The sequence below is a fragment of the Labeo rohita genome, chromosome 25, assembly GCF_022985175.1.
Source record: "Labeo rohita strain BAU-BD-2019 chromosome 25, IGBB_LRoh.1.0, whole genome shotgun sequence".
In the NCBI taxonomy this organism is placed as follows: domain Eukaryota; kingdom Metazoa; phylum Chordata; class Actinopteri; order Cypriniformes; family Cyprinidae; genus Labeo; species Labeo rohita.
Genome location: NC_066893.1, coordinates 14798272 through 14919847, shown reverse-complemented (window position 1 = coordinate 14919847; position 121576 = coordinate 14798272). Strand labels below are relative to the sequence as shown.

Genomic DNA, 121576 nt, shown 5'->3' with positions numbered 1-121576 from the left:
TGTATAAAAGTTTCAGGGTCATTTTCTTATTTTATTACATGAATTCATTTCTGATGACCTTTTTGTAAGGTCGACTAATGTTATAAATGCTTTTTATCTGCTTAGTCTACCGCAGAGACTTATTGACATCTTTTTTAGCTTTTAAAATGAATATATATGCCTGCACTTGTGACACGAGAATGCTGAAATGCCCTGTTTGTCTGAAGTAGACATGAAGATCAGCCCATCTGCTTTTCAAAGTTCTCTCTTTCTCTTGCCCTTTGATCACAGATTCTTTTGAACGTTCTCCATTCCACACGAAACATCAAACTTCACATTAAACATAGCACTTCTCTCAAGTCCTCTTTCTGCAGATTCATCCACACACTTGGCCTCAAATAAAGTGCCATGTCTGTTTCCACTGCATATGTGATTATATGCTTTATGATCAAACAAATTCAGTATTTTAGGCATAATGTCTCACAAGCTGTAATTCCATGGGATTTTTGGTGTCGCTTGTGGAGATTCAATCTCAACATGAACCTTAAATGTGGGGGGAATGACCAATGTGATCACACTGCGAGTTTCTGAATTATCCATAACTTGACATCGAGGACATTCTCATTCTTTTTGCTGCTTTTGTAAGTTTTCCAGCATTTGCCTTTGACATTTAGCTAGGTAACTGAAAGGATGTACTGCCAAAATGTATGAAAACCCACCAGAAAGATCACAAAACATTCTCTTATTATCATTCTTGAACTCTGATTCTAACAGCACCCATTCACTGCAGAGTAACCATTCGTGAACAAGTGATGCAATGCTACATTTCTCCAAATCTGTTCGAATTTTAATTTTTGGATGACCTCTTTCTTTAGGAGTACTGACTGATAAGGCAGAGGGAAAAACGTTCACCTCCACCATTTTGACTTTAATATATTAAATAAGAAACCATGTATCATGTTCACCGATCAGTGGCTCAGATGTTCAGAGCAATATTTGCGGTGTCTACACAGACAGAATAGTAAACAGAAAAACAATGAAAAGTTCAGTAGTGCACCAGAGAGAAAGTCTCTATAGATCTGGACAGTGTAAACGGTTTGATAAAACATTTATTAGTTTACTGAAGTCTTGCACTCCTAGTGGAGATTGTTACGCATACTATGTTGTTTTCTATTTGCTCTGTAAGGTTTAATTGGCTCACTAGGGGTTTCGCTCACACCCTGATTCTCTCTCGGGACATTGTATGGGTAATATGCGCTCCCTTACAAACTTCAAAAAGGAAAAGGAAAAAACCAAAAACTTGATCAGGCTTAGCTTTCCCAAAGCTTCTCACTTGACTGATTTTCAGCCGAACCAAAGTTCGGCAGCGGTTGTGCTTTGATGAAACTGTGGACGTAAGACAAACGGGTGAATGAGAAAACACTGCTATTCTCTGGTGGGCTATCAGTGATATTGAATTAATAATAGATTGCAGGATATGATCTCTGATAGTGCAGTGTGCAACTGTTCTTTGTCTGTGCCTTTGTTCGGTTCGGATTGCCCTAAGGCTTGCTGTTCTAGTTGAGCAGAAAACTTCAGATATTCATCATTTCTCACTCCTCAGGCTGTCAGACGCATCTTGTTGAGTTCCAGCAACACTCTCAGACTGCATTTAATCAGATCCTCTGGTAAAAAGATTGAGCTATTGAAGCTGAATGAAAAAAAATGAATGAGATCTGGATCTAGGTGTCTATATTCCAGGTGTCAAAGTTTATCTGCTTACCCTACTGGTATGATAATGTACACTCTTAAAAATAAAGGTGTTTTAAAAGGTTCTTCAAAGCAATGCTATAGAAGAACCATTTCTGAATCATTCAGTCAAAGGCAGAGATGGCAAAAGTACACACATCCTTCACTCAAGTAGAAGTATTGACTACACTTTTTTACTCAAGTTAAAGTAAAGAAGTATGAGCTCTGACATGTACTTAAGTAAAAAGTACCCATTAGTACTGCCTGTTTTAGTGTCACGCTGGTAACTAGACCTCAAGTCATATTGATTTACATTTTAAAATTTTGTTAGCTAATGAATGTATTAAGCCTGAACAACCACCATGTAGAACAGGGCAGGACTGGGACAAAATTTCAGGCCAGTGAAATCTCACACTCATACAGGCCATCCCATACACCCACAACAAATTCTGAAAACACCTATTTTTTGTATGGCCATTACATTTAAAAAAAAGGTTTAAAACCTAATAATTAAACAAAATAATTAGAGGTTCTCTCTTGAACTGCACATTCATTTTCATTTTTCTTTTCAGTCTCTTTATTTTCCATATCTCTCTGCATCTCACTTTGTGAGTTTACTTTTTTTCACTAATTTTCTTGTACCTGTCCCTTTACCCATCAGCCATCTACTGTTATGAACAGAACTGTCTCCACCTTCTTGCAAAACAGCCACCTCATTGTATTGTGTTTGCAATAACATAACTTTATTTTAGTTCAATTTAAAGTATTACATTATGACCATGTGTTGTTTTATCGTAAAATGACTTAAATACTATAGATTTAGTAAAACTATATTTTCTAAATTGCCTAAATGTCAAAAATAGTACAATAATAATTACATTTGACAATATCTTTACAGAAAAAATCTTATTCTGAACATGTTATTGCTTTAGCAGGAGTCACATTTTTCTCTTATTAAAATTAACCATGTTTTTGGCAGATTGATTACAATCTGTCTTAATTCACAACCATAGTTTTACTACAAATTTCATGGTTAGACTGTGGTTAGTGTTGCAGAAAAAAAACATGGTTAATTTGTGGTTACCATGGTTTAACTAACCATGATTTTTGGTTTTAATTTTCGTAAGGGTTGTGTTATTATCTGCCCTGGTGAAAAAAACAGCATATGCTGGTAGGTATGTTTTAATGCTGGGTTGCTGATTAGGTATGTTTTGATGCTGGTTTAAGCTGGTCTTTCGCTGGTTTATGCTGGTCCTTTGCTGGTTTAAGCTGGTCCTTTGCTGGTTTTATACTGGTCCTTGACCAGCAACATGACCACCTTAAACCAGCAAAGCACCAGCATAAACCAGCAAAGGACCAGCTTAAACCAGCAAAGGACTATCTTAAACCAGCAAAGGACCATCTTAAACCAGCAAAGGACCAGCATAAACCAGCAAAGGACCATCTTAAACCAGCAAAGGACCAGCATAAACCAGCAAAGGATCAGCTTAAACCAGCAAAGGACCAGCTTAAACCAGCAAAGGACCATCTTAAACCAGCAAAGGACCAGCATAAACCAGCAAAGGACCAGCATAAACCAGCAAAGGACCATCATAAACCAGCAAAGGACCATCTTAAACCAGCAAAGGACCAGCATAAACCAGCAAAGGACCAGCATAAACCAGCAAAGGACCATCTTAAACCAGCAAAGGACCAGCATAAACCAGCAAAAAAATCATAATTGGCGGTTTATATCTAGCAATTCTGACTACATTTCTCAGAACTGTGAGTTTATTTCTCGCAATTCTGTCTTATTACTTGCAACTGCGAGTTTATATCTCACAATTCTGGGAAAGTTGTGAGATATAAACAGCCAGTTCTGATTTTTCCTCATAATTGCATGATATAAACTCACAATTGTGAGTTAGAAAGTCAGAATTATGAGATATAGACTCACAATTTTGACTTTTTGTTCTCAGAATCCCTCACAATTCTGAGAAAAAAGTCAGTATTGTAAGTTTGTGTCACGCAATTATGAGAAAAAAACTTTGCAATTGTGGTTTAATATCAAGCAGCCTGTTTACATCTCACAATCCTTTCTTTATTACTCGCAATTGCGATTTTATATCACCCCTGATAGCACACATACATCATGGAGACATCTATTTGACGTCTGCATTTACATTTGGAAGACGTATTTTTGAGTGTTTGCTCATCTGCAATACATCTATAGGACGTTTCCTATCAGATGTCAAATAGACGTTTATTAGATGTCTTTAAGATGTTTCTGACTTCTGTTCTGACAGAATTCTGAAGTCACAATTCTGACTACATTTCTTAGAATTATGAGTTTATATCTTACAATTCTCTCTTTATTACTCACAATTGCGGTTTATATTGTGTAATTCTGACTACATTTCTTAGAATTGTGTTTATACACAGAATTGTGTTTATTGTGTCTATTACTCGCAATTACTTTATCAATCAAAATTGCAAGTTTCTCGCAATTCTTTCTTTATTACTCACAACTGTGGTTTAACATCAAGCAATTCTGAGAAAAAAGTTATAATTACTTGCGAATTATTCTTCATTATTCGCAATTGTAATTTTATTTCTCACAGTTCTGAGAAAGACGTCAAAATTGAAAGATATAAACAGCCAATTCTGACTTTTTTCTCATAGTTGCCTGATATAAACTTGTAATTGTGACTTTTTGTTCTCACAATACCTTACAATTCTGAGAAAAAAAAGTCATAAATGCAAGTTTGTGAGAAAAATGTCACAATTGTGAGATAACAAGTCGCAATATACCTTTTGTTAAAAAAAATTATTCTTTGGTAGATGGGACTTAAATGTACCATAAATAATGGTATAGCTAAGTGGCTCTACAAAAATATTAAAGGGACAGAACACCTAAAAATAAAAGTTCTGTCATTTCACAAATCAATAGTTGTGTTTCCATCACCCTGTTATTTAATGGACATTTTGAGTATGGCATCAGAAACGAGTGATGGCAATGCCAAATTTCAAATAAAAATTGTTTAATTTGCAAAAAAGTTTTGATGCTATTGAGGTGGTTTTTGACTTTTAAGAAAGGGTTAATTCGAATAATGGGAGATGAAAACGCATTTGCAGAATAAATTCCCCCATTCACTACAAAAAAGTCATGTGACTTTGCACAATGGGATGGCGTAACTTGACTAACCAGCGGACCAATCTTGACCAATCTGAAAGGTTATAATGAATCTTAAATTCCTGAGCAAAGTCTGTCATCATAGTATTTCTGTATAATTTCCTCCCATGACTGCATTCTCAAACAGCAGGCATCCATATTGTGTTTCGTCATCTCACTCTGAGGCGTGAAAAAAACATTTCACAAGTCAATTTGAATGTCACACTTTGAGACAATATGAGGGGCGTCACCCACCTCAGCAGTCAGTACTAAATCCAGCCCTGAATAGCATTACACCAGCCTCTCTTGGTGAACTTTCTCTTCAAACTTTATGTTCCCCACACGCAGGCTCATAAGTTCTTGTTAAACCTCACCTCTGGAGGTGAGATCGTTCAGCTATAAAATGAGCGCGGGAAGTCATGACCCATTTCCTCCAAATCCCATAAAGAGGCTGACGATAGGAGACATGCTCAAAGGAAGGCCGTTGTTCTCTGTCCAGGCCTGAGATGATTAATAGGCAGCAATCTCTGGCTTTGTCTGAATGAGAATCAGTGTATATTGCTTTCCAGGATCCTCTCACTGTGAGTAAGTCCGTATATATGAGTGTGTCTCAGTGTGAAGGTCCTGGGGGCTTTTGCTTTGTACAGAGATGACAAATGACCCTGTAGCCAGTTCCCACTTTCCTTGCTGCCCTCAGGCAAACGGTTTGTTGTTTTCTGCTCAGTTATGCAATGTTTGTTATTTTCCAGATGAATAATACAGTCTGAAAATACTTTGTGAATGTGAGTTGTGCATCATTTTAATTAATATTGTTTGTATCGTGCCTATTCATGCATAGTTCGAGAGTACACAATAAAACAATCAAGTTTAAATAAATCTGAACTTTCACAAAGCTTATGAAGTCATACACTTGAGGTCAAAAGTTTACATACACCTTGCAGAATCTGCAAAATGTTAATTACTTTACCAAAATAAGAGGGATCATACAAAATGCATGTTATGTTTTATTTAGTACTGACCTGAATAAGATATTTCACATAAAAGATGTTTCCATATAGTCCACAAGAGAAAAATAGTTGACATTATAAAAACGACCCTGTTCAAAAGTTTACATACGCTAGATTCTTAATACTTTGTTGTTACCTGAACGATCCACAGCTGTGTGGGGTTTTTTTTAGTGATAGTTGTTCATGAGTCCCTTGTTTGTCGTGAACAGTTAAACTGCCTGCTGTTCTTCAAAAAAATCCTTCAGGTTTTCAGCATTTTTGTGTATTTGAATCCTTTCCAACAATGATTTTATGATTTTGAGATCCATCTTTTCACACTGAGGACAACTGAGGGACTCATATGCAACTATTACAGAAGGTTCAAATGCTCACTGATGCTTCAGAAGGAAAAACAATGCATTAAAGAGCCGGGGGTGAAAACTTTCGAACAGAATGCAGATGGGTACATTTTTCTTATTTTGCCCAATTATCATATTTTTTAGCCCTTCAGTACTTACATGTTTCCCAGCACATTTTTGTGAAACAAACGTTTCACTCCCTGGCTCTTAATGCGTTGTGTTACCTTCTGAAGCATCAGAACGCTGCCTTCTGTAATGGTTGCATATGAGTCCCTCAGTTGTCCTCAGTGTGAAAAGATGTAGAAAAAATTCCTTAAAAACCAAAGAATTTGTGGGACCTGAAGGATTTTTCTAAAGAACAGCGGTCAGTTTAACTGTTTCATGATTCATGAACAACTATCACTAAACAAAAACAAACAAACAAACAAACAAAAAAAGTTTTGATGGGGTGTTCTATATGAATAAAAAACGTTACAACATCAGTGTGTAAGCTATTTAAGAAATGTCTTTTGCTGGTAATTAATTTAAATGTCTGAAACATTATTTTTATGTGGTTGAAAACACTAAATTGTTGTGAAAAGCACTGAGCGCGTCTACCTGGCTCAGTGCCAGAATTTAGCAGTAGAAGTTTAAATACATCAGTGATCGTCCGCATCGAATGGTTAAAATCGACCATTTTTGGGGGGTTAGAGTGGGTCAAATTCAATCTGAGGTGGCACAAAACAGATCGGAGAGTTCCACCGGTTGAAATTGCATTCGGTTCAGGACATCATGCCCCCCCTTGATGCCGGGCCTGACTATATGTAAACATCTTTTCGGTGAAATATCTTATTTAGGACAGTACTTAATAAAAAATAACATACATTTTGTACGATCCCTCTTATTTTGGTCAAATAATTAACATTTTGCATACTCTGCAAGGTGAATGTAAACTTTTGATCTCAACTGTATATATGCTAGTGTAAACATTACATTTTAGAAGACATAAAGATTTAGAAATGTATAGTCTTTATAGGAAACTGGACTGTCAAATATACTGATGACTCATCCTGAACTACAGGATTTTTTGTCCAATCAAATGCTTTAAAACGATAATGTCCCTCCCTGTAATGTAACTGAAGGCTACTGGCGTTTTACAAGAAAGAAAGAAGGAAAGAAAATAACTGATTACTGACAGCTACTTTATCTCTGCTTCCTTTCACAGCTGAGAAATCTGGGAAATTGAAAAAGCCACCTTTGGGTCACCTCAATACAAGTAGTATGACAAGACTTCACTCAAAAAAAATACGAATTTGCCTGTTTGGCCTTTAAGGCAGTGTAAGACTCTTCTTAATTTATCCTTTTGTATTTCATAAAAGAAAGAAAATTAAATAAATAACAAATTTTTCATTTTCAAGTGAGCTAGCCCTTTAAATGTTTATTTGTGCCATCTTTATTAAAGTTTTGACTTCCTCCCCAACACAGTCCCTGCATAAAGCAGTCAAGGATCCTCTTGCAGCAGTCTCTTAAATCATGTGCTGAGTAAATGACAGAAAATGATTACATTTCTTGCCAGGCGTGGCACTGCGTTTTCACCCTGCTCTGAGAGACTAATCATACTGACTCAATGATGGAGGGGTTTTCTAGGCTAGCAGTTTCATAAATCATATAGTTCCTTGAATGATCAATAAACAATTATTTATAGAGATGTGGGGAAATACATTCACTGCAAACTGCAGATGGTTCTGTTGCTTCCTATCCAATAGCAGTATCTAGTGCAAGAGATGGTTTGCAGACAGTTTTTCTCAGTATTCACCTCTTTGCGGCAGACACGCCGTTATTTCAGACAAACACACCATCATTTGTTTGGCCTGCATTCTCAAGATTGGTTCCTGCCTCTCAGTGAAGACAAATGATTGTGTTCTTTCTTCTGACAAGCAGTCAATACTTCATTTTGTTACATCTCTAGGAGCTCCTTTTAGACTCACAAGGTTTTCAGGTAAAGGTCTGCAGCATTTTGCAGTAGACCTAATAGGTTTAGCTTGTCTTTTCACTATTTAAAAACTGAGGGTTGTTTAAGACTAAAAATCACTTAGCACAAGACAAACATGGGCCGATTAAGATAAAAAAAAAGTCAAATCCCTACCAAATTCCAGTTGTTGTGTGTTGAATGGTAATGAAGTTTGGCAAAATATACTTGAGAATCTGAAAATTAAATTCTGCTATTATAGAGTGTTTGCACTTATGTCACGATTTGGTCCATTACCGGGATGCACGGCCATACTGGCGATACTCGGATGTAAACAACAGCATGGTTGATGTACTACTGAATATGTTGTTCTGCTAATTTATGCTGTTTAAACAACCACAGAAAAAATGTGTGGAAGCTGCTAAATCATATAAAGAAGGACTTAGCAAGCAGGAAAGGGTGCAATATTTTGACAAACTAAAGTTAATAGGTGGTAAAGATACGTACGAGCAGTATTAATTAAGATATCAGCTTAATATTTACACCTACACGACCGGAAATTATAAAAAAAACTGCAGTTTAGCCAACCACAAACGCCATTTGTTCCTCAGTTTTTTGCACTCTTCTCCTTGATTTGTTATAACTTTTGGCAGTCTATAGTACTCCAATTTTTTTTCCCGATCTAACGATTAGTACAGCCCAAAACATGACAATAACTGATCATTTTCAGCAGCAATAATCTGCAAAATATGCGAGTTTCAGTGGCATTGTTTACATTCAGTGCCGCCCATGTGGCCGTTTGATGACGCGTAAAGAAAACGCTCTATTTACTCCCCGTAATGTAGTTTCAAACCTGCTTTTTTCTGTGCAACACTGAAATAGACATTTTGATAGATATACTAGATAGAAAATGGACACATATGCTGCAAATAAGCAAACTTTCTTTTTAATGAATAAAAAAAAACCCCTCAGAGATCAAATTTTCAATATCAATTAAAGTGTGTGGAAACAACCCCAAAAACGAGCATGATAAAACAACTCAGCATACAGCTGATTTAGCATTTAAACATCTTACAGCTGCTTACAACCAAAATGGTATCAACATCAATAAAAACAATGCCAAAATACATCATTTTCCACCTTATTTTTCAGCAGGTAAGTAAGCTGTTTTCTGTCACTGTGCGTACTTCCGGTTTATCTCCCGCGGTAGGGAAAAAGAGAAGAATACCAAACCATAGTAAATGGTAAAACTGTTTGCACTGCGTATGTTCATAATAATATATTAAAATACTATTGTAAGACACGTTTGCAGTATCAAGAAGCAAAATGAGTGTTGTACAGCTAAAAATAGCCAAAGCATAACTCCGGAAACCAGATCCATTCAGTTTACATATAGCAGCGTTCACTCTTACAGGAAAAAGGTGGATAGTAATTTCGCCTCAGTCACATCCTCCACATGCTTGAGCTCTATTAGGATATATTTCGTGAGTTGTTAACTCAAGACTCGTTCAGAATAATTGAATCAGTTCTTGAGAACTGCGGCAAACGGATCAGTCTAATTCATGAACGAATCATTCGCGAACCAGTTTATTAGGTTCAAAAGAATCATTCTTCACAAATCAGACTTTCCCATTACGACGTTGGTTTCCAAATGAAGAACGGAATGTTTGGTTCTGGAATGCATACAGTTTAAAATACGAGATATAATGCTTTGAAATGTTGGGAAGTAAACGTTTATAAAATGAAAATGGGGGGCAAGTATGATAATTATAAGCTGCTTGTAATTATAGGCTATAATAAGTGTAAACAAAACATAGCTTACCATGCTTTCAGATGAATAGGGATGTCTGCAGTTGGATCGTATAACCACAGTAGCAGATTCTGGCCTCCGTGCCAGCAGACTGCGATTACAAAACTCCCATGCTGAGGCAAGTCGATGGATTTCTTGGAGTTTCATTTCCACAATTCACCCCTGCAACCACATTCAATCTCCACATTGTGGTGTTCTCTACAGAGAGATGTAAATAGGAACACTGACATGATTCCCCAGTGGTGATGCACTAGGTAATGAAATAGAGCGAATGCCCTTGAAAACAGATTATGGGGAAATAAAAAAACCTTTTGTTCCAGGTGCATTCATGAGCTTCACTTCAGTATTACTGAAGGACAGGACATTTGTCAGCAAAGAAAGAGAATGTATTTTTAGGCTTGATTGGTTTAGCAACCTAATCATGACATCAACTCAAACAGAAGAAAAAGGGCAAGAGAACTTTTCATCAAACCAAAAAACAATTCAGCAAAGCCGAAATGGAAAAACACGACAATCATCAAATATGGTCAAATAAAGGCATGACATCATTTTTTTTTGCTTTATATCACTTTTGGGTCTAAGGAACACTGTGACAAAGCTTCCTTCATTCTTCTTTTGAATTCGTGGCACATCTGAGGTGTTTCTTCAAGGTATGATACTTACACCTGCAGTGAGGAAAAAGACAACATTTGTTCTCTGTAAACAGACACGACTCGCCACCTCTCAGGTTAAGAGGATGGCTGTGGCTTGCTGAGAAGTCTGAAAGAAAACTTCCTAGGACAGAACTCTGGCTCTGGATCAACCAGGTGCAACTGCTCGCTTTCTCCAGTCTCAGCTTTTCAGGCACACGATCTTCAGTAACTTACTCAGCAATGTTCTCTCACAGGGTTAGTCTTGTTGACATGAAAAGGTATCACAAAAGAACGCAGCTTAAAGAAAATAACGTCGATGTGCATGGACTGAAATAGCTGGAAATACAAATGTAATGATCATTCATCTTGCTCACGACATGATGTATTATGCATTGTTGTAATTTACAATAAAACCATTTGTTTTTTATACTCTGTTATTAACAGGTAAAGAAACAGCATATTATGGGTGTGGCTTCCAGCTATTTTTCGCTTTGCTGCTTGATATTGCAAATTGCTGTCTTACAATATTATTTATTTTTAAATTATGAACACACTGATTTATAGTGCATACAGTTTTACAGTTTACTGCACGTTGTTGTTATTCTTCTTACTTCCCTTAAGCGTCTAATGAACCAGAGTCTCGCCCATAGGCTTACTTCCACTTTAAAGGAGAAGTCCGCTAGATCGTTTCGCTAGATAAGACCCTTCTTCCTCGGCTGGGATCGTTTGCAACCGCATTTGGGATTGTTTGAAGCCGCCTTTAAACTGCATTTTGGAAATTCAAAATCGGGGCACCATAGCAGTCCATTATATAGAGAAAAACCCTGAAATGTTTCCCTCAGAAAACATAATTTCTTTACGGCTGAAAAAAGAAAGACGTGAACATCTTGGATGACAAGGGGTGAGTACATTATCTGTAAATTTTTGTTCTGGAAGTGGACTTCTCCTTTGAAGAAAAGGTGGATATAGTATGTGTGTGGTATGAATGTACTCTGTACTTTCATCATGTTGTCATTGTCATGTGATCTACCAATTGAGTTGCTAAAATGTATTGCAAGTTATTAGTTTTATGACTCGATATTGACTGGGCCCCCTAATATCCTCAAATCCTCATGTAAATTATGATTTTCAAAGCCTGTTTGATAGTTCTATTTCTCAAAACATTTTCTATTCAAATACAAATTCTATAGATTCAGCAAAAGCTTTCGAGTAGTCTGCTTGAGAAATCATATCCAAGGGCAGCTGAGTGCATATCTGCAGACGGAACTCATTCAAATAAAAGCGCTGTCTGCAATCACAGCACAAATCGGAAAAATGGGTTCTGAACTTTTGCTCCTGATCTGTGAAAAGGCTTCGTCCATGAGAGACTGGATTTTAGATAAACTTCCTCCAGACCTAAACTGAGTATTTCTCTGTCTCTGTATCCCTCAGCCATTCACTCCTACGCATTAGTGGCACTGACAAGCTTAGCATTGAAAAAACCTTTTCGGTTTGCTGCTGTTATGCAGATCGCTTTCAGCCCTGTTTACTTAAGCTACAAATTCCAAATAACACAAAAGTTGTTTATCTTCATTAAAGAGGTGAATTAAAGGAAATTGACTTGTCAAAAATGATTTAGTGCACAGGCACTTCAGTTCATTGCTTTTTAGCACAGCAACAAGGGTGGAACAGAGGAGCTGCGTGATAACAGCATAAATTACAACCGTAATATCACTCCCTCTGCATTATTGATTTTTAATGTTTTAGCTAACATAATCCTAGATGTTTAATTAAAACTAAATATTTGATACAATGCACAATATCTAATTTTTTGAGAATAGCTGAGAATTATTTCAGCTTATTTAAAGCAAATACTGTCAACCAGGCAGTTGTGGTAGAATTTGACAGTTGTATACGCTGTATTGACACATACCACACAGAAAGATGAGTCAGAGCACTTGTTCTGCAAATACAATTTGAATCTTACATGTATATGGGCCATTCTACAGAACTGGTGCAAACTGCTGTCCCACAACCAAACAACACATTTAAAAAGCATTTAAGTATTCAAATCTTAGATGTTTACTAAGATATTTTTATTATCTACTGAAACCCACAATATATTTAGAATAAATATAATTTTATATGGTACATTAGCTTATGAAGCAAACTCTGAAGCAAACCTCTTATGATTGAAGACTTCCTTCCAGGAGAAATCTATTGTATGTACAAACACAGATGTCCAGCATAGTAATCTTATTATTATTTTTGGTTTTATTACATTATTATTTATTTTTGGATATAGTTCACCTCTGGTCATTTCTTCCTCATTAAAACTGCTTATTCTCTTTGCAAGCCAATTAAATCACTCATGCACAGATTCATTATGAATATTTACTTATATAAAGAGTGTTTTTTATAGCAATTTCTAGCTTACGACCCACTCATATATGACTAATAGGCTTTTAGATTTAGAAAGTGTGATAGTCCAAGAAATCTTATACCTAATATATCAGTATAATGTTGTCTATGTCATTATATTAACATTGTTAGTCGGTTCACTTGCATTTACATGTCTGTGCTTTAAACGTCATTAATTACCTGTTTTTTCTCCATTATCTATCTTGTTGACACTGTGCATCACATTAATTTGTCTCAGCTGGTTTGAGTCCTACCTCACCGGTGGATCTTTTAGGGTGTCTTGAAACAGGGACTTGTCACAGTCTCATCAACTTGCCGCTGAGGAACCTCAAGGTTTAGTACTAAGACTCTTCTTCTTTTCTCTATACACAACAACTGGGACAACATGGGATCCATTCACAATTTCTATTAAAAAAAACTGGGAAAAAATAAGAAGAACTTTGGTGAGAAGAACTTTGTTTTGGCTCTATGGGAATATATCTGAATGGAGTTGGTTACTGTCAGTCACCTTTAAATAAATAAATAAATAAATAACACTATTACACCCACTGAATGTAAATGACTTGGCCCACAACCGACTGTAATCTCATTGACTTAACACTAATCACACTAAATCTGGTGCACTACCGTTTCTTTTTTTTTTACTAGTCTACATATTAAAGGGGTCCTATTATGCTTTTCTACAAAGTGTTGATTTTATTTTGGGGGTGTACTAGAACATGCTCTCATGCTTGGTGGTTGAAAAACGCATTATTTTTTACATAATTTACATTATTACAATACCTTTCTCCCCAGCCAGGCACAAATGGCTCGATTAGTTCCGGGTTTTATGAAGGCCGCCTTCGAAAAACGAAATGTGTTGTGATTGGTTAGCTGTACAGTGCGTTGTGATTGGCGAACAGCTTAGACAGTGTTTCAGTACTGCCATGCCCCTTGCAAAAGCAGCAAGTTCCGTCCACTCTGTTATAGTTAAGGATATATTAAGGTATAGTTGACACTACAGTAGTGTTGAGTCCTATCGTCAGCCTGCAAGATCGCCGATACATGAGATTATCGTGCTAATTTATTTAATTATTTACAAACTTAGTTTCATTGCCCGAAACAAGCTCCAGCATAAGGCTAAAATCCTAATGTTTTTAATATGACTTAATTTGTATTTAACATGACAACAATTAAATAAAAACAAGTTACTAATTATAATGCTTACATTTCCTTAGTTATTCAAAAAGCAGCCACAGAAAATGAGCAAAGAACATTAACATTATCAAAGAACATCACTGATTAGCCTAGCATAGTCTAGTGCAAGCTTATGCATTTTAAAAAACTCTTGCGTTATAAGTGGTTATCTACACTGTATGATGAATAAATCTAAACACGTCTGCGGCACGTTACGGCTCTGACATGGCGACCGGAGCAGACTGCTGGCCACTCAAGTAGTAGTCAATGCTTGTATTTATACCAGCCGCACATTGGCATGTGTTTTGACCCCCTATACTGCACACGTCTGTGGAGCGTTACGGCTTTGATGTGGCCACCGGAGCAGATTGCGGCCTGTCTAGTAAATTCTTGTATTTATACCAGCAGCACCACAGCTCGTTGAAGCGGCTCTCCACACTGCATCGCTAAAGTTATGCTAATCCCCCACTTCGTCTCTACCCATCCCCCAACCATTCGAATTTCCATAGGCGGCATTTATTTTAAGGATATTCTAATGAGCTTTGTGACATCACAACACCTGGAAAACAAATGCTGTAGTCCAAACCGTTTGTTGTAGTTCTTGATAAGGGATTTTTTAAAAACAAAATATCTCCCCTTGGAGTGGACTTTGAGATTTGTAACTTTGTGGATTTTTTTATGCCCAAACATACACACCACACACTGACTAAAATTCAAAATAGGACCCCTTTAAGGCATCTCATGGGCTACTGTGGCTCCTTCCTAACTGGCACAATACATGTTGGTGTCTTTTGACTGATGCTTGTTTCATTTGCATACAGCCCCATGAAATGTGTCTGAATCAATATCTTGTTTCATATTTCCTGTGTGAGTGGGTGAATATAATGCGTCACAGACAAAATAAAAGGAATACGAAATGCCCAAAGCTCATGAATAATGAATATGTGTCAACTGAACTGCATCTCTATACTGTAGGTAATCAGGCCATGGGCTTTCAATACAGACAAAAATGAATTGGATTTTTATATAATACAGTTGATCTTGTTTGGTACTATTTTAAACATTCTATAAAATAAATAATGTGCGTTAAGTGTTAATAAATACAGCTACTTACCTTAAACAAATAGTGAAATAAAAAAAATACAGTCTTTCAGTGACTTCCAGTCACTTACTCCTCTCATATTTGAAATGGAAGATGTTTTCTGGGTGCACTGTATACACTGCAGAAATGAAAAAAAGTGACAATTTTCATTTCAAGAAAACATCCTTGACAGGGATTTGTTAGCTTTGGTCTTTGTAAACTGGATCATGACATTAAATTTCTTTGATATTCAGAAAAAATGACAACGGTGGAATATTACTGTTTCATGCCGAACCTGATGTTATGCAGAACACAATTCAATGAATAAAAGATTGCCTCCTGTTTAGGCCTAGTCTCTTGTTATGCCTCTGTTGAAGTGTGAGTTTTTACCTGCTCATATGAATCCATCCATCTTTTCTTTGAGGGTCGACAGGACTGCAGTGATCCACGCTGTCTTGGTGATGTGGGGCACAGAACAACAGAGCTGGAATAAATATGGAGTGATGATAAATATGAGACCATTACACCGGGCAAGCATTGCCCTACGGATGACGGGGGCAGTGAGCAAAGCCCCCAGATCCATCAGAATGGCTTTACGGCGTATTCATATGCAGAATAATTCTTCAGACAGTTTGTCACAATTCTTCAAATCAATATGAGTATGATCTGCATTACTCCACTCAGCAAGGCAACCGTCTTGTGCAGTTCAAATCCTGAACAGAAATGGGAAAAACAAGTTAGTGATTCACACATAAAGCTTGCAATGTGAAACTTAACTGTGACTGTAGAGACATTATTCAGTTGAATATGGTAAACACTGATTAAGCTGTGTTTATAATGATCTAGTTCTTTTTCCTTACAAAGGACATTGTGAAAGAAGTGAGTGAATATTAAAAACTGAATAGTGCTTATTTTGTGTTCCGAAGATAAACGAAGGTCTTACGGGTTCGGAACGACATGAGGGTGAGTAATCAATGACAGTATTTAAATTTTTGGGTGAACTGTCCCTTTAAGAGTGTACCATGTAAATCTGGTGTTTTTATGCAGGCATGAAATGATCATTGGCCTGAGGAACTAGCCTGTTACTGAAGTAAACAAACAGCTCACAAAATCCTCCATAATGCTCGACTTTTGGGCTTTAAAGGGCTCCAAAGTTTCAAAGCCAAGGTGACCTTTGCTGGAGTCTTGACATGGCGTCGTTACCTGAATTTATCGGCTGTCATTAATGGATTGGGAGAGCTTACAGAACATATTTATGCATTCACATAAGCCTAATTTATCACTGTGCCTTCCTTTTCTCTGTCTCTCATTCCCCCTCTCGGGACGTGGATCACCTCTTTCTATAAACACTCGTTCTATAGCAATTATCCATCATGTCAGAGGATGAACTTCAAACACAAGCTGCACCACACACACACACACTGGGTGATTTGCTGATGCAGTCTTTGTGCCAGGTAAAGGTAAAGCCAAGGTAATTGAATTTGTTTGCAATGACCTAGTGCAATGCAAAAAACATGGTATGGCATAAGTAATGACTGTAGATCAAAGAAAGCATATCATTCATGGAGCATGCATTTTTAGGCTGGCGTAGTGTAATGCTAATGTTTTTAGTGTTCATTTTTTTCAGGTAATTTATAAGATTTGACACCTACTTGCCATTTAAAACAGCTCAAAGAATTTATTAGTGTCATTGCAAATGTTAAGTGTGAATACATTTCCTTAATTATCAGTCTGCATTTAACTGACATTTGCTTGTGAAATATTTGGGGGCTGCCTTATTATTTTTCCTCAGCAGCCTTTTGGCCAATTTGGCTTTCTTATGCTTCATTTAGGAACCAAACATAAGACTTCAAAGCTTCCTTTCATCCCACATATCTGTCTCTTGACCTTTTGTGGTGACCTTCTTCCATTTGGCCAGTATTGTCATAAAAACATGTCTTCCTCTGACATTTGCTTTTCAAACAAGCGTACTGATGTTCTCAGCGTTAGGACTTCCAGAGCTTCCACATCAATCAGATACGTGTCCAGAAGGCTTAACAATACTGGACCTACGCAGTTATCCTCAATATCACAGTACAATCAATGTTCGTATTCAAAAAGAACTGCTGAATTTCTAGGCCAACCTGAAAGGCTAAGAATACGCCTAACTCTAGGAGTTCAAACGATTTTTTAAAAAAGCGATTCTTGTTTTATTGGTAAAATAAGAGTGTTTTACCTTAAGATACTTTTTAGTTTTGCTTTACAGCATAGATTACACACAGTTGTAGCTTTAACATACATTTTTACTCTAAAAACTCTGCTAAAAGTTGCTAAGAAGCTGGCCTGTCTGATTTATATTTAGGAAAGTTACCAATTTTGTTCTACGTACAGCATAAATTACAAAAATTCCTTCGTCAAATGTAAATTTGTACACTGAAAACAATGCTAAAAGTTGCTAACAAGCTCGAAACAACATCCCTGATAAGACACATACGTCACGGAGACATCCATTTGACGTCTGCATTTACATCTGGATGTATTTGTTTTAGAGTGTTCGCTCATCTCCAGAGTTCTATAGGACATTTCCTATTAGATGTCAAATATACGGCTATTAGATCTCTTTAAGATGTTTATGATTTAGAATGTATGTAAAACTGACATCTTACAGACATCTGTCAGATGTATGTACACAGCAGATGCTTTCCAGATCAAGTGATCTTTAAAAGACATCTTGCAGATGTGCATGTGCTATCTGGGATTGGTAAAAGTTGCTAACAAGCTTTACCTCAAATGTACATTTCTAATTTAAAAACATTGCTAAAACAATCTCCAAAAACATTACTTAAAGTTGCTAAGAAGCTCTTAAAACATTGCTAAAAGTTGCTAACAGGCTGGCTTGTCTGATTTGTCATAATGAAAGCTTCTAATTTTGTTCTACAGCATAGATTACTAACATTCTTACCTCAAATGTGAATTTTTACTTTAAATACATTGCTAAAAAGTTGCTAACAAGCTCTAAAAACATTGCTAAGTGGCTAACAAGCTGGCCTATCTGATTTTTCCATTAAGAAAGTTTCCAATTTTGTCTAAACGTGAACTTGTACTCTAAATTCTAAAATTTGCTAGTGAGCTAACAAAAGTTCCTAAGGACTACAATGGTCTATTTGTTTTTTTAGCAAGAAACTTTGAGATTTAAGAAATTTTAAAAAATCCTACCTCAAATGTAAATTTGTACTCTGAAAACATTGCTAAAAGTTGTTAACAAGCTTTAAAAAACATCCCTGATAGGACACATACATCACCGAGACGTCTGTTTGACATCTGCATTTACATCTGGAAGATGTATTTTTTAGTGTTCGCTCATCTCCAAACGTCTATAGGACGTTTCCTATCAGATGTCAAATATACGTCTATTAGATGTCTTTAAGATGTTTATGATTTAGAACGTATGTAAAACTGACATTTGAAAGATATCTGTCAGATGTTTGTGCACAGCAAATGCTTCCCAGATCAAGTGATCTTTATCAGACATCTTGCAGATGTACCTGTGCTATCTGGGACTGGTAAAAGCTTTAAAAGCATTGCTAAAAGTTGCTAACTAGCTGGCCTGACTGATTTGTCATCAAGAAAGTAGTTTCCAATTTTGTTATACAGCATACAGTAAATTGCAAAAAAAAAAAAAAAACCTACCTCAAATAAATTTTTAATTTAAAGACATCGCTAAAACAAGCTCCAAAAACATTGCTAAAAGTTGCCAACAAGCTCTAAAAATATTGATAAAAGTTGTTTATAAGCTGGCATGTCTGATTTGTCATCAATAAAGTTTCCAATTTTGCCAAATGTGAATTTGTACTCTAAAAACATTGCTAAAAGGTGCTAACAGGTTGGCGTATCTGATTTGTCATCGAGAATGTTTCCAATTTTGTTCTACAGCATGAATTACTAAAATTTCTATCTCAAATGTGAATTTGTACTTTAAAAACATTGCTAAAAGGTGCTAGCAGGCTGGCCTGTCTGATTTGTTGTAAAGAAAGTTTCCAATTTTGTTCTGCAGCATAAATTATTAAAATTCCTACTTCAAATGAAAACGAATTTGTACTCTAAAATCACTGCAAAAAGTTGCCAACAGGCTCTAAAAACATTGATAAAAGTTGTTTATAAGCTGGCATGTCTGATTTGTTATCAATAAAGTTTCCAATTTTGCCAAATGTGAATTTTGTACTCTAAAATCACTGCAAAAAGTTGCCAACAGGCTCTAAAAACATTGATAAAAGTTGTTTATAAGCTGGCATGTCTGATTTGTCATCAATAAAGTTTCCAATTTTGCCAAATGTGAATTTGTACTCTAAAAACATTGCTAAAAGTTGCTAACAGGCTGGCGTATCTGATTTGTCATCGAGAATGTTTCCAATTTTGTTCTACAGCATGAATTACTAAAATTTCTATCTCAAATGTGAATTTGTACTTTAAAAACATTGCTAAAAGGTGCTAGCAGGCTGGCCTGTCCGATTTGTTATCAATAAAGTTTCCAATTTTGCCAAATGTGAATTTTGTACTCTAAAAACATTGCTAAAAGTTGCTAACAGGTTGGCGTATCTGATTTGTCATCAAGAATGTTTCCAATTTTGTTCTACAGCATAAATTACTAAAATTTCTATCTCAGATGTAAATTTGTACTCTAAAAACACTGCTAAAAGTTGCTAACAATCTGATTTGTCTGATTTGTTGTAAAGAAAGTTTCCAGTTTTGTTCTGCAGCATAAATTTTTTAAATTCCTACTTCAAATGTGAATTTGTTCTCTAAAATCACTGCAAAAAGTTGCCAACAAACTCTAAAAACATTGCTAAAAGTTGCTAACAAGCTGGTGTGTCTGATTTGTCATCAGGAAACTTTCCATTTTTGTCCAAATGTGAATTTGCATTTTAAAAACATTGCTAAAAGTTGCTAGCACGTTAACATAAGGACTACAATGGTCTGTCTGTTTTTTTTATCAATCCAGTTTTGTACTACAGTATGTATTACTAAAAACATTGTTAAAAGTTGCTAACAAGTATACCGTGCTACATAATAACTACAATGTCCTGAGAGGAAACTTTCCACTCTTACAAAATTAACCATGGTTTTACTATGGTAAAAGTGTAGTAATGATGTTTTTTTTTTTGTTTGTTTGTTTTTTTTTTTTGCCATATTAATTACCATTATATCCACAGTTTTACTACAAATAACATGATTAAACTATGGTTAGTGTAGTAAAACCATGGTTAATTTTGTGGTTACCATAGTTTAACTATAGTTTTGTGGTTTTATTTGTAGAAAAACCATGGTAAATTTTAGTAAGGGCACTTTTATTCTACAGCAATGATGTTACACAGTTTAATTTCAAATGTGAATTTTCACTCTAAAAATGTTTCTAAGATTTGCTAGAAAGCTAAGAATACTACATGACCTATTTAACTTGTAAAGAAGAAACTTGCCAGCTCTAAATTACACACTGTCCCTCCTTAAACATGGTTTTGTGCTCCAAAATATTGCTAGCAAGTGACAAATGCTAAATGATTTGTCAAACATGTAAACTCACATTATAGTCATGCTAGAAATCTGCCATTTTAAAAATCCAAAGATGGCTTGAAAATGCTAATTCTCTTTTAGTTTTAAGGACCTCAAATTAAAAAGCTTTTAGAAAGCTAGTAATAATAGAGTAAGTTATGCACCCAGAAATGACCAGCAATTGTTTCTACCTTGCTGGAGAACTTTCCAGTACCTTTGGGTGGCCTGTCATAGGTCGCCATAGTGATTGGAGTGGGTTAATGGCTTTGCTATGAAGAGGAAGTGGAGTGGATTTGTATGAAGCTCTCCATATGTGGTCAATCAATCTGCAATACAGCAAAAGTGTCTGTGAGAACAATTCATCAAGTTCCTGTGAGGTGGCATATGGAGAGTGGGGGCAACATGTGCAAGAACACTGTATTTTTCAGGTCTCTTTCTTCTCAGCATAATGTATTGTGCGCACCTCTCAGAGGGAGGGAAACTCTACGCATGTAAGTGTGTATAGTTCAGTGTGTAAGTGTAGTGTGGGCTCTGGAGACAGCTCACCCTCTCCCTGGGTCTCTGAATTACTCCTCAGGTTCTTTCTGCCTGCCTAATGATTTGAGTTTACAGCCCATTGGCTCCCATCTCTGCATGCAGCACATAATCTCTTTGTGGAGATGATAATTATGGCTTCACAGAGCTCGGAGCGCCTTTCTGAAGCAGTGCCTTGCTGTCTGAGATGGAGGTAATGAGAGAGGCAGAACTGAGTTAATCCATCCTGAGGACTCGCTGCCCCGTGTTTCGTGTGTTTGAGGCCACCAGCAGCTGTGAAATCAGGTAATAAGATACAAAACACCTAATCTTAATCTCTGTAGCTTCTGTTTTGACTGTGATGAGATTCTAATGCCCATTTTATGCCTCCGGAATCTGTCTCGCCTTAAAAAAATCATAAAAATAACAGCAAAACAGTTTAGCGCATCCTAAAATAGATTAAAAAAACAACTTTGTCACATTGATTTGGGATTACTTCACTCCTACTGCATCTCATATATCACTTTATAAGATGAGATATGGTACAAGTACAAATATGTCAGTCACTGGAGAAGAAAAATGACAGGCTGATGAAAGCGTATGATTTATGGGGTGAAAATGCATTACAGTCTAACAGTGCCTATTACATATTACTGTTACAGCAGGAAAAGTTACAGCGGGAGTCCATGTCTCTCTCGTCTCCCCTGAGACCACTGAGTTTTAACAGACCCTCTAAAGTGGGTGGTGAGTTTGGTGTGGGGGAAATTGAGAATGAATGGAGGAAAGTCACTTGAGAGGAGGCAATGCCTTCATCGCGATATGATTGGATATGACTGGTTATGATCTGCTGTGATTGGTTCATATGATAAATCCCGCCTCCCATGCATGTTCCGGGAAGACTCATTTAAAAAGGAAAGTAAACAACTCTCACACTTAGATATAACCACTTTGTTACGTCAAAATAAGACTTGCATGAAAATGTAGCCATTTGTAAATTTTATGGGTCTGGCTTTCGGATTCATCAACATCCAGCTATTTTTTAGCTTTACAAAACAGCTTGTTTTGCTGCTTGCTTTTGCAAATTGGTGTGTCTTACCATATTATTTTAATGTATTATCTCAATTATGAGCACAGTGGTTTGTAGTGCAAACAGTTTTACCGTTTATTGCATGTTGTTGTTCTCATTATTTTCCTATAGCAGCTAATGAACCGGAAGTCTCATCCATAGGCTTACTTCAGCATTAAAGAAAAAGATAATTACAGAAATGCATATTTCACTTACTGGAGGTGCACTGTTGAGAGATTTTTCTAGCTCAAAGTAGTTTGCAGAACCACCTCCATCATGGATGTGATCATTGGCGCAGTATCTCATTAGCATGATCATAATTACAAACCCAATCAAGACCAAATTGCAGATTTTATGATCCACCACATAATTCAGTAAAGAATCATAATCTACTGAATCACTGTCAGAGCAAATATTTATATTCCTACTCTTTTTTGTATACTGTGCATAATTCTAAACTCGCTGTATATGACAGTAGCAAGGAACAGTGAAAGGATGCCCTTGTACACCATAGCAGGATTGTTTGTTCTTAACAGTGCTCGGCAGAGCACTAACAATCACATGGAGAAAATAAGAGACTGGACATTATTCTCCTCCAAGGGGGTTAAGGTTTTGCCCTGTAGGACTCAACAAGCCGTCATGATTCATATATATCTTACATGACTACCTTACATTCACACTAGGCATATATAATAATCACAACCCTTATAAGAAGCTGTTTTACAGAAATAAGAAGCCAAGGTCTGTCACGCTTCAGACTCTTAATGCAGAAATTCCTTCTGTTGCCCTATAACTCTGTGGTTGGCCCGAATGTTATTTCTCAATTATGGATGAAATTGTCCAGAGGTTGTTTACCATTGGAATTTATTATAAAAATGCCAGAGCTCGCAGCAAACAACACGTGAAGGGAAAGCATTGCAAACTATGATAGGACTCCACTCCAAAAGAACCAGGTAGAAACAACTGACATTTTAACCCAAAAATGATAATTCTGTCATTATTTACTCACCTTCGTGTCTTTCCAAAATTGTTTGACTACACATGAAAAACATCTAAAGGAGAAGTCCACTTCCAGAACAAAAATGTACAGATAATGTACTCACTCCCTTGTCATCCAAGATGTTAATGTCTTTCTTCAGCCGTAAAAAATTATGTTTTTTGAGGAAAACATTTCTGCATTTTTCTCCATATAATGGACTGGTATGGTGCCCTGATTCTGAACTTCCAAAATGCAGTTTAAATGCGGCTTCAAATGATCCCAAATGTGGTTGTAAACAATCCTAATCGAGGAAGAAGGGTCTTATCTAGCAAAACGATCGGTTATTTTAATTTTAGAAAATACTATTTAAATAATTTAAATAATTTAAAATTTTTTAATCTAAAACGCTCGTCTTGTCTTGCTCTCCCTGAACTCTGTGTATTCTGGCTCAAGACAGTTAGGGTATGTCGGAAAACTTTTTATTTTCTCCCTCAACTTCAATATTTTCTCCCTCAACTTCAAAAATCATTTCAAAATCATCCTTCATCCCTGCAGAAGTACCGTCCCAGTCTATGCAAAGTAAACATGCAAAGAAGATCAAACACCCTTAACAAAAAAGGCAAAACAGCGATATAGGACGATTTTGAAGTTGAGGGAGAACATGAGATGGGAGTTTTTCGACATTCCCTAACTGTAATGAACCGGAAAAAAACAGTTCAGGCAGAGTAAGACAAGACGAGCATTTGACACTAAAAAGTATATAAATTGTATTGTTTTTATGAAAATAACGGATCGTTTCGCTAGATAAGACCCTTCTTCCTTGGCTGGGATCTTTTACAACCGCATTTGGGATCGTTTGTAGCCGCATTTTAACTGCATTTTAGAAGTTCAAACTCGGGGCACCATATCAGTCCATTATATGGAGAAAAATCCTGAAATGTTTTCCTCAAAAAACATTTTTTACGACTGAAAAAAGTAAGACATGAACATCCTGGAAGACAAGGGGGTGAGTAAAATATCTGTAAATTTATGTTCTGGAAGTGAACTTCTCCTTTAATTACTCACCCTCATGTCATTCCAAACCTGTGTTTTATGAAGCTACGAGAATAATTTTTGTGTCCACAGAAAACAAAAAGTAACTACTTAATCAGCAATTTCTCCACTTTTGTATAGTCTTCGACACACATTTACAACAGTACCATGACGGCTTCATTAAATTAAGGTTGAACCACTGATGTCATATGGACTATTTTATCGATTTTATCCTTACTACCTTTCTGGGCTTTGAAAGTGGTAGTTACATTGCTGTCTATTCAGGGTCAGAAAGCTCTCAGATTTCATCAAAAATATCTTAATTTGTGTTCCAAAGATGAACGAAGATCTTACAGGTTTGGAACGACATAAGGGTGAGTAATTAATGACAGAATTTTCATTTTTGGGTGAACTATTCCTTTCTGATGCTTTTGGGAAATGAAGCCTAAAGTGGTTTTGTAAACTGAATCAACTGATTCATTGAAAAGATCAGGCTCAAAAGAATTATTCATTCATGAATCTGGTGCACTTATAAGTGCTTATAAGTCTCCAAAAAGAGCAACAATAGATATCAGGAGTCTTAGGATACATTTACATTAAAAAAAAACAGCAGATGAGTCCTTGAGTACTTATCTGTCAAGTACTTGAGTGCTAATGACCAAACTTCTTAAAAGTTTCTTTAAGTTTTTTTAAAACAACTTTCTATCTCACACATACACACTGAATTTAGAAGCTGAAATGTTATGACTTAAGGTTTTGCGACATATAATTAGGTGAGGCAGTGAAAAAACCCAATAATGTCTTCCAGCTGGCACAAGGTATAATTCTAAATGGCTTCTGAATTTTTTATCAAGTGCCAACATGGTTTTTGAAGTGCTTTCTGAGTGTTTCTACTTTGTCTCATTTGCTGTATAGGCTGCCGTTGCATATGCTTTCACAGAAAGCTGTTTATGCATAAATAGAGTATATGAAATTGCTGGGTCATCATTGCATAATCACTGGACAAACTTACATCAGCCTCAAATTTACATCAGGAATATATGTGATTTATGCAACATAATTCAAGATATATATATATAATAACAATGGCTTTGAGAGTTTAAACAATTATATAAAATTAGCTGGATGTATTTGGTTGGGGGAGAGAGCATTTAGCTATTTGTTGATTTCTGCATTCTAATATCTGAAGTAGAAAAGACTTTCAGTAATGAAGGGGAAAATGTCCTTTTGCTGATGATTAGTGATGCATGGTTTAAGATGAAAAGAGCCTTGAAATATCCAATTTGTGTTTATAAGATTATGTTATGATTCACTGACTCATTCTCAGTAATTGTGCCAGTGTTTTAAGAACGTAATTTTCTGTTGAATGCATTTTACCATTTTTTATTTTAGATTCAACATTTGGCCCTCTGTTGATTAAACGCATTAGCTCCCCCATACACTTTTTATGCAGTAAATTACCATGAAGTGGAAGTTTTATTGAGTTCCTCATCCCATAAAGAATGTATCTGCTGAATGCCTCTTCTTATGTAGGCTTTGAACCAAATGAACTTGAAAATATACTGCAATCATTTTCACCAGAATTTCTTAATTAGCCTCTCAAGAAGTATAAAAGTCTAAAGTATTCAGAAGATCTTTTATTGGAAGGCACACATTTGTGATTTGTGTATCTATTTTTTATGGGATTTTTAAATTGTTAGTAGCTATTCAAGTGAAATTACATAGCGTGGCTGATCACAAAGCATCCAATACCTCTAGACGACAATTTAATCAGACCATCTGAATCGGGGTGAAAGTCGGACTCTCTGTTTAATGGATTCTGAGGAAATAAGATTTTCTCAGAATCCAGGCAGGAACTTCTAACATTCTCTTATCTTAGAACTGCCAGGAACACGAATACAAACTAAGCACACATATTTTCATATCAGAGAATATAGACTTGCACAAGAGAGACTGTCTCACATTTTGCTGAATATGATACAATCAAGTTTGCATCTGTAATAAAAGTAATGAGGTCCATAAATTAAACCGTGTGTTGACAGTCTCACTGTATTGTGCATAATTTCTGATTTACATATTGTAGGTGAACATTATTATCAGTAGCATGTTTTGTTCTCTCTGAAACTGAGCATGCATTCCCACTGTTATCAGAGTATGGACAATACTTCACTGGTAAATTAGCTCAGCCGCTTTTGAATTGATCTGACCAGAGCTTAATTCATTAAAACTCTCTCCACAGGACAGTATGACCCAACATTAGCATTCTCAATTGATTTTGCAATGTGAAGCCCACATCTGCAATCCCAAATCACTTCCACTATCTAAAATGACATCTAATGCAATGCAGTGGAGAAGCTTCTTTAAAAGTATGACTTGCAAGCTACTCAATATTTAAAAGGATAGTTCAAGAATGAAAAATTTTCCCAAAAATGAAAATTCTATCATCATTTACTCACTCTTAAGTTGTTCCAAACCTGTTTGAGTTTCTTTCTTCTGTTGAGCACAAAAGTTGTTTTTTAAGAATGTTGGTAACCAAACAGTTGATGGTAACCACTGACTTCCATAATAGGGAGGAAAATACTTTGGAAGTCAATGGTTAATGTCAACTCATGACAGAATTTTCATTTTTGGGTGAACTATCCCACTTTCAAAACAAAGATTCACATATAATGTACTCACCCCCTTGTCATCCAAGATGTTCATGTCTTTCTTTCTTCAGTCGTAAAGAAATTGTTTTTTGAGGAAAACATTTCTCCATATATATGGTGCCCCGATTTTGAACTTCCAAAATGCAGTATAAATGTGCTTCAAACGATCCCAAATGCGGTTGTAAATCGTTGTGTTGTGATCCCAGCCGAGAAAGAAGGATCTTATCTAGCGTAACAATCGGTTATTTTAATAAAAATAATACAATTTATATACTGTTACATGTCTCCTTGTGTTTCTGTTTATTGGACTGTTTTGGTTTCTCCCATTGTCTTCCCCCGTCGATCTGTCTGCTTTGGTTTAACCCTTGTTAACGTCATCCCATTCACCTGTCTTGGTAATCAGCACACCCTTTATAAGCCTGTTTATTTCCTGAGTTCTCTGTCGGTCTTTAATGTTGTTTATTAAGGTTACTACGTGTGTGGATCTTCCTGCTTGTTTCTGCTTGTGCTACCTGAGGATTATATTAAACCTTTTGCTTGTTATCTCGTCTCTCGTTTCGTTCCATCCAGCACGCAGCTACTACGTAACAGAAAGACCGACCTACAACAGTTTAACCGGCGTTATTCCCCTGCGTTTATTTTTTTTCTTGTTTCTCAGTGTTTTTCTTTTTGATTTTCTATTATGGACCCTACTGTTCTCCTCATCATCCTGAAGCAGGGGGAACGCTCTCTTGAGGACCACACCCGTGATTACATCTTCCTGGCAGAACACTCCCACTTCCCGGATAGCAGCCTTTGCACTTTCTACCGTGCAGGACTGAACACCACCACGAAGGGGCTGCTATCCGGGGAGGGTCCTCAAGAGAGCCTGCCGGACTACATCGAGTGGGTGCTGGCGTCCTGTGGATCGTCATGGACTATTGACTTCGTCAAGGAGGACGTCAGCCCCACTCCAGACCCAGAACCCAGCCAACCCTCACCCCGACATGCGGAGCATGAGCCCGAGCCCACCGCGGATGACGAGCCAGAGCCACGAGCGACAGAGCAAAGGATCGCCACAGAGCCAGAGCCCTACACGTCCGACCAGGTGCGAGAGCCGGCTACGACTACCGCTACGGTGGAGTGCTGCGTGGAGCAAGAGAGGGCTATGGAGAGCCCTGCCCACTGCACCACCGCTGGGGGTGAGCTTGAACTGAACTCTGGGGACTTGATTGACTTCTTTACTGAAGTTCTGGAAACCAACTCTGAGGATTTAATAGACTTTTCTACAGAAATACCTACCTGTCATGAGATATCTGTTGATATGGAATTCCCACCCACCCCCCCTCTTCGGTCTGTCTGGCCACCGCTGTCCCCTGACAGCCCCTCTGCTCACCCTCAGCCCACCACCTGTGCAGTGGGCTCGCCGCGGGTCTGCCAGCTTTCATCGGCGTCATGGCTGGAGGATCCCTCAGCTCCGCCTCCAGCCTCAGAGTCCAGAACTCCGCCTCGGCCCTCCGACCCTGCGGCTCCACCACGGCTCTCAGCGCCCTCGTCTCCACCGTCGCCCGTCGGCCCACCAGCTCCACCGGGCTCCCTCGTCCCTCCGGCTCCGCCTTGGTCGGTCGTCGTCCCGCCATCGCCTCAGGACTCCACTCCTCCGGCTTTGCCTCGTCGCTCCGTCCCACCGGCTCCGTTGGGCTCCTCCCTCCCTCCGGCTCCACCTCAGTCCTCTGTCGCTCCGGCTCCGCAGCGGACCTTCGGAGCTCCGCTTCCGCCTCAGTCGCTGGAGCCTTGGGCTCCGCCTTGGCCCTCCGGATCCTCGGTGTCGCCCTGGATCTTCGGCTCTCCGTCTCCGCCTCGGGCTCCTCTGCCAGCTGCTCCGCCTCTGTCGGTTGGCCCCCTGGAGTCGGCAACCCTTCCTCCTCCATGGCTCCTCCCTCCGTCGGCTCCACTGTGGGTCCTCATCATGGCTGCGGTCTGGGTCTCTACCGGCTTCTCCTGCTTCGGGTCCCTCCTGTTTCCTCCCTGGCTCCTCCCACCTTCGTCGCCCCCATGGACTCTAAGGACTCTGTTTTTTGTTTTCCGTCCTCCGCCGAAGCCTCCCCCCACATGGACTCTGTTTTGCTGCTGTTTTTTCGCCCCTCTTGTTTATTTTGTTTTTTGTTTCCTACGGCGCGAGGTCGCGCCTATTCGGAGGGGGGAGTAATGTTACATGTCTCCTTGTGTTTCTGTTTATTGGACTGTTTTGGTTTCTCCCATTGTCTTCCCCCGTCGATCTGTCTGCTTTGGTTTAACCCTTGTTAACGTCATCCCATTCACCTGTCTTGGTAATCAGCACACCCTTTATAAGCCTGTTTATTTCCTGAGTTCTCTGTCGGTCTTTAATGTTGTTTATTAAGGTTACTACGTGTGTGGATCTTCCTGCTTGTTTCTGCTTGTGCTACCTGAGGATTATATTAAACCTTTTGCTTGTTATCTCGTCTCTCGTTTCGTTCCATCCAGCACGCAGCTACTACGTAACATATACTTTTTAATGCCTAACGCTCGTCTTGTCTTATTCTGCCTCGACTGTTTTTGTTCCGGTTCATGACAGTTAGGGTATGTCGAAAAACTCCCATCTTATGTTCTCCCTCAACTTCAAAATCGCCCTATATCGCTGTGTTACTATTTTTGTTAAGGGTGTTTGATCTTCTTTGCATGTTCACTTTGCAAAGACTGGGTCAGTACTTCTGCAGCGATGTAGGATGATTTTGAAATGATTTTTGAAGTTGAGGGAGAAAATACGATTGGAGATTTTCGACATACACTAACTGTCAGAATACACAGAGTTCAGGGAGAGAAAGGCAAGACGAGCATTTGAGATTAAAATTGTATTTAAATTGCATTTTTTTTTTAAATGAAAATAACCGATCATTTTGCTAGATAAGACCCTTCTTCCTCGGCTGGGATCGTTTGAAGCCGCATTTAAAATGCCTTTTGGAAGTTCAAAATCTGGGCACCGTAGCAGTCCATTATATGAACAAAAATGCAGAAATGTTTTCCTAAAAAATATGAAGAAAGAAAGACATGAACATCTTGGATGACAAGGGGGTGAGTACATTATATGTGAATCTTTGTTTTGGAAGTGGACTTCTCCTTTAAAGCTTTTAAACTACAGTAAAGATACTCTTTTAAAAAAGTCAGCTACAAGCTCAACAACTGCTGCAGAAACCACCCCCAAACCATGACACTTCCGCCTCCACCTTTCACTGACTTCTTTACACACTTGGACTTCAGTCTTTCCTCAGTTTGACACCGAACAAAATGTTTCCCATCAGACCCAAATAAATGAAACTTGCTCTCATCCCTAAAGTGAACTTTGGACCAGATCTCTTCTCTCCACACAACATGCTCCTGTTTAAAGGTGAGCTTGGTCTTTTGATTCTGTCTACTGATGAGAAGCTTGGTCACTGCAGAATGCACTTTCAGAACGACTTCTCTTAAACATTCTTAAACATTAAACAAAGACAGATTCTTACACTGTTCAGTGCTGAACTGGCAAGCAATTCCAGCTGCAGTGTTGAACCCATTTCCCATTGAGAGTTTCTTCATTATTCTGTCTTCTTGTGCATTTGTCTTACGTGGATGACTAGCATTTTCGGGGGGATGTGAATGAATTAGTGTCATTGTAAACCTGCAATATTGGAGAAATCACAGATTTGGAAAGACCAACTTCACTTGCAATGGCTGAAGGGATCATCCCTTTGGCCTTCATCTGGACAACCTCCTGTCGCAGGATTTTAGTCACCATAGAGAGGCCTGCCATCTTACAATCTCAGTGAAAATTGGAGGAATCCTGCCAGTTAAATAGGGTTTGTCAGATAATTAACGAAACTGGCGCCAGGTGCCAGATTAACACCATTAACTTGGAGGTATCTGTAAATGTTTCCTAATTTTGTTCTTTTTCAAACATCTCATTAAACTTTTTTATACTGTGCTTCAGAATACAATCTATGAAAATATGCTTAAAAAACTGTCCTTCTACTGCTGTTAGGATAACTTCAAATAGGACTAAGCAGAGACCTTGAAATTTAGGAAATTATAGGCTGTTCTCTAATTTTGATCTCCACTGTATTTTAAAATATGTAACTATCAAATTATATAAATTATGAATTAATCAGAGTATTTCTCTGCTCTCAAAAACAATGAGGGTTTGTGAATTAATCTGAAATAGAGTAACTTATTAAATTTAACCCTGTAACCGTCACTATCAGAACAAACTCTGAGTTTAAGAGTAAGTTTAGAGTTCACAAAACCAAAGAAATCCAACCTGGTTGAAACAGGTTCAGCAAACTCACAAAGCATGATATAAACGTTCTCTGTCAACTCAGAGTTTGATCCAGAGTTTGTGATTAACTCCAGGGCACGTACATCTGAAAGTCTGACACATGCAGTCATCAGTTTGATTCACTTCTTGGGAGAATCTGTGCAATTAACTTCTCTGCTGAAGATTAAGAGATGTTGTTATTAAAAATAGCTAATGATTTAAAATGCATTTACAAGGCAGGAGTAAACACTGTTGCAGCAGCAAAAGTTTCAGAAGGCAACAGAAAGAAAATATCTGACTATGCAAATGAATCAACTGAATTTAATAACTTATATAGCTGTGGATGAATCTAACATTTTTAGATTAGTCAAAAATAAGGGTCAATGCAAAATAAGACCATTTGTTTCAAACAGAAAAAAAACTAAAACGGTGGTTTTACCTCCCAAGCAAAACTCGTATATGCGGATTAGCATAACCATAATCCTCCACATGTTTCAGCATTCACCAAGTAGGTCAACTAGGTTCTCTTGAAAAGCAATCAGATTAATGCACCGTCGCATGCTCTGCATCAGGACTACGGATTCTGATTAAGGAAATTTCACATTGCTCTTCTGGGCAAGAACCACCATTGCTATTGATATTCCAGGCAGCGTCTGCTTCCTTCTGTTACATAGCCGATATACCCTAGACCTCTCAGTTTAAATTACAGCCCAATAATATCTCACTGCAGTGGGGGCTGTGGCAGACAGAACGGAGCGTATTCTGTCTCATTGATCTTATGCATAGCTGAGTCATAGGCTCCATGCTTAAATACATTGCCACGGGAAGTCATGGCTGGATGTGTCGGTAACCAGGTGGTGAAGAGTACATTTATCTTTTTCTAAGGATCTATAGACAGTTTTAGCGTAAAGCAAGACTGCATAGCAATTCAAAAAAATGTAGGTGCTCTCTAAAGCAATCCGATTATTGCAGCAGGTGGAGCAGGATATTGTAGATAAAGTCTCAAGGTCTTCGCATCTCCCAGAAGACACAGTTTCATTGCAAGAAGTCGTACTGTAAGTCCTCACCTTTTTTCCCCCAAACCCTTCATTAAATCTAAAACGAACTGCGACATTTTCTCTTTTAAGATCAATCATTTATAGACCTTTGGTCTACACCCGCTAAATTTTTTGAAGTAATTACAGGCCTTCGTCTCTACCGAGAAATTCTCTGTCCTTTAATATTTCAGTGTCCATTCATATTTCATGCATCATTTCATGCAGCGGTGGCCCTGCTGATGTCTCTGTGTACATTTGGGTAAACTAAACAGGTGAAAGTTGGCGCGCCAAAGACAAAGATCAAAGCCAGTGCCTCAGGGTAGTTTGCTCTTGACTCCATCTGTTAACGTAATGTTTCTCTGATGCTTTTTTCTCCTCGCTTGATCACCCTGAAAGCCCCGAATGGAATAGGGAGGCTGATGAGAATCATCTTTGAAGGCTGTTTCAATTGCACGCATTTATTTGAGCTACAACCTGACCATTTAACAGGACATAAAAGAGAGGGGAATTGGGCCCCCCTCACCTTTAAACAGAAAGCCTTTAAATATTTAAACGTATAGTCAAAATCTTCGTTAAAAGCCTTTAATCTCCCTAAGAAACTAATCAGATATTAAATAGCACTGTCAGATATAATACAATAAATCATGATCTATTGTGTAACTACTATCAAGCTGTTACATCAAGATTGCTTCACTGACTTCCAGTATTAGCTCGCCAGAATATTAAGGAAATAATGCAGGGAAAGACTGAAATGTATCCATCTGGAATTGACTGGATTGTGAAACGTTGCAGTTACATACAGTCAGGTGGTATGAAAAGAGAAAAAGGGATTCCTCACATTATCCAAAACAAGGAGTCAAGGTTTGGTTCCCGTTAGCAAAGTCCGGAGGCAGAAATCAAGTGACAGAAATGCCACTAATGCTAATGGATAGCTTTTTGCAGTTACGCCATCTGAAAAGAGCAAAAACAAACATTTTTTTTACATTTTGGAATACCTTTGTAAAGATTATTTGCGCACAATAAGATCAGCAATGTGTATTAATAAATTAAATAGGATCAATTTTGAGTTCATGTTCACTTTAAGGGATTAGTTTACTTCCAGTAAAAATGTCCTGATAATTTACTTACCCTAATGTCATCCAAGATGCTCATGCCTTTCTTTCTTCAGCTGAAAAGAAATTAAGGTTTTTGAGGAAAACATTCCAGGATTTCATATAGTGGACTACAATGGGAGCCAACAGGTTGAAGGTCCAAGTTGCAGTTTCAATGCAGAGAAATAAGGGTCTTCTCTTGCAAAAACTTTTTTTTCTCTTGCAAAAAAATTATTTTTTGTCATTTTCAAAAAATATATATTTTTTTAACTTTTTAACCATAAATGCTCATCTTACATTAGCTCATCCTCACACATTACGTAATCACGCACACATGACATAGGCAGAAGTAGGCAGTGTTTCCAAAGCGAATGTGCAAAGAAAGTCAAATGCCCTTTTCAAAAAAGGTAAAACAACGATGTCGGGCGATTTTGAAGTTGGAGGAGAAAATAAGAGTTTTTCACCGTACCCTACCATTTTGAACCAAAGACAAAGCAATATCGATGCATGAACTTTCCAAAGTGATTACGCAACGCGTAAAGACGTACATGGGCATCGCAGAGCTAGTGCAAGATGAGCATTTGTAGTTAGAGAGTATATACATTTTTTCTTTTTTTTTTGAAAACGCAGATCGACCCCTGCTCCTTGGCTGGGATCGTTTAGAGCCCTTTGAAGCTGCACTGAAACTGCAATTTGGACCTTCAGCCCGCTGATCCCCACTGAAGTCCACTATATGGAAAAAAAATCCTGAAATGTTTTCCTCAAAAACCTTAATTTCTTTTTTCGACTGAAGAAAGAAAGATATGAACATCTTGATGACATGGGGTGAGTAAATTATCAGGATTTTTTTTATTCTAAAAAATATTGAACTAATCCTTTAATTAGAACGCTTTGGTTTTAACAGAGGGTTTATTTAATTGGTCATTTTATTCACATAAGATCACAACAGTTAAAAATAATCACTGCTGTAGTTCGGAGCAGATGGGGTGTGAGTCAAACTAGTGGTTCTCAACTGATGTGTTAGGATCCAAAAATGCAGGTCTGCTAAAATGCAGGGAAAACCATGATAAATACAAAAATATTTAGCAAATAACCATTTAGTTATTGGAATTTAAATCAAATTATTTGCTAACAAACAACCTCAAATGAGAATAACTAACAGACATTACAGAGGGTTTGCACTTGCATCATGGTTTGGTCAGTTACCCGGATACGCGGCCATACTGGAGATACTCGGATGTAAACAACAGCATGAATTGCACTGTTAATGTACTACTGAATATGTTGTTCTGCTAATTTATGCTGTCTACACCACGGAAAAAAACGTGTGAAAGCTTAATCATATAGAGAAGAACTTAGTAAGCAGGAAAGGGCACAATATTTTGACAAACTAAAGTTGATAGGTAGATATTTCACATACCTGCCCGGAAATGGTAAGAACAAGATTCTTGCCCTGGAAATCCTAGTTCAGTTTGGCCAACCACAAACGCCTTTTGTTCCTCAGACAGTTTTCTGCACTCTGCTTCTTCATTTGTTATAACTTTTGGCAGTCTGTAGTACTCCAAGTGTTTTTCCCGGTCCGACCGGTTAGTACAGCCCAAAACATGACACTAATTGAACATTTTCAGCAGCAATAATCAGTAAAATATGCCAGTCTCATTTGGTTCAGTGGCATTGTTTACATTCAGTGCCGCCAGTTTAGCCGTCGTGACTCGTGTAAAACATTCTGTTGCAGAGAAGACTGGTATATAGTCCACAACAATATATTAAAAAGTTAAAGAAAATATGAACGTATACATTCGTGCATATTGAACAGTTTGAAGTACAAAACGAAGAGAAAACATTTCCCATCAACTGTTGTTGTCAACTTCAATTTAGTGCCTAGAAGCTAGCCAGTTTAAGCAATGTCAAATTTAAATCTTTTTAAGAAAATGACCTATAGTTTTGCTAGATAAGACCCTTATTCCTGGGCTGGGATCGTGTAGAGCTCTTTGAAACTGCAATTTGGACCTTCAACCCGTTGGTTCCCATTAAAGTCCACTATAATGGAGAACATTTTTTTTTTTCTTAAAAAACCTTAATTTCTTTCAATTGAAGAAAGAAAGACATGAACATCTTGGATGACATAGGGGTGAGTAAATTATCAGGATTTTTTTTCTGGAAGTGAACGAATCCTTTAATACATTTCTATGTTTGGCCAATGACTTGTTTGTACAGTAAACAATTTAGTATTCCCCACTTGATATCCAATGTAAAACCAGATGGCCTAAACCATTAGTGCTGCTGAACTTCATTGGCTGTCAACAGCAGCGCGCTCTGCAACATGGTGCGCGTGTCCCTCTGGCTCTATGACGCCGTGCGCGCGTGCTGCCGAGCTGAAAACCCGCTGTCAAACAGTGCAGACAAGCGCGGGAGAGATCCGCACAGATCCGAACAGCTGCAGCTCGCTGTCACATAAGATGTGCCGGAGACTCAAAGCCGTAACGTTATACGGGAGATCATTCCGCCCGGCTGTATGAGAGCAGAGCCGCCGCCAAACGCGTAGAGGATTTGTGCCTGTTTCACAAGTGGGGATGTTGCGATGGCATGCACGAGGAGAACCAAAACTTTGGTGTCCACGTGTGTGATTTTAAGCGGCATGACCAATATTCTGTGTCTGCTCTACGTCGGATGGATCACCAATTATGTGTCTCATAACGGCAACATCAAAGTTGCAGGGAGGACGCACGAGAAAAAGTTTGATGATGACAACAGAGGAGAAACGCTGAGGATTATAGAGAGACTGGACAGGCTGGAGAGTGTTGTTAACCAGCACATCCAAGGTAACGAGGTTTTGACATGACAGCATGATTTATATCTTTTTACAGTTGCTTTATATGAAGAACAATACTGGTTTAAAGGTGCTTTGCACTTCAGATTCTGATGTTAATGAGTCTCTTTTATGGCTCTGTTTGTACATGCATAAATAGTGATGAATTGGAGACCGATTATAATGTTATAGCACCTCTATCTGGACTGTATTCAGCTCCCAGCAGATTTCTATATTCAGCTGGTGCAGTGTAAACTCAGGTTTATTGCAGCTAGAGAGGGGGGCATAAATTTAGCACTTGGCAAAGTCCTGGCGTAAACATCAGTCCCACGGCTGGTGCCATCATGTTGCTTTGCTGGACTCAAAGAGGACAGCTGGGAGTGATGATAACCTGCAAGAGTTTGAACAGCTTCTCATCCCAGATGATTAATCATCATTAGTGTTCTGTTGATGTCAGTCTGATTCAGTGGTGTTAAAAAAATATGGCCTTGGAATGAAATAAGGGGGGTGCTGTCTTCAGCTGTCTTCAAAATAACCCCCTGTTTATGCCCTAACAGGCTTTGTGAGGGGAATTGTATTTCTGTAAAGTATTAATGCATGCGTTAATCTTATTGGGAAGCATTTGGCCAGATTTATGGGATATGTTGGCCTGTACCATAAGTAGAGCTCCTGTGCTGAGCTCAAGGTCTTAAAGCTTGCTTCTCGCTTAGTGCAGTCATAAATGTCAATCAAAATACACCCAGTACACCTACACAATGAGGCACTTAAGCGATTGAGTGTATCATGCTACATTATGTACTGTCTCGAAAAATGATACCACATTGTGGTGCCTTCCTCACTTGTCTTAAAATACTTTATTTAAGGTGAAATGTGTCAGTTTTTGGATTTTAAAATGCCATACAGAGAAAACTACAGCCAACTGTAGTTTGATTTTACCTAACAAGTTTAACCATTGTGGTTTTTTAATGCTGTCAAAACAGCTGAATGGTAAGACAACAGTAGTTTTGGCTCAGCCAATAGCATTGGTTTGGGGCGGGACTATCTGTTTGGCCAGCCAATGGAAGAGGGAGGGAAGGTTCAGAGAAACCTGTTTGAAAAATTGATTTTGCATTTTCGTTTGAAGGTTCATAATTTTATTGTCCAGCATAATATTCAAAACATGTATTGTGTTTCTGAGGGAAATTATGAAAAATGTATCTTCAGACTTTTTCTTATTTTAGAAACTGAGAGTATTGTTTTTTTTTAAATTAATGACTATTGATTTTGTGATTCCAGAAGATTGAAGAACTGTGTGTTCTTCATAAAAAAGTTATTGAGAGGGAAAAAAAGAAATATGATTTATGTTCAAATATTTTAGTAAAATAAATTAAATGAAATAAATTTCAATTTAAATACTTACAATTTTGTATTTTAAATCTTTTTTGCATTTGGAATCAAGTCAGATTAATTTACATTATTTTACTGCACTAGTTTCCCAGACTGGGGTTTGTGTGTTGAAGAAAAGCCAGTAATTAATTATATTAAAAATGTGAAATTAAAATCTATAAATTATATTAAAATAAAGGCAATTAAAATAAAACACTTGATAGAATACTTTATTTGTTTACTTGCATGTCAAGTAACCATTAACCAACATCAGAGAACCACAAGCATTTGCAATCATAAAAATATTACCTTAAATCTAAATATTTTAGGTCAAAGAGTTTCAGTTGACTAAAAACTTTGGAAATTCCTTTGGGAAGTACTAATATATCTATCCAAAACCCCAATTCACATAAAAACTTCTAAGTCAAAGACATACGTCTCTGTGAAAGAAGTAATCAACGCGTCTTAGATTTGCTTGCAGTCTCCTCCAGTTTTACAATAACTGAGTCAGTGGCTCCTGTCGGAGAGTCTCATTTCTTCAAAATCCATTAAAAGTGAAGAGTCCGGTTTTCACGCCCATCTGAACTGTCTGATTGCATTGTCATTGGCAGAGACTGAGGCTGGACCTCCAGTTTTGCTTTGGCATGAGCAACACTGTTGATGTGCTGTCTTACAGAGAGAAAGAAATTAAGCCAGTTCTTCCCTTGTAACCCAGTTTCAATTAGCAAATGTGAACTTTGGTTAGTGGAAGGTCACTGTGGAAATGCCACGTTTATAGTGCTTTGCTTGTGACGGCCAGGGATACGAGATCTGGGGTTGTGGCATTTGAAATGCTGAGTGTAGGATGCTGAAGAGTTAGGGAGAAAGCAAGGAAAACAAGTCTACGTTTTTGTAGTATGTTAGTGTCTGATATAAAATCAGGTTTGACGTTATTGAGCTTTCCTTTTTTAAATTCTCCCACCTTTTTAAAATTTACTCACCTTCATGTCGTTTTAGACCCATAGAAGTTATTTCTTCCACAGAACAAAAAAAAAACTATCTTATCTCCCCTGTTGTGAAATATGTGCAACTGAAACATCTTATAAAACAAATGTACTTGGCCTTGATTTTGTCCATTAGGAATAGTTTGCAGTGTTGCATATGAATTTGAAACAAATAACAATGTGCACAGATAAATTATTAATAATAATCTTATAATTCCATAAATAAGAATTGGCCTTGTTTTTGTTGCTATGTCTGATAAGCTGTGGCACCCTCACGTCACACATCATGTTCTTACGCAGTGAAAAATACATCGGGAAGATGTATACATCAAGTCAGAGAAGACAGAGCAGGTTACTTTTGGGATGAAAACAAAGTTTCAGCTTTCAAATTTTGAAAATCTGTTTGGCCAACCAATGGAAGAGGGAAGAATTGTTCAGAGAAACCTGTGTGAAAACACTGACTGTGCATTTCCGTTTGAAGACTCATCATTTTATTGTCCTACATAATATTCAAAAACGAATATAGTGTTTCTGAGGGAAACTGTTTTGATATATTATATTTACCACAATTCATTTTGAGATTCCGGAATATTGAAGAACTGTCTGTTCTTTAACAAAAAAGTAGTTACTGAGGGGAAAAAAGAAATATAGTTTAAATTGAAATCTTTATTTAATGTGCTTTTTAGTATTTCTGTCACGTTTATTGTGCTTTGCTTGTGATGTCCAGGGATACGAGTTCTGGTGTTGTGCCATTTGAGATTCCTTTGGTATGAAAAAAAGTCTCAGCTTTCAAATTTTGTCTTTTTCAGACAATAAATACCATTTTGTGGCCCTTTATTGTGTTGTGAGAGATCGCTGTTGTGCCTCAGTTCAAGCGGCACGTCAACGATTATCTCTTACTTTTTACTAGTTATAGCACAAAATAAACATGAATGAATATCAGAAGGTATCTTGTTTCAGTTGTAGAAACATGTCAGTACACACCATTTTTCAAGTTCAAGTCCACCGATGTTAATCTACTCTCATGTCTGGTTTGTTTTTCTGACAGAATGGCAGATTCAGTATTATGATTGGTCAGATCGCCTGTCAATTAAATTGCTGGCGAAGGGTCAATTGTCACTTTTGATTTCATGGTATCTTTAATAAGGCACCCATGAGTGCCTAAAAAGTACATTGTAGCTCACCTAAGTACTCTGAAAGTACTTAAGTACTCTGAAGACAAAGCAGTCTGATAACTGAGGTTTTGCCATTGCATTCCTGTGGCATCTAGCACTTTACACTCCAGGCCAGTAGTTGGTGGAAATTTGCTGCATTTCAGTGGTGGTTGACAGTGTAAAATGTGCCAATGGACTGCCATTGTATTGGAATTACCCACATGAATATTAATAGTCTCCTTTCATTTTTGAGTAACTTTTTTTTGGCCTTTTTATTATGATACGACAGATCAGCGGGATCGGGAAAGGTCCTTGAGCCGGGATTCGAACTTGGGACACCAGCAGCGCAACCTCACTTTATGTCGACACGCTGCTCACGAGGCTATCGGCGCAGACCATTTTTGAGTACCTTTTTACTTATTTTAATTTTTTTTTAATCCCAGCTTCATTTGCAGCTATATTTAAATTAGTCTTGTGTAGCCAGACCTTTAGACTGATGGCAGAAGGTCTGGGAATCTTGGCCGGTTTGCCTGGCCAAGGCCCGCCTAAGAAGCCATATGACTGACAGGTTAAGCAACCACGTCATGTGCCGCATCATGTTTAAGGGTGTGGAAATGTTGCCACAATATCGGTGTGTAAAACTCTTGAACGTATTAAGATTCTATGCCACAAACTTTACATATTTGAGATACTTTGGAAAATCCAGCTTTTATGTTCAGCTGTTTATGATTTAGAATGTATGTAAAACTTATATCTTACAGACATCTGTCAGATATTTGTACACAGCAGATGAAGTGATCTTTAAAAGACATCTTGCATACGTACGTGTACATGTGCAATCTGATGATGACTTTGAAACTCCTGCAGTGTTTCCAAATTTGTGTGCAATGTGCATCAGATGTTCAGCCAACAATTCGTGGGTGTGACATGTAAAGCTGAAACTATCTTTAGGTAACCCGGTCACTGGTCAGTAACCATAAAATCTGCAGACTTAATGACCAAAGACAAATATGAATACCAAGATGCTTCACACATTACTATCAATAGAAGAAAATGCAATTTGCAGTATGGTGAAATAAGTACTTTTTAATAAATAAAAGGGCCAATAGTATAGTAACTGCGTTACTACAGCTGCCGTTAGAAGCATTGTGTGCTTGAGATTTTGGCTCGACCAACCTGAAATAAACCCTTTTTTAATGCTATTCAAGCATTTATGGGACAGTTAATTTTACATGGTATTTAAATGTGAGTGTCAAATTCTTAAGATTTCAGTATTTCTAATAAATAGGAGTTAGTCATGCTTGAAAAAGCTGCCCTGAGGCCTTTCAAATATGGCTGGCAAATGAACTGACTTCCCTTGAATAGGCTTTAACTATGGTGTTATGAAAACATTGCTCTGTTTGTTTGAACACCCCAAACAGCCCGACAACAGCAACACTGAATCAACCAATAGCGTAAGTTTGGGGTGGGGCTAACTTTGTGGTTGACCAATAACATGTGAGGAGAGAGTTTGGGGGAATCTGTTTGACATTTTAATAATGCAAGTGGAGTATTTTAATTTTTAATCTTTCTAAAGTGTAGTACAGATGATTCTAACACATTTTTACCACATAAAAATCTATTCTGCAGATTTTCCCCTTAAGTGGGTACGTAAAATGTGAAAAAGGCTATAGTTTTCCATCTGGACCTGCTCGCACATGCTTCCCTCTCTCTTTGAAGCCTTCGAAAGCATGGCCCCTAACTGGATTCAGAGTATAGAGAGTACAGTAAAGTCTTGTATTCACATGCTCATGGGTGATTGCTGTGCAAACAGCTGCTGATTTTTCCATACATCTAAAGAGAACAGCAGCGCTGCACCACGCGAGAATAACTCACCCGCTCTCTTCCCATTTTCACACAGCTCTGCACTGGAGATCAGCAGGGTGCCTGAGTGCTATAAAAATCCCGCCTTCGTACTATTATCTTTTCTTCTCCGTGCCCTGTTCACAAGTTCATAAGTTCATGAGTCACACTTTCGAGCTGAGTGTTACCACGCTAATTTATTTTGGACTGTCTCATTACGGTGCGCTTGCCTGACAATTAACGCTGGGTGCTTTTGTGCACGCACCCCGCAGGCATGTGTTGTTCTGTTGCACCTCCTCTGTTAAATACTACCTGAGATTGTTATCGTTATCAAAGGTGTTTTTGTCCACGGTTCTCTTATTATAGGATAGGACGCACAAGGGCTCGTTTTAACGCCATGCTTCACTTGCTGATGTGAAATGAAGGAGAAACGCCAAAGGGAAGGAGTGGAGTGGGAGGAGGATACTTGATGGCATGGAGGTCACAATGCACACTGGAAAGTTGCTTGATTTTTCTCAGAATGTCTTGATTGGCTCTCTAAATGTGTTGTAGTTAATTAAAGGCGGGTAATTGCTTAGACACCCATCAGATTTTGCTAATTAAATGAGTTGTCTCTGCGGTGGCAAGACACGCGCGGTCTAGATAGTGAAAATGAAGTAGCACCCGCAGTTTATTTACTGCAGTCTTGCTATGAAGAAACGCTTTTCGTTTTCTTTTACATTTCGATAAGGCTAAAAACTGTACAGGGGAAATGGTAACTGAAATGTTAACTAACCCTGCACTGTAAAAATAGATTTTTCATTATTTTTGATCATTAGCTATCACCTAAAGGAGAAGTCCACTTCCAGAACAACAATTCACAAATAATTTACTCACCCCCTTGTCATCCAAGATGTTCATGTCTTTCTGTCTTCAGTCGTGAAGAAATTATGGTTTTTGAGGAAAGCATTTCAGGATTTTTCTTCATATAATAGACTTCATTGGTGCCCCGATTTGGAACTTTTAAAATGTAGTTTAAATGCAGCTTCAAAGGGCTCTAAGCCAAGGAAGAAGGGTCTTATCTAGCAAAACAATCGGCCATTTTTTAATTTAAAAAATTTGTATATTTTTTTAAGCACAAAAGTTTGTGTAGCACAGGCTCTGGGATGTGCGTTCACGATGCCACGTACTATTGAATTGCGTCGAAAGGTCACGCAGAACGTAGGCGGAACTACAGACCCAGTGTTTACAAAGCAAACGCGCAAAGACTAAGAAAGTGCAAGTTAGTCAAACGCTGTTTACAAACAAAAAGGTACATGATGTCGGACGATTCTGAAGTTGTAGGAGAAAATAAGATGGAGTTTTTCGCCACAGTAAACAGACAATGAACTTAGACGTGATTCGTAGTAGTGATGGGAAGTTCAGATCATTTTACCGACTCGGACCTTATATCTCGTTCAGCAAAGTGAACAAATCTTTTTTCAAATCATTTCGTTCATTTCTCTAACACATCTACTTGCTTACACTACAAACAAGACAAAACTATAATTCTATAAGAAACAGAAAAGATTAAAAGATCGGGTTCGAGTCGTTCATTCATCACGTGACAGCCCCATAAGATGAACGAATGACTCGAAAAACTGATTTCAGTAGAGAACCTAATAGGATGTTGTGCATGCGCAACTGAACGAATCACGTGTCACATTAAAGATTTGTTCAAAATAAACGAATCGTTCAAGAACGACTCATCACTAATTCGTAGCGTCGTGTACGTGCATCCCAGAGCCTGTGCTACACAAGCTTTTGTGCTTAAAAAGTAAGCACATCGTTTAGAGCCCTTTGAAGCTGCATTTAAACTACATTTTGGAAGTTCAAAATCAGGGCACCAATGAAGTCCATTATATGGAGAAAAATCCTGAAATGCTTTCCTCAAAAACCATAATTTCTTTATGACTGAAGACAAAAAGACATAAACATCTTGGATGACAAAGGTGTGAGTAAATTATTTATAAATTGTTGTTCTGGAAGTGGAGTTCCCCTTTGAATGCAACACTGAATGCAATATTTATCCTACTTTACTCATGCAACATATTCAGGGTTGAAGCAGCCGTCATTGTGTTTGCTCAACAGGAAAACGGCTGTAAACGAGAGGAGCTGAGCGTGTAAAATGCCCTTTAGTCATGTTTGGGGTCAGGATTAGGGTTAATCTTAATGCATGGGATGAATTTGATATGTTTTCGGTTGATTCAGGACTGTTTTTTTATAGCTCCTGTTTGCATGTGTCATCATGAGGTCAGCTGCTGATAAACAGTTTCTTCCCCTCTGTCAATGGGCTCCACTTAGGGTGCATCCGGCTGCACTGATTTGTCAGCCCGTCTCACGGATGTCTGTCGTCGGAGAGCAGCCCGTAATCAAGCTTGAGCTTTGGTAATCCTCAGAGCTTGAAACGATTTCTGCTTTATTCCACCGCCCAGTCAAATGCGTGATGAGGGAAGATGTTAGGATGAATGACAGCGTGATCTGTCTTTTTAGGGGCCAAGCACTGTTGGCGTTCTTCTTCTGCTTCCATTTGTTCTTCTGCTCTTGAGTCTATGGCAGCCCATAGAAACACTTGTGGGAAAGTTGTGAAATTTGGCACACTGATAGAGGACAGTCCCCTCATTAACCACAGCAAGCTTGGAGTCTCTAACTCAAACTCTCTAGTGCCACCACAACAATGTTTATGCTAATAAGTTTTAAACCGTAATTTGGTTAGGTAATAATATGGTTTAGTATTTTCGTTATTTTTAATATTTTGAAAAACCTACTTTTTTGAACTTAGATTTCCTAGATTTTCACCAAAATTGGCTTAGATCATCTTCAGACCATGCTGGAAAACAGTTATGGAATTCAAGTTGATTTGCCAAACAGCTGTCGAATAACACACAAACGAATTCTACGAAAAGCATGCAAAAATGGATGTAAGGTTATATCTCCACAACGGTTTGGCGTGTTGAGACCAAATTTGGTGTGTGCTATAACAAGCATGATGTGAGGCTACTTGCAGTGTTTCGGTGCTGTGCTACCTAGTGGTCAGGAGATATGAAAAATCTATTTTTGGTTATAACTTCTCAATGGTCGGGCCTAAAATCACAAAACAGGTCTTGTTATTTGGAGCATGCCGAGTTGAACCATATCCAATTTTCCTATCTCAGCCATGTTGGGCACCAGGCGTTTTGAATTTTGTTGTAAAATGCTATATTTTACGAATGCATTGAAGTAATGCTGTGCCCTGACAAGTACTGGAGGCAGCTCCACCTTGTAGTCAAAAATTGTAATGAAAATTTGAAATGCTAATAACTTTTGCTTAAATTAGCCTATTGTAATGAAACAACATCGATACCAATCATGCCATAATTGGATGAATGTCCTGTCCATCTGCCATTTTGATTTATGTTGAAAACATACTTTTTCAAACTCCTTCTAGACCTTTAGTATGATTTTCACCAAATTTGACTCGGATCATCATCAGACCATGCTGGCAAAAAGTTATGGATTTAGTGTTGATATACAAAACGGTTTTAGTTTAATGCATCAACGAATTTATATTTATAGTGAGGTGACTTGTCTGATTCAGTCCAGTCTTTCCTGTTTGATTCAAACAGATTTGTTAGAATGAATCGCCTAAGTTGAGTTATTCATTCACACATTAGATGGATCTTTGGGCTATATGTTCATAGTTGTGTGCCGTTAGCCACGTAAACAATCGTCTGGTGCTGCTCCTGAATAGCGATGCAGGAAACACTCAATGAGCCAATGACCCAGGGTTAAAAACTGAGTCAGTTGCCCTTGACTAACTGAGCGAGAACAAAATACTGTGTGCAGTTGAGATGTCCTTGCTTGAATGAGTGACATTCCTTGAATATTACGGAGAACCTGTACCACGTTAGGTCTCTTGAGGCTGTTCTGGCAATAAAATAAACCTTCTCTAGCTAAATGATAAATATAGGAAAAGAGTTACATACTGAGATAGTAAGTTTCTCCCAGCAACTTTTTCTAATATAAGGATAATATAATTTTACACTCAGATTGTTTCAGTATATTCTGTTCATATTCATTAACTTGTCATAAATATTCAGGTTAATTAACTTCAAAACAGCACCTTAAAATAGCTGTAGCGCAGCGGTGGCTGTCATATTTGAGGTTTAAGAGGTTCCTAGTTCTAGTAAAGCCATAAATAAATAAAGCCATAAATAAAATTTAAAAATGGCATGTAACTGCTGTTAATTTTCGTCCATAAAAGATGAAGTTTACAGTGTTTGGTTCTGCAGCCTGTTAGTAGACAATTATACACTCCAGTTTTTAATAGCATTTTTTTCCAGATAGCAAGCATAGATGAATACTACAAGGTTTATTTTTTTAATATATATACACTCACACACCCCTATTCAGATGAATGGGTGTGTGTGGGTGGGAAATGAATACTTTTTGCAGTAAGAATGCATTCAATTGATCTGTTGCTGTTCTGCTATTCTTCTGAAATTGCTTGAAAATTATAGCATCTTGTAAAATCTGTTTTATTTTTTCTCAAATTCTGTTTTATTATTATATTTATTAATATAATTTTCCCATTTAAATTTTTCTAGACTCTGTTTTAATGGTTAAAAAAAAAAAGTAAAAAGCAAAAATTACATGAAATACATTTTAATCAATTAGTAATAAAAAATTAACGTGATCAATATATTTTAATGCAGTTAACACGCTGGCCCTGCCCCCAGACCTGTACGTCATCTTATACTTTATACAGTTGACTTGATAAATATGATGCTGAGCAACAACTCAGTAAATGTAGTTATGCCCTAAAATTCAAGATATTGGTGCAAAAAAAAAGCCCCTGTATGTGTTTTGTCTCATATTTATATATATCACATATCACACCATATCACATGGGCAGCAAGAGCAATATTACATGAGTGCTGATTTTGTATTTTACATTTTAAACACAATATTATGTGTTTTTGCACAATTTTGCAGAGAACATATTACCTCTGAAGCCACAGCAGAGTTGTTGTGTGTCTCAGAGTTTCCGAATGAATCAGCGTTTTGAATGAATCGTGTGAATCAATGATTCAAAGGCCCATTTATAAAGAGAACCATTTACTCCGTTCATGAATGAATCAGTCGTTTGAACGAATCGTGTGAATCAATGATTCGAAGGCCAATTTATAAAGAGAGCCATTTACTTTGTTCATGAATGAATCAGCCGTTTGAACGAATCGAATGAGTGAATGACTCATAAAGACATTTATCGTCACCTTCTGACAGATTTAGTTTCCTATTTAGAGTATCATTTCATTAAAAATAAAAATAAAAAATAATGGTTTCAAACCTTTCTTTTGTGGAACATGAGTTTTTTGAAGACCGCTGGTAACAAAGCTGTTTTGGTTACCATGACTTTCATTATATGAACAAAAAATACTGAGATGTTTCTCAAATTATCTTCTTTTATGTTCCATAGTTTACGTTATGGAATGTTTATGTGTAATAAATTTTATGTTAAATCAAATAAAATATTTCTTTCTAAAGCTACAATTTGTAATGTGTACTTGATGATACTTTCTCATTTAAAACAAAAATAGCTTTAAATTATCTTTTGTGGGTATTTTCACAGTCAAATTTATTTTGTGATTAATTTGATTAATTAATCGAAACATCATGTAATTAATTAGATTCCAAATTTTAATCAATTGACAGCCCTAGTTTTGATTTAAATGTACTGATCTACTTTTAATTTATTCATCCAAAATAAGCAAATTCCGTGACATTCCACAGTATACAGTAAATTCCATTTTTAGACTGGATTCTGTGATACTGTCCATAAAATTTTCCACAAAAATATTGAGCTGCACAACTGTTTTTAACTTTGATAAGAGTAAGAAATGTTTCTTGATCACCAGAATGATTTCTGAAGGAATGTGACACTGAAGACTTAAGTAATGACTCCTATAAAAAGTCAGCTTTACCATCACAGAAATGTTAAAATATATATAAAAACAAATTCACAATATTAATGCTTCTACTGTATTTTTGATCAATAAATGCAGCCTTGAACATCTTTTAAACTTTTGAAACTGTATTATATAATACCAGCAATACCAGCAAATGAACCTTAACTAAAACAGTGAAAGAGCCATTAGGTTCGTCATAAAGCAGAAAACAAACTGTGGCGACTGTCTGTCATAGCTGGACATCTCACACACTGACCCACGAGGATTTCATGGAGACTGGGCCGTGGCTCGCCCAGCAGGCACACCTGAGGGACTGAATTCAAATGTCTCTCTGTGACTTTATTAACCTTTGCACTGGTTAGGGAGTGCAAGAGTAGATCGCCCACAGCACGAGCTGCATCTTAAAACTCTAATCACATATGCGCCGCACAGAGTCCTGACAATTGTGCTCAAGTTGTGTGCATCAAGACAATAATGCCTTCTGAACAGAAGCAGAAAACAGATCAGTGGAACTGTCTCTTGTTATCACAGGGCTGAAGCTGGAGAGCCATTGTGTTTGTAACAATGCTTGTATGACTGTCCTGATGCATTCAGAAATGTTGACGTGCCATGCAGTTTGCAAACACAAAAATAGATGTTTCCTAGTGTCATGTTTGTGTTATGGGTATTTCACAGCTTTAGACGTGTCTCAGTCAGATTTTCAAAACTTAATTTGAACTCTGTTTGACTGTTTGATAAATTTATCTTATTCATTTTTGTAGATCAGTGGATAGAGATGTTCCTCTGTATTAGCTAGCAAGCTATTTCAAAAAGTGGTGGGGACAAAATAAGCCACAAGAAAGGTGGTGTAAATGGCACGCTCATATGAGTTCTGGTTGGTTGTATGTGTCATTTTGACCGAATAATTTATTATAAGCCAGAATTTGGCAGACACTTTGTAAACATGGCCCCTAGGAATTATTTTTCTGTCACATTTTGCTCTCTGATCTGGCATTTATGTAACACGTTTTTATTTAAATAAATAAGTAGCTCAACAGAATCACAGATGGTGGAGTTTTGACTTTTTTTTTTTTTACTGTTTGTAATAGGGACCTGTGCAGGGCTGTCAGTTAAAGCTGACAGCTCACTCTATGCATTAGGGCACCTGTTAATGAACTGACACGACGGAGAGGGAGAGCATATAAATGATGTATTATTTCAGTCACTCTTGAGAAAAAAATCTACTCGCGCTGAGTGATTCCAAGTAATCATACCATACAGTAATCACAATACTGGAGAAAAATTTTAAGTACCACTGGAGATGCCAACTCAAGCCACATAATGATTGTAACATGCTGAAACATGTAATAAACAACCAAACAATGGCACTTCTTAACATAACAGTCCGTCGATTTAGCATAAGTCAGCTGCTCATAAAGCTAGGACATTTCCATTTCAAAAATGAGCATAAACATTCATAGCAGTTAAAAAAATCTAAACAGTTTGATTAATTCATCCATAAATATCACCTCAAGCCATAATGACATCTAAACATGTTAAAATGCATAGCCTGAGTGACTGCCCTCATGTGAACATTCATAACAATAACCTATGCCATATTTTTATTTTTTTTAAAAAAAGAGTCCATGTGTCCACATGTTCGGAAGCACAATCTGTTCACTATTAGTCTGCCCGCAGAGATCACCCTCTCTGAAGGCACAGATGTTGTGGGCACATGAAAAATTACGCAGTGGAAATCGTATTTGCCAGATTTTCAGCAGTATGCTGCTCTGGCGTGGCTTTGGTCTGCAGAATAGCACTGTGAGTTTCCAAATCAACTATATAATGACGGGTGCCCGTGATGTACGATTCGGTTGTAAGCGCTCTCCATTAATCTGTGGTCAGTGCCATTTTTTCAAACAATTGCTAACTGTCTAAGCAGCTCCCTTACATTGTCATCAAAAGTTTCTTCAGTCTCGCAGTGAATGTTTCTTTTAGACACGATTCTAAACTCAGGCTCTACAAACAAAATGGTTGAAAACAACCATTTCTGGGTTATTTGGCAACCCAGCGCTGGGTAAATATTGGTTATTTTGACTCAGCTTGTTGGGTTTTATTCATTAACCCATTTGTTGGGTTGTTTTTTGACATGGGTCAGTTAAACTATCAAAGGTTTTTCATTTGAAATAATAAAATTATACTCTAAAACATCCCAGGTTATGTATGTAACCATGGTTCTCCGAGGAAACAAGATGCTGCGTTGAAACGCTAGGGGAAAGCCCTCAGCAGACCACGCTCTGAAAACACGTGTGTATTCAGTCCAAATGAACAAAGAGCCATCAAGGGCGGGGCGACGGGGAGATCAGCATGTGCGGCGAGTAAGCAGGTAGCTTTTGTGTTAGAGAAGCAAGCACGGCAGGGAAGCCGGAAGTATGGCAATGAGACACAGCGTCTCGTTTCCTCGGGGAACCAGGGTTACATACGTAACCTGGGATATTCCCCTTCGGGAATTTGAGCTGCGTCAAAACGCTAGGGGAACGAAATGCCCACGCTGCCAGACTTTCAAATCCCTGCCTAGTGTGTATCACTGAGCAAAGCTAGGACGAGAGAACAGAGGAGTCAGGAGTGGCATGAATGTCAAGGCTGTAGAACCTCACAAAAGTGAGTAGTGTGGACCACCCCGCAGCGTTGCAAATGTTAGAGAGAGGTACTCCTGACGAGAAGGCCTTGGATGCCGCCATACTCTGAGTGGAGTGAGCCTTGACCCCCGAAGAGAGGGGGAATCACCACATAGCAAAGCTACACCTGGCCAGAGGCCTCAGCCTCAGCGCACCACAGAGGAAACGTGTAACCAAGGGGTGTTTTCACACTGATTGACCACCAAGAGGGGAGTGGAAGGCAGCTATGGCCGCCATGGAGTGGGTCAACCCTGCGGTGAACCGGGCCTGCAGAAACTCCAGCACTGTACCAACTGGGCAGTGGACTGGGTCGAGCTGGTGATTGCCACACCAGGAAGTGAAGAGTCTCCTCTTCCAGGCGTACAGTTTCCTCATTGAGGGAGCTCTGGATTGGAGGATGGTCTCAACAACCTTGGTTGAGAGACCGGAGGCTACGAGATGCGCCCCTTCAGGGGCACACCCACAGCTTCCGCAACTCCAGGCAGAGATGCAGAACCGTGCCTCCCGCTTGTGAGAAGAGATCCCTCCTGACGGAAATCACCAATGGAGAGCCGTTGAGGAGGGAAATCAGGTCAGAGAACCACAATCGGCCTGGCCAGAACAAGGCTACCAGCAGTCGCGAGATGCCTACCTGGCACACTCTCTACAGGATCTGGTGCGCCAGCTTGTACAAGAGGCACGAACGCAGACCTTCCTGGTGGTTTAAGTAGGAGACCACCGATGTGTTGTTGGTGCGCACCAACACATGGCGATCTCTCAGGTCCAGGAGGAAGTGTTTCAGTGCCTGAGACACGGCCAGCATCTCCAGGCGATTTATGTGCCGAGTAAGATGGCGGCCACTCTGCGTTTGTTAAAGGCTAGCGTTCCAAGCAGACTTTAACTACGGCAAACATTTAAACAAAAAAAGTAAAAATTTGAGACTACAGACGTTTTTCTATTTATACAGTGATAATTTGACAGTGTAATACAAACCTTAAGTTTTCCGTAAGTCAGTTTTCTCTCAGGACAGACAAAATGACCGCAGACAAGTGTATCCAGTTTTAACTGGTCTGGACTATCCAACATTGGGTTACACTGACCCAGCGCCGGGCCAGCATTTTATAGTGTCCGGAAAAACTACCCAGCACCTGGGTAAAAAATATTAAAAATAACCCAATAAAATGACCCAACACGCTGAACCCAGCATTTGCGATAAAATAACCTCAGCATTTTTTAGCATCCAGAAAAACTACCCAGAATATGGGTAAAAATATTAAAAATAACCCAATAAAATGTCCCAACAAGCTGAATCCAGCATTTGGGTAAAAAAAAAAAAAAATAACCCAGCATTTTTAGTGTCAAGAAAAACTACCCAGCACCTGGGAGAAAATATGAACAATAACCAAAAAAAAAAAAATGACCCAACATGCTGAACCATGCATTTGGGCTAAAAAAAAAAAAAACCCAGCAGTTTTTGGGGTCCAGAAAAACTACCCAAATCCCAATAAAACGACCCAACAGGCTAACACAGCATTTGGTTAAAAAAAAAAAAAAAAACAACCCAGCATTTTTTAGTGTACAAACTCTTAAGAGCTCCACACAGAACTTTTTTTTTGACATTGTCCATTACAGTAACCGTTATATGCCATACAAGTGTACAGTGTGCACATGAGACAATATGTTCTTTTGTTGTCTTTGACAGCTTTTAGATGCGTTATTGGCAGCACCACCCTCTGGTTACATAAACGTGTCACCAAAGAATCAGCATTGAAAACAAGGGGAATTTGTTTTTTTGTTTTTTTTTCACACAACCTATTCGATATTCTATAACTAAATCAACTAACCGAATATTTGAAAATCGTGACCCATCCCTACTATATATACCGATGAGCCATTATTTTATTACTTCCAGCATAGAGCAATAAGCATTCCAGGTTTCGTTCAGTAGAATGCTCAGTGTCAAAATGGGAAAAGCTGCCGATTTATCGGAGTTTAGTAAAGGACAAATTGTGATGGCACGGCACCTCGGATATGGGCTCAGAATCATCGAGATTGGGGCTGTGGATGATTGGAAAAAAAGTGGCCTGGTCTGACAAATCAAGATTCCTGGTGCATCACATTGACAGCTGAGCATGGATACTTTGATTACCAACAGAGGCTGTGACACCTGGGTGCACTGTTGGGCAGATACAGGCCGGCGGCGATGGTGTTATGCTGTGGCCGATGTATTCTTGGGACACTTTAGGCCCCATTATCCCAATAGCACAGTTCCTGACAGCTGTCAGAACTCAGGTATCTGATCATTGTTGTGGACCAAGTGCACCCATTCATGCCAACTGTGTTCCTTGCCAATGATAACCATTACCAACAGGATAATGCGCCATGCCACACTGCCAGAATCATCAAGGAGTGGTTCGAGGAACATGATGGTAAATTTCTGTTAAAGGGGTCCTATTATGCTCTCTTGATTTTGTTTTGGGAGTGGACTAGAACATACTTTCATGCTTGTAGTAATTTACATTATTACAATACATTTCTCCCAGCCTGACACAAATGGCTCGATTAGTTCCATTAGCACAAGCTAGATTAAAGTGATTCTTACATTTTAAATATGGACATTTTTCTTACAAAAACGCATTGATTCGCTAGAGGAAGCCTTTATTAACCCCCAAAGCGATGTGAGGCACTTTTTATTATGGATGGATGCGTATTACTGGACTTGTTTTGGACTGATGAGGAGAAACACCCATCTATGCCATTCTAAAGCTTGGGAGTGGCAGGATTGCATTCGTCTGAAAGAATGAAGTCATATACACCTAGGGTGCATGGAGGGTGAGTAAATAATACGCTACAGCAGTGTTGGGTCCTATCATCAGCCTGGGAGATCACCAATACATTATATTATTGTGCTAATTTATTTATTTATTTACATACTTAGTTTCATTGCCCGAAACCAGCTCCAGCATAAGGCTAAAAGCAGCCTAACATTATCAAAGAACATCATCACTGATCAGCCTAGCCTATTCTAGTGCAAGTTTATGCATTTTAAAAAACACTTGCGTTATAAGTAAAGCTGTCTACACTGTATGATGAATAAATATCTTGCCACATACTGCTCATGCCTGCGACGCGTTACGGCTCCGGCGCGGCAACCGGAGTAGATTGTGGCTTCGGCATGTGTTTCGACCCCCTGTATTGCACACGTCTGCAGAATACTCTCAATTGTCTTAAATCTCAGGGGTACTTTAAATAAATATATTAGGTGAAAGAGGATCAGATGACAAAAAGTTTGTGAATTTGTGCATTTTAATGTGTCTGAAAGACAAAAGGCTTCCAAAGACATAGTAATACATGGTTAAATAACCTACAGAGTGATAATACAAATAAAAATCAGTGTGTTCATCAGTAGTTGATGTTGAAACACTTCTTAACCCTGAATTTTTTTTTTTTTTTTTGTAAATTAGTGGTCAAATGTGGTGTCGCCACCTGACTAATGACTGATCCTTGTGTGAATGTCCACAAAACTAATGACTTTTTGACTGTATACAGACTGACTAAAATTTTAAAAGGTGAAAAAGAAGAATTAGGGAGAATCAATAAAATAATTTATTGCTGTTGTATAAATAAAGAGTTCAGATGCAAAACCAGCTAAAAGCCATCTCAGTCAAAAATGAGATAATGATACTGAGTGAATGCTCCTGACACATAGTATACATCCATCAAATACTTTTACTTCAAACTCGCTAAATTCCAGCCTCAGCCCAATCAGAAGTACCAGTACTTACATAGAAACCTATACAAAGTAGCCAGAAAGAAATGCTCATTTTAAAGAAATACCTCAGATGGATTTAGAGACTTTTGCGTCTGAACTCTTCAAATAATATGTAATCATGTAATCAATTAAGAAAGTAAGTGTAGTCTGATTACGAGTATTTTAATCTAATTACAGTTACTTCATTCTTGGAATGTGATTATGTAATCCTGATTACATGTAATCATTTACTACCCTGCTCTGGGTACCAGATACCCCAGGAGACCTTTCGCCTTACCGTGTATTATTTTAGCATTTGTTGACCTTTGAATGCACTTTGTATTTTCTGCTCTTTATTTGCAAGGTCACTAAAGTGATTTCTGAGAATCTTGACTGTGATTTTAGTGCCTTTTTTGTTTGTCGGAAGCAGCTGGATGAGGCCGTAATTATCATCTTTTCTTCAGGATTGTGTTTTGCATGTAGAAATTACAGGCAATGAGCTGTAACGTTTGATTTATGAGGCCAAAGTCATTCATTTTGCAAGGAAATCAACAAAAGTGCTGTTCTGGAGAGAAAAAAAAAACACCATCTTGCCTGTTAATGGTTCAGACACAGATTTGAGATTTGAAGCCCACACATCCTAATGCATTATATCACCTGAGGGACCTTCGTTGCCGTGTATCCTGCTGCTAATGGTGTTCTGACGATTAACATGGCCATCCGAGGCCACCCATGTACTCGTATGCACATAAACATTCGGTGGCATGGAACATCCTGCCGACTTCTAGGTCACCTGCTAATGCAATTACTAGCACAGCCCACGGCCGTCCATGTGAACAAAAGACCATGCATTAACAAGCTCGATTTCAAAGCAACCAAAAGACCTCGGTTTCTTCATGCATCTTTCTGTTGTTTGTCCTGTAATTTTGTACAGTTTCAATATGAGTCTGTCAATGTTATCAGTGTGACAGGAAGTCTAACAAAATGAAGTGGGAAGAAAATTGGGCTTTTGTTGCATTTGTCAATACTGGTGTCAAGGACAGAGGACTGCTAAACAACATGCGTTATTGGTTAGACTCTGACACAAATTTGTGATTCAGGAACAGGGATGTGAATGCAATAAAATGAATTATATGAACTTTTAGGGCAGAACTCTATGGAAACCCATTTCTACTACTGAATTAAAAATAAAAAAAAAGTAATTGTAACATTTTATCTTAAAATTCTTGCAATTGCAAGTTTAAATCTTGCAGTTCTGGCTTTTATTCTCAGAGTTGCGTCATACAAATTCATAATTCTGCCTTTTTTTCTAAGAATTGCATGATGTAAAGTTGCAGTTGTGAGTTATAAAGTAAGAATAGCAAGATATAAACTGACAATTTTGAGTTATAAAGTCTGAATTTTCTGATTATAATCTCACTATTGTGAGAAATAAAGTCAGTATTGAGATATAAATTTGCAATCCTGACTTTTTTCTGGCAGATGCGAGTTTCTCACTTTTTTCTAAATTGTAAGATATAAACTCACAACTGTGAGTTATAGAGTCTAATTTCTGAGGAGAAAAAACTCAGAATTGTGACTTATCTCACAATTATGACTTAATAATTGTGTGTTATAAAGTCAGAATTGCGAAATATAGCCTAAACTCTCAATTCTGAGAAAAGAAGTCAAATTCGAAGATATACACTCTCAGTTCTGAGAAAAAGTGAGAATTGCGAGATATAAACTCATTTCTGAGGAAAAAAAGTAAAAACTGAGAGATATAAACTAGATAGAAAAAAAGTCACAATTGCGGAATTCTATCAATTCTGAGAAATAAAGTCAGAATTGCGAGAGTTTATATTATGCAATAATATGACTTTATAACTCACAACTATGAGTTTATAACGTAATTCTGAGGAAAAAAAACTATATATACAAATATATATAAACTTGTAATTCTGACTTTTTTTCTGGCAAATGTGAGTTTGTATCTCACAGTTCTGACTTTTTTCTTGCAATTGTGAGATATAAACTCAAATTGTGAGATATAAACTCACAACTGTGAGTTATAAAGTCTAATTTCTGAGGAGAAAAAGACTTGTGTTCTCTGCATTGCGACTTTTTATCTCACAATAATGATGTAATAGCTCGCAATTATGTGTTATAAAGTCAGAATTGCGAGATATAGCCTAAATTCTCAATTCTGAGAAAAGAAGTCAAAATTGTGAGATATACGCTCTCAATTCTGAGAAAAAAGTCACAGTTTTGAGATACAAACTCAATTTTGAGAAAAAAAAGTCAATTGTGAGCTGTAAACTCTTGATTTTGAGAAAAAAGTCACATTTGCAAGCTATAAGCTTAATTCTGAGGAAAAGTCAGAACTCAGTTTATATCTGAGAAAAAAGTCAGAATTGAGACTTTTTTGCAGTTACGAGTTTCTATTACACAATTCTGACTTTATACTCACAACTGTAAGTTTATAACACATAATTCTGCAAGATGTAATTCGTAACTCGTAATTGCGAGAAAATAAGTCAGAATTGTGAAACAAAGTCACAATGACCTTTTTATATCATGTATTTTTATATATTTATATATTATATATTTTATATATATATATATATATATATATATATATATCAATATCTCATTTAAATCTGGAAATGATAAAAAATGTATTTTATATATTTTTATAATTTGTTAAAAACAATATTTTATATTTTAAAAATATGTAAAATAATTTGATGATAATGATAAATGATAATTACTGTTATTATCAAATTATTTCTATTTGGACAACAGTATTATTAGTGTTATTGAGTATTGTTATGACTAATAATATTAGTTATTATTATTATTATTATTATTATTATTATTGACTTTATGCCTTTTTGATGACTTAAGTTGAATTTTTTAGTCTTTCAAAAAATCCCAGTCTTATTTGCTTTGTGGAACATGCACAAAGAAATTCTCTTATGAACTTCATTCAGCCTTACATCATAAGATTTCTAATGAAATAACCCTGAGCATTTGAAAACTACAGTTCTGCATAGCATTCATTCCTTTTGCCGCTCTGTTTTAATGAGAAAGTGATTGTGGAAATACTGAAATTCGTTTGAATAATTCACTGCTTAATGTCATGGATTAATAGCAAGGTGTATTGAAAATCGCCCAAAGAAACGCTATTTTCCTTTTGCCAATGAAAGAATAATTGTCCATGTCTAGGTGTAGAATCCATTCAGAATAGCAAACGTCCCTACAGTGTCTTGAAAGACCTGTTAGTTATTATGATTATTCACAAGCTCTGCAAAATGGTGAGAAAATGTTTTGATAGAGGATCGTTTAGCTCTGTGCGGTGCACATTATGCCGTGCATTTACCAGCAGGCTCACCAAATTATTACCAACAAAAAGTTTTAAAGCCATTTCTGCTTCAAGCACAATGGGCTGTATTCCATAAGTGAAAAAATACATTTACATAGTGTTAACCTAGCGGCAGTTTGCCTGTAGCTAATGTGCCAAGCTAGCATGAAGTAGACTGCGGTATCTCCAGTGATTTAAATGACTCACACGGTTTCAATTACCCATAAGAACCGATAATTGTGAGACCTGCCTCCGTTTCACACTCTGCAGGGTTGCATGAACTCCCAGCTGTGTGCTGTTTGGCAGCTTGACTTTGAATAGCTGTTAGCACACTCCAGTTAGAGAGGCTAATGTATAGTACCTGATACCATAAACTAGCGCTTGTCACAGATAGTGTTATGTTTCATGCATGAACATGTTTGGTGTTTTTACATTAGTGGTTGTTACTTTATTATGTTGAAAATGATGTTGAATTGGCTAGCAGGTTTGTGCTCAATGGAAAAAAGTACCTGTGGCGTTTGTGGTTTTTGCCAGTTTCAAGACACTTTCAAAGTGAAATGTCCAGTGAGTTCATCAGAAACAGATGAGTGGCGCTACAGGGTTAAAGTTTAGTGAAGAAATAAAAAATAAGTCTTTATTGATCGATAATATGCCGTAGTAATCATAGATTGTGTGAAAAGAAACAAATGCAGTGAACTGTGTACATAAGTAGGCCCTATGTTTTTAGAGGCCAATGAGCCCATGTTGAATTTCTCAGCATTTTCCTCACTCTCACATTGTTTCATTGTTTGAAAAGTTTATGACTTCCTCTCCTGTGGAGAACAAAAGAAACAATTGTGAAGACTGTGCTATTTAATTTTTCATGCAGTTACAATCAAACAAAACCGAAGCTTTGAAAAGTCAAAAAAGGACCATAGAAAATTCTGTAAGAAAAATGCTGAAATATAAATTGTTTACTAATATTCTTGACCACTGACGCCACTGTATCGTTGAGTCAGGTTAAGTTTAGCTCAAGAACCAGATCAGTCTGACTGATGACTGAATGATTCATTTAGACTGATTCATTGAGAAGATCTGACTCTAAAGAATGATTCTTTCATGATTCCTGCCACTGTATCATTGAGTCAAGTTAAATTTAAATTCAGAACCAGATCAGTCTGATTGATAACTGAATCATACATTTAGACTGATTCATTGAGAAGATCTGACTCCAAAAATAATTCATTTATGATTCCTGCCACTGTATCATTGAGTCAAGTTAAGTAAAACTCAAGAACCGGATCAGTCTGATTGATAACTGAATGATTCATTTAGACTAATTCATTGAGAAGATCTGACTCCAAAGAATGATTAATTCATGATTCCTGCCACTGTATCATTGAGTCAGGTTAAGTTTAGTTCAAGAACCAGACCAGTCTGATTGATAACTTAATGATTCATTTAGACTGATTCATTGAGAAGATCTGACTCCAAAGAATAGATTCAGCCTTCAGTAACTGCCATGAACATGCCAAAAAGAGATATGAAGCAAGTAAAACACAGAGGCTTGAAATGACATGAGGATGAGTAAATAATGACAGGATTTCTCATTTTAAGTCTCTTTATAGTATCTGTGGTCTTGTTTTGTCAGACTTTGGCAGTAAATCATCACAGTCTGATAGAATGGGGCTGTTTGGAATGTGATGCCTTGTTTGATTTTAGCTGTTTGTCAGTGAGTAACCTTTACTCTGTACATGTATGATTCAGATGCTGAGGCGTGTCTCTGTGAAGTCAGAAACCATTGCGTTATGGTTACATCAGTGGCATCTTGGAGGCATCAAGCATTTCTAACATCTGAAGCACTTCAGATTGGTTGAGATGGGATATTCATAGTAACATGCCGATTGAAATTGACTTTTGTTGCTGCATAATGGTACACGCCTCTCAAGTAGGGTACTTAGCATGCACTCGGGTGTAATGCATCCCATGGCAGATGATAAAAAATTCATTGATTATTTTTTCTAAGAGTTGCCAAGACACTCAGGACCTTTGACTGATCTATTAATTTATGTGTCGTGTAGCTTTAGTGAGCTATTTAATGTGCCTTAAAGAAGACGACAGGATCTGTCAACTTCTGTCTCATCTGCTGTCGTCATGGCGCCTGCAGGACATTTTAACCCAGCAGATGCTTACATAACAGCTCTTAATGAGAAGAGCAGCCAAAATGGCATTCATCACCAGTGAGTGGTTCACTCAGCAGCTTGGTCATTTCCACTGTTGTGAATATAACACCTATGCGCTCTCAACCGTTTTATGTGATCTGAGTAGGCTTGACGTTTAGAGAGACAGACTTTTGGATTCAATTAATTAAAGGAGCAGGATGTCAGTACATTTGTTGTCAATTATTTTCAGCACCTCATTGGTGCCAGTGTATGTTAATTTCAATCTTCTGTCCATTATATTTGTAGAAGACATTTACTAAAACTTTGGTGTTCCACATGCTTGCTTGTGCTGATGCAGGCGAAATACTGTGCTAAAATACACTGACAGAGTTAAAATAGGCTGCTAAAATATTGCTAAAATACTCTGACGGGGTTTCCGCCTCTATTTATTCAGCTGCGCCACAACACCAATACCGAATCTATACCGTGAAACATACAGTGTGGCCAGTGTAGTATGAATCCCGAACAAATGACTCTAATTAGCCAGTTCTTCAGTGAATCAAAAACATATGGTGCAACTGGTGTAATACGATTATCAAACAAATTACTCTAATGAGCCTGTTCTTTTTATTAAATCAAAAACATATAGCTCAAACTGTGTAGTCTGATTCCTGAATGAATGACTTTTATGAATTGATTCTTTCTAGCGAATCAGAGACGTACAGTGTAACTGGTGTAGTTCAAATTGTGAATAAATGATTCTTATGCACTTGTTTCCTTTTAGTGAATCAGAAACATACAACACAAACTGTGTAGTCTGATTCCTGAACAAATAACTTTTATGAACTGATTCTTTCTAGCGAATCAAAGACGTACAGTGTAACTGGTGTAGTGCAACTTATGAGTGAATGATTTTTAAGAACCGGTCCTTTTTAGTGAATCAAAAACATGCAGCACAAACTGTGTAGTCTGATTCCTGAATGAATGACTCTTCTGAGCTGGTTCTTTTTAGTGAATCAAAAACATACAGCGCAAACTGTATAATCTGACTCCTGAATAAATTACTTTTATGAGCTAGTTCTTTTTAGTGAATCAGAAACCATCAGTGTAAATAGTGTAGGTAAACTTACAAATGAATGATTCTAATGAGTTGGTTCTTTTTAGTGAATCAAACACACACAATACAAACTGTGTAGTCTGATTCCTGAATGAATGATGTTTATGAGCTGGTTCTAGTGAATAAGAAACATACAGTGTTACTAGTATAGTTAAACTTACAAATGAATGATTCTTATCCCAGATGTCTGTTAAAGATCACTTGATCTGGAAAGCATCTGCTATGTACAAACATCTGACAGACGTCTGTAAGATGTCAGTTTTACAGTTACATGCATTCTAAATTATGAACATCTTAAAGACATCTAATAGACGTCTGATAGGAAACGTCCTATAGACGTATTGCAGAAGAGTCAAACAATGACTCTTATGAGCTGGTTCTTTTTTTGTGAATCTGAAACGTGTTTGACTTAACTGGTGTAGTTTGACTTCTGAAAGGACTGAGTGTTTTTTCAAATGACATTTTATGTTAAAGTTTTTTTAGTAGTATTTTAGAAATATGAATGAGTGAAATAGTACTTTTTTGTTTGTTTAATATAATTTAATATTCAGCCCAATTATTTTATTGCAATTATGTCACATTGTAATAAGAATGATGTCATCATTTAGCAATGAATTTGCATTATTTTTCTTCAAATGGTTGTTTCTGAAAAGTACTAAAAGAAACATGAAGGAAACCATAATTGAACTGGAACTGTCTCTACACTTTCCATCCCCACATGTATTCATGTGCAATTGTTAGTGGTTGAAATCCAATAAATGGATTTGATGCACATCCTAAACTTTAGAATGTCTCCTTCGCGTGTACATCCTCTCATCGAGGTACTCAACGGTGGCCCATTTCCTGCCTCTCTTGTGGTCAGACAGATGGCCGGCCTGGACGGCGGATCACGTTCCGCCTCACTCTCCTCAGGACCGGCTCTGGCTTCAGACTGAGCCAGGTCATCGAATCCAGCCTCGCTTGCTCTCTGTGTCACCGTCCCCGGAGGGCTGTGAAAAACTCTCAGAGAAATTGAATAAAATATATTTCCTGACTTTGCCAGCAAGCTGTCCTTTTCCATAAGCTGCACAGAGTGTGATGGAGGGGAAGGCGAATGTGTGCAGATGGAGTGTTTAGACGGTCAGGACACGTACCTTCTGTTTCTCCATTCTGTAGCCTTGGGTTGCCCTGCCTCGGGTCACAATATTGTTTTATGACAGTGGCTGGGACATTAGCCCTGTAGCCGTCATACTTTTAAGGGATTCATGTCCTGTACTCAGAGAGAAGAAATGGTGTTTGGCTGTTATCGTCTGGAATTAATGTTCTGGGAAGACAGATATGAATATTTGGGTTTGAATGGCCAAACCTCTTTTTTTTCCCCCTTTGTTTTTCTTCTTTTTGTCTCGCTCTAGTCCTCTTATGTTACTGTTCATAAGTTGGAAGTCTGAAAGATTTTTTTAAATTATTTTGAAAGTCGCTTCTACTCCCCAAAGCTGCATTTGATCAAAAATAGAATAAAACAGGAACATTGTGAAATATTACAATTTAAATGATCTGTTTTTTATTTTAATATATTTTAAAATGTAATTTATTCCTGTGTTGCATAACATGAATTTTCAGCATCTTTTGTCATTCAATATGATTTGGTGCTCAAGAAACATTTCTTATTTTAGTGCCAATAAATAAAGTAAATTATGACTTTGATTTGTGTAAAATGACTCTTAAGTGCATGCCTGTTATTCCATATTATATTAATACAGCAAGTTTCTACATTGCTTGGCAACCGCAAACAATTCAATATTAGTTTAATAAACTATATTACATGGCAGAAGAATTGTTTATTCTTCACAGCCTTACAGTTCAGCGAGGAAGGCGCTAAGATATTCCAGTCACCATTGTGTTTTCAGCATAAGAAATCAACAATTAAATATGATTCACTGTTACTCTGGAAAAGGCTGCAGTAATTACAGACGTATTGGAAACATGAATTTAGCCGAGCACTCTCGCTAACTTCTGAGGCATGCCTTTCATCTGTAATATGCGCTTAATATAATTGCCGTGAGGGGAATAAGGCCGGTCTGACCCATATCGGTGTAATTAGTCTACTTTGAAAACTGTGTAATGAAAAGGGAGAAGGTCAGATAACAAGATTTATGAGAAAATGCAAAGTGGCATGAATGTATGTGACAGCACAGGAATCTGCATTTTTTAAATTCAGTTTGTGTTGCGTGTGTGGTTGTCTGTGTAAATACAAATTATACTGTAGATCAATGCAATAAAAAGTTCTTTATTTTTAATTTTCTATATTAAAAGGTCATGGTCAACCGTGTATTAGTCAATTAGAACAATTTATATATATATGGGCAATATCACATGTTTATATGTGAGATATGGCTGTATATTGGCATGGCTGTGATTTGGCCGTAGGTAATCACAGCTAGCCGACATACAGCCATATCTCATGTCTACGGATGTGATATTGCATTTATACAGCAGTTCGACAGTGCGATTGTGTAAATACATAAGAAACAACAACGGAGTGTCTTTAAAAACGCTCTTTTGTGCAGAACTACTTCCTTCCGCCACGGATTCATATCTCAGTATGACAGTTTAACAGCTGAGACCAAGCCTCCGTTACTAATTCAAAAACATCACTTTAGAACTAGTGGAGTTTTATAAGAGAGAGATGGACTGAGTGAATGTGATTACCTGCATCTGATACAGCATTCATTCTTCAGCTCAGTCTCATATTCACAATAAAACATTAGTTTGAACGTTCGCTGAGGAAAGTGTTATCTTTGTTGTAACATTAATATCCTTTCATCTTTTAAGGGTGATTTAAGATGACAGCGCTGCATTTGTTAGCTAGTGTCAAGCTGTTGCTGAAAGTTAAAATAACTTCCGTTTACAACAGTGTTAATTTTTCAATATAAAAGATTTTACTGCTGACTCGTAAAAAACAGTGTCTTGCCGTCATCTAATAGCGGAACAATGTAACTGAAATCACCATCATGAACGCACACATGGTTTTTCAGTATTAAACACTATTATTAATTACTACTATTATTTCTATAAAACATTATTTATTAAATAAAAATATTTAATAAACAACAACAGCCATCAAAAAAGTTGCTAGGCAATTCGGTCAAAACTACAAAAGCAGTACTCTGATACACAGGATTGAATTTACATAAACATGAAACTGTTTGCTCTGGAGCAAATAATGGATTAATGAGACCAAAGCCTACCATTAGATTTACCTAAAATAAATGATGTCTCATGTTTAACCACATCAGAGCCAACTGTAAATTTCAGAAGATCTGGCTGAAGTAAAGCTGCTCTTGTTGGGTTCATAAGCACTGAATGAGCACGCATATCCAAAAACGTTGAAGCAACTTTTCAAATTGACGTTATCTTAAATAACAAACTGCATATTCAAAGTCTAAACAAGTACATTCTTGCCTGAATACCTCTTAAATATACATTCCATGACAAAAACAGTAATATTTTTTTAATTATTGTGGATTTGGGCATCCGCTGTGACATTCGCTGTGAGAAGTAGCGCAAGCGGAGTGATGCAATTACAGACTGTGAAACGGTTGTTGGAGTTTTGTTAAACTCTAATATCACACTCTTATGAGCCAGTCAGAAAGAACTGTTGTATAAATACAACATATGTAATATCAGGCGAGTAGTTAATGGCGGACACCCAAATCTACCATAATTTTGTAAATAATACTGTTTTTGTGTCACGAGATGTAGTTTTAAGAGTTTTTTAGTTGAGAATGTACTTGTTTAGACCTCAAATATGTGGCTTGTTATTAAAGAAAACGTCTTTTTGAAAATTTGCTTAGATGTTTTCGGATTTCATCACGTTATATCTTATGTAAATGTAATGATGTATATCAGTGCATTGCCTCTGTACTTTTGACTGAACTGCCTGGCAACTTTTACGATGGCTGTTGTTTATTAAACGTTATTATTTGATAAATATTATTTTAGATAAATAGTAGTATTTAATAATAGTATTAAGTGTTGGGAAATGATGCGTGTGTTCGTGATGGTGATTTTAGTTACGTTATTCTGCGACGAGACTGTTTTTAAGAGTGAGTCAGCAGTAAAGACTAAAATGCTGTTGTAAACAAGGAAGTTTTTTTACTTTCGAGAAAGTTGTAAGACGCAGCCAACAAATGCACTGAGAAAAGCTGTAATCAGAAATTACCCTTAACAGATGAAAGGATAGTACAACAAAGGTAACGCTTTTCTTTAGCGAACACTCAAAGTAATGTTTTATTGTGAATATGAGACTGAGCTGAAGAATGAATGCTGTATCAGATGCAGGTCGCACTCGCACAGTCCATCTCTCTCATAATACTCTACGTAATGCAGTGAGCTTTTAATACAGTAATACAACAAGCTTTCAGTGAAGCAACGGAACGCTCCTTCATTACTAGTTTTAAAGTGACATTTTGAAAGTGGCTAAAGTAAAAAAAAAATTAATTGTTACATTATTTCACTATATTACTGTTTTTATGACTGTTTTCACAGTAATAATGGCAAAATATTAAGATTTCTTATGGAAAAAAATTATAGGAATGATCTAAAAGTCACCATATGCATTTTGACAAGTAACAGCAGAAATGATTGAGCATTTGAGAGTGTTTTCGAGAAGCCATTTACAGCTTTGTCTGTCACGCTTACAGATGCTCTTGCTGTGTTATGCTTGTGGAAATGGCTTTGGGCGTCTGGTCATTTTGTACTGCAATGTGAAGCTTTTCTAGCAGCTCTTGACTGGCCAGAATGTATAATGACGGCTGTTAGTGTGCCGAGAGACGATCCAGCCTTGAGATATACAGCGGGACAAAACAGCAAGAGAGACTTTCAAATGTGTTGAAATACAAGAGCTATTTGGATTAAGGTACACTGCATTGAAAGAAAGCAATAAACTGGTTTATGATGGTGTCTGTGCCAAATATTTGCTCTGGCACAAAGTGAACGAATAATAAGATTAGCCTGTGGTGCTATGGACAAAAAAATGGAAGCATTTCGACATTGCTTGTAAAGTGCTGTTTACATCTTTGTGCACTAGTCTAAATTGCTACATGAAATTTTTACTGCGGTGAACTGTACATGCAATATGTTGTCATTTATAGATTAAAAAACCCTTTTTAGGCAATGTGAACAAATCGTTGTTGTCAATCGGTGCTCAGCTCAATTAGAGCCGTGCACTACTGGCTAATTTAATCAAATAGAGTATCCTGTTAGCTCTTAGTCATGCACATCTTATCTTACAGCAGCAGCATCAGGCCAACAAGCTCATGACGTCAGAGCTTTAAAACAATTGTTGCATTTTCACAGAATTAGAAGCTGCAAGTGGAAAACATGCATCATTTATTATGAGTCATTTCTTCAACTATATGTTACTTTCTATATGTTTTTTTTAAATAAACTCTTTAGGGTTCTTTCAGATCCCACAGATTTTTCAGTTTTTCAGCATTTTTGTGTATTTGAACCCTTTCCAACAATGTATGATTTTGAGATCCATCTTTTCACACTGAGGACAACTGAGGGACTCATTTGCAACTATTACAGAAGGTTCAAACACTCACTGATGCTCCAGAAGAAAACACAATACATTAAAAGCGGGGGGTGAAAACTTTTGAACAGAATGAAAATATGTATATTTTTGTTATTTTGCCTAAATATCATATTTTTTCATTTAGTACTGCCCTTCAGAAGCTGCAGAAGATACTTACATGTTTCCCAGAAGACAAAATAAGTTAAATTTACCTTGATCTTCAAATTCCAAAAGTTTTCAAGCTCTTAATGCATAATTTTTCCTTCTATAGCATCAGTGAGCATTTGAACCTTCTGTAATAGTTGCATTTGAGTCCCTAAGTTGTCCTCAATGTGAAAAGATGCATCTGAAAATCATACAGTCTTTGTTGGAAAAGGTTCAAATACACAAAAATGCTGAAAAACCAAAGAATTTCTGGAACCTAAAGGATTTTTCTGAAGAACAGCAGGCAGTTTGGCTGTTCAGGACAAACGAGGGACTCATGAACAACTACCACTAAACAAAAAAACACAGCTGTGGGTCATCAGGTAACAACACAGTATTAAGAATCAAGTGTATGTAAACTTTTGAACGGGGTCATTTTTATAAATTCAACTATTATTTTCTCTTGTGGACTATGGGTAAACATCTTTTAAGTGAAATATCTTATTCAGGTCAGTACTAAATAAAAAATAACATGCCTTTTGTATGATCCCTCCTATTTTGGTAAAATAATTAACAAGGTGTATGTAAACTTTTGACCTCAACTGTATTTTCATTAAATTTGTAATTTTCTATTATATAATATTATAAAAAAATAGGATCAAAAGCATGTAAATTAAAGTATTTTTCCATACGTTTTTAAAGACCTGGAAATTACTTAAATCAAATTTTTAAATAAAATAAATCATATAAATCAGTTTCACACAAAAAGTATTGTGTTGGTTTAAAACTTAAGTTATAACACTCCTAATGATAGATTTTCATCATTTATGGTTGAAAATCTAGGTCTGAGATGAGATTAAAACAATAAAATCTTTGCATAAAACATTTGAAAAAGAGAATAAATAAAGATATTGAATAAAGTTTCCAAGGCACTTTTAATATGACCTTCAAGTTAAAATCAGTTGGTCTAAATAAAAAAACAAGCCCTGGGACATAAGAAAAAACACTCATTGTTTTTCTGGTGATTTGTTTATTAAATCAGTCTGTCTTGATAACGATCTTAAAATGGAAAGTATGTCTTCGGGAAGCAGAGCTCTGTTGGCCGTCTGCGTTGTCTCATCGGTCTGAATAAATTTGACAGCAAAACATTAGGTCAGCTATGTAACTCATTAGGGTCATGTGAGTGTTCTCATATTTTGGCTTTCAACGTCGTCTCGAGTCCGTGAGTCAGAGTCCTCTTCAGACAAACACACATGCATGCAAACCGCATGTGACATGCACTCTTACACGAACCCTACATTAGCGGCAGAGAGCTTCTCCGACATGTCAGAACGGCATGATGTTTGTGCATTTGCAGGCTGTTTGCATGTGTTCCCCTGAACTCAATAGTTTGGGTTACATGCTGGGTGTCTTGTTTTACATTCGCTCCATAGAGCTGGCACTGACAGGCAGACGGCATGCCACAGGCGAGGTCAGAAATGCTAGCCGTCCGCCGTGACGCAACCCACCCGAGGCTTTCGCATTTTAAAAAGGGAAACAACTTTGTTTTAGATTGGATCCATCCTACTATATTTCTCTCACAACATGAATCTTTTCTTTTCGCAGCGTTTTAAAGGAATAGCTCTCCCTCATGTCATTCCAAACCTGTGTGACTTACTTTCTTCTGTGGAGCGCTGAAGGAAAAATATTGAATAATGTATTCTCTCAAAGCTATCGTATGACTTTGAAAGACTCAGGATATGGTGCGCAAGTCTTATGAACCACTGTTATGATACTTTAATGGTGCTTTTTGTCATTTCGGAGCTTGACTGCCACAGTCCTCATTCTTTTTCATTATAGTGAAAAGATTGGCCAGGGTTTTCTTCAAGCATTTCCACTGAAGAAAGCAAGCCATACAGGTTTAGCTGGTGCAGAGATATTATGAATGAATTGTGTTAAATCCTTTTTGAAATTTAAATCTGAAGCTTTGAGTGTTTCTTTATTTTGCTGATAACTTACAGGGATGTTAAAGTTCTTTACTTTGAACTTAGAGCTTAATCTAGTAACAATTGTGGCTGTAAGTATGTACTTTAGCTTTACTGAGCACAGCGGATAATTGATTTGGAACAACCTTGTGAAATGAGCTTGTACTTTTATCTAGAGTTTATTAGTTCTGTTTGGTAAGTAAAGGCCGTTTTAGTTCTTCAGCAAGAAGAAATATTTGTGTTAATCTTTTTTTCATACTTCTTCGAAGTCTGAACTTTTTAAACAGATTTACAAAGTAGTTTGAAAATGGTTATTGCATTAAAAACATAATTGCAAGATAATTGTGTTTTTATCACTGCAGGAGGTTGTAGTGCGAAGCTGTGTCTTAAATTTTGCTGTTGTGCAGAATTTTTGTAATGTATTGTATAATTATTTTATGCACTTTATGTGAACTTACAATTTGGTCTATTTGGTAATTAAAGCCTGTGCATTTGTTTTTAATATTGCTTTGAATAATGCTTTTAATCACATTTAGAAAGTAGTTTCAAAATGGGTATTGCATAAAAAAGATCATTATCACTGCATGAGGATCTATTTATATTAAGGCTGTCAAACGATTAATTGTGAATAATCGCATACAAAATAGAAGTTTGAGTTTGCCTAATATGTGTGTGTGTACAGTGTGTATTTATTATGTATATATAAATGCACACAAATTAATGTATATATTTAAGAGAAATATGTTATGTACAAAATATTTTTATTTATATATAAAGGTCACGTGTGACGCGTGAAGTACCGACCCTGTGTTTACAAAGCGAACGTGCAAAGAAAGTCAAACGCCCTTTACAAAAAAGGTAAGATAACGAAGTCGGATGATTTTGAATTTGGAGAAGAAAATGAGATGGATTTTTTTGGCCTATCCTACCTTTTTAAACTGAGTACACAGACAAACAACTTACTGCGTGTGACCTTTCCAGTGTGATTATACAGTGTGTGGTCGCGGACATGCGTTACAGAGAAAGATGAGCATTTAATATATACTTTTTTCTTTTTTTTTTTCTTTTTTTTTTAGAAAATGGACAATCATTTCACTAGATAAGCAGGGCCCCTATGATTTGCACAATGTAGAAAACGTGGATGGAATTGCGGAATCCAATAATAAAAATGGAATTTACGACATTTACATACAGTATTTCTTCAGTGTTGTAAAGGAGAAGTTCACCTCCAAAACAAAGATTCACATATAATGTGACTTCCAAAATGCAGTTTAAATGCGGCTTCAAACGATCCCAAGTGCGGTTGTAAACAATCTCAGCCGAGAAAGAAGGGTCTTATCTAGTGTAACGATCAGTTATTTTCATAAAAATAATGCAATTTATATTTATGTCAAACGCTCATCTTGTCTTACTCTGCCTGGACTGTTTTTTTCATGTTCATGACAGTTAGGGTATGTCGAAAAACTCCCATCTCATGTTCTCCCTCAACTTCAAAATCATCCTATATCACTGTTTTACCTTTTTTGTTAAGGGTGTTTGATCTTCTTTGCATGTTCACTTTGCAAAGGCTGGGTCGGTACTTCTGCAGCGATGTAGGATGATTTTAAAATGGTTTTTGAAGTTCGACATACCCTAACTGTCTTGAACCATACTACACAGAGTTCAGGGAGAGAAAGGCAAGACGAGCATTTGAGATTAAGAAGTATTTAAATAGTTTTTTTGTTTTTTTTAATGAAAATAAATATTTGAAGCCACATTTAAACTGCATTTTGGAAGTTCAAAATCGGGGCACCATATCAGTCCGTTATAAGAAGAAAATTCTGAAATGTTTTCCTCAAAAAACATCTTTTACGACTGAAGAAAGAAAGACACAAACATCTTGGATGACAAGGGGGTGAGTACATTATATGTGAATTTTTGTTTTGAAAGTGGATTTCTCCTTTAATTGTAATAGTAAATCCCCCTTATTTGTCAAAAAATACAATTTCTGAAATTTTCATTAATGAAAAGACAACTTTAGTTAATGTTTCATGCCTTCATTCGATAATCAGAAATAAAAAACATTTCTTAAGGCTATAGTAAAAATAAATTAAACTTGTTTTTATGCATTCAAGAAGTTTTTATTCCCGGCTCTTTTTTGAATTTTTTTTTTAGTAGTTGTGTTTGAGTCCCTCAGTTGTCCTCAGTGTGAAAAGATGGATCTCAAAATCATACAGTCATTGCTGAAAAGGGTTCAAAAATTCAAAGATTCTGCAGGACCTAGAGGATTTTTCTGAAGAGCAGTGCTCAGTTTAACTGTTCAGAACAAACAAGGGACTCATAAACAACCGTCACAAAACAAAAAAACAGTCGTAGATCATCCAGGTAACCCCACACAGTATTAAGAACCAAGGCTTCCCAAACTTTGGAAGGGGGTTATTTGAATGATTTCAGCTATTTTTGGGTCTTGTGGACTATATGTAAACATCTTTTATGTAAAATATCTTAAATAACATGCAATTTGTATGATCTCACATTTCTTACTCACATTTTCACAGATTCTGCAAGGGGTTTCCAAACTTTTGCATGCCACTGTATTTATTTTCTATATTTGTATTAATATTTTATTGATAGATGCAAATTACATGATGATATATATATATATATATATATATATATATATATATATATATTTATTTATTTATTTTTTATTTTTTTTTTTAAATGTAATTATAAAGTGCAAATTGCATGATTATGGAAATATGCATTTTTTTAACTCAAAAATAATAATAATACTGTAAATGTTAAAGGCAACTAAAGGTTTTTTTTATTAGTTGGGTTTGGGGTTTTATAATATAATGTACAGTTAGGGACAATAGTGATTGTGCATTGGAACCTATAAACTTTTATTGTTAAAAATGATTATTAAAAACATTATTTGACCAAGGACAAAAGCCGCTCTGAAATTAAAAATCTCTTTTACAGGAGTGTCCAGGCCAACACAGGCTGCCAAAAATAACACATTATTTTAAGATATTATTTAGTTTCCATTTTTATTCCACACATAAATGTGAATAATATGTCAGCAAAGGTGATGATTTAAAGAAAGTGAAAATTAATGGCTAAGTTAATTTTAGCTTGTTCTGTCCCTAACTGTATATGTTTAGCTTGTTGCTTAGCACTTCTGCAAGCAATTTAATTATTATAAGAGTAAATGCTGATTTCTATTCCTGCCCAGAGGCACATTTATTTTCAGCCTGTCAGTTGTCTTCTAGAAAGCAGTAAGTACATCACAGTAGGTGTTATAACAAACTTTAAAGTTTTCTTCCTTTTGTTAACATCATGTGATGGGAAGATCCATCTTTCAACCTACTTGCGCTGTTCTGTCAGATTCTGCAGTTCTTTCTCGTAATTCAGTCTCTCTTATCTTTTCTTATTCAACACAAAACAACAGTGTCAGAAAACTGCTTAGGTTATCGTCTGAATCTGAAGTCCTCAACAGAGAGGACACCTATTTAGAGTATTTATTTGCATTTCATTTCAGTGGTCATGTTGAGACTACCTGAATTACATGGTGAATTGAACTACTAAACACAATAATGAAGGCTTTTTGGACTCTAAATACTGTTATTCATCTTGCCATTCGATTTGTAGCCCGTAAAACGTTGTGGCCTGTTTTCATTTTGAATGTAGGCTACTTTGTTGAATAGAGCTGGAATGAGGCTAAGCTCTAATTTACTGTGAATGTGATTTTCAAGGCTCGTGACTGGCCGTCAGTTTTGCTAATTTGTGCAACAGTTTCAAGATCCTAAGTTGAGATTGCTGATGCAGTTTGAAAGTAACTGAAGTGAGTTACAAATAGCATCAGGGTCTGATTTGATTGAATATTCTGTAATTTTTAGACTGGAACAGACTTCTTTTTGTGTATATTTACACGACAGCCTCTTAAAGGAGAAGTCCACTTCTAAAACAAAGATTCACATGTAATGTACTCACCTCCTTGTCATCCAAGATGTTCATGTCTTTCTTTCTTCAGTCGTGAAGAAATTATGTTTTTTGAGGGAAACATTTCAGCATTTTTCTCCATATAATGGACTGCTATGGTGCCCTGATTTTGAACTTCCAAAATGCAGCTTAAATGCGGCTTCAGGCGATCACAAATGTAGTTGTAAACGATCCAAGCCGAGGAAGGGTCTTATCTAGCGAAACGATCGGTTATTTTCATTTTAAAAATACAATTGAAATACTTTTTAATCTCAAACGCTCGTCTTGTCTTTCTCTCCCTGAACTCTGTGTATTCTCACTCAAGACAGTTAGGGTATGTCGAAAAACTCCAATCGTATTTTCTCCCTCAACTTCAAAAATCATTTCAAAATCATCCTACATCACTGCAGAAGTACCGACCCAGTCTTTGCAAAGTGAACATGCAAAGAAGATCAAACACTCTTAACAAAAAACAGCGATATAAAAGTTGAGGGAGAACATGAGGTGGGAGTTTTTTGACATACCCTAACTGTCATGAACCAGAACAAAAAACTGTTTAGGCAGAGTAAAAATTATATAAATTGTATTAGTTTTATTAAAATAACAGATCGTTTCGCTAGATAAGATCCTTCTTTCTCAGCTGGGATCGTTTGCAACCACATTTGTGATTGTTTGGAGCCGCATTTAAACTGCATTTTGGAAGTTCAAAATCGAGGCACCATATCAGTCCATTATATGGAGAAAAATGCTGAAATGTTTTTCTCAAAAAACATAATTTCTTTACAACTGAAGAAAGAAAGGCATCTTGGATGACAAGGGGGTGAGTACATTATTTGTAAATTGTTGTTCTGGAAGTGGACTTCTCCTTGAAAAGGCATTTCTAGTTCATGAAAGCAGCATCTCCTGGTCTGAAGTTGGTTTCAGACTGTCGGTGTCTGCAGTGGCAGAGATGAATTATTCTCTCTAGGCCAGCTCTTTGCAGTGGCTGTAATTAAATAACCTCTGCTGTTAATTAGCATTCCTTAATTACGGGCATTGGCCTTTCATCATTCTTTGAGCATTGCCAGGACACTTTCCCTCTGTTCTGCCTGCGTACTCAGCATTAATAGTTTTGCAACCTGTCATATTTTCTTAGTGTTTGAATTTGATGTAGTGGAGGGTAGGTATTTGCTGCCTGGGCAGCTTGGTGGAGAGTTTGGGTGAGAAGGATTAAGTTTCCTTAAGACTTTGATGGGATCGCTGACTTGACGAATGGAAGTTAGAGAAGAAATGGACTCATCATTTTGGGTAGTAATAAATTCCAAACTGCAGTTGGCTGAATTCCATTGCAAAGTACTCTGGCGTTATACTGTACCATAATACCATAGTACTGAGCGAGGTATGAATGATATTCATGTTCCATAGTCCATAGTCCACAGTACACCCAGGTACTTAAAAATATGTGGTACAACCATGGTACATGGTCAAAACCAATGCTGTTTCTCTATCAAAAAACAAAAAACTTTTCTTTTTCATTGTGTTGTACCTTATATTAGTGAAAGATAAAATTGAGTAAAATTGTATTATATTATTATTTAGTAGTTAATAATATTATTTAAATGATTGATTATTATTATTATGATTATTATTATTGTTCTTGTTGTTATTTAATAATAACATTTGTAATAGTAATATAAATGTTATTTAATACTTGTAATTTTATTTTTATTAGGAGTATTTATATATATATATATATATATATATATATATATATATAATAAAAATGACAATTTTAATGTTGTTGTTGTTGTTATTATTATTATTATTATTATTATTATTTTAAATAATATTTGTAAAACGTTAAATATTTTTCTATTGTTGTTATTAATTATATTACTGTTATTGTATAATAACAACAATAATAATGAATAAACAATAATAATTATTAATAATAAATTAAATAGTTCTTGAATAATAACAATATTGTTAATATAAATGTAAATATTTATATAAAACAATTTAAATGTTGATGCGTAATAATAATTGTTGTTATTAATTCTAATATTATTATTTAACAACAACAGCAATAGTAATACTAAAATTATAATTTATTATTATTATATGAGAATTTTTGTATTACTGTTACAAAAACAATTACAATAATAATTGTTGTTTTTTTCTTTAGTATTAGTATTAATGATTGTGATTATTATATTTATATAAATAATATAATATATTTATGTAAAACAATTTAAATGTTAATGATTGTGATTATTATATTGTTCATAAATTATATTGTTGTTTTTGTTTTCTTGTATTTTTATATATTATTGTTATTAAATAATAACAATAATTTATAAAGGTAATAGTTTACAGATAATAATATTTACTATTTTTAATAATAAATCATGTAGTTGTTGAATAATAATATTAATAATATTAATATTAACAATAGCAACATAATACATTTAAATTTGTGTGTATATAACAATCATTTAAATGTTTGAGTAATAATAATTATATATAATATAATTATTTATAATAATTATATTGTTTATAAATGATATTGATGTTATTGTTGGTATTACTATACCAACAATATAACTATATTATTAATTTTGAATAATAATAATAATAATAATAATTTATAAATAATAATAATTATGATTAGTAATAAATTAAATAGCAGTTGAGTAGCAATACTAATAATAGTAATAATAATATACATTTATATGTATATATAACAATAATAATGTAAATGTATGTGTAATAATAACACTAACACTGTTCTTTTCTTCTGAACTTCCAGAGAAACCATTAAAAGATGGGGACGACACAGCTGACCAGACCCTCTCAGACTCTCTTTTTGCACACTGGGGTCACGACCTCGGCCCAGAGAGCCGCAAGGTGGCCCTGAAGAAGTTCCAGTACTACGGTTACAACGGCTACCTCAGCGACAGACTCTCTCTAGACAGAGCCATCCCAGACCTCAGGCCCGACGGGTGAATCAATCACTCACTGCTCACACGCCTTCTCCTCTCTCCCTCCTATTAGCATATATATACACAGCATTTGTTCTTTCAGAAACATCAATTTTCCTTTATTATGATGGTCGTAGTGAACAAAAAGAATCACTTAGAAGAAGATAACATATGAAGAAATTTCCCCATAAATCATCAGTCCTTTTTTATTAAATACTTTTGGGGGCACAATTGTGAATCAAAAAAGACTCAAACAATAAAATAACTGTATATTTTATATCAGGGAATAGTGGGAGAAAACAGAATGACAATCCAAGAATAAATGCATATTTACTTTACATAATAAAATTGAATATAACAACACTACAAATGGTACATTAAAATATTTATATACAGTGGGTACGGAAAGTATTCAGACCCCTTTAAATTTTTCACTCTTTGTTATATTGCAGCCATTTGCTAAAATCAATTATGTTCATTTTTTTTCCTCATTAATGTACACACAGCACCCCATATTGACAGAAAAACACAGAATTGTTGACATTTTTGCAGATTTATTAAAAAAGAAAAACTGAAATATCACATGGTCCTAAGTATTCAGAACCTTTGCTCAGTATTTAGTAGAAGCACCCTTTTGATCTAATACAGCCATGAGTCTTTTTGGGAAAGATGCAACAAGTTTTTCACACCTGGATTTGGGGATCCTCTGCCATTCCTCCTTGCAGATCCTCTCCAGTTCTGTCAGGTTGGATGGTAAACGTTGGTGGACAGCCATTTTTAGGTCTCTCCAGAGATGCTCAATTGGGTTTAAGTCAGGGCTCTGGCTGGGCCATTCAGGAACAGTCACGGAGTTGTTGTAAAGCCGTTATTTTAGCTGTGTGCTTAGGGTCATTGTCTTGTTGGAAGGTAAACCTTTGGCCCACTCTGAGGTCCTGAGCACTCTGGAGAAGGTTTTTGTCCAGGATATCCCTGTACTTGGCCGCGTTCATCTTTTCCTCGATTGCAACCAGTCGTCCTGTCCCTGCAGTTCAAAAACACCCCCACAGCATGATGCTGCCACCACCATGCTTCACTGTTGGGACTGTATTGGACAGGTGATGAGCAGTGCCTGGTTTTCTCCACACATACCGCTTAGAATTAAGGCCAAAAAGTTCTATCTTGGTCTCATCAGACCAGAGAATCTTATTTCTCACCATCTTGGAGTACTTCAGGTGTTTTTTAGCAAACTCCATGCAGGCTTTCACGTGTCTTGCCCTGAGGAGAGGCTTCCATCGGGCCACTCTGCCATAAAGCCCCGACTGGTGGAGGGCTGCAGTGATGGTTGACTTTCTACAACTTTCTCCCATCTCCCGACTGCATCTCTGGAGCTCAGCCACAGTGATCTTTGGGTTCTTCTTTACCTCTCTCACCAAGGCTCTTCTCCCCCGATAGCTCAGTTTGGCCGGACGGCCAGCTCTAGGAAGGGTTCTGTTCGTCCCAAACGTCTTCCATTTAAGGATTATGGAGGCCACTGTGCTCTTAGGAACCTTAAGTGCAGCAGAAATGTTTTTGTAACCTTGGCCAGATCTGTGCCTTGTCACAATGCCGTCTCTGAGCTCTTCAGGCAGTTCCTTTGACCTCATGATTCTCATTTGCTCTGACACGCACTGTGAGCTGTAAGGTCTTATATAGACAGATGTGTGGCTTTCCTAATCAAGTCCAGTCAGTATAATCAAACACAGCTGGACTCAAATGAAGGTGTAGAACCATCTCAAGGATGATCGGAAGAAATGGACAGCATCTGAGTTCGATATATGAGTGTCACAGCAAAGGGTCTGAATACTTAGGACCATGTGATATTTCAGTTTTTCTTTTTTAATAAATCTGCAAAAATGTCAACAATTCTGTGTTTTTCTGTCAGTATGGGGTGCTGTGTGTACATTAATGAGGAAAAAAATGAACTTAATTGATTTTAGCAAATGGCTGCAATATAACAAAGAGTGAAAAATTTAAGGGGGTCTGAATACTTTCCGTACCCACTGTATATATAATTTTAGAGCTGCAAAACATGTAATCACGATTAATCACATTCAGAATAAAAGTTTATCCTTACATACTGTATGTGTGTGTACTGTGTATATTTATGTATATATAAACACACATATGTGTATTTTTTTTATTTTTATGATTTATTTATTTATACTTGTATATAATTTACATTATATATAAATGCAGATATTTTCTATATGAATCTAATATATTGTTTCCTAAAGTGTGTGTATTTATATATGTATACACACACATAATAAATAAACACAGTACACACACATATAGTATGTAAGCAAAAACTCTTATTTTCAATGTGATTAATCACGATTAATCATTTTGCAGCTCTACATACATTAAGAAATATATAATTTTTAAATGTATTCAAAATATTAATATAAAATATTCTTTTTTTACTTTCAATGCAATATGAAAACCAATGGTGTTACTATATATATATATATATGTATATATATATATATATATATATATTAAAAAACAGTAGAACATTTTTAATTGTGTTGTACCACATATTAGTGCAAGTTAAAATTGAGTAAAATTGAGTAATATTTTATTGTTGTTATTTAATAATAAAACTGCAATTTAATACTTGTAATTTTATTTTTATTAAGAACATTAATCTTTATATATATATATATATATATATATATATATATATAATAAAAAAACATAAAAAGTGTTTTTTGGAATTATTATTGTTATGATTTATAATATTGTTATCGAATAATAACAATACTAATGTATAAACAATATTTTATTAAGAAATTAAATGGTTTTAATAAAATAAATTAAAATATTTATATAATGCAAAAATAATTTAAATGTTAATGAGCAGTAATTATCACTGTTGTTATTATTAATTCTAATATTGTTATTTTTTAACAACAAAAACAACAATAGTAATACTGCAATAATAATTTGTTGTTATTTTTATTATTATTAAATTATAAGTTTAGTGTTACTATTGTTGTAGTTAAATAACAACAAACAACAACAATAATAATAATAATTCTTGTTGTATTATTTTGTATTATCATTAATTTTTGTTATTATTATATTGTTTATAATGATGTTGTTGTTGTTGGCCTAAATGTATATATGATAAGAATAATTTCATATGAATATAAAATATTACAAAAATTTTTTTTTACTTTCAATACAACATAAAAATACATTTTTTAACTTTGCTAATAACATATAAAGTTTTTTTTTTTTGTGCAACATCCATATGGATGCGGATTTATACGAGACAGCGCAGTAGTAAATTTGCCACAGACATCATCTTTCAAAGTGTCAAACTGAAATTAAACACCTCTGGTTATGTGATAGTTTACACCGCCTATGTAAAATGTTTGTGTGAAATCAAAACAGTCTTGCACTTTTTATTTCTAATTAAATATATAACTCAAAATACATAAACACCTCCTTTTAGTCTGAAATTTAATTCCAGGCACAAGTGTCTCCAATGCGATTAAAGGCAGAACTCAAGAAAAGATAAAGTTTGAGATGTTTAATCTTGGAAAGACTTCACCTCCAGGTGTGTGATCCTGTATTTACATGGGGTTTTTTTTCACCTGCAGGTGCAGGAATATCTCGTACCCCTCCAACCTACCGCAAGTCAGCATCATCTTCATCTTTGTGAACGAGGCGCTGTCGGTCATCCTGCGATCTATTCATTCGGTGATCCATCGGACGCCCTCCCACTTGCTGAAGGAGATTATCCTGGTGGACGACAACAGCAACAACGGTGAGGGCCTGATTTTGCCCCAGCGCCGCTTTTTTGATTTGCTGGGGGCATACGAGGACTCCTTCAGTGGGGATTGATTCTTGTATGACAGATTACGATGAATAATGCATGTGAATGTGGATTCATGTGGAAAGAGTATTTGAGGTCTGTAATGTGATAACACTAGGGGATTATGGGCAGCAGATGTACATGTATCCCGTATGCACAACTAAATGTTTTATGCGTTGGCATCAGAGGCGAGTCATTTCTCTCACAAACATTCTGGTCTAGCAGGAGGCAGTTTATTTAAGCAAATTCTTTTTCCAAAGAGAAATCTAATAACACATCTGTCCTAAACAGTATGTGAGATGTGTCAAAAATCATAGCATCCGAAAGGTGGCCGGACGGTGTAATGTTCCTTGTAGATTTTTTGAAGTGTTCATCCATATATCCTGCTTTGGCTAATGTTTACATTTGTGCAAATGCATCATACACTTTATATCAGTCCATGGATTCCTTAGCAATAAAGTAAAATTAATAAATATAAAAACATGAAATAATAATTTTGACATTAGTACAAGTGCCTTTATGTAAAAATAGTTTTATGTTCTAATTTCAAATACTTTTTACATTTTGATGTCTATAAAGAGTTTCTTCTCACTTTTGTCAAATTGCATATTGGAGGTTATAATACAGCATTTGAACTGAATTACAGTACATTTTTCTTTTCACAGTAATAGTAGTAGAAGTGGATATGCCATCAACTTAATACAATAAGTAATAATAAATAAAACAGTATTTTAAAAATATTCATAATACATATTTGCTGGAAATATTTTACAGGTAAATACTGTAATAATATATAATATTTTTTAAGGAATTAAAATATTATGATATTTCTATGTTAGATCATAAAGTTTTTTATGAAAATAAGAAGATGGAGTTTTTCGCCATACTCTACCTTTTTTAGCTGGAGTACACAGACGATGAACTTAGACGTGATTCGTAGTAGTGATGGGAAGTTCGGATCATTTCGTTCTTCCCGAGTCACATTAAAGATTCGTTCAAAATGAACGAACCAATCAGGAACGACACGTCACTAATTCGTAGCATTGTGGACGTGCATCCCAGAGCCTGTGCTACACAAGCTTTTGTGCTTAAAAAGTAAACAAATTTTTATTTTTCGAAAAAAAAAAAAAAAATGACGGATCGTTTCGCAACTTACATTTTGAAAGTTCAAAATCGGGGCACCAATGAAGTCTATTACATGGAGAAAAATCCTGAAATGCTTTCCTCAAAAAACATAATTTCTTTACGACTGAAGACAGAAAGACATGAACATCTTGGATGACAAGGGGGTGAGTAAATTATTTGTGAATTGTTGTTCTGGAAGTGGACTTCTTTAACTTTTAAATTTTACAAATTCTTTTAAGTTGTTTCAACATTTTTACAGTATATTTAAATACAGCCATTATTTTTCAAATAGCTCTTATGCATTGGAATGTAATATATATCTGGCTTTATATTGTGTCCCTGCTAGGGCATAAATGTATTTGTTGGTCCTTGGCATCAAAATGTTTGAAACCCCCTTGACTGTTGGCTTAAGAATGACTATTTTCTGAAGATAAGTGCTGGCTCTGTGCGGTAAAGTAGACTACTGAGGTGGGTTCAACTCAGGCCGATCAGAAAGCAAAAGCTTTCATTTGCTCCCAGTCACCTCTAGAGTATTTGGTTTTTCCAGAATAATGACTTCACAGTGGTTATGCTACAGTGACCTTTTACTCGGCGTGTGTGGGATATAGAACGGGGGCAGGGCGGTTAGCGTGAGGTGCAGAGGTTCGAACGATTCATTCTCCCGCAGATTGACAGTGGCCCCACGTCACACTATCCGGTTGCCATGGTGAGACAGGATGATGGCTTTCTCCCTAATAAAAACAAACAACACAGGAGACAGCTGGGAAGGGAGTAATCACCAGCAGACAGCGGTGGAGACTCCAAATATCACAGACCGCTGGCAAATATTAGTGTCTGATGTCCGCAGCGTTTCAGTTCATGTTCGTAATTCCCTGAGGGGTCGAAGGGGGAGTCTGTATAAACGAATTTTGATTAGACTGTAATAAAAGTCAGGTACACGTGTCACCAGGGTCTCCCTGCTTCATTTCTGCCGAGCACTGAAACTTTCTCAGAGGCCACGAGGGTGATTTGGTAAACAGCAGGTGTGAGGTATGAATTTTTATATTGCATAAAGAGACTCTTTTTTTGACTAATCCCTCTTTATTTCACTCAAAGCTGAGCTGTCGGAAAACCTGCGGAGGTTTGTGGACGAGACCAACCAGCAGCGTCCAGACTTCATTAAAGTGGTTCGGCATGACAAGCAGGAGGGTTTGATTCGTTCTCGGGTCAGCGGCTGGAGGGCTGCGACCGCTCCCGTCGTGGCCCTTTTCGACGCCCATGTGGAGTTCAGCGCTGGATGGTCAGTGACACTTCATTTTTATGTCATTTTGTTGCCAGTACTGAATATAAGAGTGCTATAAAGTTTTCAGTTATGCTGAGTAAAGTTCTGCTGTCTTCAAAATATGATTTAGAGATTATAATTGGTGCTGGACAACGATTAATCGTGATTAATCGCATCCAAAATAAGTTTTTAGTTACATAATAAATGTGTGTATTCTGTGTATATTTATTATGTATATATAAATACGCACACATGCATGTATATATTTAAGAAAAATATGCCATGTTTATGTATTAAATATATTATATAAATATATTCATGTAAAACATGTAAATATTTAAAAAATATATACTGTTTGTGTTTTTATATATACATAAAATAAACAGTACACACACACACGTATGTATTATGTACACAAAAACTTTTATTTTGAATGTGATTAATCGTGATTAATCGTTTGACAGCGCTAATTATAATATAAAATTCATGTAACAAAATTCTAAACATAAAAGTGCTATAAAGTTTTTACTTGTGTGATTTCTTCAAAATATGATTGAGTTTATATGTAAAATTCATATAATAAAATGTATAAACAATTTACATTAAAAAAATACATATTTTCAATTACAATATGTTTTAAAAAACTACTAAAATGATCAAATTAAATACAATAAATGACAAAATATAATTTAATAATAAAATGTGTATATATTAAAAATGTGTGTATATACTGTATATTAAATAATAATTAATTAAATAGAGTAATAATAAAAAACAAGATTTTTAAAGATATTCATTATTGTTTTTAATGTTTATATTTTACAGATAATATTTTAATAATATGTTATGCACATATAGGTGTTAGTAATATACAATATTTTGTTATATAATAATATCAGATATTTAAGATACACTGTTAATCAATAATAAATAATGCTTGTTAATAACAAGTTTATATATATTCTATTAATATAATTATATAATATGAAATATATTAAATACACTGTCAATTTAATAAAAATAAAAAATAAAATAAAAGAGTTTATTTGCAAAAACAAACTTAACCTTAACCTAACTTTAACTTTTTTTATCATTCATATAGATATATGAATGATAAATGATTTATTGTAATTACAATAAATTATGGTATGTATATTTATAGTAGAATGTGAGTTATGAACAAAAATGTATAAAATGTTGCAATTACCCACAATTTGCCTCATATTGTCCCTTATTTTTAACAGAGATTATATAAAGTAATCACATTATATTTGTTGTGAATTACAACATTCCTGCTATTCAAGTTGGGGACTAGTTCAAATAGTGGTTTAGAAGATGTAGAAACAAAGGCATTTGTTCACGAAACATATTTCTGCAAAAGAAAATCACTGTAAATTGCCAAGTGCAGCATTAAATTGAACAACAGTATTGACAGTAATTGACAGTATTCAAATGCGGTATCATGAACAATTTACACCGAATTTGCATGCATTTCACGAAAGAAACACAAGGTTCTAAAGACATCTCATTTGTATGTCCTGTTGTCTGTTACGGCCCATTTGATATGACTAAACAGCATGGGAATGCAAAATTTTCATAAAGTTTATCAACACAACCATTGATAAACATGAAAATTGATCTAGCCTCAAAAAAAAAAAAAACTATTCTTGCAGAGAAGCTCATAGACATGCATCCTTTTATTTAAAATCTAGTTGTGCTGCCTTTTTCATGCCTTTTCATGTAAACAGGCCTTCAGCGTAATATTTTGGCTCATTGTTTATATGCCATGCAGTAACTTTTACCTTCATTGCTCTTTTGACCCCAATACAAATCAATTCAAATACCTGCTTGCTTAACAAATCGCATGTTAAGCCAGTGTAACTGTTAAAATATAGGAGGCCTACAGTAGATGTGGATGGAAATGCCTGTACTTCCCTGTGGGTGTGAGGGCTGGAATATGAGCAGAAGTGCCTGTCTACTGCAATTACTGTGCTAGGCGCAGCTGTCAACTTACATACCTGTTAATTATTCTCTGTGCAACATGTCGGAAAAACACCTCTGAAGGGCTTGGATGGGGTCCAAGTGTCTCTAATGCATGGCAGCTTATTCCTGATCGAAATTCACGCTGCATTCTATCAGTTCCACGGATGCATCTGGAAGTTTCTCTAGGCTTCGATGCAATTTTTACAGAGTGGATGACAGAGCTTTTAGCTAGCCTGAGGCTACCTTCTGAGTTCAAACGCAGCGCTAATGCCTGTCTTCACAACTTTTGAGATGGTCTTTTAAAGTACCGTTATCTCCCACAATGACATTTTAAGTTTTAGATCGATGGGTTCCGAGAAGTCATTGCCCGCTAAAATGAAAACTACAATCAGCTTTAATAATCAAGTGTGAAATCGTCTTTCGCTTGCAGTGGCTTGGGAGGGATTGCATTAAACATGGTGTTCTGGGTTTTCGTAGCTCTCAAGAGACAAATTCGTTAGCTCCATCTGAAAACTACTGCCCATGGACTTAAAGAATGTTCTATTTCTATTGATCTAAGGGCTGAACCAATCCTTCACAGAATCAAAGAGGACAGAACGCGGGTCATCTCGCCATCATTCGACAACATCAAATACGACACGTTTGAGATAGAAGAATATCCCCTCTCAGCTCAAGGGTTCGACTGGGAACTTTGGTGTCGCTATCTAAATCCTCCCAAATCCTGGTGGACGCAGAAGAATCAAACTGCACCAATCAGGTAAACACACAAGATATGGTTCTACAAAAAACACAAAGGACCTATTCTGACAAATATACAGAATCACTGTTTAGTTTTCCTTACAGTGAACCTTGTAGTTAATTACACATTGTAATATTACTACATGAAATATCACGTTGGACTTAAGCAAGTCCCAAACCTCCTGGTTCATTTGGATTAAGGGATAGCCGTAAACTGATTCACGGTTCAAACCTCTAACATACAAAAGAATTAAAGACTGATTCATGAATCAGAATTTTGACTGACTCACTAAAAAAGAACTGGTTCTTAAGAATCATTTAACAGCAAATTCCAGCTTGTGATGTGTTTGTTGCACAGAAAACACCGGCGCACAATCTAAACTAGCTTAGTAAGGAACTAACGCCACATTGCAAGATAATATCTGAATGAAAACCTCATTCACAAGCTTGCTTAAGACTGATTCATGAATCTTTTTGACTGACTCACTAAAAAAGAACTGGTTCTAAAGAATCATGTAACAGAAAATTCCAGCTTGTGATGTGTTCTTTGCTGTGCAGAAATCACCGGCGCATAATGTAAACTAGTTTAACCCTTATTCCTCTGCTGGGATTGTTTACAACTGCATTTGGTATCATTTGAAGCCGCATTTAAACTACACTTTGGAAGTTCAAAATTGGGGCAGCATAGCAGTCCATTATATGGAGAAAAATGCTGAAATGTTTCCTGCAAAAAACATAATTTCTTTACGGCTGAAGAAAGAAAGTCATGAATATCTTGGGTGACAAGGGGGTGAGTACATTACATGTGAATCTTTGTTTTGGAAGTGGACTTCTCTTGTAATGCGCAACCCAATACACACATGCACACACAAAAAAAAAAAAAACGAAAGAGAGGGGCAGAGCAGAGCTCATTAGCATTTAAAGAGACATGCACTAAAACAAGTTGCTGTAAACAGAGCTGTTTTTGACAAGGCAAAAAGGATGTTGTTTTATATGACCATTGAGAAATGTTAACCAAAGTATGTTGCAGACATTTCATTAAGATCTTAAAGAATCATACCAATCATCCGATGTCTCACCATATGGGTCATTCCATAATTAGAGGTACATTTAGAATTTGACAATGTGAAGAAAAAAGTTTTCCTGTTTCCCAAAAATGCAAACATGACCTTACATAGCTGCTTTGAAACAATGTATAGTGTATAAAGTGCTATATGTAGAAATATGTGCATAAAATACCATCTGTGTTTGCTACTGTCCACCATGTTACCTTTACTGGGTAGCACAGTTGACAGGTAACTTAGTTGACATTTTTAGTGTTTTGGGCCTATACTCAACATGGAAGCCTAGAACTGTTGAGCATATGGTATGTTTAAAAGTATATTTTCATAAACAAAACATAAGTTTAAGTTAAATTGTCTTGTTAAAATTTGCAGCAATAATACTTGTGTAACACTGTTGACAGTCAATTTATTTTAACCAGTTTAACCAATATTAGGGGAAAGAGAGAAAACATCTACTGTTTCATCCATGTGCTTCTAGAGGAAACATCATCATACTGTGCAAATTATGCAAGAATGGGACAAACCATTTCTTGGTTTGACCTATGAGGAGGGTCTACTAGTGGGTAACTTAGTTGACAATGGTTTTTCGGACACAAATAAGACAAGTTATATCACAATAAACACTTGTCACTTTTGAAGCGCACACCCAGATGTCTTGATAATCTAATCTAACTGAAGGCAAAACTATGAAATTAATTTATATTTGAGGTCATTTTAATGCTTAAATGAAGAGTAGAATGAGCAACTTTACAAAATCGGATAGCTGAAAACCAGGGTTGTATGTTCTATGAACATCATTTTTGAAAAGATATGGCTTTTTCAACATACAGTAATTGGGAAAAATATAATTGTGTATTAGAAAATTAAGCATTGGAGCTTTATATTGATGAAAATGTATTAAAAATATACTTGGCGGACATGAGATGTACCCACAATTATAGAATGACCCATATGTCCTGTGTGAAAATTGGTGACTCAAGAAACTGGATCAGACTTTACACAAGGCTTAATGTCAATTCCGAATGATTATATCGTCAGCATAGTCAAATAGTCATTTGACTTCACTGACTTCCGTGTGCATTTCCTCTCTCAACAGGAGCCCCGCTCTCATCGGCTGCTTTGTAGTGGATCGGGAGTATTTTGAGGAGATTGGTCTTCTGGATGAAGGGATGGAAGTGTATGGAGGTGAAAACGTGGAGCTGGGGATCAGGGTAAGAGATATTCATACTGTCGACGAGAGTTTTGAAAGTGCAGCAGGAGACAGGATGTCTGGAGTTTGAGTAGACGAGCAGACGCATGTCAATGAATAATGCTGTTTCATTTGGTGAAAAGATGCTTTATGCAGGTTGTTCTTTGAGGGCAGACAGATATGTGGAGGTTTGCCGCCTCTGGTTACAGATAGACCTCTGTGTGTGTTTGTGTGTGTGTGTGTGTATCACACGCAATTAAAGTAGAGCTTTCTGCAGCTCGCTAATGATAACCTGCCAAACATACTTCTCGCTTCAAACTGGCGGGGTCCTAACCTCTCACTATTACACATGTACGGAGCCCCATCGAGACCTCTGCCGACTCCCATCAGACCCAGCAGCCCTGTAATTAGCCTCCGCAGCCTCCGCAAGCCTAGTCGGACACACGGCCACTTGCACTCACTGAGATTTGGCCTAGCAAACTTGCAATCACTCCAAGCGGGGAGCACCTTGACAATACTGTGCAGATCAAACCCCCCATTAAACACACAGATGGGTTTTTTTTTTTTCAGATTTTCATCACTTAGGGCTGCAATGAGGAGAGAGGGAATGAAAATGTCTTAGGAAGTGGCAGGCACCATGTGTGCGGTGGGATTTGGTGCTGCGTGGAGATAATGGCCCTCAACATCTGTTCATACAGCTGTGTCTCTACAGCCTAATTCCACACTCTCATCTTCTGAGCTCTTTTGTGCCCCCAAATCTCCAAACGCAACGTCGCACAAATGTTGCAATTTCGCAGATGTTGCCAAAAAGTTTGTCCGTCTTTCTGCAGCAGGTTTTTGGACATCTGTAGCTTAAAATTTAAATGAATATATTTAATTCAAATTAAATAATCTTCAATTTATTCATTTAAATAATTAATGTAAATTTAATTTAAGCTATATGCACTGCAAAATAAATAAATTATTACATTCTTTGAAAGAACACCAAGTCTCTCCTGTGTGGAAAACATATTTTTAGAACTAATAAACATTATTATGTTTTTTTTTTAATGAAAGTATATTGAAAGACTTTTTTTCCCCAGACAGATGCAGTTGAAACCTTAACATTTTATGTGTAGATTTAACATTAATAGACAGTCTAAAGCAAAAGAGGTATAAAAAATCTCTAAATGTTTTAGAGCTCCTTGTATTTAGGTTTTCATAGTCCGTTTGAAAAAATGGTATATGATATATTAATGAATAAATCTGTATGTATTAAATTATTTAATTTACAAGTGTCATGCTTGTGATTTTATTTATGTAAGCTATAGCTTATTTATTATTATTATAATTATTTATTAATTATTTAATGTACATCTTTGCTTAAAACAGTAAATGACAATAAAAGTAAAATGTATTTCTTAGATGTTTAGGTATTTTTGCAACAACAACAAAAAAAGGCAAATCAAAATCACAGATTTATTTATTTATTTATTGCATTGTAGATATTTGACATTTTCCTGGTAGTTTTTGAAAAGAGACCAAATCTTAAATGTCAGTCTTGCATTTTAGTCAATTTAGATCACTGCAAAAATAATTTTAAATCCGTATTTTGTCTTGTTTACAGTGAAAATGCCTAAAATAGGTCTTAAGGACTTTAAGACTTGTTTTCAAAGATTATGTTTAAGTTTATTAATAATTTAGAAAATGTTTTTAGCAAAAATAACTTGCTTTTTGCTTTTGTAAAGTCAAAGTATTTTAATGCTGAAATCAGGAAGAAATAATTAAGTTTGACAAACTTGTAAGATTTTATTTTTTATTTTATTTATTTATTTTTTGTTAATTAGCATTTTTGTTTTTAAAGTGAAAACCTATTTTAAAAACTATTATGCTATTATAATATAATCTAAAAATAACAATAACAATCACGATTAAGATTTAGATTTTTTGTTTTAAGGTCTTTTTTTTGTAATGTAACCATCGTCTACACTACCAGTCAAAAGTTTTTGAACGGTAAGATTTTTAATGTTTTTTAAAGACGTCTCTTCTGCTCACCAAGCCTGCATTTATTTGATCCAAAGACAGCAAAAACAGTAAAATTGTGAAATATTTTTACTATTTAAAATAACTGTTTTCTGTTTGAATATATTTTAAAATATAATTTATTCCTGTGATTTCAAAACTGAATTTTAGCATCATTACAGTCAAATGATCCTTTAGAAATCATTCTAATATTCTGATTTGCTGCTTAAAAAACAAACATTATTATTATTATGTTGAAAACAGCTGAGTATAATTTTTTCAGGTTTCTTTGATGAATAGAAAGTTCAAAAGAACAGCACTGATCTGAAATAGAAATCTTTTGTAACATTATAAATGTCTTTATCATCACTTTTGAACAATTTAAAACATCCTTACTAAATAAAAGTATTAATTTCAAAAATTTCTTTACCAAAAAAAAAAAAAAATTATTCTGACATCAAGCTTTTGAATGTTGTAGTGTATAATGTTACAAAAGATTTTTATTTCAGATAAATGCTGATCTTTGGATTTTGCCATTCATCAAAGAATCCTAAAAAAATGTACTCAACTGTTTTAAATATTGATAATAATGATAATAAATGTTTCTTGAACAGCAAATCAGAATTTTGAAATGATTTCTGAATCATGTGACACTAAAGACTGGAGTAATGATGCTGAAAATGTAGCTTTTGATCACAGGAACAAATTACATTTGAAAATATATTCAAATAGAAAGCAGTTGTTTTAAATAGTAAGAAAAAAAATCACAAAGTTACTGCTTTTTTTGTATTTTGGATCAAATAAATGCAGGCTTGGTGAGCAGAAGAGACTTCTTAAAAAACTTTTGACTAGTAGTGTATACTGCAGTAATTTTTTGCAGATATTTTGATAGACAGTTTTCTAAGATTACATGTTGTCAGTCAAACTCATGCTGGAGGCACTGAAGCGAAAATAAATCCAGTTTTGCTGACCCTTATTGACACTGTGTTGACGGAAGCTATTTTTTGCTTTGAAAGAGGGTACGTGCTCAATAAAAGGTCAACGCATCTGTGCTACTCTATTCTTAGCTCTCGCTAAAGGGCTGTGTTTATCAGTGATGGAGAAGGAAAACTGTCTTTGATCATGTCAGATGTCAGCTTGGTTTTATTTGCAATCTGTTGTGGTTCAAGGTAAAAAGTAATGGCTTTGTCAGTAACGTCCCTTTGGTGACGTGCTTATTGGTGGTTAATTCGGGCAAGGCAGGGGAGCGTGAAATTACCATGAGAGCCCTGTACAACTTATAGGTAATACCAGGCAACATTAGTCATGCATCACAGCAAATATGCAATAAAAAATAGTTTACAATAAGGTTTCTTAATTAACATCGGTTAACTACTTCAGTTAACATGAACTAAGAGTGAACGATACTTCTACAGAATTTATTATATCTTAGTTAATGTTAATTTCAAGATTTACTAATGCGTTATTTTAAAAAACCTCTTGTTTGTTAACATTAATGCACAGTGAACTAACACGAAATAACAATGAACAACTGTATTTTCATTAACTAACATTAATAAACATTAATATATAATGTAATAAATGTATTCATTGTTTGTTCTTGTTTTGTTTGTCAACAAATGACACCTTATTGTAGTGTTACCAAAATTATTATTATTTAAAATAAGTTTTAAAAACAAAAAATGCTAATTAGCAAAAATGTTTTTTTCCCTAGAGAATATCATCAAATACCAATGTTTTTCTTATTGTTATTATTAAAAAATAGACTTTTTTTAAAAGAAAATATACAATGAAATAGGTCATTTTTCCCAGTGCTGATTTTATTGTTGTTGTTGCTGTAATTTTTTAGAGAATACATCATGAAATACATTTTTCCACAGTGTTTTTATTATTGTTATTATTAAAAAAATAATAAAAAAAATAATGAAAATAATATTTTCAGAAAATATGTAATGAAATAAGTATTTTTCCAATTGTCGATTTTATTGTTGTTGTTGTTGCTGTTAAATATCTAGATTTTTTTGTCTCAAGAATAAAACAAGATTTTTTTTGTTTAAATAATGTTTTGAGGTTTAAATTATTAAAGCGGTAAAGTAGTAAGTTTAGTTATTTTTATCTCTTAGATGTTTTGACTGTTTTTATTATTATTATAATTATTATATTACATTATTATAGCATTATAGTATTTAAAACAAGTTTTATTTTAAAAACGAAAAAATGCAAATTAATAACAAAAGATTTTTTTTCAGAGAATATATCATGAAATATTATTTTCATCCAGTGTTTTTTATTGTTATTATAAAAAAAATAATACTTTTAGAAAATATGTGATGAAATAGGTATTTTTCCCAGTGTTGATTTTATTGTTGGCGTTGTTAATTATTTAGATTTCTTTTATTGTCTTAAGAATAAAGCAAGAATTTTTTTCCATACATTTTAAATAAAATAATTTTTTAAAAATATATTTTTTTAATGTAATTAGGTTTAAATGATTAAAACAGTGAAGTAGTAAATTTAATCAGTTTATTTTTTAGATGTTTAAACTGTTTTTATTATTATTATTATTATTATGATGATGATGATTATTATTTATTATTTATTATTATTATTAAAGCATTATAGTATTTAAAATAAGCTTTACTTTTTAAAAATTAACCAAATTAACCAAATGCACTTTTTTCAGAGAATCATGAAATATTAATAATAAATAAAAATAATAAAAAATAATATTTTCAAAAAATATGTAACGAAATAAGTATTTTTTCCCAGTGTTGATTTTATTGTTGTTTTTGTTAATTATCTAGCCTTAAGAATAAAACAATAATTTTTTGCATAGATTTTAAATTATGTATTTTTTGTTTAGTGAGTTTTTTTTTTTTTTTTTTTTTTCTAAATTCAGTCATTTTTATTTCTTAGCTGTTTAGACTTAGAAAGTATATAATAAAAAGTATTTTTCCCAGTGGTGGTTTCATTATTATTTTTGTTGTTATTAATCTAATATGTTTTAGTCTTAAGAATAAAACAAGAATCTTTTGTATACATTTTTAAATGATATATTATTTAAAAAAATTTAGTGAGGTTTAAATTGTCAAAACAATAAAGTGGTAAATTCAGAAGTTTTTATTTCTTAGATGTTTAGATGTTTTTGCAACAAATAAAAAAATTAAAAAGCAAAACAAAACCACTGATAAAATGATTTTCTCTTCGCAGATCACTCTCGGTGGTGTTTTTTTGGCAAGCGACCAAGTCCTAAATGTCTCCCAGACAATATAAAGCCGGTTTGATTCTCATTTCATGCTTGCGAAATTTGCTTCTGTGCGACAGATTACGGTCTGAATATCTCTGTCTGCAGCAGGTATTGTATGCAAATGCGAGAAATGATTTTTTAATGCTTCGGGAGAACAGACGGCTCAGTCATGGATCATTGGGATTGTTGTCAATGATTATGCATATGAATCATTCTCCCTGGCAAATAGGAACAACACACATCTGTCCACTTCCTGTTGAATCCCGCCCAACGAGTCATAACGTTAAAAGCCTGCCAAACAAGCAGATCAGAATGAATATGATCCCCCCATCCCATTCACACAAATAACCAGATATCAGATAAATAAACAACTTTTAGTTGGAGGCAAACTGGATGCTTTTAAATAAGCACACATGTTCAAATAGCCCGACCGTTGCACTGAAACCACCCTGACATATGCCTCAGCCAGATGTTGCACTTCGTATTTCACCAAACCAGGCTTGAACTAAAAGAGTTTGGGTGTGAATGTCTCACTGAAGTGCAGCGTGCTGGCATGTGGCCTATATAATCCCGCGTGAAGATTTACTACAGAGATACTCTCAGTTTAAAGGCTCTGCGGGAGTGCAGTGGGTTGGAAAAACCAAGGAAAACTCAAACCCACACACCGAAATAAGCCGCCATTTTCCATTTCGAGTAGCGTAATGTTGGTAATTGAGGGCAAATCATTGAATAAACGTGTATTACATGAAACCGCCGCAGGAAAACAGCAGCGTTTCGTGATTTTTACATTTTTTTTCTCCCTTCTTTCCTGACACTCCAGGCGGTAACTGCGCTGTAAAATTGCTCAATGTCAAATATGTCAAGAAAATATGCTGAATTATAGCAAATTAAACGGCCAGTTAGAGCTTTTCAAATAGGATTTTTTTTCTGTACGTTTTAAATAAAATATATATTTCTAAATATATTTTTTACATTTAATTAGGTTTAAATGATTAAAACAGTGAAGCAGTAAATTTAATCAATTTTATTTTTTAGATGTTTAAACTGTTTATTATTATTATTATTATTATTATTAAAGCATAAGTTTTACTTTAAAAAATGCAAATTAACCAAATGCAAATTTGTCAGTATATCATGAAATACTTTTTTCCACCCAGCGTTTTTATTGTTATTATTAAAAATAATAAAAATATATATATTTTTTTAGAAAATATGTAATGAAATAAGTATTTTTAAATTTAAAAAATACTTATTTTATACTTATTTTATTTAAAATACTTATTTTATTTTGAAATTTAATTAGGTTTAAATGAGTAAAACAGTGAAGTAGTCAATTTAATAAATTTTATTTTTTAGATGTTTAAACTGTTTATTATTATTATTATTATTATTATTATTATTATTATTAAAGCATTATAGTATTTAAAATAAGTTTTACTTTAAAAAAAAAATGCAAGTTAACCAAATGCAAATTTGTCAGAGAATATATCATGAAATACTTTTTTCCACCCAGAGTTTTTATTGTTATTATTAAACATAATAAAAAAATATATATATATATTTTTTAGAAAATATGTAATGAAAAAAGTATTTTTTTCCCAGTGTTGATTTTATTGTTGTTTTTGTTAATTATCTAGCCTTAAGAATAAAATATATATTTTTAAATATATATTTTTTTAATGTAATTAGGTTTAAATGATTAAAACAGTGAAGTAGTAAATTTAATCAATTTTATTTTTTAGATGTTTAAACTGTTTATTATTATTATTATTATTATTATTAAAGCATTATAGTATTTAAAATAAGTTTTCCTTAAAAAAATGCTAATTACCAAATGCAAGTTTGTCAGAGAATATATCATTTATTAAAAATAATAAAACATATTTTATTGTTGTTTTTGTTAATTATCTAGCCTTAAGAATAAAACAATCATTTTTTGCATACATTTTAAATTAAATATTTTTTATTTACTAAGTTATTTTTTCTAAATTCAGTTTCATTATTATTTTTGTTGTTATTAATTATATACATATTTTTAGTCTTAAGTATAAAACATGTTGTTTTGTAAATTAAGAACCAATTTAGAAGTTCAGTTTGAACAAAGATCTCCGCTGTGTGAAAACTAATAACCTTTACATGATAATTATAGAAAATGAGCGTCCTTGATTTGAAGTGTATTGTTTAGCTTATTTGTTTCAACAAAGCGTTTTTATTTGAATAAACTCCAGTACTTTTTGTTCCTTTTGGTGGAGTTTGATTTATGTGTTGTTTTTTAATTCTGACTCACATGCTCTCTAATGACTGTTTTTGTGCACTGCCTAATGGATGTTAAAGGGCATTTTCGAGAGCTAAATTTTCTCCATCCTCGTCAAAATTCAAAACACGAGACATTCATGTGTGTGTAATCAGGTGTGGCTGTGCGGAGGAAGCGTGGAGGTCATGCCCTGTTCCAGAATAGCTCATATTGAGCGCGCACACAAGCCCTACACAGAGGACCTGGCAACTCACGTCCGCAGGAACGCCCTGAGAGTAGCCGAGGTGTGGATGGATGAGTACAAGAGCCACGTTTATATGGCCTGGAACGTTCCACAACAGGTACTACACCTCTCACTCACAATATATATGAGTAGTTGAAGTATTTAAAGGGATACTTCACTCTCTGGGCCTCTTCGTTTAGGACTCATACTTGGCTCCTTCGCTGGAAAAAGTGACTGAAGCCTTGAAATGTAATTTTTTTGTTTCAATAATATTTTTTGATTATTATTTAGAATTTTGAGGGGATTTTATGACAATATGCAATATTTATATAGTTTTAATGAACTGTTTTTTCCCATTAGAATTAATATATATTTATTTATATAATATTTTTCAATAATTGCAACATTTCACATTAAAACAGAGTGAATGCTTTTAAAATCCATTTTTTTAAGTAAGAATTGTGCCATTTGGTGTCATTAAAAAATAAAAACTTGTGTAATGTCATGTAAGCTCCTGTATATCTCTCTATATACATATTATACATGTATACAGAGGCTTTTGGATTGCCGTTGGTTTTTTTTTTTTTTTTTTTTTTTTTTTTTGACATATTTTATTAGGTTTTGCTTTTAGATATACATTTAGACATTCTAAAAGACTACTTTTTATCAAGGTTTAGATATTTTTGGTTAGATAAATATCAGGTTGCATTATGATTACAATCAAACAATCAATTAAAATACAAGAAAATTGCTCTCCCCATCTGACATATTCTCAAAATTTGCTCTGTTGCAGTCTTACCAGTTAATTTCTGAGTGTGTTTGTGAGTGAGACTCTTTTGTATTTTTCCATTTATTCATTTTATTTTCACATATTCTCAAAATTTGCTCTGCTGCATTTTTATCAGTTAATTTCTATGTGTGTCTGTGTGTGTTTCTGTGTGTGTGTGTGTGTGTGTGCGCGTGTGTGTGTCTATTTTGCACTCTTGATATTTTAGAGTGTCACCCCTTGATTGCTGTGCACTTTTTTTCTGCACAGCGGCTGATTTGTAGTTGGTACCACCAAAAAATTCTCTGAGTTTTCAGATTTTTTTGTATTTCCTATTCATACTAAGGCTGCATTTATTTGAAAATGTACAGTAAAAAAGAGTAATATTGTGAAATACTATTATCTAATTATTACTAATATCTAATTTGAAACAATTGTTTTCTCTTTGAATATACAGTTGAAGTCAAAAGTATACATACATTACAAAATCTGGAAAATGTTAATTATTAAAAGGGATCATACAAAATGCATTTCATTTTTTATTTAGTACTGACCCAAATAGGATATTTCACATAGAAGATTACATATATTCCACAAGAGAAAATAATAGTTGAATTTATAAAAATGACCCCGTTCAAAAGTTCACATACAGTACGCTTGATTCTTGCCACTGTGTTTTTACCTGAATGATCCACAGCTGTGTTTTTTGTTTGTTTGTTTAGTGATAGTTGTTCATGAGTCCCTTGTTTGTCCTGAGCAGTTAAACTGCCCTTCAGGTCCCACAAATTCTTTTTTTTTTTTTTTTTTTTGTTTAGCATTTTTGTGTATTTGAACCCTTTCCAACAATGACTGTATGATTTTGAGATCCATCTTTTCACACTGAGGACAACTGAGGGACTCATATGCAACTATTACAAAAGGTTCAAACACTCACTGATGCTTCAGAAGGAAACACAATGCATTAAGGAGCAGGGGGTGAAAACTTTTGAACAGAATTAAGAGGTGTACATTTTTCTACTTTCTATTTTTCTTTTTTTCTTTTTTATTTAGTACTGCCCTTCAGAAGCTACAGAAGATACTTACATGTTTCCCAGAAGCAAAAATAAGTTAAATTTACCCTGATCTTCAAATTCAAAAAAGTTTTTACCCCCAGCTCTTAATGCATCATTTTTCCTTCCTTCCTTCTGAGCATTTGAACCTTCTGTAATAGTTGCATATGAGTCTCTCAGTTGTCCTCAGTGTTGGAAAGGGTTCAAATACACAAAAATGCTGGAAAACCAAAAAAATTGTGGGACCTGAAGGATTTTCTGAAGAACAGCAGGCAGGTTCAGGACAAACAAGTGACTCATGAACAACTAAACCAAAAAAAAGAATAATAAAAACACAGCTGTGTATCATTCGGGTAACAACACAGTATTAAGAATCAAGTGTATGTAAACTTTTGAACAGGGTCATTTTTATAAATTCAACTATTATTTCTCTTGTAAACTATATGTAATCGTCTTTTATGTGAAATGATCCTTTTTATTTTGATAAAACAATTAACGTTTTGCAGATTCTACAAGGTGTAAGTAAACTTTTGACTTGTAGCTGTACTTTCTGTAAATGCAGTTTATTCCTGTGGTGCAAAGCTGAATTTTCAGCATCTTAATCAGTTTTCAGTCTTCAGATTTGGTGCTCAAGAAAAATGTATTATTGTCAATGTAGAAAAAAGTTGTGCTGCTTAATATTTTTGTAGAAAACGTGACATTTTTTACAGGTTTCTTTTTTTGTTTTTATTCATGGTTAAAGGGGATTTAGGCACTCTGTGTCACGTTGTACCTAACAACACATTTTACCATGGCAGATCTTCTGTAACACACAGCCTTGAGTGACTTTCAGTTCTCTATTAGTAAGTGAATGTGATGGAAGTTAAAGGATACATGCTGCTTCGTCATTTTAAGTTAAGATGTAATTGCCTGAGATGCAGTGGCCATGACTTATTTAAGCTAGTCATTAGGGCTTTTTAATGAGCTCTCACTTTTGAGCTGTACATATTCTTCCCATGATGCCTTGAAATGTCGAAGCATATAGCATCACTTCACTTGAAGACAACGCAAGTGCTTGAACATCAAGCACTCGTATAAATGTATAAATGTACATTGACACAGTAAGAGCTTTTCTTTCTTCACAGTCCTGAGCGTCATGTTCTAGTTGTTTGATTCTGCAGTCTGTAAATGAGTTCTTGTGTGCTCACGACTGCATGTGCTTGTGGGTGTTTGTGTGTGCAGGACTCAGGGATCGATATTGGCGATATCAGAGAAAGGAAAGCTCTCAGAGAGAGACTCCACTGCAAACCCTTCAGCTGGTTCCTGAAGAATATTTATTCGGAAATGAGAACCTACACAGAGACCATCGCTTATGGTGTAGTGAGTATCCACTTATCATTGAATAACAGTCATCGCTTTAAGGTTCATCTACAAAATTGATCCCATTTGTGTCCCTCATATATGTAAAAAAAATTTAAAACCTAATGAATACATAGATAGTGCCAGGTTTTACTGTAATAGTGCCAGTCTTAATATAAACATTGTTTAAACATCAACAAAAATATGTTTTTTTAATTTAATCTTAAAAATGTTAGAGTGTTTATATTATTTCCAACTTATGTATTAGCAAATATGTATGTTATACCTTGCTTTTAGTCTCTACTTTGGAAGCCCATTTCCGGCACTGAATAAAAAATAATTGCGCCTTTTTATCTCACAATTCTTTTTCTTCGCAATTGCGAGTTTACATCTCGTAATTATGATTTTTCTTCTATAAAGTTATAAAGTCAGAATTACGAGATATAAACTCGCAACTCTGAGTCTCACAATGTCACAATTCTGAGAAATAGAATTGCGAGATATTAACTTGCAATTCGAGAAATAAAGTTGCATTTCTGAGAAATTAAAATCAGTTCTAAGAAATAAAGTCGCAATTCTGAGAAATAACTTTTCTTCACTGAACTGCGAGTTTGTATCTTGCAGTTGCGAGTTAAGTCAGAATTGTTAGATGTAAACTCGCAATTATGAGAAATAAACTCAATTCTGAGAAATAAAGTCCAAATTGCGAGATATAAACTGTCGTAGTTTATAAGTTGTATGAAGTGGTAATTCTAAAAAATAAATCAGAATTGTGAGATATAAACTTGCAATTCTGAGTTGCATTAAGTCGCAATTATGAGAAATAAATTCAGTTCTGAGAAATAGTCACAATTCTGAGAAATAAAGTCAAAATTGAAAGATATAAAGTCATAATTCTGAGAAATAAACTCAATTCTGAGAAATAGTTGCAATTCTGAGATATAAACTCAATTCAGAGAAATAAAGTTACAATTCTGAGTCATAGAAAGTCCCAATTCTGAGAAATAAGGTCAGAATGTTGAGATATAAACTCACAATTCTGAGAAATAAAGTCGCTATTTTAAGAAATAAACTCAGTTCTGAGAAATAAAGTCAGAATTGGGAGATATAAACATAATTCTGAGAAATACATTTGCAATTGTGTAAAATAAAGTCAGAATTGCAAGATATAATTTCAGTTCTGAGAAATAAAATCGCAGTCCTGAGAAAAAGTCAGAACTGGGAGATATGAAGTCAATATTGAGAAATAAAGTTAAAATGGACAGATATAAACATGCAATTCTGAGAAATTAAGTTGCAATTCTGAGAAATAAACTCAATTCTGATAAATAAAGAAAGATTCTGAGAAATCTCAGCTATTCTGAGAAATAAAGTCGCAATTGCAAGATATAAACTCACAATTCTGAGGCGCATGAAGTCGCAATTCTGAGTTGTATTAAGACGTGATTCTGAGAAATAAATCAGAATTGTGAGATATAAACTTGCAATTCTAAGTCGCAGTTATGAGAAATAAAGTCAGTTCTGAGAAATAGTCACAATTCTGAGAAATAAAGTCACTTTTCTGAGAAATAAAGTCAGAATTGGGAGATATAAACATAATTTTAAGAAATAAATTTGCAATTCTGAGAAATAAAGTCAGAATTACAAGATATAAACTCGCAATTCTGAGTTGTATAAAGATGTAATTCTGAGAAATAAATCAGAATTGTGAGATATAAACTTGCAATTCTAAGTCGCATTAAGTCAGTTATGAGAAATAAATTCAGTTCTGAGAAATAGTCAAAATTGCAAGATATAAAGTTGCAATTCTGAGAAATAAACTTACTTCTGAGAAATAGTCACAATTCTGAGACATAAACTCAATTCTGAGAAAAAAAGTTGCAATTCTGAGTCATATAAAGTCCCAATTCTGAGAAATAAACTCAGTTCTGAGAAATAAAGTCACAATTCTGAGATATAAAGTCAAAATTGCGAGATATAAAGTCATAATTCTGAGAAATAAACTCAATTCTGAGAAAAAAAGTTGAAATTCTGAGAAATAGTCAAAATTGCAAGATATAAATTTGCAATTCTGAGAAATGAAGTCACAATTCTGAGATATAAACTCAATTCTGAGAAATAAAGTCACAATTCTGAGATATAAACTCAATTCTGAGAAATAAAGTCACAATTCTGAGATATAAACTCAATTCTGAGAAATAAAGTCACAATTCTGAGAAATAAAGTCAAATCCGAGAAATAAAGTTGCAATTCTGAGAAATAAAGTCAGAATTATGAGTTTATATTTTGCAGTTGTCGTAATCACAATTCTGACTTTATAACTTGCATTTCTAACTTGCAATTCTGAAAAAAAAACCTGAATTGTGAGATAAAAAGTCACAATATATATATATTTTTTTATAATTTAGTGGCAGAAATGGGCTTCCATACAATACACCTCAGATTTTCTCTTTTTTTTTTTTTTTTTTGTTTTTTTTTTTGAAGAAAAAAAAGATCCAGGCTGCACTAAATTGATCAAAAGTGACATTAAATACATTTATAATGTTACAAAATATTTCCATTTCAAAGGAATGCTTTTGAAATGCCATGCTTTCTATTCATCAATTAACAATCACAAATTGTTTCATGAGCACCAAATTAGCAAATTCAAATGATTTCTGAAGGATTATCTTACAATGAAGACTGGATTAAAAACAATCACATAAATAAATTATATTAAAATATATTGAAATTCTTTTAAATTTCAGTAGTATCAGCAAATACAGCCTAGGTGAGCTTATGAGACTTATTTCAAAAACAAGATCTTGTATATTCTTAAATTTCAGTTGACCATTGTGTTTCTTTAAAAAGAGACTTGAAGTTGTGTCCCCAGCTTAATCATCAGCTCTGTTACCCTCATACGTTTTCCCTTTTTAAAGTAATGAGCCATTTCATAAATCAAAAAACTTTCTAATCCTCCTTTCAGGAAGTGAGCTCTTCAAAGACTCACTCATTTGTTATCCTTTCACCTTGTTTTGTTTTGCTTATTAGGTCTTAAAATGTCAACACCATTACCATCATTACCATTTTCTGTATTAATCAATTGTGCAAATCCATAAAGTAGTTATTTTTCCATTCTGAAGGCATAATAATATAGTCAAATGTATTAATTTAGCTTGACATAGCTCGATGCAGTTTATTAGCTTTTGACGACATTACTTATCTGATGACATTGTTTCTCATAATATTGAGTTATGGAAACAGTTTATACTAAGTATTATTTTTCTTACTCGAGGCCTGCTGTTTCTTCATTTATCACAATGCAAGGCCAGCAGAGTGCTTTTCCTAATTGGCATTCTTTTGTGGAATAGCATAATTAACAGCTTCATTGTGAAGACAAAGGAAAGCTGAGCTCCAGGGCAACTTCACACACAATGGCCATTAGCAGACTGAGGAAGAAAGATGGTTTTTGCATTCTTAATCCATCTTCTTCTCTGTGCTTTTGCAGTGTGAAATGGGTCTGATCTGCTGGTTCATATATTGCATGTTTTGTGTGTGTGTGTGTGTTTGCATGTAGCTGAGGAACAGCCTGAGGCCAGATCTGTGTGTGGATCAAGGTCCCGACTCCGACAACATTCCCATCCTGTACATCTGCCATGGCCTGACGCCTCAGGTTAGTGTCCAGTCCACTGCACCTTCTGGCTTTCATTCTTTTTCAGTCCTCAGAGTGCATGTAATTCATTTATATACATAAAAGTGCTCGTGTCTGACTCCCGCTGTCTCTGTCCATTTTTCTCACTCTATCTGCACAGTATGTGATATTAAATATTTTTAAGACCTTATTTTTGGCCCAGAGATCAAGAACAGGAAATAACGGGTGGAATAGTTTATTTGATGCTGCATCACATGGCTAAATGTTCTAGCGCATGTGTGCTAACCACTAAGCTACAGCTTTTAACAACTTTTTAACATTAAATTGTAGCCTAAATATAAAAAGTTTGAGTTTATTACATTGATTCGTGTGAATCACTTCAAACTGTCCATTCTAATTAAGTGATTCATAACTCTGAATTAAAAAGATTCATTACTCTGTGGCAGAATGTTTGTCAGTGCACAAAATTGTTAATTTTGATTGACATATTCATTTTAATTTCAGTTCTTTTAGTGGAAAAAAGTAAAAGAAAAAAAAACATTGTATGAGAATTGTTTATTTAACTTAGTAATTTAAACCTCATTTCTAAAATGTTGTTTGATACTTTGGTTCATTTATGTGAATCAGTTCGAACTGTCTATTCCAATGAATCAGTTCATAATTCTGAATCAAAAAGATTCACTATTCTGAAGCAAAATTTTTATTAGTCACTACATAAACGTATTTATTTTAGCATGTTTCTTTCTTCAGTTCGTTGAGTGAAAAAAGGTCAAATAAAACAAATTGGATTAAAAAAGTTAGATAATTTGGTTAATTTATGTGAATCAGTTCAGACTGTCCATTCCAATAAATCAGTTCATAATTCTGAATCAAAAAGATTCATTATTCTGAAGCAAAATATTTAATAGTCACTACACAAAAGTGTTAATTACAATTGACATATTCATTTTAGTATGAGTCTTCCTTTAGTTCTTTTAATGAAAAAAAATTATGAGATTAAAAAAGTTGTTGGATACTTTGGTTCATTTATGTGAATCAGTTCAAACTGTCCATTCAAATGAATCAGTTAATAATTCTGAATCAAAAAGAATTATGAACTGAAAAGAAAGATTTGTTTGTCACTACACAAACATATTCATTTTAGTATGATTCTTTCTTCAGTTCGGTGAGTGAAAAAAGGTCAAATAAAATAAATTAGATAAAAAAAGTTGTTAGATAATTTGGATTAATCGCATACAAAATAAAAGTTTGAATTTGCCTTTGTTGTTGTTGTTGAATATTTCAGTTCTTTTATGTGAATCAGTTCATGATTCTGAATCAAAAGGATGAAAATAAAAAAAAAGTATGAGATTATTAGTATGAGGCTTTGTTTTTATTTGTTTGTTAATATTAATTTAAAATTCTTTTTTTTTTTTAAAGTTGTTGAATACCTTGGTTCATTTATGTGAATCAGTTCAAACTGTACATTCCAGTGAATCAATTCTTAATTCTGAATCAAAAAGACACAGTATTCTGAAGCAAAATGTTTGTTTGTCACTACGTGTTATTTGCAATTAACATATTCATTTTAGTATGATTCTTCCTTCAGTTCTTTCATTTAGTGATTAATTTTTTTTATTTTATTTTATTTATTTATTTATTTAATTTCTAATTTAAACCTCATTTAAAAAATAAGTTGTTGGATAGTTTGTTTCATTTATGTGAATCAGTTCAAACTGTCCATTTCAGTGAATCAATTCATAATTCTGAATCAAAAAGATTCATTATTCTGAAGCAAAATGTTTGTTCGTCACTACGTGTTATTTGCAGTTAACATATTAATTTTAGTATGATTCTTCCTTCAGTTCTTTCATTTAGTGATTATTTATTTATTTATTTATTTCTAATTTAAACCTCATTTAAAAAAATAAGTTGTTGGATAGTTTCGTCATTTATGTGAAACAGTTCAAACTGTCCATTCCAATAAATTGATTAACTATGAATCCAAAAGACTCATGACTTTATGAAGCTAAATATTTATTTGTGTCACCACACAAAAGTGTTACAAATTTGCATATTCATTTTAATATGATTCATCTGTATCTGAAGTGTATCTTAGCTTTTGGATTCAAAACTTTGAATCTATTTGGCGACTATGGCTTCTTGTTTGAAAAAAATATTTTAAACCATTTCAGAGCAAATATATAAGTGGTGAGATATCAAAAGGCTGAAAAATATAAACACTGATTCTTTATGGCTGTTTCATTCATCCATATTCCCATCTTCTGTACAAAGGCTCTGCACACTTCAGTTGTTTAATTCATGGTGAAAATGTGAGTTAAAAGACATTTCTTCCTCTATGAAGATTTCTCTTTTATGAAGATTTGGCTTGTATGCGCTTGGCTTGCGCTTTCTCATCTTCCCGTCACAATTGATGTTTCACAGTGATACACTGTCAATTTTTGCAACCCATAAAACCGTCATTGTATTGCATAAAACCTCTTCATTATTTTGTGCTGAGGCCTGAATTATGAATTTTTGAACAGTTAGGCTGCTCGAGGCAATCCAGTCTGTTTTTTTTTTTTCTTTGTCTTATTCCTAGTGTATTGCACAACCAGGTTCCACAACAAATGATATCCTGCGAAAATACTGTAAAAATAGGGAGCCTTCTCCATAAAGCATCAGCTCTTCAGGGAATTTAGGATTCAGACAGATTCCAGGGCTATAGTCACTATAATGAATCTCAATAAAGAGCAATGACTTAGAACACAACCAGGGAGGGTTGTTTCACCACCACAGGAGCATCATTTGGATGAGGAAGAATTGTAGAATGTGAAAGTGTGACAGAGATATATAAATGAGAGAGAGCGAGATGGAGAGAAAGACAGAGAACAGCACTGTCAGCATGATTTTAACTACTTAGCTGGGTCTCTTACACCTGCTGAATTCATATCCGTGTGTGCTTCCACCTCTCTTATTGGAAACGACACAATGGTGCCAGGCAATGCAGTATAATGTTTTCAGTTTCTATTCTTGCTGATTCGAAACTTTCTCAAATCTGTTGAGGAAATCAGAAATACACCACTGCTAATTATAGGATACTTTAGAGGCCCCAGGGGCTTTAACTCTTGGTTGTTGTTGATTATACATAGTATTTATTATAATTATTATTATTATGTAAAGTATTTATTGGTTCAGTGGTTTGGGGGCTGGATGGATTTTTAACAGTTCTATCATATACAGTGCACGGCATAAATGAGTACACCCCCTCTGAATAAATATAAAAGATGTATTTTCTTAACGATCACTAATATAATTCATGGAAAGATGGCAAAATTGAAATGTATTAAACATATACTTAATAAAAGCAAAAAAAATGCCAATATTTTCTGTAAAATAAGTCAATTAGCCAGTTTAGTTTAAATCAAGGACTGCAGAAATTAGTACACCCTAGATTTAATTCAGCAAATGTATAATATTCTAGTATCTAGCATGTCCTCCAGAACTTTAAGTACACTGCTCTGATTCTTCTTGGCACTGAGTGTACAAGTTCATGACAAAATGCTACATCTGTTCTGTTTAACTCCCGGAGGACGACCTCGTTAAATGCACCGGTCTTTAAAGGGAAGTTTTGCTTAGCTCATCTCTACAGAATCCCCCACAGCTGCTCACAAGTGTTAAGACTGAATGAAATACATGTCCACTGAAGGATTTTCATGTTGGGAGAATGAATATCTTCATTGTTATGTTGAAAAAATGCCTAACAATGCAGGGAATAAGGAGAGAGTAGCATCTTCTGTTTAAAGTTTTTTGTATTACATCACACAGTGGTGTGTGAATTGATGACAGCATTGATAAAACACAACTCCCTCACACCTTCAGCATTCATACATCCCTTTATAAGAGCTTTACTACCACTGGATATCACTGTGGGAACCAGGCACTTCTCATTGTACTCCTCCTGTAGCAACAACATAACATTTTGGATTCTCAAAAGTCTATATTTTGTAAATATGGGCCTTGGAAGAGGTTAAATGAGTTTATTGTGCTTTGGTTACAGTAGGTAATTCTAGTGGTGACAACAACCATGCATGTCACTTTTGCAGGCTATGTCATACTCTGTGAGATAAAATGTCACTCTTTTCATAGCCTTTGCCGGCTCTGAGACACTTGCATAATGTTCCTCCTGCTCTTTTAGCAAAAATTCACTAAATGAAAACTTAAAGTGAAGACTTGATTATTTCAGGAGCTTTGTCACAAGTCACAATTTTTTTTGAATGTCAGTGTTACTTCTGCTATATTTTCACACTTAAAACAAAAATTTGGTTTTCCTCTTGTGCCATTGTCCTCTTTTATGCTATCTATCTATCTATCTATCTATCTATGTGTGTGTGTGTGTGTCTGTGTAATAAAATTACATACTTTTTTATTTTATTACATATCGTTATTATTGTTATTATTAGTACAATAAAAATATTTTATATAATTCCCATGACCCTATACAGACAATGGATAGATATAATAGGTATATAAAATCTTTTTATATCTATATACTATTCAATTTACTATATAGTAATTTTATACTCTATTTTATGCTCTCTATATAATATTATATAAATGTTATACAAATATTTGTGTATTTATTTACTTATTATATAAATAAAATAAAAATGAAATATAAAATTTTTATTAAAAAAATTTATATTTAGATATTATTACTATTTTATAAATTATGTAGCCATTCTGTGCAATAATTGTTGGTATATTTATCTTATTAAAATTACTATATATGTATATATATATATATATATATATATATACTCTTTTATTTTATGAAATATCATATATAAAATCGTTTGTTGTTGTTGTTGTTGTTGTTGTTGTTGTTAATAATAATAATAATATTTTATGTAATTCCCATGACCCTGCAGAGGATGGATAGATATAATAGGTATATAAAATAATTATTTTTATGTCTATATTTTATTAAAATGACTGTAGCAATTTTATACTCAATGCTATACTTTATATTTAATTATATATATATGGGTGGGTGAACTATAACTTTAATAATTTATACAACAGTTCAGTAAATAAGAAGTTGATATTGTGTTAGATTTTAAACACAATATTATGTGTTTTTGCTAAATTTTGCAGTGAATATATTACCTTTGAAGCTATAGCAGAATTGTTGTGCATCTCCGAGTGTTTCGTTTCTGAACAAATCCGCCTTTTGAATGAACTCGTGAACCAATGATTCAAAAGCCCATTCATAAAGAGAGCCATTTACTTGATTCCTGAACGAAATTTAGTTTCTTATTTGGAGTATCATTTCATTAAAAAATAATAATAATAAAAAATTTTAAAGAAGAAGAAGAAGAAGAAAAATAAAACATTAAAGGGATAGTTTAATTCTGTCCTCATTTACTCACCCTCATGTTGTTTCAAACCTTTCTTTTGTGGAACATGAAAAAAAGGTATTTTGAAGACTATTGGTAACAAAGATGTTTTGGTTACCATGACTTACATCATATGAACAAAAAAAAAAAAAAAAATTCCTGAAACGTTTGTCAAATGATCTTCTTTTCCATAGTTTACATTTGCAGCCTAAATATTTATGTGTAATAAATTCTATTTTGAATCAAATAAAAATACATTTTATTACACAAATAATTTCTTGCTAAAGCTACTTTTTGTAATGTCTGTTTAATGCTTTACACAGCAATGACTTCAAATGATATTTCTCGGTCAAATTTGTTCGATCAATTAGATTAATTAATCAAAACATCATGTAATTAATTTGATTAAAAATTTAATCGACTGACAGTCTTAATATATATATACCAGCCAGAATTTTATTGCATCATTTACAGTGCATCTTATGTCTGTTTGCACACTAAAACCGTCTTCAGTCATTCTGATAGGATGCGAGTGGTATGAGCATATCGGCGTCTCTGTACTCGTGGTGCTGGATTTGTTTTATCTTTAATGGGCCGTTAGACAATACCTCAGCTAAGCGCATTAACACCGTGGCAGTCGTTGGGGGATTTGATCATGTTGGAAATGGAGCATAGACACACTCGCTCTTTCTTTCAGTGTGTGTCTCCCATTCATTGGGCAAAAGAAACATTGTACCCATACAACAGCCATAAATCTCTCTAGAAGCAGAAGCAGTGCTAAATGAGTCCCTAGCAAGTTGAATCCTTATTTTTCTTCTCTCTTATATTATTCCGTCCCATTTTAGCCCTCCTTCCCTTCCCGTCACAGTTCCAGTCCTCATGAAAGGATCCCGAAGGACGTGCATTGTTTCCATTGTGAATGAATGATTAGTTGTTTTATGTGTCCGTGGAGATGCACTCGCTGTCTGTTCAGCCTTTGTGTTCGCAGAGATTTTCATTTCAAGGTGCCTCACAAAACTTTGAGCAGTTTTGCATTGGTGCCGTTCCAAAAGTCAAACAATTTGATTTGATTTTACTGTAGGCTCAGGTGTACCGCGGTATTCTGAGAAAAAATGTCTTGACACGTGTAATCAGTCTCAGTGGAAAGCATGGTAGGTCCCAAACGATACCCGAGATCAGAATTGATTTGGACCTGGAGAAGAGGAGAATGCCTAGTTCTGTATCAGATATTGCAGAACGGATTGTAACACAACTTTTGGATAGGCAGAAATCGCTCCAGATGGTATACAACCAGTTTAATCTATGTATTTGAGAGAATATGCATTTTTGTGATGCGCTACATGTGCTATCTGATCGATAATACTGTTAGCGCTTCTCCAGGCTCAGGCTTTTGAAGTGAAATATCAATCCATCCAGACCCTGAAAAAAAATGTGGGCATATTGCATGAAATGAATTCTTTCTGAAAGTGCTTGTTTTTCAGAAAGGCGAGGGATTAAAGTATGAGGGCTATTGATTTAGGACTTGGTCCAACAAAATATCCATTAGTGATTCAAAGCAAATGTTGAATATCAGAGACTTTGCTATTTATTTTCTTTTTATTTGTCTCATGCCAGCAAACAATGTTAATCTAAAGTAAATGGGAAGAAATTCATTTAGTTTAAGCTAAAATAAACACAGTAGCCAGAATATTAGAATATTGTTATAATATTTTTATATTTTGGTATTTTTATATATTTATATATATTTATTTATTCATTTATTTATTCATAAACATTTTAGAATGGTTCGATTTTGTCGTTTTTATATATATATATATGTATATCTCAAATACATAGATATATATATATATATACACACACACACACACACACACACTATTATTTCGATTATATTGTTATATTTATTTAATTATTTATTTGTTCATTCATTCACAAGTATTTTTAGAATGGTTTGATTTGTAATTATTATCATTATTATTATTATTATAAATCATAAATTATTAGTTAATTTATTAATTGTATCTGTCTATCTATGTTATATATATATATATATATATACATGTATATGTATGTGTATATATATATATATATATATATGTATATGTAATTATTATATATGTTTATATATGTTATATATATATATTTATTCATTCATTCATAAGTGTTTTTACAATGGTTTGATTTTGTAGATTTTTAATATCATATAAATATTCATTCATTCATTCATTCATTCATTCATTTTGTAATTTTTATGTGAAAATGTATACATTTTATATATTTATTAATTATATATTTTTATATAATTTTTAATTATTTATATTATATAATAAGTAAATATTTATTTATTCATTTATTCTTTGATTTTGTAATTTTATATGAAAATGTATAGAATTTTTTAATTATATATTTCTACCCTTTACATTATATAATAAATATATATATTGATTTATTCTTTCGTACATGTTTTTAGAATGGTTTGATTTTGAAATTTGTATATTAAAATTAATTAATTACATGAATTAATTTTTTTATGTTTTATATTACTGTGTGTGTACTTTATTTTTTTAATATAAATAATTAGTTTTATATATGCTATCATATTATATGCAAAATAATGTATAACTATATTATTGTTGTTGTTATTATAGAACATATTTTATATAATTTCTGTAAACAGAACTTTTAAGTTCACAAAGCATCAGAAACACTGTAGCTATTGTAAGCAAATTAAGATTAGTGCTTGCTAACTCTTTGTAGGTAACAAATATTGTTCCCTGAAGGTGTTATTATTTCTAGTGGAGTATGCATCGGTTCATGCATATTACCCACAACCCCTTGCACAATTCAGAAGAAATTTGTGACTCCAGCTTTTAAATGTAACCTAAAAGTGAAGTAACAATTTATTTATATAGCAATTTATATAGCTAAGTGTTAACACTTACATAGAAACAAACAGAACATGAATCAAAGTGCATTTGTTAAATGTCCCGTTACTGACTTACTTTCTGCTTCCTTAAAAGTATGTACTTTTCCTTGTACACACACTTTGATTGCTTTGTAGAAGTAGCCAATTGGCATTCAGCCCATGTTTGAATGGTGGCTATGAAATTAACAAATGAGAGTGAGTCGATAAGAAGAAGTTATGCTTCCCCCTTGAGCCCATTAAGATGCAATACTGGGTATCAACACTGGGATTTGGAACTGAGCCACATCGTCTTAGAGCTTTCACGGGAAAGACACAATTATCAAACATGAATAATTCATTTTATTGGCTGGCTAATACAGAGCTAAATAACACGCGCTGTCCAAACAGACATTCAGGCGGCCCAAGTGAATGCATCAGAATGATAAAAGTTAATGTCATGACATTACAACTTCGTTATTGTGGGATATATAAGGCCTATGCTTCAGTGCATGACATTTTTGTGCTTTATTGACAAATTAACGTATTCATATAATAATTTCTTTCTTTCTGATTTCCTAATTTAAGTCTTCACTGTCACATGATCCTTCAGAAATCATTCTAATATGCTGATTTGCTGCTCAAGAAATATTTCTTGTGTCCATGCATACATGGTTATCCACATAGATATTATAAATATAATTTAAGCTGGCTTTTCTCTCTGTTGTTTTAGAATGTGTACTACACAAGCTCTCAGCAGCTGCATGTCGGAGGCTTGAGTCCGACCATTGACGACGATGACAACAAGTGCCTGGTGGACGTGAACGGCCGGCCGCGACTGCTGGAATGCAGCTACGCCAGCAACAAGCACATGAAGCTCTCCTGGCTCTTTACTCAGGTATACATTCATGGGAAACAATCAATCATGTGCTCAAAACATTTTTTATGCTGGGTTTGGGTTATTTGGTGCCCTACATCTAAATAAGTATGATATTGCGGTGGTCAGTTTTTGCTGGCTGCTCCATTTTTAAAATTTAGTGTCATAAACAGTGTTTTAGTATCACTGCGATGCTAATATGGATTTTTTTTTTTAAATATTTTTAAATAAGTTTTTATTTTTTATATTTAGTGTTTTTAGTATGTTATATTTAGTATTAAGTTTTTGTAATTTAGTTTATTATTTATTTTATTTTTAAAATATATATGTAATTTTTACTCAATTTTTATTTTCGTTTAAGTTATTTTGGTACCAGTGGTGTTCTGAAATGAGGAGGGTTTTTTTTTTTTAAATCAAATGTAAATTCTTGTCCCAGTTGCATTTTCTTGGTCAAATAAACGTTACTTACACTATCAGAGAAAAAAAAACATTTCTATTTTGTAGTTTTACATTAACAGTGTAATCAAGATTCTATTTATTAAAGCCAAATATGAATCTACGACATTTTTACGAGAATAAAGTCGAAATACTTCAAGAATAAAGTAGAAATTACAGGAATAAAGTCAAAATACTACCAGAATACAGACAAAATTACGAGAATAAAGTAGAAATTATGAGAACAGAGTCAAAATACTATGAGAATAAAGTCGAAATTCTTCTAAAATAAAGTTGACATTACAAGAATGAAGTCAAAAAATTTCAAGAACAAAGTCGAAATTAAGGGAATAAAGTCAAAATACTTTAAGAATAAAGTCGAAATATTACGAGAATAAAGTCGAAATACTTCAAGAATAAAGTTGAAATTACGAGAATAAAGTCAAAATACTTCGAGAATAAAGTCGAAATACTTTGAAAATAAAGTTGAAATTACGAGAATAAAGTCAAAAAATTTCAAGAACAAAGTTGAAATTAAGGGAATAAAGTCAAAATTCTTTAAGAATAAAGTCGAAATATTACGAGAATAAAGTCGAAATTAAGGGAATAAAGTCAAAATACTACGAGAATAAAGTCGAAATATTTTGAAAATAAAGTTGAAATTACGAGAATAAAGTCGAAATATTTTGAAAATAAAGTTGAAATTACGAGAATAAAGTCAAAAAATCGAAATTACGAGAATAAAGTCGAAATACTTCAAGAATAAAGTAGAAATTACAAGAATAAAGTCAAAATACTATGAGAATTCAAAATAAACTCTGCTGGCTTGGCAACTTCTGCTGGTGCTCTTAATCCGGGCCATTTGCATGTGCAATATAGGCTATACTCTCAAAATATTATAACTTTAATTTTTATGATTTAAATTCTCAAAACAATTTGACTTTATTCCTGAAACATTTCAATATTATTCTCGAAATATTTAGAATTTATTCTCGTATTATTTTGACTTTATTCTCGTAATATTTTGACTTTATTGTCGTAGTATTTCAGCTTTATTCTCGAAACATTTGACTTTATTCTCGAAACATTTCTCATTTGATATCGACTTTGTTCTCGTAATATTTTGACTTTATTCTTGAAACATTTTGACATTATTTATGAAATTTTTTGCATTTCTTCTCATTTGATATCGACTTTATTCTTGAAACATTTTGACATTATTTATGAAATTTTTTGCATTTCTTCTCATTTGATATCGACTTTGTTCTCGTAATATTTTGACTTTATTCTTGAAATATTTCGACTTTATTCTCGTAATATTTCAACATTATTCTTGAATTATTTAGACTTTATTTTCGTAATATTTCAACTTTATTCTTGAAATATTTCGACTTTATTCTCGAAATATTTAAAATTTATTCTTGTTTTATTTCGACTTTATTCTCGTAATATTTTGACTTTATTCTCAAAATATTTTGACTTTATTCTCGAAACATTTTGACATTATTCTCGAAATATTTAGAATTTATTCTCATATTATTTCGACTTTATTCTTGAAATATTTTGACTTTATTTTCATAGTATTTTGAATTTAGTCTCTGAATATTTTTACTTTATTCTCATAATATTTCAGCTTTTTTCTTGTAGTATTTGACTTTATTCTCAAAATTTTCACTTTATTCTCGTAATTTTTTTACTTTATTGTCGCAGTATTTCGACTTTATTTTCATAATATTTTGACTTTGTTGTCATAGTATTTTGACTTTATGCTTGTAATATTTTGACTTTATTCTCAAAACATTTTAAATTTATTCTCAAAACATTTTGACATTATTCTTGAAATATTTCGACTTTTTTCTCGTAATATTTCAACTTTATTCTTGAAATATTACGACTTTAATCTCGTAATCTTGGATGTTTTTTATTTTTTAACATGGCACCAAAATGCCTTCGTTCATTTTCAATTACCCCCCACCAAACCCAACCCACGCTTTAGGGAGTCTGTTAAAACTCAATGGACTCAGGGGAGGCGAGAAAGACACAGACTCCCACTGTAACTTTACCTGCTGGTTTTACTGTTAGACAGTGTTTCTTTGGAAAAACAAGTGATTTATACACTTTTTAATGTTATATTTTGAAATATTGGCGATTTTTTTTATTTTTGTACCATGCATTGTTTTCTCATCCAATATTTTGAGGAGACACTGCCTCCCTTGCCTCCTCGGAGGAAACTCCCCTGTTAAGTACATCAAATTACATGGAAATAAAACATGTTGCCTTAGCAACTAGCTGAAATAAAATAGGTTTCAGTTAATGTATTTTTAAGGTTTTAGTTGTAGTTTTAATAAGCTATAATAATCCTGGTCATAAAGAGCTTTACTTTTCCATAGTAGGCTTTTATATTCTACACAATCCTCATTGCACAGACATCCTTTACTGCACAGCTCAATTAAAGCCGATGTCAAAATCGTTCCCTTTTTCGAACAAGTTCTGGCATCATTGAAGTACTAGTTAAAAACTTTCTCCTTAAAATTTACTGTCAATTTGCAGCATCTGTTAGCCCTCCGGCTGTGCGACTGCCGTGGACACTTTCTGGATATCGAGCATTAATAATTCAGAGGTGTGAGTCGTGTGTGTGTGTGCCGTAAAGCTCTCTTAATTCAATTCTGGATTGTAGCAGACATCTTGATTTCATCCGCACGTAATATATGCGTCTCTATTAAAAGGCAGGTGAATTAATATATGTCACAGCAGGCGGTATCGTCTAAAAGGTTTAGCTGAAGTGTGCTGGAAATGTCAGAACAGGTTATTAGGAAAGGGTAATGCTGCCCCCTTGGGAGAGATGTCAAAGTAGATGAACAAACATGTGCTATCAGGAAAAGTGTAAGAGTATGAACGATATCAATTCTCACACAACCCCTCGGGATGCTGTTTAATGTCTCGCACGGGATAAAGGCAGCCACCTTTTTTCTTCAGGTTGTTTAAAATGGAATCAGGTGGGCTGAATCCATTGTGGCCTTTTAGGTGCGATGAATATTTGATGACAAAGCCAGTGAAAGAGTGATCTGGCTCTTAACTCATAGGAGAGCCTCAGAAATGGCTTTAATTAAGTCTTTATCGACTCACATTGTCTGCTTTTCAGTCTGTAACCAGGATACCACTTGGCAGGTTGTGAATAAATGCTCCGTTAAGCTTACCTGACATATGCACCCAGCTGAAATATATTATTTAGCTCTTAGGGGCGTTTGGCACCACGTGATTTGGCACATCACTGATTTTATTATTTTAAGGAGGCTGAGTTGGAACAGAACATTATTGAAGCAGATGCCGTGTTCCTGTCGTGTGATGCATGCCAGATCATTTTGTAATTACTGGGGTCTTAATAATACCTGGTTTATAATGTATATGACCACCAAAAATTACAGTTGAGGTCAAAGGTTTACATACACCTTGGAGAATCTGCAAAATGCTAATTGTTTTACCAAAATAAGAGGGATCATAGAAAATGCATGTTATTTTTTATTTAGTACTGACCTGAATAAGATATTTCACATAAAAGATGTTTACATATAGTCCACAAGAGAAAACAGTAGTTGAATTTATAAAAATGACCCTGTTCAAAAGTTTACATACACTTGATTCTTAATACTGTTGTTACCTGAATGATAGTTGTTCATGAGTCCCTTGTTAAACTGTCTGCTAAAAAATCTTTAGGTCCCACAAATTCTTTGGTTTTTCAGCATTTTTGTGTATTTGAACCCTTTCAGATAATGACTGTATGATTTTAAGATCCATCTTTTCACACTGAGGACAACTGAGGGACTAATATGTAACTATTACAGAAGATGCTCACTGATGCTCCAGAAGAAAAAATGTTGCATTAAGAGCCGGGGGGTGAAAACTTTTGAACAGAATGAAGATGTGCACATTTTTCTTTTTTTTTTATTGCCTAAATATTATATATTTTCCATTTAGTATTGCCCTTCAGAAGCTACAGAAGATACTTACATGTACAGAAGGCAAAATACGTTAAATTTACCCTGATCTACAAATTCAAAAAGTTTTGTCTTAGTGCATTGTTTCCATCTGAAGCATTAGTGAGTGTTTGAACCTTTTGTAATATTTGCATATGAGTCCCTCAGTTGTCCTTAGTGTGAAAAGATGGATCTCAAAATACAGTCATTGTTGGAAAGAGTTCAAATACACAAAAATGCTGAAAAAACAAAGAATTTGTGGGACCTGAAGGATTTCTCTGAAAAACAGTGGGTAATTGTTCAGGACAAACAAGGGACTCATTCATGAACAACTGTTGCTAAACAAAAAAACACAGCTGTGGATCATTCAGGTAACAACACAGTATAAAGAATCAAGTGTATGTAAACTTTTGAATTTTTATATATTCAACTATTATTTTCTCTTGTGGACTATATGTAAACATCTTTTATGTGAAGTATCTTATTCAGGCCAGTACTAAATTAAAAAAAAATCCATTTTGTATGATCCCTCTTATTTTGGAAAAAAAAAAAATCACATTTTGCAGATTCTGTAAGGGGTATGTAAAATTTTGACTTCAACTGTAAGATATTAAGATAAGATAATTAAGATATTTTTTATGAAATCCAAAAGCTTTCTGACCCTGCATAGACAGAAACGCAACTGACACGTTCACGGTCCATAAAGGTAGTAAGGACATCGATAAAATAGTCCATGTGACATCAGTGGTTCAACTGTAATTTTATGAAGCTACAAGAATACTTCTTGTGCACAAAGAAAACAAAAGTAACAACTTTATTCAACAATTTCTTCTTCCATGTCAGTCTTCACCGTGTGTTCATGAGAGTACTTCATAACATTACGGTCGAACCACTGATGTCACATGGACTATTTTAACAATGTCCTTACTACCTTTCTAGGTCTTGAATGTGTCAGTTGCATTGCTGTCTACACAGAATCAAAAAGCTTGCGGTTTTCATCAGAAGTATCTAAATTTGTGTTCCTAAGATGACAGAAGGGGTCTTACAGGTTTGGAATGACATGAGGGTAATTAATGACAGAATTTTCATTTTAGGGTGAACTATTCCTTCAATGGATTTTTAATACAAACAAAAGTTAGAGTCTGAGGCTGAAAAACTGCACAGCGTTCCCCCTTGAAATCCCTGAAAAATTGTGAATCTGAAACTGAAATTAAAAGTGTTTGAATTTATTTTGTGCAAGATGTTTTCTGGAAAAAAATTCCTATTATATCCTCTGGTCTGCTAATGTGTTGTTTCGCCAACACTTTGTACCCTATGCATACTAGCATGCTTTATTAACGTTAGTTAGGGTGACCATACGTCCACTTTTGCCAGGCATGCCTTTTTTTGGACCTAAAAAATGCGTCCAGCTGGGATTTCTAAATCGCCCAAAATTTTTTGTGAATTTCTGAATTTTGCTGAATTTCAGGCCATTACCACCTTCTCAATCATAATATTGAATATAATTTCCATGCATCAGGGAGCCGCTATCGTATGCGTAGTATTTAAATCTCTTTTGAATGAGTGGCTATTCACTTTCACTTTCAATTTCGCTACCACACGCACTCTGTATAAAGGGAGCGCATTTTACAAGATCAGTTATGAGTGCATTGTCTGTTGAGCAGCAAATCCTCCAGCATTCTCTTGTCTTGACCCATGATCAGTTAAATCTGATTCCTTTTGCATGGAATTGGGCTGTTTTTAAACTATTGTGAAGGGTTGATTTTCTCCCATCCACGAAACTACTACGATGGTACCTTAACGTTTTACGGACACACCGTGAAACATTGCAAAAATAGGCTGAATCTGCTAAAATGTGATGCCTGGAAAATGCAAGTTTCAAGATATTTGGCTCACCCAAGTAGATTACAAAAAATGGCTTGCCAGAGATCCAAAGGACCATCACTTGGCCAGGTGCAGAGCCGAATATTCTTCAGTTTTATGCAAAACAGAAATACGACAAATAGAATATCAGATCTCTGTCATGTGGCCAAACATAAATGCAGAAAAAAAGAGAGGGTGCTCGCTGCAGAGCCAGATGGGAGCTTCAGCTCCCCCTCGCTGGAGGTAATGGGTGGAGATAGACACCTAACCACACCCTAACCCTACCCCTTACCCTATCCTAAACCTAACTCCACCCATTAGTTCACACAGAGGTGGAGATGGACATCCAGAGAGGGGGAGCTGGAGGCCATTCAGCTCTGCAGTGAGCAGTACTTGAAAAAAAAATGCTTTTGTTTGACACATGAAAACTGCAACAATGTATCTTACAAGGTAACACGATGTAACCTTGCTCTCACTTGAAATGTGTCCCCATATTAAGTCCTTGAATTTGAGAGTATTGGACCTGAAAAGTCCTTGAAAGGTCCTTGAGTTTGAAATTGACCAAGGTATGGGAACACAGACTGCAGGGTATCACTTTACTGAGCTGAACAGGTTAGCCAATCACACAAAAATTTAACTAATGCTCAAAGGTCAGTGCTATAGATAATTACATCCAAAGCAACAGCCTTGTACATGATGATTTCTCTCTGTTTTAATAATTACAGGATATGCCTCATGAGTCACTCATGTAAATCGTAATGAGAGGAGGCATGCTGTATGATTCACTGGCCCTGTATTTAATAAACATATGGCTATTTGAAAACTCTAACTAGCTAGATGAAGAAAAATTAGTTTTTTACATGAAGGACTTGAAGGAAATGTGTGTCTTGCCTGTGCAAAACATGGGCTATATAGTGTTATATCTTGGTTACTGATGTGAATTTAATACATGGGTTTAAAGTTTTGTTCTAAGTTTTTTTGACTCACTAATGACTATATGCACTTACACAACCAGTCAAAAGTTTTTGAACAGTAAGATTTTAAATATTTTAAAATAAGCTTTTTCTTCTCACCAAGCCTGCATTAATTTCTTACAAAGTACGGCAAAGACAGTAGCATTTTGGAATATTTTTGCTATTTAAAATAACTGTTTTCTATTTTAATATATTTTAAAATGTCATTTATTTCTGATTTTAAAGCTGAATTTTCAGCATTGTAATATTGTAATATTCTGATTTGCTTCTCAAAAAAACATTTATTATTATTATTAATGTTCTAAATTGCCACCTGATCACTTGCTACTGTATGAAGGTATTCTTATTTGTTTTCAAATGCTAATGTTGCAGCCATGAAAAGTAAAAAGAGCCATAACAGTAATACGAATATTCCAACTGTGCATCTTCAGTAAATGATTTAGCCTGCGTAGTGAGACATTTGGCGTTTCATACACCCTGGATTTCATATGGTGGCAGATGATTGGACGAGGGCGACACTTTGCCCGCGGCCTCCTCTTTCATGTTTCACCTGTCTCCGGAGCCTCCTTCAACACTGTAAGACTCTGAATCCTTCAGGCTCTTCTTCAGAAGCAACCACTTCAGGAACATCACTTTCCTTTTGACATTGTTCTGAAAGGCTTTGGGCTTTGGTGGTGTATTTCATACTGTATTTACTAAGTGAAAGAAGTGTTTCTTCAGGTGTAAGTGTCACTTTGATTTCTCACTTGGATTTGGCATTAGAAGGACACAGGGATTTTAAGATTCATGAATAACATTACCTCATTTTCTGAGGAGAAATATCATTTTATGTCATTTTTCTCTTATTTTGATGTGTGTTGTGTCTTGCAGGGAGGCTCCATTCAGAATAGAAAGTCGAAGCGTTGTCTGGAATTGGTGGAAAGTGCCGAAGTGGATCATGGATATCAACTCGCTCTTCAACAGTGCAGCAGCCAAAAATGGACAATTACAAACGTATTGCCTGGGAAAGTTCTATAGGCATGGTGTCTTACGGGACGTATCACTGGATATGTAGTGGACTGAGATACAGTGTCCCTTTACACATTTGGAAGGGTCCTGTTCTGTTATTTAACACTGTAAACATCTTCATGTCTTGTGTCGGACCTCAAAACCAACATGGAACGTGTCAAACATTTAATATTGGTCAAAAAAAGAGATGGCTGGTTTAGAGACACTGCTGCTTAAAGGGATAGTTCACCCAAACATGAAAATTCTGTCATTATTTATTTATCTCTTTCATTTTTTCAGTGAACTGTCTCTTTAAATGTCCTGCTGTATGATTGGCTCATGTGTATTTAAGCATTTAGTAGTTTTGCTACTGTGTAGCACAAATTTAAAACGTTTTTTTCTCAGGTTTGTGAATGATGATTGTGATTATTTGATGTGGGAAAAATATTTTATAAATGTAAATAGTCTTTCTAAAAAAATAATAAAGACTTTTAACTCATCCTTCTTGAATTTTACATTTGACAATCTAAATTAACCATCTAAAGCTGGTTGAAACATCAAAGTTCATACAGTTTCTCTGTTCATATAAAGAAAGTTCTGCCATTCACCAAAATTAAAGCTCCACATTCTCAGCTGAGTCAAATTCATTTCTGCTTGTGGGAAAATCTCTTATTTTCTGTCTTCTCAACTCCTGTGGGACAAAACCATCATTTTAATCAAAGTCAGCAACACTTGACATCCTCACAGAGCTCTGAGCTATCCAAATCCCTCAAATCTCTCAAACACAGACACACACGTTGCTTTAACAAGGAACAACAGTTTCAGAAGTCATTCTGTCATTTCTATTTCCTAGAAAAAAATAAAGGGCGGAAAACATTGGAATGGTTAGAAACCCCAAAGACAGGGATTGTTGTTTGTTATATTTAAACCACTGAAGTGTTTTATTTTCGGTGTTTAAACAATTCACAAACTCTAAGCATCTTCTTGACAATCTCTTGGAAAAGCAACTTGCAAAAGCTACATCCCCTGAGATGGGAAATCTAAATGAGTTTTAGAAGTGCATTTGTCAGGAAGTCTCCAATATACCTGCATCCTTGAAATTGCTTGTATTGATTAATAAAACAAAACGAAAAAACACATCCACACTGAGACGGATCATATGAAACAGTTTCTCATCTTCCTTCTATTTCTGCACGTCCACAGCTGTCAGATATACAGTTTTCCTCCTGAGATGATAAAACTCCTATTTCGACTGACCTTCTGAGGGGCAAAATTAAAGGAGAACTCCACTTCCAGAACAACAATTTAGAAGTAATTTACTCACTCCCTTGTCATCCAAGATGTTCATGTCTTTCTTTCTTCAGTCGTAAAGAAAGAAAAAGCCAAATGCTCGTTTTAAAGCCAAATGCTCATCTTGTCTTACTCTGCTTGGACTGTTTTTGTTCCTGTTCATGACAGTTAGGGTATGACGAAAACTCTCATCTCATGTTCTCCCTCAACTTCGAAATTGTCCTATATCGCTGTTTTACCTTTTTTGTTAAGGGTGTTTGATCTTCTTTGCATGTTCACGTTGCAAAGACTGGGTTGGAACTTCTGCAGCGATGTAGGATGATTTTGAAATGATTTTTGAAGTTGAGGGAGAAAATACGATTGGAGTTTTTCGACATACCCTAACTGTCTTAAGCCAGAATACACAGAGTTCAACGAGAGCAAGGCAATGAAAATAATCGATTGTTTCACTAGATAAGACCCTTCTTCCTCAACTGGGATTGTTTACAACCGCATTTGGGATTGTTTGAAGCTGCATTTAAACTGCATTTTTAAAGTTCAATATCAGGACACCATACCATTATAGGAAGAAAAATGCTGAAATATTTTCCTCAAAAAACCTAATTTCTTTACGACTGAAGAAAGACATGAACATCTTGGATGACAAGGGGGTGAGTACATTATATGTGAATCTTTGTTTTGGAAGTGGACTTCTCATTTAACATCTTTTATGTTGGGAAACAAAATGGTTGGATATATTAAAAGAGCTTCTCAGCCTGGAGTGGAAATGGAACACAATAATGTTAAAAAAATGATATGAATGAATGCAGTTTGGTGCTTTTAAATTTTTTCATATCTGTGAGGGAACAAGGGGTTTATTATTATTCAACATTTTTAGACTGTAAAGCTGTAAAACAATAACATTGGAGTCTGTCGTGACTATAAACCGTAATGTATGGCCTTGATGATGACACAGTGGAAAATCCTCTCCCTGTCCTGCTGTATTTTACTGCTGAATAACCAGAAGAATTAATTTAGCAGTATAAATTCTGGCCATGATCATTAATCAAAGGTATTAAGGCGAAACTGTCCCCGCTTCACTGTCTCATTGATGAGAGTATTAGAAGTGTGAGAAGCCCAGAGCTTTTCGAGAGCTTGTTATCAGGCCTGGAAAGTGTTGGGTTAGCACTTCTGAACCTCATAATCCCACAGACTGAGAAGCCAAACCCTCTGAGTTTATTAAATTACTGTATTCTCCTAAGGACCTTCCACTATCTGTTAGTGCTTGAGAAAGCAATTAGAACACTGAACATGGGGAAAATTAGTTTATCTCAATATTGTTGCAGTGTTCGTTGTGTTGCTAGGTTGATTGTTTCGTATATCGTAAGAGGCTGTCACATGTACTGTCGTTCGGCAAATAGGAAATGTAGCTGCAAGCAGCCAGGCATTACAGAAGCAAGCATCAGACAAACTGCAGCAATGAGTAACTGAAGCCATTTTAAGATGAGTTTAGTCGGTTGAACAAAATGGTTGAACAATTGTAAATATAACCACTAGTAATATGATTTAATGGCTTATCACTTTTGAACAATAGGTGGCGCTGTTATCAAATTGATGTGGTGTGTTCTGTGTGAGGTGACAATGGCAGATACAAAGGTGTCAATGGTGTCAATATGTCAAAGCTTTGTAGAGATACAGCCTCAGATGCAGTCTTTCCAGCAAATTCATTGATGCGTTAAATGAAAATCGTTTCGTATATTGACACAAAATCCATACCTTTTTGCCAGCATGGTCTGAAGGTGATCCAAGTCAAATTTGGTGAAGATCGGGCCAACGGTCTAGGAGGAGTTCCAAAAAGTAGGTTTTCAACATTAATCAAATGGTAGACAGAAAGTTCATCCAATTATGGCATAATTTATATCAATGTTCTCGGCATCATCCAAGGAATATATCAAGACCAGTTTCATTACAATAGGCTGATGTAAACAAACATTATTAGCATTTTTTTTAACATTTCTTTATAACTTGACCATAAGGTTGGCCATGTTTGGTCTCCAAATGAAGCCTTGTGAAGCGCTGACA

At 35.0% G+C, this 121576-nt stretch overlaps 1 protein-coding gene and 1 long non-coding RNA gene across 3 annotated transcripts; both read left to right on the top strand.

Annotated features, from left to right (window-relative positions):
- Window positions 1–15676: 15676 nt before the first annotated feature.
- LOC127156334 (uncharacterized) lies at window positions 15677–17010 on the top strand. The gene is made up of 3 exons (XR_007825730.1): window positions 15677–15986; window positions 16177–16213; window positions 16298–17010. It is a non-coding gene; the product is annotated as an uncharacterized LOC127156334 (long non-coding RNA).
- An 18785-nt stretch (window positions 17011–35795) lies between these two features.
- On the top strand, window positions 35796–118351 carry galnt18a (UDP-N-acetyl-alpha-D-galactosamine:polypeptide N-acetylgalactosaminyltransferase 18a). Of its 2 annotated transcripts, none has more exons than XM_051100355.1 (11): window positions 35796–36252; window positions 74954–75146; window positions 78752–78918; window positions 81187–81370; window positions 83895–84092; window positions 86234–86348; window positions 93984–94169; window positions 97088–97225; window positions 100761–100856; window positions 109849–110013; window positions 118109–118351. In XM_051100355.1, exons 1-11 carry the CDS (start codon window positions 36012–36014, stop codon window positions 118253–118255), a joined length of 1830 nt encoding a protein of 609 aa, XP_050956312.1. In that variant the 5' UTR covers window positions 35796–36011; the 3' UTR covers window positions 118256–118351. The 2 variants fall into 2 exon arrangements, with proteins under 2 accessions (XP_050956312.1, XP_050956313.1); XM_051100356.1 differs by lacking the exon at window positions 35796–36252 and adding an exon at window positions 40066–40146.
- The last annotated feature ends 3225 nt before the right edge of the window (window positions 118352–121576 follow it).

Bases quoted from the DNA above. Each gene is read 5' to 3' on its own strand.
- galnt18a (XM_051100355.1), top strand. From the start codon at position 36,012: ATGGCATGCACGAGGAGAACCAAAACTTTGGTGTCCACGTGTGTGATT. The intron at 86,349-93,983 runs GTAAGAGATATT...GTGTGTAATCAG, and splicing joins ACGTGGAGCTGGGGATCAGG to GTGTGGCTGTGCGGAGGAAG. The intron at 97,226-100,760 runs GTGAGTATCCAC...GTTTGCATGTAG, and splicing joins AGACCATCGCTTATGGTGTA to CTGAGGAACAGCCTGAGGCC.